General features: G+C 43.4%; 1 protein-coding gene and 1 pseudogene across 1 annotated transcript; both read right to left on the reverse strand.

Annotated features, from left to right (window-relative positions):
* Positions 1 to 24,144: 24,144 nt before the first annotated feature.
* Positions 24,145 to 89,709, reverse strand: Barx2 (BARX homeobox 2). Its single transcript, XM_036193766.1, has 4 exons — positions 89,068 to 89,709; positions 37,096 to 37,399; positions 32,416 to 32,500; positions 24,145 to 24,870 (listed from the first exon to the last, which is right to left on the reverse strand). The coding sequence occupies exons 1-4, from the start codon at positions 89,252 to 89,254 to the stop codon at positions 24,604 to 24,606; spliced, it is 843 nt and encodes a 280-aa protein (XP_036049659.1). The 5' UTR covers positions 89,255 to 89,709; the 3' UTR covers positions 24,145 to 24,603.
* A 29,228-nt stretch (positions 89,710 to 118,937) lies between these two features.
* On the reverse strand, positions 118,938 to 119,358 carry LOC118586802 (annotated as a pseudogene).
* Positions 119,359 to 144,179: the final 24,821 nt, after the last annotated feature.

The following is a 144,179-nucleotide window of genomic DNA, read 5'->3' on the forward strand; positions in this document are numbered from 1 at the left end:
TTATATAAAGAAATAGATGTTTTTAAAAAAAGTCTTGCCTGGCGTTGGTGGTGCACACCTTTAATCCCAGCACTCGGGAGGCAGAGGCAGGCGGATCTTTGTGAGTTCGAGGCCAGCCTGGTCTACAGAGAGGGATCCAGGAAAGGCCCAAAAGCTACACAGAGAAACCTTGTCTCAAAAAAACAAAAATAAATAAATAAATAAATAAAATAAAGTCTTTAAAGAGACAACAAAAGTAATATAAAAGAAATAGCCATGTAAAGACGGAAAATACATGAGAGCTTAGATTATGTATATTGTGTTTTCTTTAAAATTTTTTTACTCTTAATGAGCTAACTGCAAAAAGATATTTGATCGCAAAGGCTGATAAATGAAACCAATATATATTAAAGGTATCTTGACTTCAAAATTTGGATCTAAGGATATGCTTCTTTGGAAAGGAGGCTCTATTTTTGTTTCCACAAGAAGCAAGAGGCTGTGGATTTGTTCTAGATTAAAATGGATCAGATTTGATCAAGCAAGACATCCTGAACTCTGACAGATAATATCTATCTACAAAGGTTATAGCTGGTCCTTTCAGGAGTTGACCATTATCTCAAATTTTCTCGATTCCCATAAGATTGCCAGCACCCCCAATCAGCAGGAAGTAGTATGAAAAGCTATGCCCAAATTTCCAAAATATTGTTTTGTAAATGTTTATTTTTACTTAAAGGGGGTTGATTATAAATGAAATCTCTTTCTAAAGAAGAAAAAGGGATATAGATATGATAGGATGAAAGGGTAGATTATTGATTCTACTTTTAAAGAGCAACAACTTGTTTGAAGTGCTTTACATTGCTATGGATTTTAGTTTATTGATACAAACTTAAAGTTAATTTTGTTACACTGTATATATATATTTCTACTTTTTTAGGGTATTGTGTTTATGCAACTCATTTAAAATTATAATGTATAACTAAGAAATACAGATTAATAATTAGTCATCTATGATAATCAAACTTACAGAGTCATATTAGTTAAGTTTTCAAGGTATACATAGATATATTTCAATTAGGTATCTTCAAAGGTAATCTTCAAATACTTTAAAGACCTACAGAATATGGCATTTAAAATGTTTTAAAAACTTATACTTTTCTGGACAGTGAGATGTGTCTTTTCCTGGCAGCACCAATTTATTTCAGAGAAAGATGGACATTGAAGACACTCCATATGGAGCTCATCTTCTTGGCAAAACTGGCCATTTGGGCAAGAAACTGCTCTTACCTAGACTGCTTGACAGTATGTTGTATAGACTGGACATACAGAACCCATAAGAAAGTGACCACTGGACTTTGCCTAAACAGGGCAAGATGGTCCTTCAGTTTCCTGCTTCTCAGAAGATACTGCCAGACATTCTGCAGGACACAGAGGAAAGTGACTGATGAACTTTGCCCACAGGAGAGAAAATCCTTCAAATTTCCTGCTTCACAAAAAAGTCTGTCAGAGACTCTAGGCTTGTAGGCTGAAGATAAATGCCCCAACATTGCAGAGAAACTTTGGGTGACTGTCCAAGCAGCCAGATGTCTCTGTCATTTCTTGAATTTTGGAGTTGCTTATAACGCACTTCCTGTTGATAGGTAATATTATATCCTTCTGGGGTCTTTGATGGAGTTGAAGACTAAATAGTTATAATTATAATTTTCCTTAATTATGATAAAAGGTAAGTTAGATATAAAACTTCAGACTCACAAAAATAGGATAGATGATAGAGTATTTTCTTTAATTTTTACCAAATACAAATAGGCTAGATATTGTAATTGTAGTTCTTGCTTGGTAAATGTTTTGTTATATATAATTTTACTATGTTAAAGTTAAAACTTTCCTTTTTGATTATACAGAAAAGAGGAAGTGCTGTGGAATGTCTTTCTGTGCACTGTGAATATGTGTTGCTTTCATTGGTTGATAAATAAAGCTGTTGGCCAATGGAGAGGCAGAATAAAGTTAGGTGGCACAGTCAAACTGAAGATGGAGACCAAGAAGGGTGGAGTCAGGGCAGACACCAGCCTGCCACCCAAGGAGCAACATGCCAGCAGACCAGTAACGCCATGGCCATGTGGCAATACATAGATTAATAGAAATTCGTCAATTTAAGATGAAAGAGCTAGCTAGCAAGAAGCCTGAGCCATAGGTCATACATTTTGTAATTAATGTAAGCCTCTGTGCTTACGAGTGGCTGCAGGACCAGGTGGGACACAGGAAAACTTCCCACTACAGGTTGCCTCATTGAGAATGATTTTTGAATAGCTTTGTTCATTTACATGCACATTTCATAATCTCATTATTCTTAACAGCTGGGTAATATTCCATTGTGTAAATGTACCACATTTTCATTATTCATTCATCATTTGATGGACATCTAGATTATTTCCAATCCCTCAAATTGGAAGAAGAGAAGGCAGACAGACTGAAAGGAACAGTGTCTTCTATATACAACAGGACATAAGAACTCACATTAACTATGGCACCATGTACAGCCTCAATCCAAATGGGATCCCAGAACTGAAAGCAGGAAGTGAATATTTGGTGCCCCTATAACTAAAAAGCTGTTTGTAACTGATACCTGCTGGCAAAGGGAAAAACCAGTTTTCTCTGATGGAGTGTCACTGGATATATCAGCTACATTCCAGGGCAGACCCTGTGCCTGGGAATAGTTAGTTGGTCAACACATAATTAACTTCATACATTTTGGAGGGACTTTTTGTTTTGGTTTGCCTGGGTATTTCTTGTCTTGTTTTTCGCTTGTTTGTTTTGATTTTCATTTTTGTGTTTTTGTGGGATTCTGTTTTGTTTTATTTTTATTTCTTTGAAAGAAAGAGAGAAAGACATAAAGTTCAGAGAGTAGTGAGGTAGAGAGGATCTGGAAGGAGTTGAGGGAAGGAAAAAATAATCAAAATTATTGTATGAAAAAATTTAATTAAAGAACAATAAAATAAAAATATTTATAAAAGCAAGCACACACTAAGTGGGCCAGGTATGGTGTCATATGCCTTTAATCCTAGCACTCTAGAAGCAGACAGATCGCTTCTACTTCAAAGCCTGCTTGGTGTACATAGAAAGTTCCAGGCTGGTCGTGCTACACAGTGAGACCCTGTCTCAAAAATAAAAGAAAACTAAAACCATGCTTAAAAAACAGTACAGACCTATACATTCCAGGTAGGAAGAGTGAGCACCCTGTGTCAGTGAGGATACAGAGAGCAGGACCTCTCTGACATTGCTGGTGGGAATCAAAACTAATGCGACCACTTTGGAAAACAGCTTGGCAGTTTTGTAAGAAGTTAAACATAAAGTTACACAATTCCCAGCCATTTTTTTAGGAACTTACCTATGAGAAAAGAATGCAGTTAGTACACTGATATCCACATAAGCTTTGTTTATAGTGGCATGAAAATGGGAACACCCCCAGTGTCCATCAACTGATAAATAGATAAATTAATGTGGTTTTTATATACTTTAGAATGTTACTTAGCAATAAAAGTGATTTATATACACAACATGAGTCTCAAAATAATTACACTGACTGAAAGAAGCCAGACAAAAAGTACATAGAGCATGATTCATTTCTATAAATCTTTAGAAAACAAACTAATCTATAATGACAGAAGGCAGATCCGCGGTTATTTGGGGATGACAGGCAGGGAGGAGTTAGAGGAAGGGATTAAAAAAGGGCATGAAGAAACCTTTTGGGGTGTTGGATATATTCACCATCTTGATTGTGGTGATGGCTTTTACATATATATACACATATGTCAAAGCCTGTCAAATTATACACCTGCAATATTTAAAGTCTATTATATGTCAATTATCTGTCAGTAGAACTATTTAGAAATAATACTTCTGAAGTATGCACAGAGATTAAAGAGGAGGGAATATATGGTACATTTCCCAAAGTTGAGAAAGGGACATCCACCGCATAGGTGGAAGTAGTTTTATAAGGAGGAAAAGCATCTTTTAGTAACAGGAGGGAAGAGAAAAAGGAGGCAGGCAGAGATAATGGCTTGTAGGTTTTGTAACAGGAAACTGAAGGAGGCCGGTCTATGTCTTTGTTCTTTGTTCTTTTTTTTTTTTAAATGAAGAGTTAGAAGCAAAGTAATCTGCTGAACATGAGGTGGAGGATGAACCAGTCATTGCAGTCAGAATGCCAACTTTTCTCAAGCAGAAAAACAGTTTCCAGGAAGTGTCGGGGCATGGCAGAGGAGGCTCATCACCAAGAGGTAACAGTGTCTGCTGCTCTTCATAGTATTTCCTCCAGAGCAATCAGACTCCCTCTGCAGACAGTGACGGCAAAAATTAGGAAAAGGGAAGACAGATCGGATACCAGTGGGGTGTAGAATCGAAGGTGAATTCGTAGCAAAAAGGACGAGGCTAATATTGACTGATGATATTTGGGGATGATTATAGAGTAAGTTAAATTTAAAATGGAGAGAATTAAAAGTTTTTATGAGACTGTCCGTTGCTGCTCTATCCATAATAACCAGAAAATGAAAGCAACCTAGATGTCCCACAACAGAAGAATGGATAAAAAAGAAATATGGTACCTTTATACAATGTAGTATTACTCAGCCATTTAAAAAAAATGGAAACATAAAATTTGCAGGTAAATGGACAGAACTGAAAAAAGTCACTTTGAATTAGATACCTCGGACCCAGAAAGACAAATATGGTATGTATTCACTTGTATGTGATAGTAGCTGTTAAGTCCAGGATGACCACACTACAATCTGCAGAACCACAGAGGGTAGATGTAGAGAAGAGACTAGAGGGAACAGATAGACGTTGCTAGGCAAGAGAAATAGAATAGATAGTTTGGGGTGGATGGGGGACTAAAATGGGAGGATCCAATGGAGAGAGGGAAGAAAGAGAGAATATGGAGAGAGATAGACAGCTAACATTAAGGGCTATTTGTATGGAAACCTAACATTTTGCTGAAGACAACACTTACACAACTCCTTTAATATGGTGAAGTCAAGCTTGTACCTACAAAGAGCTCTCACCTCTACATTCTAGCATCTTTCATACAAGGAAGTGCTCAGCATACTACAAAGGAGAAATATAAGCACCAACCCAGCCACAAACCCTTTGATTTACAATGGTGTCCTGCCTGCACGTTATGCTAAGGCAGTGGTGGCACCAAGCTTGTGGGAGTAATTGATCAATATCTGATTTGGCTTAAGGCCTACTCCATGAGATGTTTGGGTGGCCAAGAACTTCTAAGACTATCTAGCCTTGGAACCTATAGTAAAACCAAATACTACTGTTCTAAAAAAAGAAAATGTAGTGATAGAAAGATTCCTAGTGACATTCTGCTGTACTCATAGATTCGTGTCTTGCTCAGCCATCATCAGAGAAGCTTCCTCCTGCAGCAGCTAGGAGCAAACACAGAGAAGCACAGCCAGCCATTATGCAGAGAGTGAGAGAACTTGGAACACTCAACCCTACAGGGGATGTATCCATCAAATCCTTCTCCTCAGGGCTCAGGGTACCCCATGGAAGAGACAGCAGAAAGGATATAAGAGCCAGAGGAGATGAAGGACACCAACAAAACACAGCCCTCTAAATCAACATGATCAAAGCTGTTAAGAACTCACAGAAACAGAGGCAGCATGCACAGGGCCCGCATGGGTCTGCACAAGGTCCTCTGCTTATATATTATGGCTTCCAGTTGGAAATTCAGTGCCCGGTTTGGTGGTATGGAAATGATAAACAAACAAACAAACAAACAAACAAACAAACGAAAAAACCCTTTAAGAGGTATAGTCCATTATTAGGACATTATGCTAACTTCAACCTATGGATTTGGGCCTCTGATCACTCTCTGGCTTCTTGCCTGGTTATATTTCATTCCCTGCCACCCTCCAGGAGGTGACCCAGCCAGAAGAGGCCTTTAAATGAGCCTGATATTTGTATTTCAGCTCCCAGAGCTGTAAACTTAAATTGCATTTCTTCATTTAAAAAAAAAAAAAAAAAGAGCATAGAGCATGCAGTATTTTGCTACAGTAACAGAAAAGAAACCAGGACCAACGTCAAGGGGCACTTGCTCTGAGAGAGTGAAGTTATAAAAGTCCACACAAACTGCATCATTAGAGTGTTTGGATACTGCAGACTGTCTCTGGAGCTTGTTTTAATGCATTCCTCAGCCTTTTGTAATATCTACATTTTGATCTAGAAGTTTGATCAGAGTCTAGTTTGATTTCTGTTTTGTAGTTCTTCCTAAGTAGTGCTGTACACTTTTATTGGGACAGAGTTTGTCTGACTATCTCCCTGTGGCTCTAATGTTCATGGGTGGTTATCCCTCACATCATTTCTCACTCAGCTTTCAGGGAACAGCTTTCTGCCACCAGTTGCTTAGACACCTAGAAGCATATTTCATAGAAGATAGATGTCTCGTGTTTTCTCTTTATTAGTTTTCAAAAGCATGAATTGGTTTCCCATTATTCTTCTACAGGGCATGAATTCATTTTACATTTTAAATTCTGAACACATGAATTTATGCATCTCTGATGTACTTCAACTCATGGTTATAATTCTTATTGGTTCCACTTCACATCATCCACTTTAGTGGATGAAAACATCTTGGGTTCAGATCCTGTGTCCCCCATTCCTTTGGCATGACCTGGTATTGTTCTACAACCCCACTGCTTTCTGGTCTAATAAGACATTCCAAACTTGCAAAAGTCCTGCCCTAGATCTGGGAGGAGTCACTTCTCTAAGACTCCTAGTTATTATTTGGAGGGAAGAAATTTTAAAGAGGATCATCTGAGTACTACTGGGTTAACCACTGGTGCTTCGCATTTTTCAACAGGCAAAACTAAGAAGCAATTGTTTGTAGAGATGAATGAATTCACACTGATACCAGTCATCAGTGGTTGAAGTTCATACATTCATGGAAACAATAAATCTGATTCACAAATAAATTACAAAAGGGCTGGCAAGACGATATGGAGAAGTCCATAGATAAAATGGAACACAGGAAACATACTTGCTCTTAAGCTTAAGTGGATCCTTTATCCCAGGCCAATACCAGCTACATTTTCCAAATCCATCTTCTGAAAATAGAGCTAGCTCCTTCTGAAAGCTGACAGTTTTGGCAAAATAAATGAAGACTGTCTGTGTCAGATTTACTAACTTTTACTCGTTACTGTTATCAATGCAAATATGATTCAAATATATAAAATGAGGCAGAGGAAAGAAGGCAACAACCAGAAACTCCTCTTGGGGTAGAGGTGGGAGTGGAGGGTGAGGGTGGGGGCTAGGAAGGACCCAAGGCCACAACCACAAGGTAAGCCAGTCTGCCCAGCAGCATACTGGAAGTCCTGGCCAACAGAAGAAACCTTAAATCTAGTGGGAACAGTTGGTGTGGCCATGACTTCTTTTGCATGGCAGGCTAACATTAGACAAGAATGTCATCGCAGCCAGGTGGTGGTGGCTCAAGCTTTAATTCCAGCATTCGGGAGACAGAAGCAGGTGCATCTCTGTGAGTTCGAGACCAGCTTGGGCTACAGAGTGAGTTCCAGAAAAGGCTCCAAAGCTACACAGAGAAACCCTGTCTCCAAAAAAACAAAGCAAAAAAAACAAAACAACATAACAACAGAAAAGAATGACATTGCATTGTTCCCTATATTTCAGAGTGTCATCTTGAGAAGGGACTTATTGTTTGAGACTGAGCTACCATGGGGACTTAAAAACAAGGAACAATCGGAAGTCAGAGAGCCTGGGGACACCTTGCCACAGTATATGGGTGAGAAAATGTTAAGAGATGAAGTTATGCCGAGCGGTGGAGGCGCACACCTGTAATCCCTGCACTCGGGAGGCAGAGGCAGGTGGATCTCTGTGAGTTCGAGGCCAGCCTGGTCTACAAAGTGAGTTCCAGGACAGCCTCCAAAGCTACAGAGAAACCCTGTCTTGAAAAACAAAAAACAAAACAAAACAAAAAAAAGAGATGAAGTTATGGAGTGAGAGAAGAGTTGAACCTGGATCTGCTGAGAAGGGGAGGTAGCAGAAAGCTTGTGCTGGGGGACCAGTGGCTCCATCCTCAGTGAGTCTATCGCCTGTAGATTCATGAGAGGTTGAGAGCTAGGAGCTCTTGGCTGCTGGGCTGCTCCAGAGTTGCCTCTGTCTGTCTTTGTGGTTTGCCTCTGGGCAGGACTTGGAGTTCTAAGGCTGGATCTAAGGGATCACTAGGATTTCTCCAGTCTTGTTGATGGGAGAAGGTTGTTGAGAGACTGGAAGACAGAGAGAAATTTAGCAAAGATTCTAGAGGAAAAGCAAAATGAAAATCCTGGAAATACAAAGCTCAATGATGGGGCTGGAGAGATGGCTCAGTGGTTGAAAGCACTGAATGCTCTCCCTGAAGTCCTGGGTTCAATTCCCAGAACCCACATGGCAGCTCACAACTGTCTGTAACTCCAGTTCCAGAGGATCTGATACCCTCACACAGACATACATGCAGGAAAAACACCAATGCACATAAAATAATAATAATAAAGATTAAATTAAAAATAGCTTTTTTAAAAAGCTCAATGAATCAAATTTCAAAAATGGCTATATCAGGCCAGGTAGAAGGAAGAATACCAGAGACACAAAAGAAGGCTGAGGAGTTATTGTTTTCAGATGGCAACAAAGCAAGCAGGGAGAAAGGCCATTATTATCACAACATTCAAGACACTAGGACACGATTAACAGATCAAACGTGTAAATCTGTGGTATAGGAGAAGAAGCCAAAACTCAGGACAAAGGCATAGAAAAGTCTATCCAATGGAACTGTAGCAGAAATTTTTGCAGACCTTGGTGAAGATTTGGACCTTTAAAAACAGGAAGCATTTAGGATTCCCACATAGAAATGATCATGTTACACTGTAGTTAAAATGACCACCCAAACATGAGCTGAACACAGATGGCACTGAGGAACATGCCAAACTGAACAAGGAAAATCCCACAAAGCCACAACACAACACAAAGAACTTCAGGCAGCTGAGTAAAGTAGGCAATGGGAGAGGTAGTCCTCCCCATGGAAGATCACACCAACTGACTATAGGCAATGGGAGAGGTGGTCCTCCCCATGGAAGAACACACCAACTGACTATAGGCAATGGGAGAGGTGGTCCTCCCATGGAAAGAACACACCAACTGTCTATAGGAAATGAGAGAGGTGGTCCTCCCCACGGAAGAACACACCAACTGTCTATAGGCAATGGGAGAGGTGGTCCTCCCCATGGAAGAACACACCAACTGACTATAGGCAATGGGAGAGGTGGTCCTCCCCATGGAAGAACACACCAACTGACTATAGGCAATGGGAGAGGTGGTCCTCCCCACGGAAGAACACACCAACTGACTATATAGGCAATGGGAGAGGTGGTCCTCCCCACGGAAGAACACACCAACTGACTATAGGCAATGAAAGAGGTGGTCCTCCCCATGGAAGAACACACCAACTGACTATAGGCAATGGGAGAGGTGGTCCTCCCCATGGAAGAACACACCAACTGACTATAGGCAATGGGAGAGGTGGTCCTCCCCACGGAAGAACACACCAACTGACTGTCCAGTGCTAAATGGTCAACCCTGAAAATGTATATATATATATATGTAAAATTATATGGACTCAACCAATTGTATTTGGGAATACGTATATGTATTGCATAGTTTTATGTCAACTTGACACAAACGAAAGGCATTTGAGAAGAGGGAAGCTCAATTAAGAAAATGCTGTCACAAGATCAGGCTGTAGGCAAGCTTGTAGGAAATTTTCTTAATTAGTGATAATGTGGTGATATTTTGTTTTACTCATTAATAAATAAAATTTTCCTGAAGACCAGAGGACAGAACAAGCCACTAGATTAAACACAGAGGCCAGGCAGTGATGGCACACACCTTTAATCCTAGCACTCAGGAGGCAGAGATCTGTCTGGATCTCTGTGAGTTCAAAGCCTTCCTGGACTACATGAGATTGATTCAGTCTAGGAGAGAAACAGAGCCAGGCCCTGGTGGCACACATCTTTAACCCCAGTACTTGGGAGTCACATACCTTTAATCCCAACACTTGAGATTTCACGCCTTTGCTACCAGTATTTGGGAAGCACACACACCATTAATCCCAGCACTAGGAAGGAAGTGAAATGGCTGGGCAGAGAAAGACATATAAGGTGTGAGGATACAGGAACTCGAGCTTTTTCAACTGAGGACTTGGGGGCATTTAGTCAGAAGATGCAACTCATAGAGTTGGCGAGGTGAGAAGTGACTATGGCTTCTTCCTTTGTTTCTCTGATCTTTCAGCATTTACCCCAATATCTGGCTCCAGGTTTTTATTATAAGACTATTTAGCGGGGGGCTGGAGAGATGGCTCAGTGGTTAATAGCACTATTGGCTGCTCTTCTAGAGGTCTTGAGTTCAATTCTCAGCAACCACATGGTGGCTTACAACCATCTATAGTGGGATCTGACTCCCTCTTCTGGTATAAAGGTGTGCATACAGATAGAGTACTCATACACATAAAATAAATAAATTAATACATATTTTAAAAAGACCATTTAGGATTTGTGCAACAGTGATTGATGGAGGAAAGTTCAGCCCATTGTGGGTGGTTCTATCCCTGTGCTGGTGGTCCTTTCTATAAGAAAATTGACTGAGCAAGCCAGTAAACAGCACCCCTCCATGGCCTCTGCATCAGCTCCTGCCTCCAGCCAGGTTCCTGCTCTGCTTGAGTTCCTGTCCTGACTTCCTTTCATGATGAACAGCAATGTGGAAGTGAAAGTCAAATAAACCCTTTCTTCCCCAATTTGCTTTTGGTCATGGTGTTTCATCATAGCAATAGTAACCCTAACTAAGACAGTATACAAATACATACATGTATGTAATAACAATTAATTAAAAAAGAGGTCATGAATCTGAAGGAGAGTGGGAGGGCAGGGTATATGGGAAGGTTTAGCCTCTAAACTTTAGATGGAAGAAAGAGAAAGGAGAAATGTTGTACTTCGATTTAATCTCAAAAATAAAGAAAAAAATAGTAAATAAATGCAATCTAAAGAAATAAACGCTGTGGGGACACAACAGATCAAAACTGTGAGAGAGAAGGTCCAAGTCAAGGAAAACATATGAATAACAGAAGACCTCTTGGCAGAAACCCCAAAGACAAAGAGACTGTGAAATGATGAATTTTAAGCTCTAAAACTGATATATTTCAAGCCCTTGGCAACCCAGATTATTATATCTAGAAAAGTTATCTTTCAGTTCCAAAGGAGAAATAATTTCCATAATAAGAATAAACTAAAGCAATTTATGAACAGTGACTAAGTGTTACAGGTGAAACTTAAAGACATATACATATAGAAGAGGAAGAAATATATATATATATATATATATATATATATATATATATATATATATATACACATATTTTTTTTTCAAATAAGAGCACTCAGAGAATAATAACACTTACTAATAGTGTAGATAAGCAAGTGAGAATCAGCAAATAGTCAGAATCTTTTCATTAAGGAATCTAGAAACATCCAAAATGAAGAGAGGAGAAATTAATACATGCTTTAAAAAAAATAACCATACGCGAATGGCATTAACTATCCAATTAAAATATGCAGACTAGCTGGATGTATGGAAAAACAAGATCCAAATGTTTATTGTCTTCAAGAAACTCATTCTCCTGACAAAGGAGAAAAGACAGACACTGAAAAGATAGATGATATTCTAAATGAAATTCAGAGGCGAGCAAAGAAGCCACAGTAATATCTGAACAAACAGAAAGAAAAACAAAAATAATCAGGGGGGCAGAGGTCATCACATATTAATAAGGACGGTGTAAGTATTATACATGCATTGAATGTAGTATGGGCATGGTAGTCCACAATTTTAATCCCAGCAGGAGACAGAGACATGCAGATCTCTGAGTTCCAGAATAGCCATGGCTACACAGAGAAACCCCATCTCAATGAACCAGACAGACAGACAGACAGATAGATAGATAGATAGATAGATAGATAGATAGATAGATAGATAAATTCAATGAATATTGAGCAATGAAAGAAATATACCAATGAATATTGGTATACTAACTTCAGAAGACAAATGCTGTTGAACATAATGGACAGAGAAGTCCAGAGATTAAAAAAACAAAAAAGTTTTATCAATAATAGGTAGATCATTCAGATAAAAAAAAGTTCAACAAGAAACTTCAAAGTTAAACTTATTCCACAGATTGGCTAGACTTAACAAATATCTACAGATTATTTCACCCTACAGAGATGGTACATGCTCTTTTCAGTAGTTCATGACACTTTGTCCAAAATTAATTGCATTTTATGTGATAATAAAATTCATTTAAAAAAATGAAATGATCTCTTAAGAAATCATACAGACTAGAAATGGCAAGAGAAACAATATCAACACCTGAAAACTGAACCGTATACTTTCTGATGAGTTGTACTGAAGAAGGCAAGAGAGGAATTGGAAAGTTTTTAGAATCAGGCTAGAGAAATGACTCAGTGAGTAAAAGCACTGACATACAAGCCTGACAACCGAGTTCAGATCCCCAGAACCCTTGTGAACGCCGTATGTGGTAGACGTGGACATATAATCCCAGCACTCCCGGCAGTCGGGAGGTGGAGACCTGGGAACCTCAGGGAAAGCATTATAACCACAGTCCATGGCTTTCATAGACTCAAAAAGTTCTGAAATAACAGAACTGACTAACGATGACATCTGATTAAAAAGCTTCTGCCTGGCAAAAGAAACAATAATCAGAAGGAAAAGACAGCCTTATAGAAAGGGAGAGACACCATCAGCAGCTGTCATACAGTAGAGTAATATCTAGAATCTATAAACACAGAAAGCTAGGCACTAAAAACAATCTAATCAATGGATGGATAAAGGGACTTAAGGGCTTTTTAATTGTATTTATTTATTTTACATCCAGACCAGTGTCCCTTCCCCCGTCTGCTCCCACCCCCCTAACCCCCCACCCTCCCACCCCTCACACCCCCGTCTCCCCTCTTCCCCCACCATCCACTCCTCCTCCATTACTATTCAGAGAAGGGCAGGCCACCCGTGGATATCAACAAAACACAGTGTATCAAGTGGGTTGTTATCAGGGGAACAAGAGACTCCCAAAACACTGTAGCCCACTGTCATCGCCCTTGGTTGCTTCCCAGAACTTGAAAGTAAGACCTTATCATTGAAGACATCAAACACTTCAAACACAGGACTTGGAGTATTTGCACTAGACATGATCTGAAAGCCTCCTCCCTGCAGAATGCTCTCGTAGTATCAGAAGATCCTGTGCAAGCTGCCAAAAAAAGAAAGCAATCAACAGACCTGACCAGCTGTAAAGCCCACAAAACACAACAATGACTGGCCCAACAATATAGCCACAATGGTGTAATAGTGGTACTATTATCCCAGGGGTTATCTATATTGTCTAATTAGATTTAAAAGCCTGCTCAATAGGAGGGAATTCCTGCCTGCTACTGTAAACCTAGCCAATGACCCATGGCTAGAGAGCTCACAAACCCTATAGGGAACCTACTATTGCCATTTTCCTAAGCCAAGACCATTTCTAACTATATTCTAAACACCTATCCTTATACCCACAGATAAATGTAGCTCTCACCCCTCATCAAAGCAGCTTCTTTTTCAGCAGATAGAGGCTACTCCAGAGATCTACAACCAGTCAAATACAGAGAATACATGATGGCCATGGCACTTCTACAACAGCCCCACCCCTGCATTTAAAGCTCAGAGTACAACATAAAATAATGGGGCATAAAGAATGTAAGGGCAGAGGACCAAGATGACTGCTGCTAAACTGTGTCTTCTAGACATGGCAACACTACTGTTGCCTAACCATAGCCTGCATAATGGAACACTAGGTGACATGTCAGTGCAGACATGTGCCTAGATGAAAGCCTACAGGCAATGGCTGCTGAGAAAGGAGGAAACAGTCTTCTGTAGGGATGAGTATCCTGATACATTATCCAGTCCCAAATGATCAATCCTAACCATATATACATATATACATGAGAGCAATGATAAATGGGGTCAATAGAGTGTGTGTGTGTGTGTGTGTGTGTGTATTTTTATGTAAATATAGTACTCGTATGAAATTCTAAAAGAATAAAACAATCTATTTTTTAAGAAAAGTAAATGAAAAAGAGGCTAAGCATGTAGCTTAGTTGGTAGAGTGCTCGTCTAGGATGCACAGAGAGCTTAGTTCAATTCTCAGCATCATATAAACTGGGATGCTGGTCCATGTCTGTAATCCCAACACTTGGGCTGTGGAAACAAAAGGATCAGAAGTTCAAGTTAAATGATAAATTCTAGACCAGCTTGAAAAGCCTGAGACCCCCTACTGAAAACAGTAACAAGAAAAAAAGAAGACAATAGAGCAATAGTTCATCAGTTAAGAACATTTGTTCTTGCAAAGGACCGTGCTTTGATTTCCAGCATCCACATGGTGACTCATAGCCACCCATAACTCCAAATCCAGGGGATCTGATGTTCTCTTCTGACCTCTTCAAGCACTGGGCATACACATAGTACACAGACATACATGCAATCAAAACACTCATACACATAAAATAAATATCTATTAAAAACTTTTAAAGAAGAAAAACCAGCAAGTCAAAGATGCTGTGGAAAGAGGACCCATTATACACTACTGATAAATGTAAACTGGTACAGTCACTGTGGAAATCAGTGTGGCGTTTCCTCAAAAGCTAAACATAGGAGCTGAAGAGATGGCTCTGTGGTTAAGAATGATTACTGACAGTGTCCTAGTTTGCTGTCTGTTGCTAAGGTAAACACACAAACTTAGAGAGGAAAGGGCTTGTTTGGCTTATACATCCTGACCACAGTCCATCACTGAGGGAGTCAAGGTGTGAATTCAAGCAGGAGCGGAGGCAGGAGCCATGAAGGAAGGCTGCTTACTGGCTTGTTCTTTCTGGCTTGCTCAGTTTGCCTTCTCACACAATGCAGTACCCAGGATTAGCACTGTCCACAGTGGTGAGGCTAGAGCCTCCCACATCAATCATTAATCTGGAAAATGCCCTGACAGGCCAGTGTGTTGGAGGCAAGTCCCCAACCGAGATTCCCTCTTCCCAAATGACCAATAGCTAACCAACACATTGTCCTACAGAGGACTAAGTTGGGTTCACAATCACCTGTAACTCCAGTTCCAAGGGATCTGATGCCCTCTGGCTTCAAACAGCCCCTGCACAAACAAGGTACACACAAACTGAGGCAGATACACATTCACATATATGTACTTACACATACATTTTAGAAATAAATCTTTAAAGCTACTACTATATGTTCTCCAGCTGTAATACTTCTTGGTATACCCACAAACGAATCAGTCAATGTACAAGAGCAATAACCCCCCCCCCCCCCCCCCCCCCGCCCCGCCATACCATACCTGCCATTATAGCAATATTATCAATGCCAGAGCTGTGGAAGCAGACTAGGTGTCCATTAACAGGTGAATGGGTTGATAAAACGTAATACATACATAATTAATTTAATATTATCCAGTGATAAAGAATAAAGTTCTGCCCTTTATGGGAAAATGGAAAGAACCAAAAGTCCTCAGAGTAAACCAAATTAAACCAACTTAGAAAGACAGTATTTTATGTTTTCTCTCATATACAGAGTCTAGATTTTTAAGGTAAAAGCCTGAAAATTAAAAAGGGAAGTGTTTGGGAAGAGACAGGGGCAGTGGAGTAGGGAAAATGGTGGGGAATGAACACTCTCTAACGGCATCGTATACATACATGAAGCCATCATAAAATCCCCATATTGTGCCTGCCATTACTGTTCACTAATAAAAAGGACTAAAAACATTTTAGCTCACAGATCCCTCATTACACTATAAATATCATTTAGTTCTCCTGATACCAAAATCAGGCTGCCTTTGGAGCACCATGCATTAGCTGTTGTTTTCTTAAGTCTAAAACTGACCTGATTCTGGAAAGGCCCTTTGGGCACAGCTGCCTTCATGTGCAGAAGCCTTTTTAAAAAAACTCACACTCACTGAAGTCTTTGGCTCCTGTGACCCACACAGCCGTGTTCCAGGGGCCAGACACACACAACTACCTTGATAACAAAAGCCAGCATTTGCCATCCCAGAAAGTGGTCAGAACAGCCACCTCAAGCCTGAGGTGTGTCCTTGAGCATTCTCTGTATCTGCATTTGGAGAAGCTGTTTTCATTGGATCTTACAGAGTGAGGAGTTCAGATTTTATACTGTATTTGCCTTGAAAGCAAAGTGCACGAGGAAAGAAATCAGTGGCTGAAACAGAAACCAAAATGATGAAGGAGTGCACAGTCAGGGAAAGGAAAAGGTGCTCTGGTGTGATTGACAGTCAGAAACCAGGAGACCCTGGGGATGGGACAGGACATGAAAGCTGCTGGGACCTCAGAGGTCACTTCAAGGACATCTGGGGAAGAGTGGCCTCTGTATCTGTATCTGTAACAAGGAACCCTACATTTTAGTGGTCCACAGGGACCACATCTTTCTCATTTGTCCCTCCCTCCCCAGTGTAAATGGCCACATCCTTGAACATTGGAAGCAGGAAGTCCTGTTTCTTTGCTTCAGATATGACTCCCCCATCTGAGTTCATCCAGATGTTAGCATCTGCTTCCAAGGTCACTGCAAATGACAACCCACTTCAGTCCTCTTTAATTCTCTTGAGCTTCTGGACATACAACAGATGAGGTGAGAAAGAACCCCAACTTGTCATGTTCATGGTAGGGGGCAGGGTGCACCCCAACCTATGAGAAATGGTGCCTTTATTTCAGCTGTGTGGGAACACAGGCAAAGGATGCTTACAGGGAGAGTGAGGGTCCACAAGGCCTGCTAGCTCCATGCTCCTTTGTCCTGGAATGAGCCATCTTATAAGCAAGCTGCCAAAGCCTGGTGCAGGGAAACAACAGAGCTCTAGCTATGTCAAGAAGCTGTACAAACTTCCTAACCATATTAGGTCTCAGTTTTCTCATCTCTGAAATGGACATGGCAATAAGGCCTACATCCTTGGTCTGATGAGGGAATTATGCTGACAAGGTAAACAAAGCCCCCATTGCAGAATCTATTGTGTTGCAGGATACATTAGAATAGACAGCTGATCTGGACATTGCCCCTTTCCATCAAGCAAGTTATGTGAGAGAGAACCCAAGTGCTTGGGAAGAAAGGCCACCTGAAGGAGAGAAAGCCTGAAGGAACCCAGGGAATCTGAATGAAAGGAGCTGGTTTCTAATCCCACAGGGATGAGGATTCGGCCTGGCATGTCTTGAGGTTCTTGGCAGGCATTTTTGAGCAGGTGCACAACCCGCCACTCATCCTGCCTCCAATTGTGTGTTCTCTAGCAGGCAAAACAAAGGAGTGAACTCTAGACCCCAGCATCCTGAGGGAGCAATGACACACGTCTTGATGAACAGGGTAAATCCAGGCACCTCTGAGGGCCCTTGTTACATTCTTGAGCTGTAGGAAAGGCCTCTGCTTGGGTTTCGGGTGTTCTTAGCCTCCTCACTGACCTGGGGCACTATTTCCTCCTCCTCTCCCCCCGAAGCTCCCCCACCTTCTTAAAAAAAAAAAAGTTTAAAGGGTTTTGTCCGTGAATGAACTTATTCATGAAGCAGACAGTTCGCAGAGTTAAATGGGCGCTTTAACTGTGTGTCTAATAAATCCGCAACAAAAATAAACAGAAGGGAGGAGAGCTGGGGAAAGAAAGAAGCTAGGCAGGCTGGCAGGCATGAAAGGAGCCTGTCACATAGATTTACACAGACCCTTAGAGAGCAAGGTGTCCAGCTCCTCCTAGGCCCAGTGGACCTGAAGGCCAGTCCAAAGCAGCCAGGTAGAAGCCAACTCCAGAGTACACCTGGGTGGGGTGTGAATGGGGGGCAAGAAATAATGTGTCCATTGCCCATCCGAGAGACAGGAGCAAAATGCAAGGAGGCAAAACCAGACCAGTGCTGAACCACTTTGGGATCCACACCCAGATTACAAATGGCATTATCAGGCTCTTTCTGCCTACCCCAAATCATCCTCCACCCAGGATTTGGAAGACAAACCAGGATTAGAGACATTTGGGTGAATTTAACAAACACCTGTTGCTCCAGTGTTAATCAGCACTCCAGGTGTACAAGGGGCCTACATAAGACCTTTACCCTTTCTTAGCCAGCCCAGCATGGTAAGGACATGCTTTGCGGTGTAACTGCCGTGAATCATCTTCCTTGCCCAAGAAGAATGCCATCACACACGGAAAGAGAAAATGTCTGTATAGTGAAAACATAGCTGAGATCATAGATTTCTCTAGAATTTGAATCCATTTGAGGGCAAATTCACCCTTCCTTTTCTTCTTTGCCCATCTCTTGCCCCCACTTAGTGCTATTTTAGGACTAGGCACAAAAAATGGATGTTAAAATGCTTGCCTATGGCTGCTAATGGCTCTCCAGAGCTTCAGATGCCCTGGCTTCAGGTTCTGCAAGCTCTGGGACCCCTTTCAGATCACTGCTATCTCCATCAGCTTCCAATCTGCAAAACGGAAAGTATGCCTCTGCTGGTTGCTCATCCTGTGCTTTAGAGCCCGGCACCATCCTAAAGCCAAGCCTGTAGGCATAGCTCAGACCGTCTTGCCTTCACCTTCTACCCAATTCTAGGGCTCATCTTCCCACTCCTTTTCTTGTCTTTGTAAGCCAAACAGCCTCCTGATTCTCCCCCAGCTCCCCAGTATCATTTTATTCTAGACAGATTTTAATTTGTTTTAGATAAATACTCATCAGGCATTCATTGTCTTTCTCCCAGGCCACACACTGCCCACACTGCACAGGTCTCTTGATCAAAAGCACTTTGAGGATATCTTCAAAACCCTGACCAGACTCTTTCCAGAAGGAGATGGCACCATCAGTGACCTTTGCCCTTTCCCACGAGGGCCTTCAGCATGGCTTCACTGTCACTGTTCTTTCTACACTGCTCACCCAGGGGAAGGCGGCCCGGCATTATTTTCTTGGGTTCTGGGAGAATTTTAGCAGGCAGTGAAGCTCTTTTCTTTTCTTTCTTTCTTTCTTTCTTTTTTTTTTTTTTTTTGTTTTCTCGAGACAGGGTTTCTCTGTGTAGCTTTGCGCCTTTCCTGGATCTCGCTCTGTAGAGCAGGCTGGCCTCAAACTCACAAAGATCCACCTGGCTCTGCCTCCCGAGTGCTGGGATTAAAGGTGTGCACCACCACCGCCCAGCAAAGCTCTTTTCTTTGACCTCCTTGACTCTGAAAACTATAGACAACCCCAAACATCATGGACAGGTCTGTGATTCTGAGAATGGCCAAGGACCAGGAGAAGTACTTTATGATGAGGGACCTCATGCTTCATGACAGTAAGCAGCACAAATTTCTACAGAGTCAATAATAATAATAATAATAATAATAATAATAAGAAGAAGAAGAAGAAGAAGAAGAAGAACAATGATAACGATAACAACAGCTTAGCAGGAAGCCAGGAGAACACAGACCCTCCAATCGCACAGCTACAGGCCTTTGGAGACCTCAGCAGAGAAAGAGGAAGTGTGGGCACATAAACTGAGAAACAGCCTCTCGGGGATTTATGCTCTAACGAGGGGAACAAAAAAGAATCCCTGTCCTTCTTGGGAAAATGGCAGCATACTGCAGCAGCAGCAGCACTTACAAAAGGCGCATTAAGAAGAGGCAGGGAGGAGGGAACAGGTCGGACTGGAGAGAAGGTGGGGTTAGTGACAGAGCACTTGGAGGAGGTGACTTCACACTGTCCTGCTGAGGTGCAAGACAAAGCAGTGGAAAAAGGACTCTGTCTCTCCGACACAGGGCAGGCTGGGGTCCAGTGGCTCAGAGACGGAGTCATGTGACTCCAGGAAGCAGGATGCCTCTGGGCCTGGAAAGAGTGCAGCAGGCATGGAACACAACCGCAGAGAGAGCAGAGAGGATCTCAGGAGGGGTCAAGAAGCACCAGGCAGTCGAGGCTTTAGTCAGTGCAAGTAAGGAAATGCATAGAAACCCTGAGAGAGGAGTCCCTGAACACAGTGCATTTCCGCTCTGCCCCTAACATCCATCTCTGGTTCCTTGCAAACACAGTAAGGAAGGACCTATAGACAATTTTGAGAGGATTAGGTCTTGACCTAGCCACAGATTTAGGCAGGAGCTAGATGAGTTTGGGGGTTTATGGCTCATACTGTGAGACCCAATGCATTACTGAATTCTGCATGGTTTGGGTACGTACCTCTTAGCAAATCTTTAAAGACAGCATGGGAGCCGTCTGGCACACACGATGACCTGGAGCACAGTCATGTGGTTAGATGAGTTCACTGACAGCCTACAGTGGGCTTTTCAGCAGGAGTCTCTTCCACCAGAAAGAACGCACCCGGTGGCAGCAGAGACAGAGAAATCTCCTCAGAAACCTTCAGTGGGACTGCCCATCACAGGCCCTTGTCTAGGAGGAAAGAAGCCATGCTTATGACAAAGACTCTTCAGGGGCTGGGACCCTGGCTTGGTCCTCAGCATGGCTCGAAAGCCGCTGCAGGACCCAGAAAATGCCATTGGTCTCTCTCTGACTAATGGGCTTGTATAAAACTGAAAGAATCAGCCCATTTCACAGCCTAATTGGGCAGCTATTGTGGGATAGTATACACTGTGTGAAGATGTATTGCTGTGATTGGTATAATAAAAAGCTGAATGACCAGTAGCTAGGCAGGAGAGGATAGGTGGTATTTCTGGCGAGAGAGAGGAAGAGGAGGAAGAAACTAGGTGTACAGATTTCGACAGCAGGCTCGGAGTAAGTTGGGAGTGATGTACTGAAGAGAGGTAACTGAGCCACATAGTAGAATGTAGATTAAAAATATGGGTTAACTAAGTTATAAGAGTGAGTTGGAAACAAGCCTAAGCTAAAGATCTAGCTTTCATAATTAGTATTAAGTCTCTGTTTTGTTATTTGGAGACTGGTGATCCAAAGATAGTCCAACAAGAAAGCTTGCTACAGGCAGCAGGACATCAAAAACATGTGTGAAAGGCTCTGTCCAAGCCTCCCAGGGCAGGGTCACTCCCCAGGAGAAAAGTCAAGTCTCTCTCTCTGTCTCTCTCTCTCTCTTTCTCATTCTTTTGTTTGTTTGTTTTGTTTTTGTTTTTGTTTGTTTGTTTGTTTGAGACAAGGTTTCTCTGTGTATCTGTGTATCCCTGGTTGTCCTGGAACTCGTTCTGTAGACCAGGCTAGCCTCAAAGGTCATCATATTAAGTGGAAAAGGGGAACAGCTATACAAAACAACCCTGACATGTCCTTACTTGGTATATAGATGTTAAGTCAGTTGAGGGTATGTTAGAAGTAGAGCGTAACCATGGTAATTACCAGATGTTAGGGATGGGGGACTAGGTCTGGAGAGATGCAGGGTAAAGGATACAAGATTTCATGGGGCTGGGGAGATGGCTTGGTGGTTAAGAGCACTGGCTGCTCTTCCAGGGGACCCTGGTTCCATTCCCAACACCCACACGGCAGCTCACAACTGTCTTTAACTCCAGTTCTAGAAAATCCAACAAACTCATGTAGACATACATGCAGGTCAAACACCAATGCACATAAAATAAAAATAATCATTTTTTAAAAGATTTCAGTTAGCATGAAAAGGTTCAAGAATTTATTGTACAACACGGTGATTACAAGTTTTAGAGTATTAAGTAATTAAAAGTTGCTGCCAGTAGATTTTCATATTCTAGCCACAAAATAATGGTATATGAGATGATGCAAATGCCAATTTACCTAATGTAGCCATTCTATATTGTGTGCAGATTTTAAAGTATCAGGTATGCCTTAAGTATGTATAATCTGTACCTGTCAATTAAAAAATAATAATAAAGGCCCCACCTGGCACACCGTTGATTCATCAGAAAAAGAAAAAAAGAAGCATTGCTCATCTGAGGCTAGAGGATAAGCTAAGAGCTTGTAAGTGGAGGTACCCTTGGGCTGGGCCTTACCAAACACAGGAACGATAATCCCAGGTCTTAAATTCACCAGTGAAATGTCTTCAACCCCTCCAGGCAAGAAACAAAGGAAAGAGGATGGGCCAAGGCATAAGCTAGAATCAGAAGCACCTGGAACCCAGCATGTGGGAAAAGCAGCATGTATGTGCACCAACAGGTCATAGTCAGAGCACAGTAAGGGACATACATAGTAAGCCCCCGGGGCAAGAGACCAAAAGCCCTCACAGGGAACCGGCATCTCACTGAGAGGTGTCTCCTGGAGTGAAGTCAATAGAACGGCCCTCAGAGTCTAACCCGGCCCCCATCCATATGCTTACTCTGGCCACTGTGCGTATCCTTTGGCTTGTTGTGACACCACCTGGTCAGCAGATTGTAAAGTTGTACTGCGAGGTGGGTGAAGGTGAGGGAGACAGCTTTCTGCACACTTGCTACAAGCCACCTCACACAGGCAGCCGGGTGTGGTCTGCACAAACTGGTTCTCAGAGGCCGAGTCCTTAACTCCTTTGTCTATTCACAGGAGTAAAAAGAAAGATGGCTTTCTCTGCTCTGCTCAGTGGCAGAGGGGTAAGGCCCGCCGTGGCAGCATCAAAGCTGCTGCCATCTGACTGCTTGTCAATGGAGAGAAGCAGGCAACCCGATGAGTGCACACAGGCAGGGCTCTGTGTGCAGTGTGTTATAGGAGCCTTTCTGAAATAGTAATCAGTTCTGCCTCCTAGTTGAGGCCTTGTTAACAGCTGGCTGGGATTCTCCAAGCCTACTCGGCAGAGTTGACAGTAATCGATGACTGGATAGCCACTAGTTAGGTGCTTAGTCCTAAAGGGCATCATAGGGAAACAACCCTAAAGGGGACCCTGAGAAATCAGGTTTCCCAGCCAGAGTGCATGAGAGTCAGACAAACCCTCCTTGTGACATTTGGTGCCTGGCACTTCCCTGGTCTTATTTAAAGTGCGGCATCATTACTGCTTCTCATTTGTTTTCCTCTGATGCTGTGAGTAGAGCCCCGGCCCCTGAGCATAGAAGGAAGTACTTAACCGGTGGGCACCAGCCCCAGTCTGGGACATCGCTTTTAAATTCGACGTGACTTCACATGGCTGGGCAGTCAGTTCTTGAGTCTTCTTTTCTTAAAAGTTGGATACTCCATAAAGAAAAGCTGGGGGGACCAGCGAGAAACCAATACAAATGATTGTGTTTAATAGTTGGGGTAGAAGCAAAACTCCTTTTTATAGTTCTGACCTTTTAAAGCATACCATTTAGTTATTCAAAAGATAAAACAGGGCCAGCCTGCAAGATAGCTGAGCAGGTAGAACCACTTGCCTCCAAGCCTGATAACCTGTGTTCATTCACCAGAATCCACGTGGTAAGACAGAACTGATTCCCACAATTTGTCCTCTGGCTCCCACACATACTGTGGCATGAGCACATCCCCCACCACATACACACACACACACACACACACACACACACACACACACACACACAGAGAGAGAGAGAGAGAGAGAGAGAGAGAGAGAGAGAGAGAGAGATGCATCTATTCAAGCATTCATTCACGCAAATAAAAAAGATATATTTTTAAAAGGCCACAACTTTTTTTTTTCTCACAACAACTTTTAAAGTTGAAGTCCCAGATGTACAGCTGCTGGCCAGGGGGTTGCTTCGTAGGGGCAGCCCAGCTTCCCAGCTCCCTCACCTGGTGACCACAGCATCACTTCTGTGGCTCCTGTTCTTAGGCATTAGCAGTCTGGCCCAACCTTTTGCTTGGTAAACAGGGAAAGGAAGGTCCAGGGAACCTGGCTACCTCTCTTTCCATAGGTCACTTCCCAAAATAAATAAAGAAAGAAAACAGAACAAGACAATCCTCTTGAAAGATTTATTTTTAATTAAAAAATAAAAGTTATCTTAACGTATCTGCACTTGCAGCTCCAAGGATGGCAACTTAATGAAGCAGAAAAGCCAAGGCTCCTAAATTCTTTGTCATCTGACAGGCTTATAAAGGTACAAAGGCACACGTCTCCAAACCGACAAGCAGAGGAACTCGAAACTCCTCCAACTCCCCCTTTTTTATTTTTGCCTGTCTTCAACAGTTTTCCCCACCCCACCCTTCAAAAAGAACCCCCAAACATTCCATTCTCTTAAAACTACAGAAATAAGTGCTGAGTCAGCAAGGAGCCTGGGCCAGCTTCTCAAGCCCGCCCACCTTCCTCTCCCGCTTTGCTGACTCCCCGCTTTGCTGACTGGCTGCCCACAGGGAAGCAGGGAGAAGAGCAGTCCTCCCTGCAGGCCAGCCCAGCTAGCTTGTCACACTGACAGACTGCTGTATCCAACCCCACAGCCATCACCCAGCCTGGGCAAACAGCTCCAAGGCGCCATCTCCCTTACTCAAGGGTATCTATGGCTAACACAGCCTTGCAAGAAGGGCAAGTCCCAAGGTAAACAAGTCTTCATCAAGTGCTCCAGATCAAAATGCGCTGGGAAGAGGGAGGCTGGTGGCGCTCCACCCACGTCTTCTCTCCTGAGTCTCCTTGCCTTCTCTCTCTTCCCTTATTCCCAGTCTCCCCCTCCCCTCAACGAACTTTAGTTTAGCTTAACGGTGGGGGTTCAGAAGAAGCTTCTGGCAACTCCTGGGGCTGGTGAGATGGTTCTGACACCTCCAGGGGGACATGGCATGCTTTGGGTTCCTGGGTATCACAGGGCTCCTCGTGTCCCTGCAGGGACTCCAGGTGCTCTTGGCTCTGGGCCTGGCTGTTCATCTTCTCTTCGGCTTCAATCTCCTCTGATGTGGGAATAGAGTTCTTCTTGGGACGACCCTTAGGTTTTGTGGGTGCTTCCTGTCCACCTTTAAGAACCTATATGGAAGAGAGAGAGAGAGAGAGAGAGAGAGAGAGAGAGAAGAAGAAGAAGAAGAAGAAGAAGAAGAAGAAGAAGAAGAAGAAGAAGAAGAAGAAGAAGTTATTGAATCCAAGAAACCCCTCCATCCTACACCCTCCTGGTCCTGCTCCACCCTCAGGAAGCACTGTGTAGTTTCCCTCCCAAGAGCAAAGCCAAAGTTTTGGCCACATGTATTTTAAGGCCATCCCCTGAAGTCAGCTTTTTCCGTGTCCAGTAGACTTTGAGTCAGCATCATATACTTTGGCATTTAATACCCTGATCATAAATACAGAAAAAAGTCACCTCCTTTGGAAAGGAAAGAAATTAAACCTCAAATGCCAATGTGATAACTATTGAACTGATAGATTAAAAGGACAAAATCTATAGCAAGCAAGAGAAGAAACACTCTATTTGAAAATGGGGCCTTGTCATCTTTTCAAGACAATCTGACAATTCAACGCAAAAGCTCTAAAACATGAACCCCTTTAAAAAAAAAAAAAAGAAATTCCTCAGGATAAATTCTCGACACTCACCCATGTCTAAAAAAAGGTTGATCTGCAAAACACAGTCAACCCAACATTGGTTATAACAGCAAAAGTTAGAGTGGGTACCCCAAAAGTCAGATAATTATAGTAAATTCCAAAGAGAGATTCTTGATAACCAAAAGAATTGTTATGGAGGAGAGTGTTTGCTTGGGAAAGATTATGAATATATTTTTATAAAAAAAAACAAGTTATAATACAGCATAGTCTAACTTTGAGGTTAGATAGCTATATGCTACCTTGTTTTCAGGATCAAGATCATGGATAATGTTTCATCTTTTATATTAAGTTATTTTCTAATTTTTCGTTAAGGACTATTTATAAGGATTTCTGTTATCAGAAGAAAAGGTGTTAAAAAAATAAACACATTCTCCTGTCTTGTTAAAGAGGTAGTTGGCCACCACATAAAGAGCTATAACCACAAAGGCTAAATTCCAATTCTGCCACTTCCCAGCTTTGTCTGTGGGAAGCTCTTTAAGGAACCCAAGCCTCTGTTTCCTAGTCTGTAAAATGGACTCAAGAGTACCTTCTACCACAGGGTGACTGGGAAAACCCATTGTGTACATAAGAAGCCAGGACAGCTGCTGAATGCACTTCTGCTCATAGCAGCCTCTCCCTGGCTGACATTTTTGGAAGCCCACCTGCCCTGCTCTCCTGAGTCAATCAAATTCTCTCCCCGTGTGCCCTATGAGAACTTTCATAAGAACACCAGCTCTACATGCGTATTTGCCAGCCCATCCCACTAGCTCCCTGTGCGCAGCAGGCATGTGACAACTATTATGGATAGAACATTTCTCAATAAACACCTCAGAAAGTAGAAGAAAGATCAAAAAGCTCATTATGGTAACATATGCCTGTAATCCCAGAAGTTGGAAGGTGGAGGCAAGTTGGGAGGATTAGAGTTCAAGGTCATCTTTGATTATATAACAAATTCAAGGCCAGCTGAGCTACCTATCTAAAAAAAAAAAAAATAGAATTTAGGGGATATGGCCAAGATGTACTGTATACATGTTGGTATAAAAGATTTATATACTTATCCCATTTTGTGATCCACTTTGTGATTTACACAAGAACCTCCATGAGACAGATAGAAATCACTTTTTCAATATGCATAGTTTACTTTGGAAGGTAATATACAGCCAGCCCTTCCTCCACTATTTTTAATCCCCAATTCTTTGTAATTAATATTATGGGTAGCTAGTATGAAGAGCTTTGTAAGGGCTTGAATTCAATAGAGAAAGAGTAGGAGATATTTTTTGCTACTTTCTATATTAATTAGATTCATATCTCTGAGACATACTACCTGAGATGAGCAAACCTATCTGAAGAGAAGGTTTCTTTTCACTCACAGTTTTAGTGGTTTTACTTCATAGTTGGCCTACTACTTTTGAACGTGTGGTAAAGGCAGACTATCATGTGAAGGAATGTGGTTGAGCAAGTTGTTAATTTCATGTGATCAGGAAGCAAAGAGAAACAGGAGTTGGGGTCCCTGTCTCCACTCAAGAACACTTCCCAGTGGCCTTACTTCCTTCCACTAGGCTCCTCGTCTTATATCGTCCATCATTTCTCTGCCCCCAACAGCATTACAGGGTAGAGATCTAGAGATGGAGCCTTCTACACATGGGCCTTTGGGGCCATTCTAGATCCGAACTACAGAACATCTCTAATGTGTCACTGTCTTCTCCATTTGCACAGAAGCTCCTTAGGGGCAAATCTCTCCTGACACTTCAGCTGCCGGGAACTTTCTATATAGTCACTGGGCATTTATCAACCCTGTCTCTTTCTTCAAGGACAGAAGAGGACCTTCCTGGGCTGAACTTCAAGAATGAGTACAGTAACTCACCAAACTTTAACTTCTTAGTAAAACAGCTTTGAGATATAATCTGCATGCATGCTTCATGTATTTAAACTGCCCAGTTCAACAATGTTTAGTTGTAATTGTCAACTTGGGCAACTATCATTGCAATGCTGTCTTAGAGCATTTTCTTCATCTTCAATAGAAACCTTATATCCATTAGCACCAAATCCCCAATCCCCACAACCTCTTTGCCCTGTGCCTCGGCAATCCGTCATCTTCCCTTTCTCCTTACAGATGAATCCATTCTAGACAGTTTGTATAAACAAAATCGTAACATGTGGACTTTGCTTACTTCACTTGGCATAGTGGTTTTAAGATCCACCTATGTTGCAGCATGTACCAGAAAACAATATTCACTTTATGTCTGAATCAAAGTTTGATGGCTCACTCATCAGATAATGGACACTTGTGTTACTTCCACCTTTGGCTCTGTGAATAATGCTGTTATGAACATGGGTGAACAAATACCTCTGCAAGTTTTTGCTTTGAACTCTCTCTGGTCCATACCAGAAACATAATTGCTGCATCGTATGGCAACTCTATGATTAATGTTCTGAGGACTTCTTCTAAAGTAGCCGCACCACTGTGCATCCCGACCAACAATGTATGTGGATTTCAGTTTTCCACTTCCTCCCCAACATTTGTCATTATGCCTTCCTGATCATAGCTATCCTCGCTAGTGAGAAATGGGGTCTCATTCTGTTTTTGATTTGCATTTCCCTGGTGGCTAACAAGGTTGAGCAGCTTTTTGTGTCCTTATTGGCTATTTGTACATCTCTTCATAAAATCCAACTTAGTTTTTCTGTTGTTGATACTTCTTTTGTGTCATGTATTGGAAGACCTTGTTTAGTCCTAAATAAAGATGTTTATTTACATTTTCTTCTAAGGCTTCTATGGTTTTTAGCTCTTATGTAGATTTGTGATCTGTTTTGAGTTAATTTTTGTGTATGAAGGCCAGGAAAGCTATGTATTCTTAAAAAACACCCCTTTCCAGTGCAATTCTTCTTGACTTACTTGAACCCAACTAGATAGCTCACACGAGACAGGAAGGAACCTTTAACAAGGTATAGACATGAACAGAAATCACCTCTGGAGAGACAACACCCTATATTCCTTTTTGGGTAAGTCAGTATCTGATCTTGATGTCAGTGCTTTTGAAAGTGCCTGGCTGTGCCAAGACAGATCTACATGTTGAAAGCAGCTCCATTGGGTATGAAAGAGGTTATACAAAAAGCAGTTGCCCCATGCAGTAATCAAGTTAGAAAAGGGCAGGTCTAAGGAAGCCACCTAATTGGCAAAGGAAAGCCCAGCAATTAGAGAACACCACCCACACAGCTTGGATTTACCCCACCTGACTGTTTTCCTACAGCATGAAAAAAAAGTCAAAACAATCAAACCATTTTCTAAATGGAATAAAACATTCCAGTGCAAGCAATAATTAGAAGACAGCTACCCTCCTGGCTGCTTTCCGAACCGACCTCTGGCCCCTGCCTCCCAGCACACCTGAGACATGCAATTATCCCACACCCGACCTGCACCAGGACTGCACACTCCCACACACTCTGCAGCCTTCTCTGGGGGCTTGCTTCCTCACTAATTCCTAGAGACAGTTTGTCCCTTAGTTCAGAGAGGCTAGGCAACCCACTGGACATGAGGTCACATGCTTCTCTGTCTCTCACAGAGACATCTAGAACAATGTGCTTTATTAGCTGTGTCTGTTGGCAGTCCCCCTCTGAACTCTAAATTGAGACAGAAGAATGTCTTGTAGCTGAGGATGTCAAGATGGATCTTTTTGCTTTCTTGCTGAGGTACTTAGAAGGGGTTCAGGCAGTCACCTCAGAGAGAACAGGATGGCAGTATAGAAGGGTAAATCTGCCTTCCTTCCCCTTCCAGACAAGAAATGGTTGACAGAAAGGGCTTTCAGGGGTCCTGAAAGTGAGTCAAGGGCAGAGCTATGCTTAAACAGAAGAGCCCTAACCACTCAAATCTAACATTCTTGCCAGCAATTTATTCTGCTTACTGTGCAGTGAACATGTAGGACATGCCACTGTTTTTTCTGTTTCCTAGTCATCTATCTGCATTTACCCAACAGATGCCAGGCTTACAGAGTTTTGTTTCTCTCTCCCCTCCTCCCTCCAGCACAGTGGGGACCACAGAATTGATGATGGTTTCAGTGATGCCAGAGGAAAAATGTCTGGGTGCTCCTGCATGAATCTCTCTCAGAGCATTACTGCTCACTTTAGTTATTTGTCCCAGGCTGAAGACCCAGTGTCATACAAGGCCTCAAACTGTATCCCAGTGCCAAAGATCTGACCAGGAGACCAACAACCCAGGACTCCTCTCAACCAAAAGAGCAGCTTGAGGGGTCCTGGAAGCCTGTAGAATTCACTTTGACTTTACCTATTGTGGCCTCCAAAGGTTCAGATTATCTGGAAACACGGATTTTGTAGATAACAAACAATAATAATAATAATGGCAGCTAATATCCCTTATCTGTATCTTGTGTGGCAAGCACTGCCCTAGATATTTTATAGATATTACCTCAGTTAACAGTACAACTCTGTGAAGTAGATGTGAGGTTTTATCAAGGAGACACATAGTAACCTGTCCAGGGTCGTACAAGTGACTGTTGACTCTCTAGAGACAAAGCAAAAACTAGAAAGAAAAAAAAGCATGACTGCATAGAACACCCACATTCTGGCCTGCGATTCGATCCTCTTTCAGAAGAAAATTGAGTTTTAACACTGCAGACACTGATTAATGAGATGTTTTCAGCCTGATACAAATGCTGTGGATCCACAGAAAAGTGATGTAGGATAAGCACCCCATCCAATGTGCAAGATTAAATTTACTCAAGCCGCTATAGGTTACAGATGCTGACCAGTCAAAACTCGTCAGAGATCCTATCTTGCTCTTGGCAGCCTCAGGAGTGAGTCTGAGAAGCAAACACTAATCTTTTTCCAGTTCCAATTAGGTTACTAGCCTTGAGACATCTTTATTACCCAATTATCTTTTTCTTTCCTTCTCAGTACCTGAAGAGATAGCCTTGAAAGAGTTTTTAGCAGGAAAATAAGTGAAGCAATCTGGAGCTCAACAATGCCTGGCTGTTCTGGAGGAGTCAGGACTCAACACTCACAGCTGAACGCCAAGCCCTTGTGGCTCCCGCCATTTTGAAGTTCTTAAATACCCCTAAGCATTCTGCCTGCTGTCTGTTCTCCAACATCATGGACACATTTCCATTCACCCTCTGAAAACAGCTTCATGGGGCCTCTTCTGCAAAGGCCCTCTTCTCTTCTGCTTCTGAAGCCTGTCAACCCTTCCCCTGTCAACCTTGCTTACTTAGTGTAACTTAGTTTTCAGGTCTGTGTCCCTGACTTGACTGAAAATATTTTTATAGTTTGTGTGTTTTGATTACTATTTCTAATTAGCATGCAAAGCATTAGATTTCACTAAGTGTTTTCAAATACCAGTTGTTTGTGGTGACCTTTCCTCTTTCTTCCCATTCTCAGCCTCCCCTCTACTCCTCAACTCATCTTTCTTGTCCCTTCAACGCCTTCTTCTCCTCTCACAGTCCTTTTGAGTTCCACACTCACAGCCGCCACACGGAAACACAAAGAATCGCAAAAAAACGGTTTTAAGAGGACAGATTCCTCTTGTCACTTTGTCTCTATTGCCTGTTATAAATTACTTGGTCCATATGTTATTACCGCTAACATGAACTAACAGCTTTGCCCTCTTCTCTCCAGAAGGGACCTGAGTTTGGTTTGCCTAGAATGTTCTCCGAGGTTCAATCTGCAGTTACTTCCATTTTGATGTGTATGGTTGATAATCACCATCAGCTACCCCACAACTGTGCCGGCAATAGAGTAGCTCACGTAAAACAAGTGACGTCAGCCCCGGGGTGCATGCCTTGTCCCACAGGGGACTGGGCGGTGCTGGCCCAGAGGACTGGTTGTCAGTTCGTTATTCAAATGACTCATGAGAAGATTGCTGATAACCAATTTAAACAATACTCTGCTACTCGGGAGACATTGATTTCCATGATGATGATTGATGAGGAAAGAGGTAGGTGGTGGAACTTAAAAGGAAAAGAACCAAAGGGACGGGCCCAAAATGGGAGGGGCACGCAATGGGAATGCAGTCCAGCACCTCCCACTCCCAAATTCGGTTCCTCCAAAGAATGACAGCCCCCCCCCCCCAGTTTCCACCCTAAGTTTCAAGTGTGTAGAACCTTATAGAACTTTTAGAATGACTCTACTTATCTGGATTTCATTGCCCTTCAGTTTTAACATCTGTCTGCAGCTGTCTTCACTACCTCATCTGAACTCTTTGGGGGCTCATCACCTCAAATGAAATAACCACACTGAGTCTTTCTGCGCCCCCTTGCTGCTTCCTGGGCCTTCTTCCTCCAGCTCCATAACGAATTCCACTGGAAGCAGAGGTTATATTTTCTTTTCTTTCCCATGATGCCTAGGACAGGGATGGCTAGTAGAGGAACAGCAATGTGAAGTGTGGTGCAGCATGGTCCCAGAGGTGGGACTTCAAGGAAGTGACCACATTATGAGGGCTCTGACTTTATGACAGGTTCACAAACTGATAGGCCACTGGAAGGTGGGATCTGGTTGAAGTGTACAAGCTTTGAAATAACCTGGCCTGTCCCTAGCTCTGCCACGGGTCTCTGAAATCAGAACCCCCAGGAGAAGGACTTATCCTGCTACACAGGTGACTATGACACCCACCAATTTTAAAGATGATTTTCGCTACTGCTTGAAGGGGAACAGAATTCTTTGGAAGCACTAGCAGGTGGGATTCAGAATAGCACCTGGGAAGCTTGTAGGCTTTCTTCTTTGATGTCTAAGGAAACTGAAGAAGAAGAAGAAGAAGAAGAAGAAGAAGAAGAAGAAGAAGAAGAAGAAGAAGAAGAAGAAGAAGAAGAAAAGACTATCTCTCTCATTAAGAGATGAGGTCAAGTTCAAACAGCCTCCCTCCCAGCCAGCACCTTGGAAGACCTTCCTGTCTTGATGCCCAAACTACCAATGGTCCTTCCTGCCTCACCACAGCCCCACAGTGGGAATTCCTCCCATAAGGATGGGTGCAGGGTTACACTCCTTGTCCTTTCTTACCATCTTCTTCCATTTCATCCTGCGGTTCTGATACCAAGTCTTCACTTGCAGCTGAGTAAGTCCCAGAGACTGGGCCAAGTCCAACCTAGAAGGCATGAGACACAAAGGAAGCATGAGAAAGAGAGGTGAGGACAAGAGAGGTGGGGTCATGCCAGCTAGCACTGGACATTTGTTTCTAAATCTCAGACTGTCACCATTAGACCAGTCTGTCCCCAAGAGGAAGAATGTCTCCCTTCTGAGAACACTGTGCAGGAAACTGGAATGCTTAGAAATAGTGGCCACACTCGAGAACACGGGCAGAAGTCCTTCTCCTGCACACCTTCTCTGTAGGAAATGAACCTGGACATCTGAGCCTTCGATCTTCACCCTGATCCCCAAACACTGGAAATTAAAAAACAAAGGTATATTCTATAGGAATTCCACTCATCAGTCCAGATCCACCGCCGGCAAGTCCCCCAGCTCCCATGACCTCTCTTACCCCGCAGTCCCCCAATGGAGCATATTGTTAGCTATCTCAGAGCACATGTTACTTCAGCCTGCCCAGCTCAAGACCAAGTCTTTCACTTAATGTATGTTCACAAAATTACCTACTATTATATTGCTAAATCCAGGAGCAGGGTCCAGAAATATTTTTGCATAGCCATGTATATATGGCTAGGTGCATGTGTGTTGGTGTATGATGTGTGGACACCCAAAATTGATGTCTGGTATCTTCTTCCATCACACTCCATTTTATTTATTGAGACACTTGCTGAACCCAGAGTTCTCTCATTGCCCCGGGTATCCCCTGTTTCTGCCTAAATGCTGGGATTACAGGGAGCAGCCACACCTGCCCAACTTTCATGTGGGTTCTGAAGGTCTGAACTTCAGTCCCTATACTTGTGAAGCAAGTGACTCATCCACTAAGCCATCTCTTCAGTCCCAGGAATTTACTGTAGCTGCCCTAAATTATTATAATGATTGGAATGTAAAACCATAACGAGTCCAATGAAGCATTAAATCCATAGTCCCTCCTTCCTATGCTCGCCATGTTTCTACTTTTCTCTATGGTCCTTCTGAAAAGCCCTTAAGTCAGAGCCATTGTCATAGAGTATACAATGGGAGGTAATTCCGACAACACAGCAACATTTCCAGAGTGTGACAGCATCCCAGACACAGGTTAAGCCCCTGCCCAGTGCTATCTTTTCATCATGCTGAAGCTGGTATAATTATTCCCATTTTACAGATAGAAGATTTAAAGCTTAGAGAGAGATTAGAATTTCTCAACCATATAGCCAAATTCTTCCTGACACTTGATGTTCTTTTAAATGAAGTTTATTGGAACACAGATGAGTTTGTTTGCTTTCACATTGCTCATGGCCATCTCTGTGACACATCAGCAGACTCCATAAAGTAGCTGTGACAGACCATGTGTCCCCCAACACCTGAAATAAACAATCTTCAGTCTCTATTTTTGCTGACTCCTGGATCCTAGACTGAGAGTGGAATCCATCCATGGCTGACTTATACGCCATCTTCTGTGTGAGGACCACCTTTTGGGTGATGGCCCACCTCACAACACTTCTCTACAAAGCAGAACTGTCAAAGGGACATAGATGCCACAGCCTGAGAGCACAGCCATCACTCCAAGTGGAGTACATGGGCGAAGGGGCAATTAGTCAGGTTTCTACCCTTAGTCCTTAAGGCTGCAGCCAGGGACCCGTGTGGTTACCTGGACACCATGTGGAGAGACATGAGATCTGAGAAAACATGAGCTGCCAGCCTGCAAGCTCCCTGAAGCACCAAGCCTGCTGAATGAGGCAGTTATGACTCGTCCATCAGCTTGAGCAACGACCACCAATACTCAGAGCTTCCCGGGTTTCTGAGAATTGCCAGTTGCGGATCTAGGGCCCGCTATTTCTTGCAAGCCTGCACAGGCACAAACCTAAGCCACAGGCAGTTCAGGTGTGATGCCTCAGCTGCAGCTTTCTCTACCTGAGGAGACCTGGCATTGGCAGGAACATTAAGCTCTGACCCTGGTATCAGCCAACTCTTAATGCTCACAGGCACAGCTGCCCAGGATTCCTGATCAGGATATATTGATTAAGCCTCTAATAATAATTTTAAAAATAGAATCTGCCTTCAAAGGAATGTTGAGACTGTCTCAAAGCTCCATTCACACATACCTGGTCATCCCTGCAGAGGGAATACTGGCAGCTGAACGTTTTATAACTGACCAAAGCATTAAAGTTCCAGTGCCAATAGCACTTAACTCTTCCCATTAACGAAGCACTGTGCCCTAAGCAGTAATTCATATGAACCAGAAACCCAGGGGGATCCCATGGTTCTGGTTCTGGTCCCAGAGTCATTCTAGGCTCTGGTGGTCCTAAGGGTCCTCTCAGGCCCCTGCAGGGTTTTCCTGAGCCTGGTTCACCTGAGGCCATCAGGTGCATTAGTCAGTGGAAGGCTCATGGTTCTGCCACGGCATTAGCAAATGCTGTTAGCTCACTTGGGAAAAATGCATCCTTGACTCACACTGGCTGCAGAAACGGCTCACTGTCATCAGCTTTCTCTCATTACCTGCCACCGTTACAAATTCTCACTTCCCTGCACATCCACTCAAATGGAGTCGCCTAGGAAACCGGGGAAACAAACACAAAGGAGGCGGGCAGGCTGTGGGAGGAGGGTGTGCTCATGGCTCTGGTCACGTAGGGAGGTAGGGAACACGGGGAGGGCGGGTTGAGGCGTCAGCTTCTATGCCAGCTAGATGGTGTCCTCCTCCCTAGGCAAGTGAATCAGTTCTGTGTGGGTCACCTGAGAGATGCCTGGGCAAGTATCAGGAGGCCCCAGTAGATTTTTTTTAAAGTTCTCTAGCGTCTGAGAAAGAAGCCTAACTTTTATCTGTGCTTTCTGAATGAAGGCTCTTTGGGTACCACAACTGTACAACTTACAATGATGGCCGCTCCACTCAGTTACAGGAGTCCATGAAGCTTAGTTACTTGCCGTCTGGGCATCACATGTATTAATTCCCAATTCACAGACCTGTCTGCCCAAATGTGACCCCCCGCCCCCGTGTGAAAGTTCAAAGCAAAGCTCACTTCTCCCCAGCCTATTCCATCCTTTCGGCTTCCTTCTGTGAATAGCATCCTTGTTTCCTAGTGGCCCGCCTCATTCAGGGACCACAGCACACTCAACTCCCTCCCTCCTCCCTCCTCCAGCATCAGTGTTGCCCATTCCATTTTCAAACATTCCCCCCTTCTCCTCTCTCCTCTCTATTCCCAGTGTAACATCCTGCAGCTATCCCTAGATTCGTTCATAACTGGCTTCTCTGCCCCATCACCTGCCAGCTGGGGTGCTACCAAAGCTTGGATTCTAAAATGTAAATCTGGTTCTTATGGGTCAGTGACTGCCTCAACAGCAAGACCTTGTTCTTCAGCCAGGCATCTGAGGTCTCTTACCCTAAGTGGAAAGGCCCATGCTTGCGGTTCTTTCAACCTGCCCCGGGAGACAAAAGTCTATGCCTTTTGAAGGCATCCTTTCTATGTAGGATGCTCTGTCTCTTCTGGATCCAAAGCTCTTCTTAACAGCTTCCCTGCCACACTTAGCAATACCTTTGGGTTTCTATGGCAACATAAGGCACCAGTTCGGCTCACTCTGCTACAGCGATTACAGTCATTCTGCCCCATGAAGTCCTTCAAAGCAGGGCTCCATTCACTGCTTTCTGGACCCCTGGCACCCTGCTCTGCCAGCACCCAAGAGACCCTCAGCAAGCAGCCAGCTTGTGGAACCAGCAGACAAATTCTCCCTGAAGGAGTGATTGCTCTTTCACTTCCATTTCGTTTTCTAAACAACTACCAAATAGCTTGAGGCATCATTTGCATTTACCCCCATTCTCTTTCATAGGACTGGGGTCAACCAAATATGGACAAAACAGTTTGCAAAAGAAAAAAAAAAAGATTTTTTAAAAAGACCTGGGAAAATCCCCCAATAAATAGTCTCATCCCTGAACTCAGCCATCTTGGGCGAGATAAGGCAACACACCTCAGCATATTTTATAGTTAAGATACTAAAGACGGAGGGTGGGGTATGAGTGCCCTACAGAAAGCAAGGGTTACAATGTCCCCACATGAGTTGCAAAGGGGTCTAAAGAGGAGACTTCTCTCCCGCTCTGCAGGGATCTCTGCCAAGTGGCTCTGCTTCAGTCCTGATCAGACACACTATAGCGTCAGAGAGTCCTCACCTGAATCAATTCAGGCCTTTCCGAACCAAAGCCAGGCCAGCAAGCTGAGTCTGCTAGGTGTTCAGGGTGGAAAGGGAAGGCTGAAATCACAGCTCCCGTGTCCAGGTCTAGACCCACTGTACACGATGAGAAATGTTGAGGACTTAACAAGCCCAGCTAGCTTCCTGGCAGAGAGCCTGGGCAACTATTTGCCAGACATTTCCCTGTTTGTTACACGGAAGAGGTTGGTTTATCTAACACATAGAGGAGACAGAGGAGAGCATATACTCAGGCTCTGGGCTGATGCACCAGATTCAGGTGAGCTGCCTCTTCTAACCCCATGTTGACAGGACTTGAGCAGAGAATCTGAACCAAGAGTGTAACCCAACACTGAATGTGTCCTCTGTGAATCCACACTCCACAGAGAGCAAAACTCTTCTCCAGGTTGGTACCTACAGAGAGTGCCTTCCTTGTGCCCTCACCTGTCTGGCGTAGACAGGTACTTCTGCTTCTGGAATTTCTTCTCCAGGCCCATGAGCTGCAACTCTGTGAAGATGGTACGACTCCTGCGTGGTTTCTTCTGCCGCTGCGTGGGTTGTTCTGTCTCAGACTCACTGCTGGCTAATGCCTCAGCACCAGGGGTCTCATTGGCAACAGCAGCCTCGGTGACTGGATGGCGGGATAACACTGGGGTGATTCCCGGGCCGGTGGGAACCAGGTGGGAGATGACTGTGGGCTGCCGAGTGATCACAGAGAGGAGAGGATATGCCTGTAAGGAAGGAGAGCCTGGAAAACAAAGAATCAAGTCATCACAGAGAGTGCAAGAGAGACCAGGGACAAGGAGTCCGAAGACAACCCCTTTCTAAGACCCGCATGAATGATGGGCCTCTTGCTGGTCAGAAGATTCAGGTGAGGCAAGCAAAATGAAGAGAAAAGCAGCTCAAGATCCTGAGCCACAGGGTGGGCCAGCTATATGGAACTTTGCTCTAGCTTGGTGTGTGAAGCCATCTGTGCCCCACTTAACCAAGAAAGGTTCTTGGAGTCCTCTCTTTTAAATAACTCCCTTTCCCTCTGTGAGTGCCTAAATGCTGGATTCAGGGATATAGATCAATGGAACCATGAAAATAAAAAGCAGTAGCTAAGAGGCTAGAAACATGTGCTTCTGAATTCCAATAACAGATCTGTAATATGCAAATTTCCTAAACAGTCAAACAAACTCCTGTGGTCTTCACCAAAGACCTGCTTATAAAATCATAGACTCAAAAACCTCTGTGCCTTGAATCATAACAATGTTCAGAACAGGAGGATGCTTAATGATTATCCCACTCAACTCCCTCATTTCAGGGCAAACTAGTCTAGAGAAGTTGCCTAAGACAACCTAACCAGGAAAAGCAGATCATGGGGTCAAACCATAATCTTCTGGCTCCAAGTTAAGGGCTCATGAGGGTCACAAGCCACATGTTTACAAGGGGGAACCAATAGATGTTTAGTTCACATAAAAACTTGGCTCAATTATGGCAGGTGATGGGTGCAAGGGTTCAGGGACATATGTTCTGGTTTTACACTGCTTCTTAGGAATTTCAAAGCAAAACTGCTTTTGCAGCTAACAATCTAAGTCTATGAAGTGCACATAAAAGTGACCGCTTTCCTTTCACTGTTTAATAGTATGAGGTTTAAAGTGTCTAGACTATCACCTTTGTATCTCACTCTGTCTTTCCGGTCTCAGTTTTTATATTGAGACAATAAGAGTAGCTAACTTCAGAGAACTCTTCTGACATACTGATGCCACCAAAGTATCTCTCATCCCACATTCGACAGCTGATGAAAACAGAGAAGACTGGGGGTTGTCCTTTGAACCTCGGTGCATCCCTGCCAGCAGCCACAAGGCAGAACAAGCGAGAGTCAACCAACATTCACACTAGTCCTGGGCCGGAACCAACGACATCATAGAAGCCCCCAGGTGCTGCTGTGAACCGGCTCTCCTCTAGCTTGGCATCGCTGTTGTGCTCATTCCTGTGTCTGTGTTCTGGACGCCAGGCCTAGTCATTAAAACAGATAACTGCCCTTGTCCTTTGAGTATGCTCTAGTGAGGCCCAGCAGAAACCACAAAGTTGTTAAGTAACAATAAATCACCAAGCACAACAACTTCCAGTAACCATAAAGCTAACTCTAACACTTGAGGTTTTGTGTTGTGGATTCACTTTAAGAAAAAATACAAATCAGGGCTGGAGCAATGGCTCAGTGGTTAAGAGCTCTTCTGTTCTTCCCAAGGACTGAAGTCTGGTTCCCAGAACCTGTGATGGGCAGAACTGTAATTCTAATTCCAGGGAATCCTAGGCCTCTGGTCTCCAAGGACACTGCAATCACTTACACATATCCGCATACTAACACATAAAGATAATAAAAGTTAATTTAAGAAAAAATTATGTAGAAGTAGTACTTTATAGGCTGAAAACCAAGACCCTGGATGTGGACTTTTGATCTCTCCGCACACACGAGAATTGACACTACATAAGAAAGTCTACAAATGAAGACAAATGTTTCTCATCTCCAATCACTTTCTGTACTTTCTTACAAACTTCATTCTTTGTGAAACGAGTTTCTGACCTCGGAATTTAAGAGTTTACCAGGTAGGAAATGGAAAATATCTACTTGTAAGTCTAGGTTTTCATTACTGTTCTCATTGTAAAGGGGTTGAACTTTCTTCTTTCTTTCTTTCTTTCTTTCTTTCTTTCTTTCTTTCTTTCTTTCTTTCTTTCTTTCTAACCTAAAAGTGGTATAATATGTTGTATTGATAAAGATGTGGAGTAATAGGCATTCATATACTGTTGCTGGAAATATAAAAGAAAAAAAAGCATTTCACAGGTTCACCATCAACAGCTACCAAGTCACTAGCAGAAAACTCCATATGAGCTCTGCTGTCCATGTATACAGGGTTGTGTGTACCAGCATATCCACTAGTCTTATTGACGGTAGTGGAAAGGGAACACAATCCACAGACCTGTTAAAGAGGACAATGGACTGAGTTTTGTTTGTAGTGTGAGCTATCTGTATAATCTGATAAATACATAGATGAATGGATAAACTAATTATCCAAATGTGTACTATTCAGTGAGAAAAATACAGTACAAGATTTGTGTTGTCAGAAAAGCTGTATGACCACTGTTACAAATGCATTCTCTTTAGAAAACCACTATATCTCATGAATAACAATAACAACCTCCAGGGGGGAGGGCAAGTAAAGTAGAATAAGAAGGAATCTACTGGGATGATCTCATCACGTATGTAATCCTCCAGAATACTCCCTGAGCATGGACTATGGGCCATAGCCGCTCTGGAAGCTAGGGTTACAGCTAGGAGTCAAGTGAATTTCCACCTTCATGGGGTTTGCACTTTGGTAGAGAAGCTAATAGAGTCACAGGTGGTGGTGAACTCTATGAAGAAAGACACAGCAAAGTGAGAAGAAACAGAGCAGGGGAGGGGAGGAGTCAGGGAAGGCCTCTGAGGAAAGGTGGCCTTGCAGAGGACAAGTACACCTCAATGTGCTGGAGTCTGCAGAAGACCAGGGCACAGAACCAGCATGTGCAAACCCATTCAGTGGGACAAGCTTTGACTCAAAGACTACTAAGTGGGCAGAAGTGAGGTGAGCAGGAGAGTTCAGAGAGACCTGATGGTGTCAGGTCACGTAGGGAAGTGATTCAGGAGGATGAAAAGCCATCTGTGAGAGTCCAGCTGGGCAAGGACATGATCTAGCCTACTCATTAATGAGCTTTATGGAGACTGTGGAGAGCAGGCTCCAGAAGATGCTAGGGAAATTATAAAACTGGTGAGAAGTCCAGGCCAAATCCCAGACCCTAGAGCAGCAGTTCTCAACCTGTGGGTCATGACCCCCTTGGGGGTCGAATGACCCTTTCACAGGGGTCAAATATCAGATCTCCTGCATATCAGATATTTACATTATGATTCCTAACAGTAGCAAATTTACAGTTATGAAGTAGCAATGAAAATACTGTTATGGTTGGGGGGTGATCATCACAACTTGAGGAACTGTATTAAAGGGTCGAAGCATTAGGAAGGTTGAGAACCATAGCCCTGGAGACATTTGTGGCTGTAGTGCAGTCCGATTCTGGGTTTATTTCACTGATACTATGACAGTTCTGGGTGACAGCCATGTTTTCTGTCTCAGCAAGTGGAGAAATGGTACAGAACTTCAGCACAACGGAGAGCCTGGTGGAGGAGCAGGACTGCCGTGGTAGACAAGGGGCTGTTAGACACCTCTGACGAAGGGGCAGCTGGGCAAACCAGTCTGGAGTTGAGGCAAGCACGAAGCCGGAGGAGCTTTGACTCGCGAAGTATACAAGCCATGAACTGAATGAGATCACCCAGGGAGTGAGTAGAAGAGAGGAACAGAGATGGACGGACTGAGCCTGGGGCATGCCAACGTCTGTGTTCCCGAGGAGGCAGAGATGCCAGCCCCAGACGGCGAGGAAAGGACAGAGGAATCAAAGGCAGCATCTCCTCGTGTCTGCTGCATGGACCCTGTGTCACATGCTTGGGTTACTCTTGTCAGGGTCAGCAAGGCAGAATTCAGGTAAACAAGCCTTGAGTTCTGTTCTCATTCTAAAGTTCTGATGAATGTTCAGTCTTCCTTGAACTTCTAAGGAGCTGGGCAAAGAGAATCGATGTTTTGTGACACTCTTGGGAAGCAAACTGGGAGTTCTCTTAGGCAAAGGGGACTCTCTTCATCACATCAAGGGTCTACAGAAGCTTTTCTTTATGCTGGAAGATGTTTGAGTTCATATTCTAGGTTGAAATCATGTTCTTTCCTTTAGAATATATTTCACTAAATGTAGAAAAATAAGAGATTTTTCTACATGTGAAAAAGAAAACAGACTTCAGTGGGGGAAAAAAAGCCCTATGCTTCCTAAATTATTTAAAAGTTTACTCAAAATAGATCATCAATCACAAACACACAGAGAAAAATCTCATAGCTTTGGAGGAGTAGGCTGAGAATTCTTAGTAGTGCCACCAAAAATACAATGCATTTTTTAAACGGAGAAAAGAAAGACGATCTTCATCAAAATTAAATCTTTAATATACATCATGTTTGTTCATATGTGGAATCTAGATTTTAAATGTGAGTGTGTGTGTGTGTGTGTGTGTGTGTGTGTGTGTGTCCAAAAAGTAAACAGAGGCAAAAGAGATCTTAAGGGATTTTGAGATGGGTAATGGGACATATTAGGACACAAGTGGAGACTTGGGGAGAGAAAGAGGGCCAGGAAGAGGGAAGGTAAGGGGGTGGGGGAGTGCAGTGGAGGAGCAGGGTGACTAAGAATAGACTACAGTTTACTACTGACACGTGCCTTAGTTTGTGTTCTAACTTTTGCCATGTGAAAGATGATATTAAGGAAAGGAAAAGGCATGCCAGATGGGTGTGTGTGTGTGTGTGAGAGAGAGAGAGAGAGAGAGAGAGAGAGAGAGAGAAAGAGGGGGTGGGTATGTATCACAATTCATAAATGATTTATATAGAGTATATTAAAGATTTCAATTTGATAAAAATGAGCAAAAGTTGGTTGGCAAGGTGTGGTGGTCCATATCTGTAATCCCAACACTAGGGAGGTTGAGGCAGGAGGACCGCAAATTAGAGGCCAGCCTGGGCTAGTAGTGACAACTAGTCATAACGTATTTCAAATATATTTTTTAATGACATAGATTTGAAGTTTTATGTAAAAACACATTATCAAAGGTGATTAGGATTAATCACTGTGAAATCAAACCTGAAATTCTACCACACAGGGTTAGAAATGTCCACAACCTTTTCTAAGCTGATAAAATCGAGTGCTGACAAGGAAGAGTAGCAAGAGGAATTCTCGTGCCCCGCTTAATGGCCCGCCTGCTTTGGAACTAAGGCTGGCAGTTTCTTACAAAGGTAAACCCCCGGACACCATGTGACCCAGCAAAGCTCGTTCCTAGGTGTTGATCCAAGTGGGAAGAGCACACAAAACCTACAAGCTGATGCTTACGACAGCTTATTAGCAATTGCCAAACACTGGAAACAATCCAAGTGCTCCGCAGCTAGGGGGAGATAAATAAACTAGCATTCACAATGAACGCTCTATACTACCCAGAGAGGAAAAGAAAGAACTCTGGGTGCACAGAGCACAGGGCAATCTCAAATGCATTGTTCTAAGTAAAGCGCTAAATGCTGCTTGATTCACTTGCCTGACAATCTGGACACAGCTAACTGTGTTAGGAGTTGCAAGGTGCTGAAACTATTTTGTGTCTTAAATCCAGCAGTGCTTATACAGCTTTTTGTTTTTGTCAGAACTCATTTCCATATAATACTGAGATTTTACTGAATGCAAGCTAAAAGAAATGGAACACAGCTCAGATTTTTTTAAAGGCAACTTTCACTTCTATACATTAGTATTCTCAGATGTCATGGATCTGTATGTAGGGACCCCCAACCCTGGGTTCTGGAGATTGAACCTGGGGCCTCACATAGGCGAGGCAAGCATTCTGTCACTAATTAAAGGTCTATCTTTTGATAAGTTTTTGTTTGGGCTGAAGAAATAGCTTGGCTGTTAAAGGCTAGGCTCACAACCAAAACTATAAATTTTTGTTTATTTGATTGTTGTTGTTGTTATTGCTCATTTTTTTTTAAGATAGGGTCTCATATATTGCAAGCAAGCCTTAATCTTTCTATGTAGCTGAAGATGACCTTGAACTCATCATCTTCTGCCTCCATCTCCCAAGTGTTTGGATTATGGGAGTACACCACCATAACTGGCTGTTATACCTATCTTAATCATTTTGTTTTTATCACCAAATGAACACATATCATTATTTTAAAAAAAGAAATCCAAAGCAATTCAGAGTATATAAGGTAAAAGACCCCCCCTCACTGTTATTATCGCCAAGTTTCTAAGATAAATGCAGAAGTGCCGCAGTGTGCATGCAAACACGTGTACCAAATCCAGTGATATGTACAAACTCTGAAATGCATAGCTGGGAGATGTCAGTTCAGTGTAAACAATTCTAACACCATAATATTGGGCTATTCAATCGCTTAAAATGCCAGCTTTAATATTTCGTAAACCGCCCCCCCCCAAAAAAAAAAAAAGCTGGGAATTTTTGTTCATCAGAATTCTGGGAGCCTGCAGGGGAATTCCTATAACCAGAATCCTGAGACTCTTGCTTCCTAGAAAAGCTGCCAGACTGGGGAAGGAACTGCTCTTCCCAAGGCGACCTCTACACAGCAGTCACACAGAGAATACAAGACAGGAGAGGAAAGAAGGAGACTGACAGGACAAGGCGGGGGGCGTGTTTTAGACGGGGTTGGGAATCTGCAACTTTGATAAAAGTGGAGGCTATAAAGAGAATGATTCTGGATACCCAAGACCCTCCAGTTTTTACCTCCCAGGTGCTGGGACTGAAAGTATGTACCATGTATGGCTCCATGCCAAGCACAAAACAGATTTCTATTGTCTTCAAATGTAATTCTACACATACAGTGTACCACTTAGGGCTCTAGAGGTGGTTGGTTAATATTTTATATAAATACAGTCTGATTCTGAAATCTGTTCTGCTGTATTAATTTCACTTTGACTACTGATAGACATGGGAGCACACTCCTGACACTCTGGAAGCAGAGGCAGGTGGATCTCTGTGAGTTCAAGGCCAGCCCAGTGCACATAACAAGTCCTAAGCTAGCCAAGGCTACATAGAGAGGGCATGTCTCAAATAACAACAAATTCACTTTAACTCCTCTGGGTTCCTTAAGATATTTTTAGCAGATAGAAGAAATTCCCCTTTATTCTTTTCATAAATCTTGACTATTTATCTAATTGAACTCTTTTAAGAAACAACACACACACACACACACACACACAAAAGAAGCAAATACCAATAATACCTTAGTAAAATTAAGCTAACCTCATAGATTAATTTAGGAAAGGAGAACTCTTGATGATCTTACCCTCTAATGAAGATGGTTTCCAGAGATTTGTGCAGTTTGCCCAATAAAAACTAAACCAGTGAAAACCTCTAAAATCCTCTCTCTCTCTCTCTCTCTCTCTCTCTCTCTCTCTCTCTCTCTCTCTCTCTCTCTCTCTCTCCTCATTTTCTGGTGAGGCATAGGTCCTTATGGCACATCAGAATCACCAAAATCTATGATATCAAGAATCTTAACTGATTATTCTAATGCAAATTCAGTGACAAAAATTACATCCAGCTACCACCACCTAAGAGCACTTCTAAGGTTGAGAACACACACAGAGGGAGGCCACCATCATGAGAAATACAGTTGCAGTGAGGATCAGGCTTCTGTGTATTTGCTGTATATCTCTAACGTGTAGAAGCGCCTAGCATGATTGGGCTAAGAGCTGGTGGATAATGAGTATGCATCAAAGTCCCGAGTCTCCTGAAGGGTAAATCCATACACACAGAAAAATGAGGCAAAATATGCTCAAGTCAGATGTTCCTGTCTTTTCTTGTATGACCTGATTTTCATCAAAAATAGCTCTGCTCAGAGCTTTAGTTTCACAAACCAGTTGCATCAACATTTCATATTCCCATCAAAGTGCCAAGATGGTCTAGTCATATGCCTACATTTTAACCTAAAAGTAGGAGGGGGATTTACAAATGAATGTATCATTTTTAAAAGTTATCACTAAGAATGTTGACTGAAGACAGCTGCCAGGCTAGCCTGGACCATTCACATGCACTTGTGGAATGCAGGCATTTTCTGCCTGAGAAGGAATGACGACTGTAATGAACTGGACACTCTATTTAAACAAACATACTTTTCATTGACACAAGGGACATAAACATGACCGCACTGGATACATTTTCTAATAGTTGTTTTTCTTCAGCTTAAACAGTGTTTTCCCATAGGAAGAATAGAGCATAACTGTGTGTATGCTATATCCAGAAATGCTTCCCTTGCTGAATGTTTGGCCTTTCTGAGACTCTGCCTTTGGATTTTAAAACCTGCGTATATTATTGACTGATGCCTAGGAACATCCCAAGGGATTGAAGAGATAGGCTAAACAGAGTAGTCACAACTCTGGATTCATGTATTCTGCACCCAAGAGTTTACCCAGCCTTAGGTTGAAAATATTTTTTAAACAATTGAGTCTGTACTAAACTAAACATGCACACCTCTTTTTTTCATTAGTCCCTAAACAATGAAGTATAACAACCATTTCCATAGTGTTTTCATTGTGTTGGGTATTAAAGTCATCTGGATGAGGCTTACATTATCTAGAACATGTGCCCTTTTATACAAGGAATCTGTCCATCCATGTGTTTGCATATCCACAGAGGCAGGGTGACCTAGAATCAATGTCCATAATTACTGAAGGATGACAGTACTTCCAGATTCCACACACTGCATGTGAGCTCACATGTGTGTACATGCCAGAGCCAGGCATGGACACCATCCAGAGATGCCAAGTCCTATTACATCTCACTTTTAGTTGTGGCTATACTTGAACCATAGGGCAGAGACCCCAGACAACAATACTTTCTCCTACAGATCTCCTGTGGTCTTCTCTTCCATTTCTTCAACATACTAGTTCCCAAACTGCCTCTCCACACCCACATTTCTGGCTGACACAGCAAGAGCCAAAGGTCAGAATGAATAAGAATCTCTAAGCTGCTGATTGACTCATTTATGTTCCAGGAATGTGTGACCTATATATGTGTAGAATGCTTCAGAGCAACCCAAGCCGCACACACAAAGAGGTAGACGGACTCACTCAGCCTGAAAGAGACTTGGTGGAGCAGCTAGGTGGCAATAGCTAAGTTCCCTGGGGGATAGGAGGGTCACATGATCACTCACATTGAATAATTCCAATAGGACTTCATTTCTCACAACTGGCTTTTTTAAGGGGGCTGGGGGAAAGAGTCTCTGCTTCTGACTCTCAGAGTGATCTGGGACTGATAGATGTCAAATATTCCTTTGTTTTAATGTCATCATCTATAAGGTCAAACAAATGCCAGTTCTTCCCATGTGTGACTGTGAGAATTAAATGAATTAAAATATGGAACGCTCAGTGGGCACCAGATTGCTCTTAGCCCACTTTGTGTGCTCTTTCACTCACTTACGTGGGATTGAACCACAAAGGGAGTAGGCTAACTTATCGAGAGAGCAGGCTTAAATTTGGCTTGGTAGTACAGGCCGGAAATCCCAGCTAGTCGGGAGACTGAGATAGGGGATTACATGTTCAAGGCTTGGCTAGTCTGGGAAGTAGTCAGACAGCTGTTTACTGCCTCAGGTAGAGCACTTGTCTAGTACACATGAGATTCTGGGTTCAAACCTCAGTATCAAAAATAAGGAAAGAAAAGGCAAACCTACTTATGGACCACAGGCATAGCCCCTGCCCTCTGTGTATTTAGAAGCAATACAAAAACCAACACCCAGAGTCAGCCAATTTCTCTTTGTCCAGTGAAAGGCTTCAAAGGCCCAGGCAGCCACGTGCTGGAACTGACCACAACCAAAGAGCAAAGACATCAATGTAAGCTGGCCAGAAATTCTCTGAAAACCACCAGAAGTCCAGAAACAGTTGATTTTACAAATCTAAAAGGAAAAAAATAACAGAGTTTGAGATGTAGCTCAATGGCAAAACACCTGCTTAGCATGCAAGAAGCCCTGGATTCACCCCAGCATCACACACACACACACACACACACACACACACACACACACACACACACACACATATATACACACACACACACACACAGTCACACACAGAATACACACATACTTACAAACATACACCATACCCACAGTCACACATACCATACACACACACACACACACACACACACACACACACACACACAATTCATTGAATAGCCTGAGCATCCCAAGACATAGCCCTTGTCAGGGAAATGGGGAAGGAAAGATGAATTTCAGGACACAACAGACAAAATGAAAGACCATGTCTATGAAGTGCGGGGGGAAAACAAGTACACAGTTGTTCAAATGACTTTGTGACGAGTGAGCTGAGGGTAAACAAGAACTGGACATGAAGTTCAGAGGCTGTGAGTGTTGAATGAGGGGATATACAGTGGGAAGAAAACACAAGGGGGTGCTGGATGGCCCTTTAACTCTATGAGATGCTAGGTGTCCAGTCCAGCACAGAAAGTGAAACAGGCTGGGCTCCCAGGTCACAGCCATGGGTGGCTGAAGCAAAGAGAAGCTTTTTTGAGAAACCAATTCAAAAGCCAACAAAATGTCTTAGCTGTTAGCTCCCTCATTAAAAGGGGGTATTGACATTTAATGAGGTAAGTGTAGATGAATTTGAAACATGGGAGAAATTTATTTAAAAATCCACATGAAATGGCCATGATGTCAACTCTAGAATAACCATCTCTGTGGTTATAAAGCAAGCAAGCAAGCAAACACTGAAGAAGATTCAGAAAGGTTCAGAATAAAAGGCAAGAGGCGAAATCAAGGCAATGTGCAAAACTGAAGGGAGACTGGGAGGTAAGCAGAGACCAGAGAAACCCTGGGAGGCTGGTTGCATCACCCTCCTGATTCGTTCTGCATACAAGCTCAGTCTTGTCACATTCGACCTGCAATTTTATCAGATCTGTAGATAGCCACAAATGATTAGGCTATGCTGGAAGCTGAGATCAATCAAGATGGCCAAGAGGATGTATTCCTGGACCTTTCTGTGCAGCTAAAACACAGATGGCCTCACCCCACCAGCATTGGGAGTCTTCAATAGTCCTCAGCTCCCTCTGCCAAGGACACACACAGGCAATACCCTGGCCTTTCTTCTCCCTCCAGCCATCCTAGAGTCTATGTACAGCCACACCTGCTCTCATCCACTCCTCGCAAGCCAGCGCTGACAGAGCACTGCCCAGAACAGCTGTTGTTTATTGCAAAGGCAGAATTAATCACTCCTACCTTCATGTACCCACACCTTTTGTTTATGTCCTTGTTCACCCTTACTTAATTCAAACCTTAAGTTACAAGATAATTTATTACCCACCTGCTTCTCATCAACTTACAAATTTCTCTATCAGAAGACAAAATCAGAAAGGTATCTTCATAGAATTTGGACCCCATTTAAGTGATTTTTTTTTTTTTTTTTTTTTTTTTTTTTACCAAAGCCAAGAGATTAAGGTCAGGGAAAGTAGTTCTGACCCACTGAGCTCTGTGGCTTTGGTCAAATCATGTTTCACAGTGTCTATTTTCTTCTTTTCAAATGGCAATAGCACTTTTCTCCAAGCATGTCATAAGGCAACATGGAATAATAAGTATGAGAATCAATGAAGAATTATTTCAAAAAAGGTTCTGTCTCTTTTTTTTTTTCAAACACCCATTTATCAGGCCCAACTGAAGCCTCCTATTTTACAGATGCCCATATTCACTAGGAAATAACAACTCTTTCTTGTCCTTCAGCCCCACTCCCATGCCTCCTGTTCAGTGGTTTCTAGTTAGGGTCTGGGGTTTGTGGGGGACAGCACCTGTACAGTTAGTAGAAGGAAGCCCTTAATTCAGCCAGCATCGGAGTATGCAGCAGGCGGATCCAAGCAAACACAAGGTGTGGGCTGTGGGGGCATATTCTCCTGCAAGAACAGATCTAATTGAGGTCTGAAGGGTGTGCAATTGGCAGAGATGCCAACACAAATAGCAAAACAGCTAAGAAGGAATAAGTCACAATCTAAGACATGCTCACACAAAAGCATATGAATCTGTAGTTTAAAAACTACAAAAGAGGAAGCACAGAGGCACGGGGTAGAGGAAACAGAAGAAAATGTACCTGTGCCTTACTCCAACACCCTCCAAAGAAGTTCTTGTGTTGAAACTGGTTCCACAGAGCGAGGGTGGGCAAGAAGTACTTTGGAACATGAAGGCAAGTCACTAAGCCAGCTTACCCTCAAACAAACCCTTGTCTGGTAAGGGTCCAAAAAGATAGTTGGGGATGAGAACAGTGCCCATGGTTGTGATGAATGACACTGTGATATTTTGATGTCATTCACCCAGTCCTATGATCTCTGTGGGTAGGTTTCGTCTCTTAAGTGCCTTATTAAAAGTTAGGCAGCTTGTGGCCAGGAGACAAAACAGTTGCAAAAACATCTCAAGTGTGAGGTGAGGGAGCCCTGTGTAATGGTGGGGTCTTTTAAACTTTTATTTTTATTTATATGTAGGCACACATATGTGGGTGACAAGAGCAGCCAGAAGAGGGTGTAGGATCCCCAGAAACTGGAGCTACAGGGAAGTTGTGAGCTGTCCAATGTACATGCTGGGAACTGAACTTGGGTCCTCTGTGATAGCCACAAGCATTCTTAACCACTGAGCCATCTCTCCAGATCCCACTGACAGGATCTCAGTGAAAAGAATGAAAGTGTTCCTCTCCCTTTCTCTCTTACTTAAGCAAGGGTACCTCAACTGTGAAAACTGTGTGTCACATATAAATACTTACTCGTGTTTGAGGCCTACTCTTGAAGGTGCATATCATGCTGAGATAACAGCAATAAGATGTTACAACACCATGAACAGCAATTGTGAAGACCATGGTGTCCAGACAGGACTAAAGACAGTCTCTCCCTTCAGCAAAATGGTTTTGGTCTCACCTACATGGAAGCAAACCTTGTAGATTAAGATTCACTCTACCTGCAGCAAGTACATTCAGCTTGTTCAGCCTTCCGACCACAGTTAGGTCTCTCTGAAATTCCCTCATCTGTAAATAGGGAGGTGGATGATTTTATGGCCTTTTCGGTACCAAAATGCAGTGGTTTTATTGGTATGTCATATTGAGAAACAAGAGTCTTTCTATATCTCTCAACCTGATTTGAAGTCTTTGCTTTATAATTCTACTTATATATTATTATATATTCTTCTTATTATATTTCTCATAGGATATCAACTAAACAAACACTAGCTGATGTAAACAAGCATTCAAAGAGCTTGAATATTAATACATGCAGATAAACTTCTCCAGTTCTACTTGGTTCACAGGAAGTGGAGTGATAGCTATTTACTTATCTGATATCCCCATAGGTGATCCTGATTAACTACTGGAGGCAAATGACTCTATCTGCATAATTCTCAACTTGCACAATTAAGACTTTGAGGCTCTGTGATTTATACCTAATGACACACTGAAAACAAAACATGAGGTTATTGTTTTCTAAGCCAGCCTTTGATGGATGAGGCAGCAAGCATTGAACACAGCCACACAGATAGTCCATGTCTGACTCAGGGACCAGAGCTCAGACCTCTGGAGGAGAGGACTGTTCATCTCACTAGACTGCCTTTGTAGACAATGGCCACCAAATGCTGAGTACTGCCACCCCTTATTCTGCCTCATGTAGTCTATGTATCAGAAGCTTGTGTGCTAGAGTATCAGAGCTAATAATTGCATATATTGCCAGCCAGTGTATAATGTTCTGCTTAGAAAGTTTCCCTTAAGATCAATACATATGTAGGAGGAGGCTCAGGAAGAAAGGGTAAGCTTCTGATTGGCTGACAACACAGCAGTACTGATGTTGGCATTGCCTTGTTCACTAAAAAAATAATGGTGATAATCACAGTCTCTTGAAGACTCAACCTCTCTAAAAGAAAGGAAGCTCATTAAGCCATTCAACCAACTTGACATTTCTTAAATAAGACCCCTAATCTAAAGGCAATGGGCATAAAACAAAAAGAAGGAAGAAAAGTTCATTGGATCCCACCATGTGTATTTCATCCCCTCCTCCTCCCCACACCACCCAGTGACTAAAGCATGTGTCTGGGATTTAAACATAGCCTTTTCAATTAGTAGACACTCTCTTCTAACTATATAATACCACCTTTCAAAATTCCAGAACACAGCTCACCAGGAGCTCCCCTTTCTCAAGCTTACATTCTCTAAACACTCAGTGTGCCTTCAGACACTGTTAATATCTCCTGCTCCTTCCAAAGTGTGCTCAGTAGCTATGCCAGATGTTAGCTTACATGGCTAAGAATGGTCAGACCTTGTCTCAAGGCCTTCTCGATTTTCCTGACATGGTATCCGATTCTCAAAAGAGAGAGACAGTTAAAGGATACATTTCGTTTCTTCTAGATGACAATTGTTCCACAATAGGCAATAATAGATTTCAGTGTAGAGAAACACAGAGATATGTGTTCCCCAAAATAGACGTGTGTATTCCCACATACAGAAAAGCTACCAAAAGTCCACAGGTTTCTAAAAGATAAAAGGGGCCCAATATGGAGAGGTTCTTCTCTGAGGAGACCGATGGCACTCAGGTTCCAGTTCAGGTAAGAAGAGTTGTGTTTGTGTTTCCCAGGGAACAGCTTGGGTTGAAATAATATGGCATTCTAAAATCCATCTAACACAGAAATAATGACCCCATTACCAAATCCAGAGAACTGAGCCAACACACACATGGGTGATGAACTCAGATTTGCAGCCAGATGCTCAGGTATTTCCTCATTTTCCATGAGCTGCTTGCCCACTGACCATGTGAGAATGTATATTGCTTGAAGGTTCCTTTAATAAGTCAAGTTTACTTCTTAAACTGGTAAGGATATTATAAGTGCTTCAGGACACTAGTACAAAAACTAACATTAAAAGGAGTGTAGCCCCTCCAAAGATTGGTTGACCCTAGATTATAGGCTCAAAAATTGTTCCTCCAACAGAAAAGTGTTAAGATGAATACACAGCAGTGGCTGGAGAGATGGCTCAGCAGTGTAGAGCACTGGCTGCTCTTCCAGAGGACCTGGGTTGGATTCCCAACACCCACATGGTGGTCACAACCATCTGGAACTCCAGTTCCAGGGGATCGGATGCCCTCTTCTAGCCTCTTTGGGCTCCAGGCACACATGTGGTACACAAACACATACACAGGCAAAACACCCATACACATACAATAAAAATAAATAAATCTTTAAAAGGAAATAAATAAATAAATAAATGACAGTGAAATTTTTTTACTATGACAATTTCAAAGCATGCCTTTTAGGTAGGCATGGATATATACCTATAACATACCTATAATCCTGGCCCTCAGGTATTTGAGGCAGAAATATCACAAATTTAAGTCTAGACTGTCTATACGAGAGCCTGTCTTTTTTCTTTCTTTCTTTTTTTTTTTTTCCTTCAGAGCTGAAGACCAATCCCAGGGCCTTTAACTTGCTAGGCAAGTGCTCTACCACCCAGCTAAATCCCCAATCCCAAGAGCCTGTCTTAATATAAATTTTGGATCTCTGTCTTCCTAGTAAGATGGATGTTAGGATAATTGTGCAAGTCTGTTCTAAAAGAGAGAATTATTAAAATGATAATTTGGTAAACGTACTTCACAGGCATTATTGTAACTGTGGTACAGTTAAGGTGGTAAGTTTGGTTAAGAAAAACCTAAAAAGGAAAGAGTAGCACAAATGTGAATCATTACTACCATCTGTCCTGGACCTGTTCGTGAGCCCAGTGCTTTCAGAACATCGCTCTTCCTGCTGTTGGTGTCAGAGAACAAATTCCCATCAAAAATGAAGATACATATTCTGAAATATATCCACAGGTCTCCAAAAATTACAACATCTATTCATTTCTGCGATTTCATCCAGCATAGAAAAGAGGATTTTTGAAGGAAAAAACCGTCTGCACTGAGCCCCAAAAGGAGAGTTTAAGTCTGCCGTTGGCACTGCAAGGGGTATGTGCCCTGAACTGAGCCACCATTTTGATTTAGGGAATTTATTCATAGGTTTTCCATCTAATGCTCATTGCCCTGAGGACAGAGCCTATCTTCTCTCTCACTGTACATCTAAGAGGAGGAATGGAGAGTTAGTCCAAGGGGTGTCTTTCTCTGTCCTGGGGAGCAGAGCTGAGAGGGAGTTGGGGCAGAGCGAGGTTTTCTTTTCACCGGACTTTGCCCATGTTTATATCCCGTGACTCAGCAAAGGACCAGTAGATGCAAGAGTGCTGTAACATCCCTTAAAATGAAACAGACACTGGATAGATGCACTCCTAGAATATCCCCAAAGTCTCCAACAAACAGCCTCAAATAGCAGCTGAGTTATATCACGCCGAAATCCAGACAGATACTGCCCATCCCTGAGGAGAGGAAGAACCAGTTGGTCTCTTACATTTTTATGCCTATAATGAAGTTGATGAATTCAGGTTCCAGTTGCCAACATGTTAATTAAGCAGAAAATGCCACTGTCAACTTGTCAGCCCACCCACTCACCGGTTAGGGCTTCTTTCTGGTCAGAGTTCAAAGCAGCCTCCACATATCAGTCCCAAGTGTTTTTGATAGACCACACAATTTCTTAATAGTCTGAACTAATAAGGCACCATATAATTCTTGGTTTGAAAATCCTTGGGGCATTGCAGATGAAGGGAAGTGGCCAGAGATGCTAAGCTAAGTCACTTCTGAGAACTCTTGAGAAATTTAATGTAGGAAGAGCTGTCTTGTTAATTTCTCCATACCCAGGCCTGGTCCTCCTCCTTCTCAGCATGGGAGTATCGGTTAGCCTTTTTTAACCAGCCCACCTCCATCCCTAACCACACCCTCCTCTCTTGATAACCAGCCCCCACCCCCAATGTCACCTGTGGGTAATAAAAAGCCCAGGTTCAGAAATGTCAAAACCCTGTAAGATGCAATGGTGGGTCTCCATGGTCAGAGTAGAGAGACTGAAAAAGTCCATTCAGATGTATTCTGAATCCCAGCCCCATCTAGGAAACTAACTGCAGGTTAGACGTGAAGGTGCGGTATTTCCAGAGCTCATGTGAGAACAGCCCCACCCACCCAATCAATCCTTCCTGTAAGAGACAAAGACAAACAGGCAACCAGAGATCTATAAAGAAATCCTCACCTCTGAAACTACGTGAGTCTTTCTAGGGATGGACATGTGGAGACTAAGAAGGAACGTAATAACCCAGCCCATGTCAGACCCAATACAAAGACATGGAAACATTGCCATTTCTGAGACCTAAGCCAAAACTAACTGAAGAAATATCTAGGCTCATCCATGACTGCAAGATAAGACTTATCAAAGAATTTTAACATTTTTTTTTCTTCTGGAGAAGAAGCACAAGGAAAAAATCGGAGGGAAGGGAAGAGGTTGTTACGAAAAGAATCTTTTAAAATTAATTTTGCAGACATATAAAATCATACATATTTATGAGTGGACCATTTTATGTTTCCTTGCATATTACATATACATTGTATAATACTCAAATTAGAGTAAACCTGTCTATCTTCTCAAATAGTTATTATTTCCTTATGGTAAAAATATTCAAAACCCTTTCTTTCAGCCTCTTGAAATATGTATATCCCATCACTGCCTTTTCTCACCCTTTTGTACAAGGGCACAGCAGTTTTTACACCTGTCTTAGTGCTGCCGCTAATCAACCTCTCCTCATCACCACCTCCCACTCCCCCAGCCTTGGCTAAACACTATTCTATTCTCAATATTGTGTAATCCACATACAAACAAAAGAACTGAAGTCCGTTTGTCATCGAGGTCTGTATGGCAAAAGCAGGCAGGTATCTGTATGTTCAAAACAAGCCTCATCTACACAGACTTCTGGGACATCTAGGGCTACATAGAGAGACCGTGTCTCAAAATACCAAAAATAAAGGAGGTGTGGGGGGGGGGGGGGGGGGGGAACATTTGTACTCTTGTATTCACTGTAATTCTCTTCATGATATCTGGTAAATGGAAAGTGTGCATCAAGTAACTGGTGATTGGATAAAGAAAATGTAGAGCATGTATATAATAGACTATTACTCAGCCATAAAAAGAGCTGGGTAGTAGTGGCATAGGCCTTTAATCCCAGCATTTAGGAAGCAGAGGCAGGCGGATCTCTGAGTTCAAGGCCAGGCTGATCTACAGGGAGGTCTGGGGATAGGTGGGGAGAGCAACTAAGGTTATAGCTCAGTGGTAAAGTGTTTGTCTAACATGCATAAGGCTCAGGGTTTGATCCCCATCAGCACAAGGAAAACAAACAACCCTGTTATTTGCAACGACACAAATATAAAACGATTTGGTAAGTGTCTTGTCTGAATACATCGTATACACTAAAGGATGTGTTCATCTTCCGCTCATTAACAATTCAGGCCTGAAAAAAGAGCCACAAGTTTCCAGAACTCAGTGCTTTGGTAGTGTGACCAGGGTCCCTAGCTTTGTCCGGGGACAAAGGAAAGAGATCGAAAATAGACAGAACAGACACTCTTGCTTCTCTTAGGTGTCAGGCCAGCTACAGGGGAAGCAAGCTTACTGCCTGAGACAGTTCAGAAGGCTTCTTCCCAGGATTCCTTGCAGGCTTTGCTGGGGAAGGGGAAGGTGAAAGGGGGAGGAGGGGGAAATCACCAAGAAGAGAGCAGCTGGCCAGGCAGAGCCACATAACTAAGTCAGAGAGGACATCAAAGTGGCTGGCCTATTAGGCAATAGGCATACACTTAAAACTCATCATTATCATCAATAGCACCACCAAACCGTCTATTAAGAACCTAATTATGGGGCCTATCACAGGGAGTGAGCTGAGGAAGTTCCACAGTAGGGAAGTCACAGTCACTCATGAAGCTTACAATGGGGAGAGGGACTTAGGGGTCACCTTCTGTTTAAAAACCTGACAACTAAGTAGAAACAAAGGAAAGTTAAACAGATCGGCATTAAAAGAGCAGTAGGTAGTAAAGGTGTAAGTGAGCACCAGTTATCATGTGAGATGCTTGCTGCCTGGAGCCAAAAAGGACAATGAGCTCACTCATTTAATAATTGCTATCTCATTATTTGGGAGTGTTGTTGACAGTGCTATTGTTCACTTTAATTATTTTTGGCCTAAACTCTTTAGCCCTTATGAAAATCATTAGTAAGAATGCATTTGAATTTCTCACACCTAGTTCAGGTAGCAGCTCCACATACCTTTGATAGGAGTAATCAAGGCCCAGGGTCTTTCTCAAGCTAACACATGACTACAATCACAAGAGAGGTATAAACACACCCTGATTCAATGCCTGGTTCTCCCCACTGAGGTCATTTGCGTGCCATGTGAACACATTTAAAGGCACTGGTGAGATACAGAAATAGAGCACTATGGGAGCCCAGGAAAGGATGTACAGATGTTTCTTTCCCTAGACTCGGAGAAGATGATGTTTGGTAGACAATGGTCTGGAGTTCTTCAAGAAAGAGGTGTATTTAAGTTTAACTTGTTAGCTATAATTAACAAAAAAGGAAAAGAAAACAAGGAAATAAGAAAACAATTTACTGGCCTGTTGAGAAATATTGTCAGAGTCCAGCATCAGAATCTGATTGTATTTAATTAACATAATTCTTTTATCTCAGAACTTCTTAGATAAGGCATATAAAATAGCTTAGTCACAGAGGCCAAAATTCAATTATACACAACACTGAGCTGAATCAAAGGTCATGTAGTCCTGATAAGCCTAGAATTAAGACAGAATTTATACCAGCTATGAAAAGCTGTTTACCTTTTTCTTAAAAGTCTGTGAAGAATATGTAGTCTCAACTCGAAGACCTCCCTGCTTACTATAATGTAGGAAGACTCACGGAGTGTCAACCTCACACATGCTATCTGAACCTTTCCTGTCCTTCCATTCCTACCTGCTCAGGTCTCTCTGCCTTCATGCTTTGAGATAACCTTTTAACTGACCTTTTTTAACTGTCTCTGGGATTTCCTTTTTTGTCTTTCAAAACAATGCTTTCCATCTCTCCCTACCCCCCTCAAAAACTTTCAAGTATTCCACAGTATCCAAAACATAAAATTGAGTTCTGGGAAATGGCAGTGGAAGTTCTTGACAAACTATCAGCTTGGGAAATGTCTCAGTGGATAGAGTGCTCAGAATACAAACATAAGGATCTGAGTTCAGATTCCTGCCCCCCCCCATCCACATAAAAAGCCAGGTGTGGCGCATATCTGTAACTCCTGCATGGGGAAGCTTAGCCAACTCCAGGTTCAGTGAGAGCTCTGTTTCAAAAGCTAAGATGGAGGTATTTATTGATGCTAACGAGTCATCAAGTCATGGTTCAGAAAGCACATAATCCACATTGGCCTCTCCTCTGCCTACTCTGGTTCTACAGATGGTGCTGACAAGCCCAGAATGAGAGCCACATAGCCCCACTTCAGAGTAAAACTCCAACTGATAAGCCTTGGCTTTTCCACCTGCAAAACAGAGATAGTAACAATAACACATGCCTCCTGGAAAGTAAGAGGCGCCCTGTGTAAATGTTTAGAGCAATGCTCACTGGGAAACTGCAATGCTCATTGGTCCCTGCTTAAGTTACTAAACTATTCTCTGGAGTTCTTTATGACAAAATTCAAACTAGATGTGTAACTAGAAACTTTTCCCAAACATAGCCAAACTATCTTCAAATTCTTTTTGCACTCAAATTCGCAAACATAATTTAACATCGAATATCTCCATTTCTTCAAGCTTATTATTCTTACTGTCCTCAATCTAAAATAGAAATTTCTTCAGAATATGGACTGTTGTGTCTGCTTCAGAACGTATTTCAGACCAGACACAAAACTAGCCCTTTGTTAGGAGGCATTATCCAACCATTCCAACTATGAAGACAGCTAGCTCCCTCTTCCAAGCTCATCCACATGAATATATTTTTTTCACTTTTAAAAGAATTTCCTTCTGTTTATTTCTTTTTGTGTATGAAGGAGTGTGTGCCACAGTGTGTGCATGAAAGTCGGAGGATAACTTGCTGGAGTCCGTTCTCCCCTTCCACCATGTGGGTCCAGGGATCAAACTCAGGTCCTCAGGCTGGGTGAGCAAGAACGTCAACTAACCGAGACATCTTGTCAACTCCGATGTCACATTTCATGAGCTGCCTATTTGTGATTTATAGCCATCTCAGACTGTAACTTAGACTCTGAGTGTTAAGTTAGGAACTCCGACAGATCACTTCATATCTGATTCTTTTCCGAAAGACTCTGACACTCCTATGGATTTCATTATAGTTCTAAATCAAAATGACCCGAAGAACTTTTAACAAACAGTAATCCCCAGGCCTCACACCCAGGACTTCTGATTAACTGGCATGTGGTGGGTCCTGGTGATTGCACTGTGCAGCTAGAGCTGAGAAGTGACTTCCCACCGAGCTCAAATCATACAGTTCTTGTGGAGAGACTGATGCTAGGCTTGTGGACTGCAGTGAAGGCTCTTGGTCCCTGTCTTCATGTTAGTGATCTTACTCCCTCCAAATATACCTTTGTGTGGACTTCATCTCAGCTTTTTCTGTTCTCCCTGGTTCCATCGAACACAGGCCTACACCTCAGTTACAGACTTGCTATCTAAGCAAGCTCCCTGAAAACTTCAGTGCTATATGCTGCCCGTGACTCCTCATCCATTTTATCCTCAGCTGCATCCCCTGTGCATGTCTCTGATACCCCCTCTCCATTCAGCATGCTATTGCTGCACTGAGAACCATGTTTATCTAGCACAGATCGACTTCAAGCCTGTCCAAGAATTTACTTGGAAAGAATCTTGTAATAATCCAAATACATTAGAATGCAGCCACACAGCTTATGCTGTGAAGATAACATTGTTTCAACATTCCAGGATCCATAAGGACTCTAGACTCCACAAAGCAAGGTGGAGCATAGAGCAGGCAAGTTCGTTGGGTGTCTGTGTGCAGAGCCTTAATATGAACCCTGCTGGGGTTCTGCTCTCCTGACCCATTAGACACATCTCAGGCCACCTTCCAACAGAAATCTATGGGAGCCTTCGGGAGCGGGGGCAGCCTTGGCAAAAGATCTACTAGCACTGATAATTCTGTGTGTCCCCCAGTTGGACTGCATTCCCCCTGCCTGGACACACCACAAGGAAGCACACCTGTTGAGGGGGTGTGCACACAGCCATTCTTGTACACACAGCCTTCCCACTCAGTGGCTTAGAGTTACAGTCTGGTATAAAAAGACACAGCCCAAGTCATTAAACATTGAAGCAAGCCTTGAACATGAAAGTCAAAAATAAAATAGGGAGAAAAAGGGAAATTGGTGCAATTAAAGACAATTCGGGGAAGTAAAAGAAAAACTTAAAAGAAAACTCATTAACATCCTCAGAGAAATGAGAAAAAAATTTCATATTCATGAAATAGAATGCTATTTTATTTATAGAAGGAACTATTAGAAGAAAAGAACAAACTTTTAGAACATAAAAATATGATAGCTGGGGGCCAGTGAGATGGCTCAACAGAAAAAAAGACACTCACTTATTCCAAGCCTAATGCCTTAAGTTCACTCTCCAAACCCATACAGTAGAAGGAAAGATCCCATTCCCACAAATAAACCTCTGACCTTTTCTCATGTGCCATGGATTATGCTCATCTCCACATGCACAACAGATAGAAGACAGAAGATATATGATAGATAGATAGATAGATAGATAGATAGATAGATAGATAGATAGATGACAGATAATGTTTTAATTTATGTCTAACAACAACAAAAAAACAAAAACAAAAAACTGTTTCAGAAGGTAGAGTTGAAAAAAATAACATGCGCAGTAAATTGGGCATGCTGGGCCATGCCTCTAACCCAAGCAGTCAGGAGAAGGAAGCAGGAAGATCACAAGTTCAAGACCAGCCTGGACTATACAGCAGGACTCCTTCTCAACAATAATGAATAAATAAATAAGAAGTAAATTAAAAGCATATAGCTATCAAATACACTAAGGAGAGTAAAGCAAAAAGCAAACACTGGAAAACCTCAACTGCAGTGTTGGGCAACATCTAAACATTTCATAGTCACTTGTAAACGTGCTGCAGATCCACGTGTTGGGACCTGGTCACCAACTTGTGGCACTCCTGAGACATAATGGAATCTTGAGGAAATGGGGCACTAGTGGAAGCTTTTGCATCCCGAGTTCTAACCAAGGTACCAGACCCAGAAATGCTTCTCTGGCCCTCTTCCATTGTAAGTGAGAAACAAGAGTTTTCCTCTGTAGTCAGGGAAAAACACATGTTGCATGCATTTTCATCATAGCATTCAACATGATATTTTGGTTATTTCTGTTTGTGTTCCCTATTGGACTCAGCTAGAACCTAAAAACATACTTTAGTCCATGGGTTATATCTTAGAATAACAGTACATAGGGAAAAGCTTAATAGTTCATAGATACCCATGGCTTATCACATAAATGAATCTAATAAATAAATGCAACATGGAAAATACCTTAGCAGCTGTCTGTGAAGTAGAGGTGGGTGAAAGGTAAGATTTGGGATGATTATAGTCCAAGAAAGCAGTAAAATAGATGAGGCTTACCTTCATCAAACATGTCCTATGAAGGTGCCTGGGGACTACATAGGCAGATAGGCTGGAGTCCTCTACACCAGCTGCGGACAAGCAGAGGCTGCCATCCAGCATGGTGACCTGAAAATAAAGGCCCTACAGTATACAGAATACTAAACCAAGTGACATCTTGGTCTATATGCTAACAGGCTCTAGGACTCAGAGAGTCTACAACAGAGAACGTGTGAAAAACATGTGTGTGCAGAGAAAATCCAAGAACATGCTTCCTATAGATACCGTCAGATTTTTCATTAGATGCTCCTTCCTCAGTGCTTTCCTGGTTTTTCTCCACAGCGTGTTATAATAAACACAACATGGAAAATGCCATAGCAGCTGCTTGTGGAGTATAGATGAGTGGAGGGTAGAGTTTGGCTATAGTTCAAGACAGCCAAAACAAGCCGAGTCTTCCTTAACAGCAGGGAAAACTCATGGCTACATTTTCAACACAATTTTAATTAGAATATAATATATTTATTCTTCAGCAATTTCATACTTAGCCTATTTTTTAATGTCTATGAGTGTTTTGCCTGCAGGTTCATATATACACCACATGTGTGCCTAGTGCCCACAGAGTCCAGAAATGGGTGCCAGGTCCCCTTGGAACTGAAGTTACAGATAGTTATGAGCTTCCATGTGGGAGATGGGAACCAAACTCAGGTCCTCTACAAGAGCAGCAAATGCTCGTAACCACTGAGCCACCTTTCTGGCCCCTTAACCTAATTTTTTTATTTACAAAATCTATAGTCCTGTTTCTTTAGCCTTTCATATGCTCTCTTGGCCTATCATCATTTTCATCTCCATCCTTACCACTACACCCTCTATTTTATATGGATTCCCAAACTGAAGGTCAGTGTCCCAGCTGACTGTGAAAACAGGTTTCCCTCTGCTAAGACCAAGAAAAGGGATAGTTCCAGAGGGATCAATGGTGAGGATGAACAGTGTGAGAAGAACTGTCAGTCAGTCCTACACAGGCCCCTGTCCTCTCACTGGTGAAATGTCTTGCAATGTCCTCACTCCTTGGCTTCCTTGGGGACGTTCACAGCAGGTCCCTCTCCTACAGAGGCTGTCACTGCAATGGGACTTGCAGACCCATCTCCTCCACTAGCCTGGCTAGGCTTTACCCGAGGGAAGCGCAGTTCACCAGTTCAAACATGGTTTTGAAGTCAGACAGACCTGAATTTGAGCTCAGACTTGGGCACCAAGTTGGATAGTTCGGAAGGAATTGACGCCTTTGAGGCCTGATTTTCTAAAGTGAAATGAGGGAAAAAGTTAAAGAAAAAAATCTATTCCATGGGACTATCATGAGGATTAAATGATATTTATACGAGTCTTATTAATGAAGATCTCTCTGCATCTTAATTTAAGATTTATGGACACAGGTGGTATTAGATGAATATGTGGTTGTCATAGGTTAATACCATGCATTTATTTACTTTTTTGGTTTTTTGGTTTTTTTGTTTTTGTTTTTGTTTTTTTGTTTTTTTAGACAATGAGTTACTCTGTAGCCCAGAATTGACTGGATCTAACTGTGTAGCACAGGCTGGCCTTCAATTCATGACAATTCCCTGCTTCAGGCTCTCACATTCTGGGATTAAGTCAAGCAAGCAGAATCAGGAATGTTAAGTGTTCTAGATATTCATTAGAAAGAGTGAAACCGCTGGACAGTAGTGGCACATGTCTTTCATCCCAGCACTTGGGAGGCAGAGGCAAGCAGATCTCTGTGAGTTCGAGGCCAGCCTGGTCTACAAAGCAGGATCCAGGACAGGTATCAAAACTACACAGAGAAACCCTGTCACAAAACAAACAAACAAACAAACAAAAAAGAAAGAGTAAAACCATCTGCCTGGAGTGTCCTGATAGAAGATGGCAAATAAGCTGGACTCTGAACAGACTTTTGACTAGCAGACAAGGCATGAAAGCATTCCAGGAAGAAGGGGACCTCAGGGTGGAGGTAAAATACAAAAATGTCCATAATAGGTTAGAGAGGAAAAGTCATGGAAGGTAAGTGGAGACTTGTGTAGAGATACAAACTCTAATCTCTAAATTTTCAAATTATGTGACCTTTTCCAAGCTTCTTCTACGATCTCCCGAGGTCCTGCATGGAATGCCTGAACTTGTCATCCTATCATATGCATTATCCTAAATCTTCTTTCTTTCTTTCTTTTTTTGTTTTTTTTTTGTTTGTTTGTTTTTTTCGAGACAGGGTTTCTCCATGTAGTTTGGTGCCTAACCTGGATCTCGCTCTATAGACCAGGCTAGCCTCGAACTCACAGAGATCCTCCTGGCTCTGCCTCCTGAGTGCTGGGATTAAAGGCGTGCGCCACCACTGTCTGGCACATTATCCCAAAATTTAAGTCTACTATCATCATTCAGTGTGAGGGTGGATCATCCATTAGGATGCCAGACCTGGTAATGATGGCCTGGGCTAAATCTATTAGTGAAGAAGCAGATCACAAAACAGAAAGAAAGTCATCATGGCCTCTGGAGACTGGTGAGAGAGAAGAGTGAGGCTTCTCCAGAGCCTGATGTCTGTGTAAGGAAGCAAATGGCAATCCCATTAAGTCAAAAGAAAGAGCCCCGAGAGAGGGAGAGAGGGAAGGAAGGAGGGAGGGAGGGAGGGAGGGAGGGAGGGAGGGAGGGAGGGAGGGAGAAAAAGGAAAGGAAAGGAAAGGAAAGGAAAGTTTGGACTCAGCCTTGCAAACTCCAACATCCAAGTTTATACTCACCACACCCAGAAAAGTACCTCATGCTTCTGCCCCGAGTGTGGGTAGCCTTTTGGCATATTAAAGAGGATCTCACTAAGAGACTCCTTAACTTAGGGTGTTCTGTTCCAATAAGACCATTACGAGTTGTAATAATGCAGGTCAAAAATGCAGTTAATACATATAACCTGCCTCTGCTGTGCTCAGAGTGCACACAACTAGCTTACAGTTGTGCAAAGCCATCTAAAGCCTATTTGTGATAAAAGGTCAATTAAAGAAGTCCTAAGTAGAACCACTGGCAATCCTAGGCCTTACGTGGCTGTGATATCTCAGAAATGATCCACGGCCAAGAGAAATGCCCCACGGCCAAGAGAAGTGCCCCAATGTTCTGAGACCTTAAACCCCTCAGATCAAAAAAGGGCTTGGATTTCCCTACATTAGAAAGAAATCTCCCTCAGATCAAGCTATGATCCCAGGGATGCAAAAGACAGGCGGGGATGGAGAGCATCCATGCACAAATGTGTATACAACCCACATACTCTCTGCATACTTCCAAACTGCACTGTTTATGCAGCTGTCTACAAGCCCAGCTTGTCTGTTTATTTTCGTCCTTAGAGGAAACAGAGAAGAGAGTTCTGCCTATTAAGCACAGGCACATCAAAGAGTCCCTAACCAGCTTGGGAGAGCTTGCCACTCCAGCCTTCCACATAAGCAAAGATGAAAATGAGGCTGCTTGTGTCCTGGCCTGGCTCCCCAGCAGCAGGCTTGTGGCGGCACCTGTTGGGACCCTCCTTTCACTGCTCACACCAGATCCACATACTTCTGCTCCCCTGGGAGCGAACCATGGAATAACATTGAAACTCTCAAAAGGAAAAGCATTTCACACCAGGTTTATTGAGGCCATATTCCTATCTCAGAGCACATAGCACCACACTGCTTTATGAACCAAAAGGGGTGGGGTTAAAAAAAAAAAAAAAAAGGCCTGCAAAAGGTCAACTGGCAAACTAAAGGTTATCCAATCAGCCGTTTGTAGGCAGACTCGGGAAGGTGGCAAACACTTGCTTTCTCTCTTGGGCCCAAAGGAAAAAGCTGGCTCCCCCTTTCTACAATGTCATCCTCTTAATTGGTACTAATCACTTCAAGCAAAACTGTAGGGTGACATTTATATCCATCACCATTTTGGTTGGCTCCAGAGACAAGCACGCCCTTGTGAGCTATCAATGGTGCATTGTTCACCTCATTAGCCTGTGCCATACCTACTGGCCTCTCCAAGCTGCCTAGAGTTTGCTTGGAGTTATGGAATAGCCATAGCAATCAACACCGTAACCAAAAAAAAAAAAAAAAAAAAAAAAAAAAAAGGCTGTGTGGCAGGTGTGACTTTGGGTCTCAATAGTTCTTTTCCTTTGGAAAATTTCAGGATGAGATACATAAGAAGTATGTCTTCCATCCAATCACTATGTAGAACAGGTTAGGCCCCTGACCTTTGTTTCAATTTTGTCCTTACATCTGCTGACTTTTCCATGTAAGAAAAGGACAAGTTGAATTTTGACACAGACTTCATAGCCATGGAAATGACCAAGGACTATATCAGCAAGAAGCAAGGTGACTGCTAGGCCACTGCTTTCTCAACCAGGTTCTGGTAATTCCCCCTGCAATCTACAGCAGGAAAACGCCAGTTTGCAGCATGGTAACCATAAAACAGCTGTGCAGTATGGAAGCAGGGTACAGCACACTTAGCACAATCCAGATTAGCAGGGAAATTCTCCCAGAGGGCTAAGTGGGGACTGTGGCCAAAGGTGGTAGGACATATGTCCTATGCATATGAAATGGTCCAAGAGCATAGGCTGAGAAACCAGAGCTTCCTGTTGCATAAACCTGAAGAGACATCTACAGCAGATCTAACTTTCAAGGCGATCCAGAACAGGAACCCCCAATTTCCACCAGAAAAGCAAGCTTGCCACACTCCCCTCCTGCACCCACCGGTGTCCCATCCACCACTTCTGTAGGGAAGAAGTAGAAGCTACTTCTAAGTAAATGACTGATGACATTTCCAACTCGGAAACCTAGAGGCCTAGCAAAGCAGGTCTGTGGTCTGTATGAAGGCATACATACAGAGGAAGCAGAGCAGAGGGAAGGTGGCCTCCAACTCCAGAACTACCTGGGGCACCTCCTTCCAAGGGTTTTTGAAGGCTGCATGCATTCGCACATCTTTGTGTTCACAACAGTGCTCCTCTTCCTCTGAGCTGCTCCCTGGTAGCTACCGCTTGGCCTTCAGCCTAATTCTCCTTCCCAGCATCTCATCCCTTTGGTAGACCTTCTGCCCTCCTTCTGCTGTTTATTCTGGTTCTTCCTGATAAATTATGGTGACTTATATATGCTAGGGATTTAATTAGCAATCTGTTGACTGATGGGCCTATTTCTCATGTAGAGAACCTACTAAGAACCTGAGAGGGGGAAAAGAGTTAAACATCCAGTTGGCCATCTCACCACCAACATCTATCTACTCAGTACATACAAACTCAGTGAATTATTCCTTCAGCTTCCAAAACATTTCATTTCATAAAAAGTGCTTTTCATAAATAGCTCATTTTTTCATCGTGAAATCTTATAAACAGAAGAATTCTTCCCTGAACTCTTTCTTTTGGGAGTGGGGGAGCTGGGGAAGTTGTGACATTCCAATATAAGTGGCTGCCTAGTCATCCACTGATTCTTGCATTCACTCACACATCATTCAAGCAGCTGTTGGGCATCGTCTCTGTGGGTACTCATGTGGCACACCTGACAGTCTGCATACACACTTGCTCATTTCATCACTATGGCAACCCTGCAGAGTGGGTATTAGCCTGCCTTTTTTAGAAAGGAAGAAACAAATGCCCCAAGTGGCTAAGTCATTTGGCCACTTCATCACATTGAGAGCCACACGAGGGCTGTCCCCCTTGAACTGCAAGCTGTTCTTAATGTACACCGACGTCTCTCAATGCAACACAGGACAGAGGCAGGCCTCAAAGCCAGGCCTCACCTCTGTGTGGCAGCAGCTACTTCATGTCAGCCCACGCTGCAGGGATTCATACTTGCTCACAAACTTCTATGTAAAGTCACCGGTCTTCTGCATGTTTGGTAATGTTTCAGTCAATAAACAAGAACTCTGCCAACCTGTGTGCTAGAAGTTGGCCATTATGTCATTAAATGCTGATTATGCTCATTACAAACCTTTACATACAAGGTATCCTGGGTAACTTGGGTCATATGCATCAAGCTTGCATTACTATATATAAACTCCTGGCTAGAGTTAGTTGTTCTTTCTTGTTCTGTCTCCACATCCTGTATGCCAGTCTATAATCAATACAACCACTTCTTCTTAACTCCAGAAAGCCCATGGTCAAACTAATGAAGCCTGAAATATTTTTGATATAAATAAAGGTATTTTATTATCATCTTGAACTTGATCCCTTGGACATCCATCTTCCAAGTTCTTCATAAGCCTCAAACTCTTTTTTTCCCTATCAACTAAAGGAGGTTGCTCTGCTGTCATAATAAAAATGTGTTTCTTAACTTACATCCATCTTTAACGACTGCCCCTTTTTCCTGCTGTCACTGGGTTCCTTAAGACTCTATTATCTCTACTTTCCCATCCCTAGTAAGTTTTCCCATTCCTAGTGTATTTTCAGTAATGCTTCTTTGTCCCAACTATTCCAATTCAATGGTATGTCAACTATTTCTAGATTCCAGGAACACCTCCAAGCAAGGAGGGTGAGTTTGAAGTCCTTACAAGCTGCTGGCGCTGCTCAGCCCTGACCTGCAGTTTGGTAGCACCATCCGTCTTTATCCAGTGGGGCCCTGATAGTTGACTGATTTTCTCTTTATCCTCCACTTGGGTTTGCTCAGGCTCCTGACCTCTCCTTCCTGGTACATGCTGGAACTCGACCTGGCTCCTCGCCTCTTGCCTGCGTGTTGGTAGGACCCCCCAAACCCTCCAGATCATTCTCCTGTCAACACTCTTATCCTTGTCAAGGTCACCTTCCAAAACCATTTTCCTTAAATCCCACTCCTTTCTTAAGTCGGTTTCATGGTTCTCCAGAGCCTGTACAGCATGGCTTGGGCCCCTCCTCTCCAATCTCACCCCTCAATATTTTCTCTTTATACTTCAAATTCCCTGGACTTACTCGGACTCCCAAATGTATGTGCTGCTTCAAGCCACTTCACCTTTGGTGACATTTTCTGTTTTCTCAGAATGTTTGTGTCCTGCTTCACCTCACAATCTCATTCGCTTAGCTAATTCTTATCCATCCTTTAGTCACGTCTGGTTTGCTCATCCAGAAAGCGTTCTAAAGCCTTTTCCCACTCCCTTCTGTGCATTCTGGGCCAATCCACTTCCTATGTACTTCCAGCATGCTCCATGCTTATTGCCTCCCAGGCAGAGCTTTTCTGTATCCGAGCTGACTTCTTACTTGCTTGTACCCCTTTATTAGTCAGAAAGCTCTGTAGGGGTAATTCTTCCTTATAACTGCTTCTCCAACGCTGTGAAGAGTAAGCTCTTGATGAATGTTTCTGGAACTGACCTCACTTCTATTTCTTCTCCACCAAATCAAAATGTTTATGAGAGGAATCCTAAGTATCTTTCTGGTGTAAGGTCTGTGGTTCTAACCAAAGAACCAGCTCTCTGTCTTCAAAGGAAAAGTAGCTAGCTGAGTCAAATTTGCCTTGTTGGCTCTCCCGGCTATTAGCCAGTATGATCTCTAACCAACCCGAATGTCTTCCTATGAGGAAAGTTCTCCAAAAGATAACCAATCATGAAGTACACCTCTGGAAGGCCTACAGAGCTGGGGAGAGATGCAGATACAACACTGGTTGGCTACTGCGGACAGACATGAGCTGATGGACAAGGTATGTCACCATGTCCTTTAAAACTACAGAGTAATTGTCATGCTTCTCTCTTTGACAATAACTCTGGGGCTGAATTACAATCCCACAATGGCAGCTTAGGGGGATAAAGTAGCACACGATGTTTTCTCTGAGCCACTGTGTTATGGAAGAACAAGTTCACAGCTCAACAGACCCCTGCTCTCACCTTATCACAGCCAGGTAGTTTCCTGTGCAAACAGAATAGTGTGATTCTACAAAGACAGCTACAGTGTCACTAGGAAACACAATCTTATGGCATCACAACTGTATATGGAGTCAGTCACTAGCAGAAATGTCATTATGTAGCCCATTATTGTAGGGAACGGGACTTACACTCAGCTTTTACCAATGGCTCTAAACTGTACTCTATACAAGGTGAACTAATACATATTCAAATGATGTGTGACTCCAAATAAAAATTACTCAAACATGAAACTCTGAAATTCCAATGGGCACCGCAATAATACAGAATTTTTTATTCATCAGCTGCAACAAGGATTCTGTTTTGTTTTGTTACATTTTTTTGGAAACAGGGTTTCTCTGTGTGGTCCTAGCTATCCTGAAACTCACTTTGTAGACTTGGGTGGCCTCAGACTCGGAGATCTGTCTGCCTCTGCCTCCCCAGTGCTGGCCTTTCAGGCTTATGCCACCACATCTAGCTTGCGACCAGGGCTCTAATGCTTCGTTATATGCTGTGGGTTTTTAAACTCTGAAATTTAAATCGCAGAACATTTATTGAGACTGTTTGGAACACCTAAAAACTCTTATTTTGGATTTTCTGTTTCTTAGTTGATGCGTATGAATGTCAAGGACTTCTGCAATGAGGCTGATATCTCTGTACAAGAGGGGGAAAAGAGATCAAAGGAGAAACAACCTATCCATGTCACTCTAGGGCCTCGTTACAATGTTATGAGGAAATGTCACAGGTCAAGTGAGCCCCTCTGTTCCTGGTAAAGCACAAAGCCATAGTTTCATTGAAACATACTATTGTGACCCTCGAAGGCATCTATGTCAAAAAGAAAAAAACATTGAAATTCATGAAGTGGCAGTAAGAAAGGATTTGACCATACCACTCATTGTGCCCCAAACAGGAATACAAGTTTACAAACATAGCATGGAGATACACATTTGCAACTATATTATCACTCAGACCCCACTTACATTTTTTTTGTATGGGACATTTATGACACTGTGTAAGGACTAGTGATAAAAAGTAAAAAGTTAATAGCCTAAAAGCTTTGAGATCCTCAGCCACCACAGTGTTTGTTTATCTTCGTTATCCCACTCAGGAAAAGGGGCACGCATTCGAAAGCTTCTGCCTCTCTGGAGCATTCCTTCCAACCAGCCCATTGTCCTGTAGGCTCAGCTGCAAGGCTGCACTCCCTCACTGTTCCAAGTCCCAGTGGGATTTCAATGCCCCTCCGCAATCCACCTCTCAACACGGGATCTGTCAGAAGGCGCTGACATGGTCTCTTCAGACCTACTCACCTGCATCTCCTGTGAGAGAACAGCAGGGTTTAGATGCTAATGTTCCATTTCCACTTCTTGCACGGTGGGAGTCAGGAGCAAGGACACTTTTTTAAGCATTAGTTGAATTAATAAAGGCCATTAGCTTTTCATTGTTTTAGTCAAGAAGTAAGATCACCCCATCATTTTGGAGTTGGATTCAATTCAATGAGGTTTTTTCATGTAGATAACAGGTTGAATGTCCCTTATCCAGAATGCTTGGAACCAGAGGTATTTCAGATTTAATATTTTCATAGAATTTACCAATTGAGCATCCCTAACCCAAAAATCCAAAAACCTAAAACATTTACAACCTATTACTATTATTACTATTACTATTATTATTATTATTATTATTATTATTATTATTATTATTACTTATGTGTGTATTTGTGGTCTGTGTGCCCACATTACATGATGTGAGTGCTGTGGAGGCCAGAAGAGGGCAATGGAGCTGGTGCAGCCGACAATACACTGAGCTGAAGGCAGCTGATGTGGGTGCTGGGAACTAAACCCAGGTCCTCCAGAAGAACAGTGCTCTTAGCCTCAAAGCTATTCTCCAGCCCCATCACTACTCTACATTCTCAAAGCTCTTGGGTGTTTTGTTACTTCTTAAAACTTTGAGGTTTTGTGCCTTTTGGACTCAAGGTTTTCTGAGTAGAGAAGCCACTCTGCACTGTAACTTCTTTATGAATGTCTTTGAAACTTGATTTTGAATAAATGTTTTTTAAAACCCTGCAATGCTTAGACAATTTCCTGTGAGTTAAAAGAGGCAAATGAGCTCACGAATAATTTCATTTCCAAGTGGGTTAGCACTCTTAAACGCAATGAATTTCCCAGGGAATTTTCCACTATCTGCCAGCAAAGGCCAGACTCTCTCGTAAAAAAACGTGTTTAATTGCAGTTATGCACATTAGGTGATGAGGGTTTTATTTTCCCTGTTTCTTGGTATATCATTTTATCTCTGAAGGCTTTAAAGGGTTCTGTGATTCTTCTTTATAGGACACTAAGGTGACACCAACTATGCTGTCCTTCTCACAGAAGTTTAATTGAAGAAGGAAAGCATAGGCTAGGTGCAGAGGCAGTCTATACAGTTCCAGGAGTAAATGCCCCTGCTGAGGATTCCACCAGCCTTTCTCCTAGGACATCCTGGGGCAAAGGTTCAAGAGCTCCGGTCTGAGACAGTTATTGTCTACCACTCTCAGTGTCCCCATCAAATTCCAGCATATTCTGTTACTCCGATTTCTTTTTCATGTTTAAGCTGTTGTGAAGAGTTGCTATGCACACTTAACAGCTGCCGCTCCACAGCTATTTCCCCACATCCACCCAAAGAGGCTACACTTTAGTCTTGTAGATTAACTTGAAATGAACTATTATCCCTTCAGGATGAAATACAATCAAAATGAACTTAGGGAATTTAAATACACACACACAGACACACAGCCAGCAGACACTTTAATGTCTATAAATAAGGCCTTAAATATTAAGGATTTTAAAATTGAAGCAGAACATTCCAGACAACAACTTCAGCTGCATATTTTAAGTACTTAGTCCAAAATGGGGGAGGGGGGGGAGTTAGGAGCAGCAACACATGAAAACTGCGCATGTAGAGTCGGAGGACCCCAAGACTGGCAAAGGTTCATGTGGACAGAAGAATCAGGGAAAGGTCAAGGAAGAGAAATTATGACTTGTTCATAATAAGAAAGGAAAGGCCAAGAACCATCAGGCAAAGATAATTCTCAGCAGTTTACCAAGGCTCAAATCCACAGTTAGGACTGGAGACAGAGCCCTGAGAGAGAGTACCTGTCCAGCCAAGGCCAGCTCTTTCCTTGATCTCCAGTATGATAAAACAAACAACAGCAAGAAAAGCAGAGTTTTTAGTTTCTAGGTACCAAAATACACCCTATGTGCTAGACACAAAAGATTAAGAAGGTAGGCCTTTGCCCAAAGAAAGTTTAGCTTTCCTAGCAGGGAAGAGCCAATGAAAGTCATTAACATAGTGGACTGAGAAGCTGATGACCCCAGAGCTCAAGCTGCAGAAGTATACATCTAGAGTCAGTAGGGCCTCTGGCTCTTGCCCACTCTGTTCTCTGCAAAATCTAAAGAAGTTAGGTTGATTTTTTAAAAGTTATCTCAGAAGTGAAATGTTTTGTCCACAGCTGAGTCTGAGTCCACAGCTCCAAGCCTGGTTGCATTCCTCTAACATTCTCAATTAAACAGATTTTAAGCATGTGGAGACTTCTCCTCAAGGAGTAGAAAGGCAAAGCCCACCCCACCGGCAAATGCAGAGTGCACCAGCTCCTGAGGGATTAAGGGACTACATTTCTTCCATGCTGAACCATGGCTATTTCAGGATGAGGACATAGGCAGAGGGTGGGGGTGGCCCCAGGGGTGTGTGACAGGGAGGGCTAGGGGATGTCAAGAACATGAAAAGCTTCACACCCAGCCCTAAATGGAGGCCCTCACTTCCCGCTAACCCAGGCTAATCCAGATGTCCTCCTGAAGATCTCCCTTGGAAAGCTGCTGTTTCCTTAAGAAGAAAAGCCTCACGCACTCCCCACTCCATCCCCCCCCCCACCGCACCCCACCCACCCCACTCCACCCCACCCCACACAGCACAACACAGAGGGTGGACAAACTGTCTGAAGAGGCCGGTGCCTCTGTTGACATGACAGCGCTCAGTGCTCGCCTGGAATACCATTGGTGGAGAGCAAGTAGTGAGACAATGGAGATACTGTCATCACCAGGAAGCAGAGAAGAAGAAAACCTGGTGTGATATTCACACCTCTAAGACTTGGAGACTGTATTAGAGACTTGGTGTCTTCAAATAATATTAAATATTTGGGTGAAGTTGCATTGAGGCAAATACTAAGGAGAAATGGCAAATTCCCAGAACTATTTTCGGGCACCCCATTTAAAGGACACACAGCAGGACTCCCAGGGACCTTGAATTAATGACTTCATTACTCTGGGCACGGCTTTTCTTCTCCAGTTAAAGCAGACTGATGGATAGGCCCTCTGCTCCAACCCAGCGCTTCTAGATTATTCCAGAATGGTTTTAGGGCCTAATTTTTTAACTGGAAAAAATATGGAAATATTAAATTTATTTTCCAGGCTATTAATACATGTATGGTACAGAGATCATCTTACGGATATAATACAGTAATATTGTTTGTTGTTCTGCACGGGAAAGCTTACTTAATGTTCATCTTCTCCATCCTGTTCCTTCCAGGTGAGGGAGGTCTTGGGTGATCCCTTCTCTGTCAAATGAGGTAAATTACCCTGTGTCCACCACAATTATGGTACGAATTACATAAATGAGCTCATGTAAAACATTCAGGGTGCCAAAGGTAGCATAGTGTTTGCTATGATGTGTGTTTGTCAACATTATTGTTTTATGAACCTCACCTAAGACTGAATAAGAAAATCTGTACTTAGTGGAATTCTACCCACCAAAATCAATAATTTATTCCTCTGAGATTAATTGACCTTATGGCTTTCCAGCTCCCGCTTGGCAGTAAGGGCTAAATCTAGAAGCTCCTCAGCCTAGAGTCTGGGTTAACCCTGTAACACAGAAGCAGCTGTAGAGTCTGGGTTAACCCTGTAATGCAGAGGCAGCTGTAGAAAACCAGCTTAATGTCACACACCCTGTTCCCTAAAGGTTGTGCTCAAAGGCTGCTTATCATGAGTAAACATTCTAAATGGAAGCAAGGGAGCCATGGAGGAGCTAGAGGATCCCACTTCATCCTTCCTGGAAGGATTTGTGAGCTCCTGACTCAGGCAGCTGGGAACTCATAGGCATAGAGAGACATCCACTCCACAGCAGGACAGACAACCACAGTGAACTGCCTCATCCTGTTCTGCATTCTCCTTCCAGCCAGGGCTGTGGTAAACGACTACATAACTTTTTTTGTACTTCATATTATATCTAGGGATGGGTGACAAGTTAAACTCAATTAAGAAGTCTATGAACTGTCACCAAATCTCGGGCTGAAACGACCAGTCATACTGATGTCCGTCCTCACTTCTCACCCTTAGATTCCTTCCAGGAAAAAACAGTATAGGTTGAAACAGCAAAAAGGGAATCCTAACATTATTTTTATTGAATCCCCACCACTCTCTTGTGGCTGAAACTCACTTTATTGGGAATGTTTTTGAGCACTCTCTGGATACAGAATTATTTTGAGAAAAATGTGGGAAGTTATCCTCAGAGCCCGAGCCTGATCTCAATTTTGTGAGTCCTTGCAAGGATCCCACTGCACACTCACCTTCAGCCCTTCACAGGTCAAAGCATGACAGCAGCACCTGAGACCTTGGTGGATGAAGAGAGCTGTTTGTTCGGCTTGGGATGACATCAGAGGCTTGGGGATCAGTAACCACTTTATTTCACAGCTAGGAACTCCCCTTCTAACAGCCTCTGTCAAGGGTTGGCAACATTTCCTGGAAAATAAACACTTGAGGCCTTTGTGAGCCACACTGTCTCTGTCACATCTCCCTTCCTCTACGGCTCATCGCAAGAGATGCACAAATTAGAAACCGGAGTGCACTCTTAAGTTCCAGAGAAATTTTTATGTATGGGCGCCGGTTGAATGTCATAAAATTTTCACAGATCGTGAAATATTCTACTGATGTCTCTGTGAGCATTTATAGATACGAAAACTATTCTTAGCTCACAGTATCAAAAAATAGATGGTGGGCCAGATTTAGCCAGCCCCTACACCCACGTATCCACAGAACACAGTAATGTATATAATCACACAGACCATTTAGCTTCCCATATGCTTATCGTGTTTTTCTCCTTTCAGAACTAAGTTAATATTCCTTAATCAGTCATTCCTCCCTAGCACAATGGAGAGGTGGTGACTTGTTTTACCAATAATAGAATGTAAAGCATTCGAACATTAGAGTCAGGGAAGGTCCACAGTAATCAGGCATGGGGAGGGGGCTGCTTTATTTTGGTGTGGTTCGTGTGCAGTGCCACCAGGGGAACCCAGGGCTTCACAAATGCTAGCCAAGCACTCTGCCTCTGTGCTACATCCCCAGCCCAGGAAAAGGTGGTCTGGGCAGGATTTCCACCTTGATCCCTGCTTGCCACTGTCTGTGTTCATCGACTACATGGTGTTCTTGTGCAGCACTGCATGAACAACCGTGGCTATGTTAAAATACAGTCATAAGGATCTTTCATGACCCAGAATGATGACACTCTTTAACGCATCATTAATGTGTGCGATAATTAGGCTACGTGTGTGGCTGGGCAGGCTATTGCCCATCAGAAATCAGTGGCTGCTGCATGTTAGCAGGAATTGCCTCTAAGAGGAGCTCGTAGTCACAGGGCTGTCTCCAGATACAGTGTTCCAGTCTTGTTTTTAACATTTGTTTTTCTCCTGAGGACAGCAGGTGCTGAGCAAGCATCTCAGGACCCTGTTGCTGTCCACTGGCTCGTTTCCTCATACCTGACTTTTCATTCCCCATTTAGTAGCATTCCTCTTACATCCCCACCCCATCCCTGTCAACTGTCCTCCCGTGAGAACACACACACACACACACACACACACACACACACACACACACACACTTTGTCTGGATACACAAGCCTCACAGAATATTTTCAACAAGCTGCTGAAGATCTGTAGGTTCAAGTGAATCCTGTCCTAGCTAGTCAAAACTCAAGACTATGGCTGAAGGTCCTCCAGAGATTTGATCACCCTCCTCACAAACACCACCCTACCTTGCCATGGTAGCACATCCACGTTATCTTACCCTCTTACTTCCTCCTGCCTAGCCCCCACCATCGTGAATGTGGAAGACGACACTAGATCTTGTTTACAGGACTCAACATTTGAGCAGTTGGACAGATGTGGTGCCCTGTGCATGGCATTTCCTTTGTGCCACTGCAGACAGAACTGCTTGTCGGGGGGACTTTTCCACACTATAGGGAATCACCAGCAGATGCTAAACTTTTTAGGATACAAGTGATCCTCTGAGACACAATTCCAGAAAGATCCATGTAGAACTCTTATTTAGGCAATCCCTCCACACAATGGCCGCCACCCATTACCACTTAGAAGATCACCAAAGCATTCGCCACCAATTCAAAATTATAAAATAGGGGCTTTGTGTAGAATGCACCCCAAATCACAGACCCAGAAGTAAACCAGGAAAGCAAGTCACCTTCAAACTGCTGTTTTCCTCCACCCTATGCACCCTGTCAAGTTCTTTCCTCCTCATTCAGTATTCTGAAATAAAAGAACATGAACTCCTATTCTCCTCTAAAAGCCAATCCCTAAACTCCACTCTTATGGAAGAAAAGAAATCAAACTCCTTGAGGAGTTCTTCTCTTTTTCTAATACTCTTCTGGAGTCTCTAACACCCAATGACGAAATATTTCCTATGGGTAATTAATCCTAAGCAACTCCTATTGAAAAGAAAGCAACAAAGCTCATTTTGTGAGGCTACAGTGTTGACCTGTTTGTGCCACTCATTTAAATTCATAAAACTCTGAGCTCCCATTGTAAAACAGAATGGTGGGAGGAATGAAACATACCTATTCAGGAAGACCTGAACTCAGACGCCTCACACAGACCACCCACGTTGCCCTAAAAGGCAGTTGGTGCAATGACATAATCCAGAAGGGTGCCCATAGTAAAGTGGGTTTATTTTTGAGAGAGAGTTAATTTTGCTTGAGTTTAATTCATAAATAATGGTAATCTCTCCCTAAAGGGCTGGGCCTCAATCAACTGAGAAGACATTCTTATTATAAGATAATTATTTTTAATACAAGCTATCAATTACTGAGTGCTTTGTCTCCAGGAACGATGCTTAATAGCTTTATAAACACTTACCTTATTTAACTTAAACAACTAACCCTATTGTGTAGTCATTATTATCTCCATTTTATAGATGAGGAAATCAAGTGTCAGAGAGGTTAAGTGGCTTGCCTAAGGTCCCACAGACAATAAAATACAAACCCAGGACTGTCTAACTAAAAGCCTGTACACAGTATGCCTCCACTAAATGATTTCATGTATCTGTAAACACAGGACACAAATTACATCAATTTTATCCTTATGTAGTTAGCCACAATCCAGTGATTCCTAATGTGTGGTTCCAAGAAATCTTTTAAAAGCAAAGATTGTGCCAGGTGGTGGTGCTATCTGCCTTTAATCCCAGCACTTGGAAGGCAGAGGCAGGAGGATCTCTGTGAGTTTGAGGTCAGACTGGTCTACAGAGTGAGTTCCAGGACAGCCAGGACTACACAGGGAAACCCTGTCTCGAAAAACAAACAAACAAAGACTGTGACCATTTTTAAATGAAATCTTGTCATTTACAGCTAAATTAATGAAACCAGACAGCAGTATATTGAAATAATCCAGGCAAAGAAAGACAAATTATGCCTGCTGATTAGAAACTAAAAATGTTGATCTCTAAGGAACTAAAATGGGGTAGAAGATAGAGAGAAAACGAATAATGGGGATCAAAAAATGGTTAGATGGAAGGGGAAGCATCTTTATTCTATAGCACAGTGAGGGCTGCAGTTTATAACCATCTATGACATGTGCTGTGGGTAACTAGATGGAGCTCAAAACACAGAGACGTGAGGAATGCTCCAGGACATGTAAATGACAAGTACAGGTTTTCATCACTATATACTGCATGATGTATTGAATTATCACACTATACCCCACATGCATGTGTCAATTAAAACTAAGTGGTGGCTGGATCTGAGTTGCTAAGTGTTCTCTATCCAGTTCATGACAATGAAGGACTGTAGATTCAACCCTTGATTCTTCTGTGAAGTGAATCATAGCTCAGTGATGCCCAAGAGAGACTCAGTGAATGTTACCCAGGAACAGGTGAGTCACAGAAGCAGATGATGGCAGATCTGAAGCGCCAGATAACTTCATTTCCCACCCAAAATCTCATTGCTTCATGGAATTTTATGGAATCACTGAAAACCTCAGCCACAGGGAAAATTTTGGACATTGTTGTGTATATTAAAAACACACACATACACAAATATATATTATGAAGCCTGCATAAAAGAGGACAGATTTGAATTCTAATTTGCATGCCTAATAATCACATGAAGTATGTAACTTTACATTGAAAAAGACGTGTGGCCTAATCTTAACTCGGCCATTTGCCCATCATTTTCCATAAACAGTGGTAATGGAGACTACTTCATACAGGGTGTCCATTTAGTTTAACTGCCCTTATGTCTACAAGCTCTTAGCACAGAGCCTGGCACACAGCTGCCTTTCCCCCACAACATCCTAAACAGCAAAACACCTTCTGTTTAGGCTAATTGTTCCGAGCATCAAAGGCAGAATATCCCAGTAGAAACACACATAGCTAGCCCTCGGACAAGGGGATCTGTCATGCTATGATCTGAAAAGGCAATTCGGAACATAAGCGTTCAGTAGACTCAGCTGTCTAGGGCACAGAGAGCACTAGTGAGTTACCATGACATCCAGGAAAAACAAAAGTAATGACACCCTCAAATAAAATCTCCTCGGGGATGATGACATACTAAATTTTTCAATTAAAAAAAATTTAATCATGAAAAAGAAGTAACTTAGATAAAATGGCTTTTCTCCCCCCAAGTTTGCTAATGCATGCCCCATTCCCTGAATATCCTGAATATCCTACATCTTAACTCTCCTTGTCTCAAGTAGTTTACTTTTTTTGTTTGTTTGATAATTTGTTCTTTGAGACAAAGTAGCCTTGAGTAGACTGGATCTTGCTGTGTAGACCAAGTTAACCTAAAACTCGTAGAGATCCACCTGCCTATGCTTCCTGAGTACTAGGATTAAGGGCATTCACCACCATGCCTAGCTTAAGTAGTACCTTCTTAAAGATTTATTTTATTTTTATTTATATGTATTATGCAGGGTGGAGTGCCTAAGGAGGCTAGAAGAGGGCATTGGATCCCCTGGAGCTGGAGTTACAGGAAGTTATATGTGGCTAGATGTGGGTACTGAACAGAACTAAGATCTTCTGAAAGAGCGACGAGTACTCTTAACCACTGAGCCACCTCTCCAGCCCCTGTCCCAGGTAATTTCAACATGCAGGTTTAAAAGCAGATCTCAGATGTGATGCCAGTGTGCAGACTTTCATAGCTTGCAGAATGATGTCCCTTGCATTTTTCTCACAGACATACACATGGCTGCCTGGAAGCTCTTTGGAATTCAGTCATCCTTACCCTTATCCAAAGATGATATGTTTCTGCACCCTCCATGGATATGAAAGTGTAGTAGTACAAATCCCTGTGTATTCTGCTGGCTTCCTTCCATACATAGATATCTATCATAAAGCTTAATTTATTAACTATAGTAGGTGAGTAATAATAATAAAATACAACTGTATTCATTAAAATTCATTAATTTTATACATACTATATTTATGTAAGAGTGATTTCCCTACCAACATCTTATTGATTGAACTGTTCTTACCCTTCTTGCCATCTCATGAGATATTAGCTGTATCTCTGCTCATACATTTATCTGGACATAAAGGAATAGTCTGGGGGATGGGAGATGCTTTGGCAAATTCAACTGTACCAACAACTTCACATAAAGGAGGGCAAAGCTCACAAAGGGCTCTATTTTTGCCCAAATATCTAAAAGCAGTATTTCTAAATTAGACCTGCCATGCAATGATAATTAAAATGTCTGGACTGCGAAGAGAGCTAAATAAAGCATCTGCCACTAGAGTTGTCATTATAGAATAATGTAGTTGAGATTAGCACCTCCAAACAACAAGATGACCATTTATTACTGGTAACAGACATCTCTCTGGAGATCACCATGGTAACATTTATCCCTTCCAACAATCCCTAACACCACACACTGAACAGTTTTAATTTAAATCACGGTTACAAAACATAAAGAAAACTTAAGATGACATACCAATAGTCCTATCTCCATTGCCAAAGAAACTACAATTTAAGATTACATTTTTCGATAATCACAACTATTGTCAAAAATTTTTGTAAATTAAAATACCAATACCAATGCACTAATGGCCAAAAGCCAAGGGTAGCATATTACCATATCAGCAAATAGTTATAAAAGTAGAATGTAAAGCAGAGGCAGTTTGTTATGACTTTAAGCATTGTTAACAATAAGAAATCCCAATAACTCAGACTTACATAATTATCAATACATATTAGCAGGCAACAACATTTAAGAGCTAAGAGTTCTAATAATTTCTTCAGAATTTTAGAGTTTCTTTACTCACATGCCAAAGCATTGATGGGGTACAACAGTTACCCTGGAGAGAAATAACATTGTCAACCAGGCCAGGAAGGTGGGCAAGACCCCAAATCCAGCTTCAGAAGCTACAGCGGCTGTTTCGTATGAGCTGTTCATGTATCTAATTATAAAGCGACCTTTGCGTCCCCACTGTGAAACTGTCGACAAGTTCTGTATTTAAAAGCTTTTGTCTCAGGATGGAAAGCTATTGAGAAAGCCATCAAAGGTTCCACAGGATTAAGAGTTTCATGGATATGTGTGGTCCCATATCCTATCACTTTTCAATGTTTATATTATGAAAAGTTTCAACTATACACTGAAGTGCAAATATCATGGACATCTGTGTACCCACAACCAAGTGACAGATTTGTAATGCTTAGACTGAGTCACAGAAGGCCTTTTTAAATGGTAAACAATTACCTAGGAAAATAAAAATCTGTGGGTAACTCTCCCCACTGCCACCCTCCCGCCGGCTAATATCCTGTGCTACCCTGAATGTTTCCGGTCACTCTATAAATAGCACTGGACTATACACACCATCCTACAGCTCGTTCATCCCCAGCATTTTTATTTCTAAAAATGATCCATGTTGACACAAGCACATTTAGTTCATTTATTTTAATTACTACATAAAGTTTATTGCATGATTACAGCACATGTTATTTTATTCCCTGAAAGGCCAGTTAGGTTGTTTGTTTGTTTTTAATTTTCCTTAATCTAAAAAACACAGAAATGAATATTCACAACCATGTCCTAGTGCACATCTACCAGGACTCCTCAAGGCACAACTTCTCAAGGCACCGTACTGCAGGGTATATATATATATATATGGCATTACCAGGAGTTGCCAACTGTTGTTGTTGTTATTGTTTTACAGTAATCTAACCAAGACTGATTCAGCCTGCACAAAGCCCCAGGTTTGATCTCACCACCACCACCAAAAAAAAAAAAAAAAAAAAAAAAAATCTGATACCCCCCCAAAGTAATCAGACTAAATAACACCCTAATCATCAGCGTCTAGGGTTTGAGAAGGTCTACTTCTTTAATCTCCATCCTCAACTGAGACTGCCAGATCCTTTGCTTTGCCTACACGGTGGCTATAAGACAGCATCTCATTGCGTTTTCCTGACCACGGTGAAGCTGAGCATCCCTGCATTTTACTGGCCATCTAGACCATCAATGTGACTTAACTTCTCCAGGTCCTCTCTAGCAAATGGAGATAATAGTGCCCCCTCTCAGGGATGTTTTAGAACTGATTACAAAGCATTTATTCCGGTGCTATAACATGTCAGTAGATTTAAAAAAAAAAAAAAATCACTGGATCAGCTAGATGGCCTAGTAAGCAAAGGAGCTTGCCACCAACTCTGACAACATTGAGTTCGATCGCTTGGATCCACATGGTAGAAGGAGAAAACTGACATACTCATACTATTATGGTTATGCACGTGAATAAGGAGGTTTGAAACAGAAAATACTTCTGCCATTTCTCCCAAGTCTGTAGTCTCCTCTGGATGATTACTGCAAAGCTCAGAAAGCAGACTCCTTGAAACAGTCTTGCTCAATCAAGATAGCTCCCCAAGATAAGAAGCCCATACTGTCAGTTTCTAGTGTCCACTCAAGAAAAGTGCAGCCAGCCACACAAGGTGTTATGTAAAGTAGACCTCAGTCAATACACATGTGACTGGCACCTTGTTTGTGACAGGATCATTGTCTTGAATCTCAGCAATTGTTTTGTCACAGAGTAAAGGGAACTCTGAAAAACAGGGTGGTAGAGGTTGACAGGGACTTGCCATGCCAAAGTATTTCCTGGAGTGGAAACACAGCCAGGCCTTCATAAACTTCACTATTCCCAAGGCCATTCCATGTCCCACACAGGGCCACAGTGATCTTCCATATGCAAAGGAGAAAGGGCAATCATGTGCTTATTCAAAAACTAAGTCATGTGTTATAAAAGCAACAATCAAAAGTGTATTGACTCTGTGCATGGTAGTGCACACCTTTAATCCCAGTGCTCTGAGAGCAGAGGCAGGCAGATTTCTGTGAGTTTAAGGTCAGCCTGGTCTATAAATGAAGTTCCAGGCTAGCCAGTGCTACACAGTGAGACCCTGTCTCAAACAAACAGAGTATATTGAGCAGGCAGAGTGGCACCTATCTGTCTTCCCTCTCTCAGGAGGCTGAGACAGAAGCATTACAAATTTGATGTGGGCTTGGACAGTGCCTTTAATCCCAGTACCAATCATAGAGACCTGGAGGTCTGTATAGACAGTCATGTGGCTGGGCTTAGAACCAATGAAAAGGCTGAACAGGACGGCAATAAAAACACAGGTTAGATGGGAAGAAGCTCTCTCTGTGGAAGCTACTGCTGGTGGTAAGCTAAGGCTAGTCATGGCTATTCGCTCTGATCTATGAGACTATTACCTCTGTATTTGGCTCTGTGTTTCTTATTTAATAAGACTGCTTAGAAACTGGTCTATAAAACCTAATCTTAAAAAAAATAAAAAGGTGTGCTCTGCCTGGACTCATGACATATTTAATGCCCTATGATCAATTGCCTCTGGACTCACTTCACTTGCTTCTGACCTTTCCTTTGTGCACGGCTGTGCTTGCTTGTCTTTGCGACCTTAGCTGGCAGAGTCAGGAAACATACACAGCTGCATGCTAGCCCTATCGTGTAGTCCTGACATCAGCACCCGATGGTGACTGGCAGGGCCTCCTTGGATGTGCTTTCATATCATCTAAAGTTCATGATTACTATCCCCTGCAATCAATTTCAATTGGCACGCCGACACCAGAAACTCCTCAGTAACTACACTCAGAGGTTCTCTCTCCTCTACAGAGCTGACTCGAGACTCAACTGCAGCCCAAATATAATTAGACCGCCCTCTGAAACTATCTAGGTGCAAGGCTTTCTTCCTCACGGGAGTGCCAAGTTTCCACTTTCCAGAACTTAAACTGCCATATAAAATGCTCTAGCAAGGATGAGTAATTAGACACTGGAATGGAAAATTAACTGTGTTTTTATTTAGAGCACTTATTTTAACAAGACTTTTTTTCTCTAACTATTATTAAATTGCAATAAAAATAAATTAAATTCTGAGAATTTACAAAGACATTTTGTTTTGAAAAAAAAAAATTGAACACTCTCCTGGAGAGTATTTATTTTATTACTGCCATGAAGTTTGTGTAAGGTTCAGATCAGAATCTCATTATTAATGAGTCCTGATGCTGATTCTGTATCAGCCACACTTGTTGTGGAGAGACGTCTGCAGCTCTCTGGCAGCTAAAACAGCAGGCTCTGATGTGTAGGCCCCTGAGATCTCCCTCAGCCCTCGGTCCTCTTTTCCCTCTGTTCTGCTGCTTGTGATAGACATGCGTCCTTGCAACAGAATGCCTTGAGAACAGTCTATGAGCACCTGAGGCTTTCGCAAGGTCCTGGGTAGGAAGGAGGATGCTAGCTCATCCAGATGTGACCCCATCTCAAGAGACACACTGGAAATAGTTCTTCCACCCAACAGAAACGCCAAGCAACTACTTCCTAAAAGAAGATGCACAAATCTCCTATCGCCCAAATCCTTGCAGCCCTTCAATCAAGCTCCAGTTAAGTGCTGGTAAACTGGTTCAACCATGAGCCACAAAATTTACTCCAGGACAGCAGAAATGGCAGAAATGGGGGAGCTGGCTCCCTCACCCCTGCACAAGTGACAAGTTTGGGCCATCTGACAGCTCACTTGTCATTTGTTCCTCCTGCAGCCCTCCCAAGCTCAGAAGCTCCAAGCCATCCTCCGAGAGAAATAGACCCTCAAAATGCTTTGGGTATGACATTTCATCCGCCGCTTATCCACCCCCCATGAATGGTAAATGATGGGCAGTACCAGGCTCCAGGGAACTCCACTTAAGGTGCCTAGCATGAATCTAAGTAAAATCAGTGTTATCTGTTTATTGTCTGTGGACAGTGATTTCAGAAGCCACCTTTATTTGGTCTGTACAACAAAATGCTCTAAAATATCCTGTGGTAGAAGATGGAACCTGAGCAGCCTCAAGATTTCACAGAAATCCACTCTTTCTCTTTGTCTCTATTGCCTTATTTTTTTTTCCCTTTCTAGTCTCGCTTTACAATTTAAACAACCATTTCAATCCTTACTGCTTCTCATGTAGACTGCTGGAAAACCTACAGTGTGCTAAAATTAACATTGCACTGTCTATATTTGCATTATAAATTCAGTCTTCCATCTCAAAGAGTAAATAGCCTGCATGCCGATATGTAACTGGCCTTATAAATGAGTATGTCTGTGTCTGTGTGTGTATTCCATGCAAATATAAATATTCGTTTAATTAAATTATTGAATTCAATGATATAAAGGATTGTAGCAATGGAAGAGGCATTTTAACTCTGCAAAAAATTTCCAATCTTTTCCCCTCCTGCCATTAGAAAGATCAGCAGCAGCCCAGACTCTACTAGTAAACAGTTCATACGCTCTTAAAGCAAGTTCCTAAGGCTCAGTGTCTCAGTTGAATTTCTTTAAAGAGAAGTTATAAAATTTAAGAGGGGGTAAGTCAACGGCTCCTCTCCAAATCTATCCTGACCCTGAGCAAGTCCCTTACGACACTGTATGTCCCTCAGTGTGTTCCCCCTTCAAATAGCAATAGGAGAAACCACTGTGAGTAATTGTTATTAAAGCCTGCTTGCCTCTGGCAGCATTGATAACGATCATTTTCCCAGACCCTGCTTTACATTTCTCCATTAACATTCCAGGGCCAATTCTCAAGTTCCCAATATGCTATGGGATTTGGTCTCCAACTAAAGGAGCTGAGGTTTGGAGAAGCAGTGGAAGGGACTTCAAGAAGCAGTTGCTGGTTCTCTAACACGGCCACAGAGTCCTGCACGTCTGGGCATCAGTTAACTTTTCATCGGTGTGACACCCAGTCTTTGTGATAAATGTGCCCAAGGACACCACCCCAAAGAACTTGTTTCTCATGGACCCACCAGAGGATAAAATGTTCTCAATGCCACCTCCTAAGATAATCACCCTGTCCCAAACACCCCTTTTAATTGGTTGACTGTCCCCTGGGTGGAACCGCACGAGTTTATCCAGGGTGTGTAACCAAGATACAGAAATCTTCCTGATTTCTGAGAATCCTGACAAGGGCAATGGTGTAAAAAGTTGATTGGATATATGTTGAAACACCAGTGTGATGCTGGCACTCTGAAAAAAAATTAGATAGATAGATAGATAGATAGATAGATAGATAGATTAATCTATCTTCTGCTTGGGAAGATTGACCTCTCAACCCATGCTAGCTCCAAAGCCACGGCCAGGCCTAAAGGATTGACTCTGAAGGTCACAAATAGATTCAGCAGAACCATCCTACCCAAGAAGGGGAAAGGAAGTAGATTAAAGATTGTACTAGGATAACTGAAATTCACAGGTTGTAGTGTCCAAATATCTGTATTCTCCTCCCCAAGATGAGCAAGTGGAAATGTAAGCTCCTTCTAAATAGCAACAATAAATTATAAGTAATTAATACTGTAGGTGTGTTTATCAATAACCTCGCAGGAAAACTCTTAGGGTAAGTTGTTGCATGTTTGTGTTTGTGGAACAAGTTATCTGTTTTCCCTGAACATTCCTCATATTTAGAAACTCTGACCATCTCTAAAAATTTAAACACAGAGGCAATGTTTTCAAAAATTCCAGTGCCAATGGCTTTACAATCTAGTCCACTATGAGGGGACTTTCCATCAAAAGGAGTTAATGACAATCCAAAATAGACAAATCACAAAGTGTACCTCATTTGGGTAAACTTTGGATTACTGCCTCCACCCTAATATTTGAGAGATGATTACTGACTTCCCATTGGTAATATATTTGACTCTGTATGAGGATTACTGTTATCAGTTTTAAAGATAAGACGTACAGGTAACATACACAATTAAGTCAAAAGTATTCTGATGGTGTGAACAGCAAACTTTGTTTAAATGGAGGCTTTCTTTAGATTTTTTTTCTTATGTAGTTTAATGATAAACTTTCATTAGTTCGGCTTACTGGGAAACAAGATTTAGAGACCACTCTCAAAGAGTAAAATTATTGTGTTTTCTTTCAGCAAGGGGCCTGTTAAACAATACTTTTTGATAATTAGTATTCCATCAAGGGGAAAATGTTTAGTAATAAATTACTTCCAGGTGATTATCTGCCTAGTGAAGAAGATTTCCATTCCTCTGTTTACATAAATACATACTCATCTGCCTGAGGAGATTTGATATCATGCATTGCCACTTGGATTACTAAATCTAGCAACATGGACTGCTTAATTAGGTAGAAGTCTTTTAAATGTGGCTTTTGTTCTGCTCCTGTACTATGTGATTATTGGACATTCTGGTAAGTCAATTGTGAAGAATTTCTAGTCTTAGTTTTCAGTCTTTTGCCTGACAAAGTTCTCTTCTGCTGCAGTTATGTAAGCTGGTGGACATGGGCAAACTAAAAGATGAGAAAATTCGGTAACTTTAAGCCCAGTATAAATTTCCACTTCCTCTGAATTTCTTGTACACTGCTCCTGCCACACATGCTAAAAATCTGTCTCTATACAGAAAAATGAGTTGCTGTTATAGATACCAGCAACTTAGGATTTTTATTTTTAATTGATTTTTAAAAGATTGTACTTATCCTAGCTAAGATTTTTGAGCCTGCATTTTGACAGTTAAAAAAATGCAAAAGGGCTCTGAAAATATGAAGCCCCAGAGAAGTCACTAATGGACTTCCCATGATCTTACATTTAAGGCTTCCACTGAAATTGTAAACCCATTGAAGGCTTAAGATCCGAAAGTATGAACGGTTGTAGCCAGTTTTTATGAGTTTAATTCCACTAGCAAATCCTACTTTCTATATTTTAAGTCTCAACTAGTCAAAGTCAAGAAGCATTTTGAAAGGAACAATCCAGAGGAAGAATGGAAAAAGAAGGCAAGAAAAGCAAGGCCAAGAACCCCTTCTGCTGCAGACCATCAAGGAACTTCTAGGGGCACAGGACTAGCCTGTGACGACGTCTGTCAACTCACTTTTAGCTCTAACAAAACTGCCTTTGAATCATTACATTTTCTCTGTTTTATTTCCCACACAAGGTTCAATAAATCATGGAACTTACTCAGCCTAGACTGACTGCATGACGATTTTCTGGGCCTTGTTCTCCCCCTCTTTTTCCAGCAGGTTTTTTTTTTCCCTGCATGACCCAATTCTGTGACTCCTACAAGCCATGAGAAGCTGCCTTAGAATTATGGCAGAGCCCCTGAAAGTCAGCAGGTACTAAACCACCCCTAGGTCTTCAGGAACTGTGTTTTCCTCCCAGGAGTCTCTCTCCTGGGCAGTGACTGAACAGGGTGCACAGGGATTTGCCATATATACAAATCCTCAATGGGATTTGCATTATTGTGGCAAATACATGTTCTCAAAAGAAGATTCAGCCTACTTCTCCCAGCCCAGCCTATTCACAGACCTCATCATGTGAGGTACCACATATAGCAAGCACACAAAAGTAAAAACGTCAACATGATGAATAGCTCTTGTGTTTCTAAAATCTCTTTTGTGTATCTTATTTATTTCCTTGTTTGTAAAATTCAGTATTACAAGGCTTGTCATAGGATATCAGATCTAATTCTACCTTGCTGACAAAATGTGTAATACTAATTTTATAGCCAAACAAATGTAGGAATATCTTGCTTTTGGAAGGTCCTTGCTGTATTTATTATAGACTTAGTGACAGGTTTAGCGGGACTGTCAATCGAAGCAAGGGAGAATAAGATTCCAAGCGTTATATTTAGCAGCTTTTCATCCCAACAGTTCCCATAAAAAGTCTTTGAGAACCACTGCTAGCACACAATTCGATTATTCAAAATATGATTTCATGAACTTAACTTCAGGGCAGTCATACAACAAGCATAATGCCAAAGCCCCCTCCCATTTGGAAGCAATAAATGTTTGTTTTTAATGGAAAGCATAGTGAAGAATTTCTTTAAAAAGAAAATTTGCCTCAACTTTTTTTTTTCCCTAGCTACTCCCACGATTTTTGAAGCCTGAATCCCCACCCGGCCAAGAACGTTGAAAGCCAGGGCTTCTCTCGCCTCACTCAGTCTTTGGATTAGTTTCCTACATATCTACGTTTTCAGTATTATTACTAAATTCTGTCTCTTTCCTATTGGTCTAGCTTTTGTGAAGAGGAGAAACCAGGTCTGAGAGATAGTTTTACTGTTACTAGTGTTGGTTTTAGTCACTTAAAAGAAACAAGGTGTTGACCCTCTGCTTGTGTCAAAACGCAGCACAGTCCAAAACTACTTCCCCTAGAGAGCAATTTAAGTCAAGTTCGGTGAACTCAGCAGTTTGTTTTGAAGCCCAGGAAACAGATTTACTTGTAAAATTACAAAGAAGATGTAAAAAGTTGGGCAAGAAGGGGAAGACCACCAAACCCAAGTTGAAACCGACAAACGCACAGCGTGAAACCACCTAGGCACCGAATCTGGTCAAGTGTTTTTGAAGTTTCTCATTGGAACTCCACAGCGCCCGAAAGGACAGCGTTTTCTCCAAGAAGCAGGACAGGGCGCTACGGAGGTGTCCCACTCCAAGGGCCGTTTGGACTTAACCTATCTCCCACTCAGGGAGCAGTACCTGCCCGGGCCGGGTTGCAAACGCTTCGCTTTTGAATGTCCACCGCTCGCGAGTCTGTTGTACTTACAAGGACGCAGGAAAAAGAATCCCTTGGTCCCTCTCGCTCTCGGTGTCAAAAACAGGGGCGACCGCACAAGGGCCAAAGTATCACAGCCCACTATCTCCCAATGATTGTCTTACCGGTACAAGAGTGCAGGGGCTTGGGTCGCACCACCAACGACGGGCACACAGAGTAGAGGGAAAGTTTCTCAAAGTAGTCGCAGGTCTCCTTGGAGAGGATCTCATCGATCATGAAAGTCTTGTAGCGCCGCCTGGCTGCTTTGAGCTGGCCGGGTGAGCTCAGCCTCAGTTCCGCGTGGCAGTGCATGGTGAGCCCGGACTAGAGCCTGGCGACCTGAGTGCTGCGAGCGCCGGGTCGTTCGGGACCGCGGGGACTGGCGCGCGGGCTGGGGCCTGAGCCCCGCTCTTCCGCAGCCAGAGGGGCGGCGGGGCCCGGGGAGGCGCACGGACCAGAGAGGGCACGGGTGCGCCTGCAGTGTCTACACCCTCCCGCCGAGCAGCATCTTTGACTACAGCCTTTTTGGGACACCGCAGCTGTCAATCAGCGTGCACTTCCTGCAGGGCCAGGTGCGGAGCGCGAGCGGAGGGGCGTCGGCTGCTACCCCGCCCCTGCGTGTCCGTGCTGTCCGGGCGCTGACCTGCGCACCCAGGGTCGGGCTGCTAGTGCTCGCCGCCTCCCGCCGATCCGAGTCGAGCGTTCCCCACGCTGGCTCTCTATTTTAAGACACTCGCTTCGGCTCTCCTCTCCCCCCTCCCCCAGGCTCCAGGTGTGTGTGTGTGTGTGTGTGTGTGTGTGTGTGTGTGTGTGTACCGGGGTGTGCGCGCGCGCGCGTGTGTGTGCACGCGCAGTACCGCCGGCGCGCGCCGCCTCCTCCTACGGCCCAGGCGTCCCGCCGCCGCTTTTCCGAGCTGCACCTTCCTCTGTCCTCGCCAGAGGGGGGACGGCTCCCAATCCCTTGCGGGTAACTATGAACGCGTCTCTTGCCACAAAGCAGTGGAGTCCTCGTCCAGGCTCCCGAGGCTCCCGGCCCCAGAGCACTCGCTTCCCGGTGACCACTGTGCCTCACTTGTCCCCGCCTGGGCTGTTTCCCAGGACCACGGCGTCCCCTTCTCAGCGCGCAGCTCCCAAGCCGGCTCTGCACCGGTGCGCTCCCGGCGAGGGGCGTTTGCGCCGAGGTTGTAAAGTTGATTGCCTCAGGATCCTAAACTACAAATGACCTTAGCGCAGTCCGTTACCCCAATAATAAACCGAAGGAATAATGTGTATTTGTGTGTATTTAAATTCTGTTCATAAAATGGTTTTCTTTGCTGGAAAGGGCTAAAACAGCGGGATCGCGGCATGTCCGCAGCCCTTCTAGGGTCAGCCCAAATTCTGGCTTTTCCTTGTGCCCGATCCCAGTTTTCATTCCCAGGCATGACGGACTTCAGGTATTTGTGGATGGTTTGCCACTTTTTTTTTTCCCTTAGCGTCCTAATCTCAGAGTCTGTCCTAATCAAAGTCTGTACGAACTTTTGTTTTCAACCACAATCCTTGCGTGAAAGAGACCCGGCCGGCACCTACGCGCCTGGGACAGCTCCTGCTGTCAGCATCGCGCCCTGCAGTGGAAAGCGACCTCCCGGTGCTCTCCGGGCACCAAGACTGTGTCTCTGAAGCGGTGCACGCGAGCTGGAAAGGAAACGGACAGTGGGACACAGAATTTTGGACACGGACAACCGGTGATGCTTCCTCGATGCTCGACCCCCTGAAGGTGACCATGAGTCTTCCGGGTGTTCTGAAGGGCTGCGCGCTCCGAGCACGGCTAGCTGCGGAAGCAAGTCGGGACGCGCACCCCGGCAGCTGGTTAAACTCGCGAAGGGACAAACTTGTTCAACTAATGATGGAGCACTTAGGGAAAATAGTTATTAATGGACCAAATCACAACCGAGCGTTTGTTATGGTCCGCAGCCGGTACCGACGATCTTTATTTCCCACGTGCCTGCGTCTGCCTGATTCCCTCCTCGCCATTTGGAATTGCTTCTATTTCTTCTCCAGACAGAGGCAGCCAGCCAGGACTGCAGCTAGGTACCCCAGGGGCGGCGTGTTCCTTGCTTTCACCCCAGGACCTAGGACCTGTCCCCGATCAGTCTGAGCACTGCCACCCTTCGCCGCGGCCCGCTGCGCTAAGAGACGAGGCCAGAGACCCGGGCGCAACGCTCGCTACCAAGGCAATCCTGGGGAGCTCTCTTGGTCCCCAGGACAGTGCCACACTGTAGGCGGCCGCAGAGAAGCTGAATGCTTGGCGGGATCCGTGTCTAACCGAGGGAACAGCGAGACGGGCTTACAGGGTTCGGAGCCCCGCACCGGAGTGGCGGCAGGGCCGAAGCATGAGATGGCTGCGGTGCTTAAGCCAGCAGGTCCCGCCGTGGGCGCAGCGGCGGGCGCTCTGGGTCGCTCTGCGGGAACCCTGTCTACTTAGTGCGCTCCTTTCCTGCGAAGTGCTCGGCACTTCTCCCTTCTCCCGCTAACTCTTCTTTCCCCTTCTCAGCTTTCCTTTCCCCTTATTTGTAATGGCATTTGGGGCCTCTTTTTAGTTCCCCGCTCCTCTTTCCTTGCTCCTGTTCTCCCTCATAGCGCGTCCTTCTTTCTTTCTTTCTTTCTTTCTTTCTTTCTTTCTTTCTTTCTTTCTTTCTTTCTTTCTTTCTCTCTCTCTCTCTCTCTCTCTCTCTCTCTCTCTCTCTCTCTCTCTTTTTTCCTTTTTTCCTTTCTCTTTTTCTTCTCCACCTTCTCTCTTCCTAAACTCGGGTCGGGAGTGGCATTTGTGTACCGTACCGGCGGAAGCTCATCAGCAGACACAGAGCTTCGAACCCTTACCCCAGATGGCAGCAATCAACCCTTGGACTGGCCTCCGCCCCCTGACAAGTCTCCCCTGGGCAGCCCTCTTACTCTCTACTTCCACAGAGCTACAGGCACAAAATTCACTTAGCCCCTGCTGTAGATTTGGTTTGAAATCTAGTGAATTTTGGTAGCCGAAGAAGTAGAGCATCCCCCATCAATGCCTTTTTTTTTCTTTTTCCCCCACTTTTTACTAGGAAGGCTAGAAATCTCAGAGGGGTCTGTAGGAGCAAATTCCCGGGGGAGGGAGAAGTGAGTGGTTCTGGATCTTAGAACCTGGAGCCTTTGGAGCTCTGGTATTCGTTTCCCAAACTGACCTTGGCTTTTCATTTGCAAACGCTAATCCTTGTTTCTGCTTCCCGAGGTTGGCCTTTTACAGCCTTGCCTTTGATTGGAATGCCCTGCCTGCCACCTCTCCCCTCCACCCTTCTCTGCCACAAAACAGTAGAGACCCATCTCAAAGAGAACCTCCTTCCAAGAAGCCCTTTCTCATCCCCAGGCCTGTCCCTTGCTGTCCCTGCCTCTCCACCCCCATTCCCTTCACTGTGGTGTCCTGTGCACGTTCATTCCACCCTCTGAACAATGAATTCCTGGTGGCTGATGCTTTGCTCAATATCATTCATCTCCTACCATCAAGGTCCACATACTCCCTGGCACATGGTCCCTTCTCAGTAAATGTGTCCTGAATAAACGATTGTATGAAAGCTCTGGAAACAAAATTATATAATGTGTTTGATGGGACATCAAATCTTAATTAGTTGTACTAAATTTGTCTTTCTCGTTAAATGAATCTCTCCCCTTTCCTTGTTAATTTTGAGCTTTGAGCAAATGGCATGCAGCCCAATTTCTTTCTTTCTTCCTTTTTTTCTTCCTTCAAGCTCCTTCTTTCCAGTCCCTCTCTGCCACTCTTAGGCTGTAAAGCATTTCCATGGGAGGAAGCACACCCCAGCTGTCAATCACAAAGTGGAACTTTGTTCAGAATAGTCAGGGGTTTTGTTTCCAAAGTTAATGAAGTGGCTGGAACAACAAACATCTGCCAGAGGGGCTCAAACCTTTTCCAGCTGCTGGAGACTGGCAGACACTCTTCGGAGTCCCCATCCCCAGACCCAGGCAGTGTCTGCCCTTTGCAGCCACAGAGGAACACACACACAGAGGGACAGACTGTTTACACTGAGTGGTGAGCATACAAGGTGAGAAAAATTCACACCCTGGTTTCAGAGGATCACACACACCCCTCCCCACTTTGGCCCCGGATTCCTGAGACAGCCCAGCCAGCATGAGAGAAGGGTACAAGGGTGCAAGTTGGACCCGGGTAATCTAAAACCAGAGATTCCATTCCCCTTTAGATCTTACACCCAACATCTCTACTTATCAAGAACTCTCGAAGTTTAATGAAAGAATTCTTCTAATTCCAAACGTGACACTTGAATTACAACATGTAGGACCTAGCTTGGGTGTTATCACCTTAACTCTTAGTTAACCACCCCTTTATAATCTTGATTATAATGCAATCAGGTCATATAATTATGACAAATACACCAGTTCATTGCCCAGCCATCATTTCTTCAAAGGGAACTGAGGGAGCAGAAAGCATTTCTTACAGTCTGGTCACGTGTATTTAATAACTTGTATCACAGCCACTAAGTTTTGAAATAGTCTCAGACATGTAAAAGCAAAATAGGGAAAGTCTTGTAAGTTAATATTCCCCTGGGCCCAAGGTCCATGCCAAAACCTCTGGCTGTCTGTGCAGCCAACCCGGCAGCCTCAAATAACAAGTTAAAGGAGGTTGTGCGAAGAGGCCAGCTTATTTTTAATGATGATATTAATTTACAAAACTGCTCTCATACACTGTAAGGCACCTTTTTAAGAGAGGCCGCAAATGCAATCCACTTGACCAATGAGCTTAGAAAGGATGAACTAGAGCCATCGAGCCTTACCCAAGAGCCAAATTCAAACTGGAAAAAAAGTAAGACAATAGCTTTGTCTATAAAGCCTTGAGCATTAATACAAAGATGAAAGGTTTCAGTAAATGATATAGGTAGTTCCAAAATCGAGAAGCTTAGTATACAGATGAAGATTCATAGATTCTCATACATATAGAAACACACACACACGTGGATGTGTGTGTGTGTGTGTGTGTACGTGTACGCGTGCGCATACATGCACGCTTGAATGTTTTGTGGGGTTTTGTTTTTATTTTGAGATACTGTTTCATGTATCCAGGCTTCCCTTATACTTACTAGGTAGCCAAGGCTGGCCTTGAACTCCAGATCCTCCCATGTCTATCTCTCAAGTGCTGAGATTATAGGACTACCTGGCTGTGTTTTTCCTTATTAGCTGTACTATGCTGATATGGTTTAGACATGTTTCGGCAAATGGCCTATGTGCCTCAGTTATTCCAACTGATGTAGCCAGGGTACTAAACTTTGGCATTATGAAGTTTATCATAATATTGTGCAAAACACATGGGAAGCCTGGAGCATCACTGATAATGCTCCCCACCTTCCCGTTATCCCTTTGCTAAGGAGAAAGCAGCAACAAGAAAGTAGCAGCAGTTCAAGGCACACAGTGGAACTGCGTCTGGGGTAAGACAAATAAACCTTTGAGTCAGGCCAGTCTGGGTTCCGTTCCTAGCTCAGACAGAGCTATTCGCTGACCTCTGGTCTCCAGCCACCCGTGTATATGGAGAGCAGATGCAAGTTTCACGGAAGATCCGTGGGTATGTGGGGCTCCACGTACCCAGCACTAACTCAAGAATTGCTGGCGTCCATAACACCTTCACTGTTTCAATAAAATAAATGATTTTCACCAAACGAAACGGTTCCTTAAAAGGAGTGAGGGCCTGCCTTTCCTGCTTCCTATGCCTAGTGTTGGATTTTCTCAACGTTCTCAGCCCTGCATCAACCAAGATATTAAGGGTGGGAGGGCAGAAATGGAAAGCAGCACAGCTTGTAAAATGCTTGCCTGGGTTCAATTCTCAGTACCACATTAAACCAGAAATGACAGCATGTGCCTGTGATGCCTGCACCAAGGAGACAGAGACAGGAGAATCAGGGGTTCAAGCTCATCCTTGGTTACAAAGCAAGTTTAAGGTCACCCTGCAAAAAAGAAATATATGCATATATGTACATATGTATCGTTTAATGATTCGAGGGCAGGACTAAAGTAAAGAAACAGCCTTGGCTACCTGGGACCCCTAAAAGCATCTGGCCCTACCACAACAGACTAGGCACATCTGCAGGTTTACCCAGGACTTTACAGGAGCCTGGATCACTTATGATTCTTATGTTTGACCATGCATCCACTAGGAGACATCTCATCCAAATCATTTCATAAAATATGTTTTTCTCTTCTTGCTCTCAAGTAGTTTTGAACTGGATTTTGTGTGTATTCTCCGTAGGCTTCCCCAGCCCAGGGCAAGTAGCCAACCAAGAGAGATGGGTTTCTCAGAGAGTCTGCAGTCCCTGGGTCATTAGCATGGGCTGTTATGCTAATGAGCAGAGGAGGCTCCACGTCAGGCAACCTTGGAAAAAGACCTGTGGAGCCAGTCTGCCCTCCCAGCACACGAAGAAAAACAACACTCATGGAGAGCATTGGGTGATTAAGGGAATCTGCTGGCAGGGTTATTACTCTGCTAATACAGAACAATATTTACCAAGAACACTGTGCCAATCAAAGAGTGTAATGGTCTCTGCACTCTAGGCCCTTAAGAAAGAGGAAGTTTGTACAGAGTCTTGGACACAGGTGCTAATCACCTACTTGGGTCTAAGTGCAGAGGGTGTGTGTGAGTGTAAGTGTGTGAGGCTGTGTGTGTGTGTGTGTGTGTGTGTGTGTGTGTGTGAGAGAGAGAGAGAGAGAGAGAGAGAGAGAGAGAGAGAGAGAGAGAGAGAGGCTCTGTATGCCCATTTGGTCTTGTTCCATAAACTTTTTGTCTGTCTATCCTCTCTTCTTCTTCTGCTTCTTCTTCTGCTTCTTCTTCTTCTGCTTCTTCTTCTTCTTCTTCTTCTTCTTCTTCTTCTTCTTCTTCTTCTTCTTCTCTCTCTCTCTCTCTCTCTCTCTCTCTCTCTCTCTCTTTCTCTCACTCGTCATTGTGGCATTGTTTTTGTTTTTGTTTTTCTTCAATGAAGAGAGGAGAAAAGGGAAAAAAAAGACATTTTAAAATTGTATTTATTAACCAAATTCAAGAGAACTAGCCCCATACTACAGGAGGACACACAAAAAGCTAAGCATGCTCAGCAGGCCAAAGTTTCACATTGAAACCTAGTTCTGCCCTGTTTTCGGCCAGTCTTTGCTCCATGCAAAGAGATGTAACTGTTTCCATTTCTAAGATCTATTTATAAGGAATAGTCTTTATCATCTGCAGAGATGATAATAGAGCAAGTGTACTCAAGGAAAAACAGAGAAACAAAAGTATGAAAAATTCTGGCATAAAACCATATCATATGAAATCATCTAAAACTAAAAATGCTAAAATATCTTTCCTAGAAAATCAGTCAAAGGAATCTCCATTGTTGTCTTTTCTTTTTAATCAGGGTTTTTTCCCTGTGGAGAAACATTTTACTTAACTTCCAACAGACACTCTCAGGACAATTTTCCCATTTCTCTGATGTTATGGATTTTCTTCCATTTCTTTCAATAGTTATAGATATGTACAGACCTAAAACAGACTGTAAATTACCAAAGTAAATGAACGAGATGGTGCCAACCTCTATTCATTTCAATTATGGGAGCAGACCACTTTTTTTTTTTTTTTTAATACAAAGTCATCACGGAACAGAGAATCAATCCCTGATTCCACTGCCAGCCCACATTCTGATACGTTTACTTAAATCAATTATTGAGTTACTTAAGTTATGTCTCCAGGAGCTGCCAAAACATCTGGTGGTTTCAATCAGGTCAATGAGAGATTGTGCCAAGTCAGGGGGAAAAAATTAGTCCGATTACTCATTTGTATGGGCAGAACAAGGGCTTGTTTTCTTCGCATACACAGTAAGTGGCTATAGCTCCACAGGCTTAGGTTTTCTCTTCGGAAACCAGAATACAGTCCATAATTCCTGAAAGGGCTTGTGATTTTTATCAGTTAATGCTTGCAAAGTATTCTGACAGATCTTCAGTTCACAACGTAATGGGTGTGAAGCTGACTTACTCATTCTGTGAGACAATTCTGTGTTCTGGAAGTTGGAACCAAGCCAATGGACCGAAGCTGTTTGGTATTCCTTGAATGCTGAAAAATAAAAGTAGCCGTGCTAGCAATCACAGACTGGTGTCCTCGCTGTAACAGAACCCCACATGTGATTTTCATTGCCTAAAGCATGTCTAGCCACAGCTTTTCACGGGAACCTTCTTGCAGGGAATGCTTCTCTATAAAGCTAGTATACCCTGGGATCAACAGAAAACTTTGATTTCTTCAGCCTCTCGTATGACATCCTCAACTGATACCAGGAATTTCAAATCATTATCTTTATGAATCATAGGGCCACAGCCCCAAGAGAACAAAAGGGAAAGCCCCGAGAGCCTGGCATTCTGAGGACATTGTCCTGATTTCCCTTCCCCATATGTTACTTGGGGAAGAAATAGCCTACGACTTGTAACATTCTGTTGAATGATTTGGTTCAGAAATCTGTGCAAGACTACAGATTCTCCCCTGGGGAAAACACACACTAGAAAAAGAAAACATTTTCCTATGGATTTGTGACATTAGGGACAGATTACCTAGCTATGTCTAGTTTATAGCTTTCTTACCTGCGTATAGTTTTAAACTGAAAAGGAAAGCCAGAGACGATTAGAAACAGTTAGTGTCATATCATACAAGATAAACTTTGTGTGAAGGTCGGGGGTGACTCACTTTCCTACTGAATATTCCAGAGCACGTAATCATTTATGCTGATGTGTGTGTAGAACTTGTTAGAAGTCTATAGCTTAATGGTTCAGAGTTGATTGTTAATGAACGAGTTTTGTCTTGTTTAAAGTCTTTTTTTTTTTTTTTGAGCTGAGGATCAAACCCAGGGCCTCAGTGCTCTACCACTGAGCTAAATCCCCAACCCAAGTCTTTTTTCTAAAGGGGAGAATGTAGTTCTTTACTTCAAGGACAATGAAATTTAAAAGAACTCATTTTCTCAGGAGAAAGATTTTTTTAATGGGAACAATATTTAGAATCTCAGTATGAATAGAATCTTGTTTCATTTAAAAAATAAATAAGGTTTGAAGAGAGGACTCAGTTATTAGAAGCTCTGGGTGTTCTTCCAGAGGACCTGGGTTCAATTCCCACCACCCACGTGGTAACTCATAACCACCTGTAACTCTCATTCAAGGGGATCCATCACTCTCTTCTTGCCTCTAAGGGTGCTAGGCAAGCATGTGATGCACATCCATGCATAGCACCCATATATATGAAACAAATTTAAATAAATAAGTAAAAACAAATTTTACTCATTACTCAGACTAACGATGGAAGTCTGGAGTTCACACCACTTGAGCACAATAGGTGCTGGGATGGAGCCCAGCCCCGTGTGTGTGTTCTGCACTGAGTTATACAACCAGCTCCTATGCTGTTTGTACCATGTGGGGAAAGTGCGCCCCAAAGAGAGTGTCTTGGAGAACAAAAGAGGAGAAGGGCATGAAAGAAGACAGAAGAGGTAAGAGAACATCTTTGGACAGACTATGACAACCAACTCTCAAAATCCTCCGAATTACTGACAAGCAAGAAGAAGATCCCAGACCTGCAGTTCCAACTCTAGATTGGCATACCTGCCTTCAGACACATGGAGGCCAGCAGCCTACAAGTGAGCTACTGTCCAAACGACAAGCTGAGAAGTCATTTACAAGGTCATAGTCTGGAGCACAGTTAGACACACATAAAAGAGACTAAGTGACTCACACGCTGTTTGTGGGCATGTGGCCTGGGATGACACTTCTGGAGGGCTGCTTGGCATCAAGTCTAATTTAAAGGTGATCTAGCAATCCCAATCTAGCAACTGAAACCACAGCTGTGGTTCACCAGTGCGATATGCACATAATGCTCTGGGTCTTGGAGTCCTCAACTTCTCCTAAAGTTTAGGAGAACCTACCTGAGAACTGTCAACAGAGAAGGGTGTGATAATTGGCCTTTCTTTGGTTTTTGAGTTTTTTGGTTTGTTGTTGTTGGGGCTGCTTTTGTTTTGTTTTGTTATTTTGTTTGTTTGTTTGTTTGTTTTGGTTGTTTCTTGAGACAGGGTCTCTCTATGTAGCTTTGGCTGTCCCAGAACTCACTCTGTAGACCAGGCTGGCCTCAAATGCAGAGATCTGCCTGTCTCCGCCTCCAGAGTGCTGGGATTAAAGGCAAGTGCCACCAGGCAAGAATCGACATTTTTAAATAAGCAGTCTGCAGTCTGCTCTTGGTTTTACAATGGAAGTGGGAAGGTCGTGAGCAGTAAGATATACGTTAATTGTAAGATTCATTTAAATTGCAAAAATTAGAGACAATTCTGAGCCTCAGTTTTCTTGTGTTTTATATATATATATATATATACACATATACACACACATATATGTATATATACATACACACACAGATCTCTTGAAGCTCTTATGGGATTTAGAAAAGATACACATTTAGAAAAGATACAATGCCTGACATAAAGATGAACAATTGTTAATTATTAATACTGAATGAAAAAGTTCATTTTTTAAAAAAGAAAAAGTCCATTTAAATAATATAATGTAAAATACAATTTAAATTTTGAAATATCGTTCATGGACATGTATGTACATGCAGACATGTCCAAAATATGTTCAAATATTAACTGATAATTTCTTGCTGGTGGATATTTACAGGATTTATCTGAAAATTTAAGCAAATATCTCCACTATTTTACTTTATATTATCTATATAAAGTAAATATATATGATATATACTATATATATTAAAATGTATAATTGTCCCCAAAACTGTAATAGTTAGATTCAAAAACTGTATGCTTAATAGCTGGACATAGTAACATACACCTTTAATCCCGGCTCTCTGGAGGCAGAGGTGGGCAGATCAATGTGAATTTGGGGCCAGCCTGGTCCACATAAGTGAGTTCTAGGCCAGTCAGAACTACACAGTGAGACTTTGTCTGAAACATAGAAAGAAAGAAAGAAAGAAAGAAAGAAAGAAAGAAAGAAAGAAAGAAAGAAGCAAAAGTTGTTTACTGAAGTCTAATGATGTAAAGTGTACTTTAATAATACATTTGAATAACACATTTACTGAAGGATTTTGTGTGCACTGCTTCCTGGAAGTCTCAAGCAATCCTGTGTGTGGAAACCAATGTGTGCACTACTCCTGCTTCACACTGTGTGGAAACTAATGTGTGCTCTACTCCTGCTTCACACTGTGTGGAAACCAATGTGTGCACCACACCTGCTTCATACTGTGTGGAAACCAATGTGTGCACTACTGCTGCTTCACACTGTGTGGAAACCAATGTGTGCACTACTGCTGCTTCACACTGTGTGGAAACCAATGTGTGCACCACACCTGCTTCACACTGTGTGGAAACCAATGTGTGCACTATTCCTGCTTCACACTGTGTGGAAACCAATGTGTGCACTACTGCTGCTTCACACTGTGTGGAAACCAATATGTGCACCACACCTGCTTCACACTGTGTGGAAACCAATGTGTGCACCACACCTGCTTCACACTGTGTGGAAACCAATGTGTGCACTACTGCTGCTTCACACTGAGGAAAAGGGAGTCACCTGCTTCCCTTAGGCTTTCCAACAACAGCTCAATTTTTAGAGCCAAATGCCAAATCCAGGTTGTTTTGGGTTTGCTTGTTTGTTTGTTAGTTCTCTCCAAGTTCAGAGTACTCTCTATTGGACAACGTTTTCTTATTGATCCCAGTTATGTTTTTAAAAAGAAATTGAATTTCCACTGTTCATTTGTCTTCCTTGTGGTTTCATTGTCTTTTTATATGTCAAGCCATTGATAACACTGAAATTATTGGAATATTAAGAAGACTGACAGAAAAGCATATTTATAGAAACCTAATCATCTCATGGGCCACGAAGCTTCCAGCTATGAAGTAATCTAAATATAAATAGTTCCAATTGCCTTTTGGAATTAACAGAAAGTTCCTGAGCAAGGAAAATTAGTTGACAAGTATGTGGAGTAAACGCTGCCAACTGGATGGCTGTGAGCTCTCCTAAGCATCCTCAGGCCGGTAGGCTAGCCAGGAGCCTGGCGGAGATTCATCAGCAAGCAAATTTAGCTGTTGGCTCTGCCTGGAACCCTCAGGAGCCTGAGGCAGAGACAACATCTCAGAGCTGCAGTTGGGTGGTTACTGCCCTCTGTCAGAGGACGGGGATGCCTCCGTGCCGTGGAACCATGGCTCCCTCTATTGGCAGGACATGGGAATGTCCCCGAAGACAGGGCCCCTGGGGTACCAAGTCAGCTCTAAATTGTGTTCTCTAGGGACCCTTAGGGGGCTAACTTCAATGCTCTGTAGGAAGCATCACTAACCACTATTCTTCCCAGATCTGGAACCAGCTTTAGATGTGACAAGGAAGACTCTTTTCTGATCTTATTTTCATTTAGGTCCTGGTAATCCCCACCATCAAGGACTTGAATATGCATCTAAAATAATTTACTCTGTAACAAAGGTATTGAAAGAAAGATATGGGAGAAGATCAGAACACAAGAAGAATGTCTACAGCACCCTACCCAACAACCTGGGCTGTGTCCTGATGCTACTGTGGGAGCCCAAGTCCAAGCTCCATTTGTAGACCACTGGCCTCTGAGTTAGCCTCAGAGACCTCATTAGTGCACTCAGCAAATTTCCAATGTGATCTACACTATGTACTTACAGTGTCTTTTAGTGTATGTGTGCCAACTCCAGGCCATATTTTAACACATCCAGCTTCTGAGGATTAGGTGCATTTAACATCACCCCGAACTTACAGATACACCTGGTCTTCTTTAACTAAGTCTGTAAACCTTCTGGGAAAAGGAGTAGTGAACACAGCTGAAATACAAAAATATAAGGCACAAAATGTTAATAAGGGGAAAATAAACTGTAAACATCTCATCTTTCCTACCATGGAGAACAAGCCCTGGCCTTAGAAATGACGAGGTCACTGTTGACTTGGCAGCAGTGACATTGGTGTTTTCACATTAAATGCCTATTTCCTTATTCTCCTCTTCTCTGCAATAGGACAAACCAAGCTAACCAGTTTGGCTAGGCATGAATAGCAAGTTTGTATGTCTCTACAACCATCAGCCCCGTGGAACCTTTCAGAGCAGAGCTCCAATTCATGTGGCTGGCTGAAACCAGCACAAACTACAAAGCACTGTGGATAATCATTAAGAAGCTGGCTTGGGACTGCATTCCCAGTGACCATTTAGCCAATCAGATATCTGAGCTTGGGAACAGGACATTGTTGCTTCTTGATATTTAAAACCACATTGTTCAATAGCAGCATTTTTTCCTTTGCACTGTTTTGCCTTCTCACAATCATGGCTATGTATTATAATTCTATGTGGTAGAGAAAGTACACATAAGTTAAATATAGAGATAATTTATCTAATTATTTGTGGAGTGTCAGTTCTGTCCCAGAAGACCTGGGGGGGGGGGCGTTGTCAGAGGAACATGGGTAAAAAGCAGACAGTCCTTCCTCAGAATAGCAGACAAATGAGTCAACAGGCAGCTACCTATGCCCAAAGGGTGTGTTTGGAACTAGCCCAGTCATAGCCCAGTCTTAGAAGAGATCACGGAAGAATTTCAGAAACAGAAAAGGAGGGGAAAAGCCACTTCTATCTAAGTTAAGGTCTAAAGAAAGATGATAAGTTAGCAAGAAGTGAAGGGGATGTGAAATTCATTCAAGGTCGACAGGAGATGCACCCAAAGTCCAGAGGCAAGTGAAAGCGTCTGGTGTCCTGGAGGCGGCAAGTGTGGCTGGAATGTAGTTATAGAGAGGGCAAGGTCAGCAGAGGGCAGGGTGAGAGGATGGGCAAGATAAAGCATCTTCTAAACTGTCACCGATTTAACCTTATCCTGAAGACCTACAGATGCCCTGTGGCCTCCACAGCAAGAGGGTAATATAAACAGACATGTGTAGATGTGAGGAAAGCAAAGAGAGATGGGAAACCACTTCAGCAGTTACAGTATGAAGGTCGGTGAGTAGCAGCTATTTCCTGGATTGATGGAGAAGTGACAGGAGAGATGAAAGCAGATTGAGGAGATTTGAACCTGTGAGACTCCAGGATTACTCTGATGTGAGAAAAACAAAGTCTGGAATGGCTGCATTTGGCCATGCATAGTGACCCTTCCCGTGATCCTTCCTATAATCCCAGCCTCAAGAGGCTGTGGAACGATACTAAGGAGTTCAAGCCTAACTCAGACTCCATAGCAACTTCAGGCAAGCCTAGGCCGTTGTATAGAAAGACATTTCCTCCAAATGAGAATGAGAGCAGGGCGTGGTGTGCATGACTTTAATCCCAGCACTCAGGAGGCCGAGACAGGCAGATCTCTCTGAGTGAGAAGCCAGCGCACTCTGCACAGGGACTTCCAGGCCAGCCAGAGCTACACAGGGAGACTCAGTCTCAGAAAGGAAAGAAAAGGAAAGGAGAAGAGAGGAAAGGAAAGGAGAGAAGAGAAGAAAGGAGGGGGAGAGGGGAGGGGAGGGGAGAGAGGTGAAGAGAGGGGAGGGAAGGGAAGGGAGGGAGGGGAGGGGAGGGAAGAGAAGGGAAGGGAAGAAAGAAAGGGAGAGAGAGAGAAAATGATACAATTTAATATTCAGAACATTTAAATTTCCTAACAACTCCATTCAAAAGGGGGTCAGTGTACTGATTCAGAGCTATAATCCCAACACTTGAGAGGCTAAAGCTCAAGTGTGGCCAAGAATTTGAGCCCAGCCCGGGCTAGACAGTGAATTCAGTCCAACTTGAATCTGTCTCAAAGAATGGCTGGAATAATTTTTTTCTCCAAGGAAATTATATAAATGTCAAACACAGACAAGAAAAGATGCTCAATATTATTCATCACTAGGAAAATGAAATGAATAAACCAAAACTATACTAATATGATCCTTCACACATATTACCACCAAAAAGAAACAAACAAACAAAAGTATCAGTGAGAATGTGGAGAAATTGGAGCCCTTGCCTTGATATGGCTAGTGGGGAAGTTAAATGGTGCTGTAGAAGGTAGCGTAGCAGTACCTCAGAAACCTAAACATAAAATCGCCATCCTGTCTTAGTTACTTTTCTATTGCTGTGCCAAGACACCATGACCAAGGCAACTTAGAGAAGGGAGAGTTTATTGGCTGTCATAGTTAGGGTTGCTGTGAAGAGACACTATAGTCACAGCAACTCTTATGAAAACATTTAATTAGGGTGGCTTGCTTACAGTTTTAGAGGTTCAGTCCATTATCATGACAAGGAGCCTGGTGTCATGTAGGCAGAACTAGGGCTGGAGAGGTAGCTGAGAGTCCTACATCTTGTTGGCAAGCAAAAGTTGACTGACACACTGGGCAGTATCCTGAGAATAGGAAAATTCAAAGCCTGCCCCCACAGTGACACACTTCCTCCATCAAGGCCATACACGCTCCAACAAAGCCACATCTCCTAATAGAGCCACTCCCTATGAACTTCTGGGGGCTAGTTACATTCAAACTCTGATTACATTCAAGCTATCACATTCTACTCCCTGGTCCCCATAAACTTGTAATATCATCATAATGCAAAATGCATTTAGTCCAACTTCAAAAGTCCCCATAGTCTATCACAGTCTTAACAATGGTTTAAAGTCCTAAGTTCAAAGTCTCTTCTGAGAGTCATACAATCTCTTAACTAAACACCTGCAAAAAGAAAAAGCAAAAAGCAGATCACGCACTTCCAACATATGCACAGAATATACATTACCATTCCAAAACATAGGGAAGGGCACATGGTGTGGAAATATTGGACTGTAGCAAGACTAAAAACCTGCTGGGCAAATTCAAACTCTGTATTTCATGTCTGATGTCAAAATGCTCTTCAGATCTCCAACTCTGTTCATCTTTGTTGACTGCCATACATTTTTTTTTCCTCTTGGACTGGTTCCACTCCTTTTAGCAACTCCCCTCAACAGGTATCTCAGGACTCTGGCATCTCTAACATCTTTGGTTCTTCAAGCCAATCCAAGCTTCAGCTTCACAGCTTCATGCAACAGCCTCTCTACGCCTCCATACAGAAACACCCCTGACACATGTCTAGTCTCAGCAGCTTTACTTAGGTGTGGAGGCAAGTTCCATAACCCATTTCCTCTATTCTAAAATCTAAAGCTAGAACTACATGGACGAAGCTGCCAAGTTCTTCTTGCTGGGGCTAGAACATGTCTCCCTGTTCAATTACATCTTCACCAGCTTTCTGGTTTTGATTGTTACTTTTACTGCCTAAGCTTGGCTGTTCTGGAACTTGCTCTGTATGTAGATCAGGCTGGCCTCAAACTCAGAGATCTGCCAGCCTCTGCCTCTGAAGTGCTGGGATTAAAGGTGTGCACCACTACCCTGGGCTATAAGCTTTTATTTAGTTCCTTTATACAAGTTGGAAACTTATCTGGGTGGAATCTTGCCCTGAGGTCACCACTCCCTTTAATTTCTTAAACCATTTATCTCCTTGAACATGGGACTAGCTCCATTCCACTTCCTGGTGCTCTTTTTTTCTCCTCAAAATTTACATTTTGTAATTTACCCAACTCAGCTTGCTTCCTTTCATTATAAATCTTTATAAGGATTACCACTAGTAACCATATAACAGAGTCTATACTAGGCTGTTTTGAGATTTCTTCTTCCAGTGGAATTAATCCAAAGCTCTTCACGTTAGCCTCAGGCAGACCCTTTAGACAAGGGCAGAAAGCAGCCACTTTCTTCACCAAAATATCACAAGATCATTCTCTAGCCCACATACTAACATTCTTCTCCTCTGAAACCTCTTGATCCCTACAGTCATCAAATCACATTCAGCACCACTGTCTTCCATGTTCCTACCAGTATAGCCCATTAAGCAATGTTTAAAGACAGCATTCCACTGCTTTCCTGTGGGAGGTCATCTGGGAGACCGGCTCCCACATTTTACCCCAGGGTCCTCTTGAGGAGTGAAGGATAAGAGATTTAGATAGAAGGACGGAGGGGAGAGAAACAGATAGAAACACAGGATAGCCTCAGGAGGGCCTGGATCAACATCCAACAGCCCCTTCTGCCTCTTCTAAAGGGCTATTTATAGGAATGCCAAGGGGTGGAGCAAAAGACCTCCCCCCAGCACGGCCAAGTGCAGACCCTTTCCAATCACCTGGTAACCACACATGTGGGCAAACTATCATCTAATGCAGCTCTGCTGGGTAAAGAAAGCTCAGATCTCACTAGGAAACCTTTGTGGGCCTCCACATTTTCCTAACCCAAACTCCCAAAGTCCACATTACTCCAAACAAAAACATGGTCAGGCCTATCACAGCAATATCCCAGATGCTGGTATCAACTTCTGTCTTAGTTAGGGTTTCTATTGCTGTGAAGAGACACCATGACCATGACAACTCTTATAAATGAAAATTAAAATATTTATTTGGGGATGGTTTGCTTACAGTTTCAGAGGTTAGTCCATTATCATCATGGCAGGGAGCATGGTGATATTCAGGTAGATGTGGTGCTGGAGTATTTGCTGAAAGTCCTACATCTTGCAGGCAACAGGAAGTCAACTGACACACTGAGCAGTATCCTGAGCATAGGAAACCTCAAAGCCCACCCCTACAGAGACACTCTTCCTCCAACAAAGCCACACCCACTCCAACCAATCCACACTTTCCTAATAGTGCCACTCCCTATGAAATTATAGGGGCCAATTACATTCAAATACTACATTGGCCTTACAGCTTCAGAAGATGGGTCCATGACCATCATGGCAGGCAGTCACAATGCTGGAGCAGTAGCTAGGATTTCACATCCTGATTCACAAACACAAGGCAGAAAAACCCTCACTCAGCCCATGTGCTCAGGGTGCTAGGTGAGAACCCCAACTGAATATCAACTGAAAATTCAGGCACGTCATCTCTAACGTCAATAACGACTCTGGAATAAAGTGACAAGGACAGCATCGCGTGGGACTGAGGGCTTTGGTGTCTAAGGTTAGACTCCTCTGCTGAGATGCTCCCTGTAAGTTTGTCAGGGATGCAGCCTTCTGAGTCCTCACCCATGCTGATTGGGCTTTTCAATGACAGGTCACTATGTTTCTCATGTCCCCATAAGTAACTATAATAAACTCATTGCCTCACCTAGACTTGCATGAAATAATTTTTTCTTTATTAACTTTCTTTTTATTTATTATTTGTGTCTTTCACATCATGCGTCATGATCCCATTCAATTCCCCTCCCTATGTATCTGCCCTATGCCCTTGCAGCCCCACCCCCCAGATAAAATTTAAGGGAAAAAAGGGGGAAAAAAGGAAAAGAATCTTGTCATGGAACCTGTAGTATGACACAGTGAGTCACACAGTAAATCCTTTTATCCATACATCTTTACTTGCAAGTGTTCATTGCAAAGAGTTACTGATCTGGTTTGAGGGCTCTGGTTTCTGCTACACTATTGATGCTGGGCCCTCATTAGAACTCCTCTTGGTTATCTTGCTGTTGCCCTGTGTTATGGAAATCTTGAAGCTTTGGGTCTGCAGGACTGATCCTTTCACGCACCCTAGCAGAACACAGATGGGTTCTGTTACTTGGGCTGGGGTGGGCCAACCTATAACCCTGGTTCTGGGGCTGGGTAGTTGCAGGGTTGGTCAGCCTGCCAGCTCTCTCTTGTTCTCACCACCAAAGAGAGATCTCCTGCATTGCCTTGTCGGAGGAGTTCACTGTTAGCCGCAGCAGTGAGCAAAGAGGGGTGGGACCAGTTCTCCAGCTTTCTTGTCCTCGGGGTTCGGATCTCCCACACCTACACCTTCAGGGCCACACGACAGAGTAAGAAATACATTTCTAAAAGTCTATCTTTTAAATTATAGCATTACTGCCTTTGTGGAATTCGTTTTGAATTATGCAGAAGCAGCAGGTGCAGTTGATAGCTCCAGTTCAAACCTGTGAAGTATTTGCTGGTGTACGGAATGCCCAATCTTTTGAGTTGAGCTTCTGCCCAGTCACCAGTAGGTGTCAGCCCACCCCTTGTTTTTTCTCCAAACCCTCAGCGTGAACTGTTGTGGGAAATCTCACACACATTGGATTTCTAAGTTTGGTTCTGATGTGGCCCCTCTGTTGGCCATATTTAGAGCTGGAAATGTTTGCCTTACCAGTGCTCCATTGTGTCTCTTGGTGTCTACTCTGGAGTTCTCCCAAGTTTCAGATTGAGCCCATTCACGTGCGATGAATTCATGGTTCTGTCGCACATTTCCTCAGCACATTTCTCAGTCCCCATGTTCTCGGCTTACCCAGGCAGTGGACCGTCAAGGACAGTTTCATGTGTCACACATCAGCAACCATCTCCCGTCACTTTGCTGGGTATATCCAACCAGTTTCTTTTTCTTTCCTTTTTAAAAGACACTTTATCAGTGTGTGTGTGTTTGTGTGTGTGTGTGTGTGTGTGTGTGTGTGTGTGTTGCCTGCAAGTGTGCCTGTGCACCACATTCATGCAGTGCCCCCAGAGGTCAGAAGAGGGTGTTGGATCCTCTGGGCCTGGAGTCACAGATGGTTGTGAACTGTCCTATTGGTCCTGGGGATGGAAATCCGGTTCTCTGGAAGAGCAGCCAGTGCTCTTAACCAGCGATCCATCATTCCAGGCCCAACCACAGTTTCTTACCAGCCATGTCTTTACAAATATTGTCTCCCATTCTGTGGGTTGATTTTTTTTTTCACTTTTTAAAATTTCTTTGAAGCACAAATACTTACATTTTGTTGGGGTCTTTTTATTTTTTAGTTTTCTTTCATACATTATACCTTTAGTGTGGTATTTAACAAGGCTTTGCCAAACATAAAATCAAAAGGACTAACTCGTAAAATGCACTAGCAAGAGTCTTATCATTTTAGCTCTTAAATTTTTCCAAATGGCATGAAGAAAGAGTCCCTTTATCCTTTTTCCTATGGACACTCAGCTGTCCTAGAAGCATTGGATAAAAAGTTTATTTTCTCAACCATGCTATCTTGGCATTGTTAGGATTAAATAATAATAATAATTATAATTATAATAATAATAATAAACCTTCACTCCAAAGAGTTAGGTTAGTTGAGGTTAGGGATTTAGCTCAGTGGTAGAGCACTTGCCTAGCAAGTGCAAGGCCCTGGGTTCGGTCCTCAGCTCTGGAAAAAAAAAAAGATAGTTTATTGTGAACCAAATTTGAGTGCACATGACCTGGGAACACTGATTCAGGTTGCATCAAATGATATGCATACCTGGAAATGGTTACATGGACTTTTATAGTTACAGAACAAAACAGTCACAAATCAATACATTTATACAACACACCGGGAGGGTGGTCAGGAAGGCCAGAATGACAGAGCAGACTGGCGGGGGTGAGGGGTGGGGAGTGGGGGCGTGGGCAGCCAGCAGATGGCTATTCAGGGACTTCAGATGGTCCAAGATAATTTGGGCTCTGGATTCCAGTACATTCTCTTCACAACTAACTCTATACAGTCATGAAATTCTACTCAGTCCTCAGACTCTTCAATATAGGTGAGATTTTTTTTTTTTTTCAGGGAACCTCAGTTCATAACAGCATTTTAAAAACAAACCAACTGGCTTTCTGCGCCAATATCGGTCCCACGAACGTGGTGAACGTTGGTTCCTCAGACTCGCCGGACATTCGGCAAGAAAAGCCGACACAAGTACAAGACGGGCAAAGAATTCTTTGTCTGCCCAGTGGAAGCGGCCTTAGGACAGGAAACAGTGGCTAAGGTGGGCAGACTAAACCTATTCTCCACAAAAAGGCTAAGAAGATTGTGCTGAACTTGAGTGTGTTGGGCCTAACTGCAGACCTAAGAGAATGCTATTATGAGATGCAAGCATTTTGAACTGGGAGGCGGCAGAAGAGAAAAGGCGGCTGGTTGCCCTTAGCCACGGGCCCCAGCAGGCACCGCTCGGACGAACAGGTATGTGGTGGAGAAATGGGAGAGAAGGAGAAGCAGCGTGGTTCCTGCACTGTGGGGAGAAGCGGAACTGAAGTGAACAAAGGAGGTGAAGAACAGGCCGGTCTGGATGGCCTGTGCTGCCACCAGGAGCCATGATGACATCTGGGCTCTGCTGCAGCCATGTCTAGGACCGCGGTCCTGCTGCAGCAAGGTCTGTGCTGATGTCCATGGGTTGTGTTACGACTAGGGAGCCATGGGATGATGGGAGAATTGGTCCTGTCCCTCATGACCCTTGCCTGACGGGGGTAGGGGTTGGAAGGTGGGTGAGGGCGGAAGGAGGGTTGAGGGGTGTTCCGGGTGGAGGCTCAGACTCAGCTACCATCCAGGGCCACTCCAGCATCTACCCCATCTATGACCTGCTGGAGCGTGAAGGGACCAGTCCTACGGAACCATAGCTGCAGGATCTCTATGACTCAGGGCAACAGCAAGGTATCTGAGAGGAGTTTCGATTAGGATCCAGTATTAAGGCTGTACCAGAAGCCAGAGGCCTTAAACCAGACCAACAACTCCTTGCAACGAACATTTGCAAGTAAAGCTGTTTGGGCAAAAGGGTGTGCTGCATAACACACCGCAGTGCCCAGTGCCACTAAGACTAATGAATGTGTGATGGACAGACAGGAAAGACAGAGGAGCTAAATGGGTTTTTTGTTTGTTTTTGTTTTGCAGGGGTGGGGGTGGTGGGTGCAGGGAGGCTACAATGGTGGAGAGTGGGCATGGAAGGACTGGGAAATGAATGGGATTGGGGTGAATGGTGTGAAATTCCCAAAGAATCAGTAAGAAAAAACATTATAAAAAAAAAAAGAAGAGAAAATGCCAAATGAGCCAATTTGAAGCTGATTTTGTTATGAAGACCACAAAATGAATGATCTATTTTACTCAAAAAAATCACCTGACCAAAAAGCTGAAGGTTTAATTCAGAACACCCAGATTATTATAACTGAGCTATATGTCCCTCTTTATGCCTGTATCCAACTTTTTTTTATTCCTGTAGCTTTGTAGTAAGCTTTAAGTCAGATGGAGCCTCTCCCTCAATGGAGTGAGACACAGTAACCGCTCCGCATTAGCATTGAAAACTAAGAGAATGTCCTGCTCAGTATGCTAGCTTGTCCAGTTTCGGTTGCCATGAACACTCTGTAAAACTAAAAATTGCCTCACCTGGTTACATTCACTTTGTTCCCTTGTATCTTCAGCAATATAAGATGTATAAATAATAGATAAAATAACAGTGTTTGGTGTTATGAGATATTAAGAAGAGTAATTATTGTGAAGATTTTGATCTTCTAGAAAAATATTTTGTGTATTTTTGGTTGTGTGCAGGAGAAATGTATCACATTATGTGGAGATATGTACTTTTAAATATTTGTTATATTTTATTGGTTTAAAGATTGGTACCAAGTTAACTTCAGGCAACCCGTGATGGTTAGTTTCATGAATCAACTGGCTAGACAACTGTATTTGTTACTTTTGTTTCTATGATAAAATAGCACAATTAAAACAGCAACTTATGGAGGAAAGGGTGTGTTTTGGTTGAAGGTTGGTAACAGTCCATTATGAAGGGAGGCACAGGAGCAAACAGCAGATATGTCTGCAAGAGCAGGAGCTGAGCTTGTACCTCCTAAAGGTTCCACAATCTCCCCAAGTATTTAAATCTGTGACTCTGTGGGGACACTTGTTGTTTCAAGACAAGATTGTTGTTTTTATAAAAAAAATCTCAGTAGTTCAATTTTACCAATAAAGACTTGGGAGCCAGATGCTGGGGTGAAAACCTGCTTGAGAGGCAGAGAAAGTGCCCACTGACCTTCCTCCTCAGCCGACATCTCTGACATCACCGACACTTCCTCAGCCTGTCTTCTCCCATGCCCTCTCAAACAAGACCCTCCAACTCCATGCCCCGCCCTCCTGCTTCCTGTGCATCTCCAGATGTCCTCCTGACTCTGTTTTTTTCCTTGTTCAATTCCTGTCAACTGCTTGCTTGCTCCACCTCTTGACCTAGGGCTGACTTTATTTAATCCCGTTTTTCAATATTCAAGCAGAAAGCTCTTGGATTACAGATGTGTGCTAGGGCTGAGCCACACCACAACTAGAAACAGGTTTTTCCAGTAAATAATGCAATCTCCAGATTCACAGTGTGATCAAATATCCTGCAACACAGGGTTTCTTTGTGTAGCCTTGGCTGTTCTAGAACTTGCTCTGTTGACCAGGCTGGGTTTGAGCTTGCAGAGATCTGCCTGCCTCTCTGCCTCTCAAATGCTGGGATTAGAGATGTGCACCACCACCACCCGGCTGGGAGACGTTTCTTATTCAAACCACCATAGCTATGGTTCTTTAAAAGGTGGATGAAAAACTGTCAGATGGAGGCAGTTCCAATGCCCTGGATTCTTACATAAGTAAAATGAAAAGTAAGTCTCACTTTCTGCATGCAGCAAACCAAAAGACAAAGAGAGAATATGCAAATTAATTAATATCTAATTAATAAATTAGAGATGAAAAGGGGAGCATTGCAACAAATACTGAGAAATTCAGAGACTCATGAGAACACATATACTTCAAAATATATATAAAATTTAAAAATCTGTATTTGAGGGAGGCACCCAGAGGCCCGCCTGGCAGGCGCCATTATGATGACCAAATGTATGGTAGAGAAATGGGAGAGAAAGAGAAGAGGACCAGTTCATGTGCTGTGGAGAGAGGCAGATCTGAAGACGTGAAGGTGGTGGTGGCTGATGTGGGTGACCTGCTTGCCACCTGAGGCCATGGTGACATCTGGGCCTGAGCTGCTGCCAAGGGCCATGTCCATGTCCATGGTCCTACAGCAGCCAGGGTCTGTGTTGATGCCCTCTGTCATCACTGAAGGCCAAGCATCAGATTTCCTGGGGTCTGGTCAGCCACCTGACTCCATGTTGGTGTCCGAGAGCCATGCTGATGATGGAGCCAGGCTGATCTGAGTGGCCTGGGTGCTACCTGGGGGCTATGGTGATGTCTGGGCCATGTCTGGATCTGTGGCCCTACAGCAGTCAGGGCCTGTGTTTATATCCATGGCTCCTGTTACCACCAAAGGCTGTGTGGATGCCTGGGGTCTGGGCCACCACCTGAGACCATATTGGCATCTGAAGGCCATGCTACCTCTGAGGCCATGCTGATCTGAGTGGCCTGTGCTGCCACCTGAGTCCACAGTGATGCCCAGGCCCCACTTGCTGCCAAGGGCCATGTCTGAATCCATGGTCCTGCTGCAGTTAGGGGTCTATGTTGATCTCTGTGGCTCATGTTACCATAGGGTCCAGAGGAACCATGCATGTTGAAATTTGAGGGCCATGCTGAGCTGGCACCTCCCTTTGCTGGCCCTGGGAAAGCTGGCTTTGCCCCTCTCTGGCCACTGCAGCTGAAGAGCTGACCCCACATGGGAGAGATTGCCCTACCCCCTCACCATGGGCATAGAAGAGCTGGTCCTGATGGTGTGGACATAGAAAATTGGCTCCTCTTCTTGCCTGAGAGGCAGTGGTCCCAGCAGCCCAGACTGACCAAATTAGCTGCCACTCAGACCCTAACATCTACCCTGTTTATGATCTTCAGGACTGCATGAAGGGACTGGCTCTGCAGAACCATAGCTTCAGGATCTCCATGACTTGGGGCAACAGAAGGACGTCAGAGAGGAGTCCAGAAGATAGAGACCTTGAACTTGACCAACGATACATTATACAGAGAACATTTGCAAGTAAAGCTGAGCAGACAAAAAGGGTCTATTGAATGACACATTGCAGCTCCCAGTGCCACTAAGATGAATGCAGAGGCAATGGAGAGATGAGAAAGATGGAGGAGTGAAGGTTTTTTTTTTTAAATTCATTTTTTATTTTCTTTTGGGGGGGCGCTATTGAGGGGGGAGGGATGGATATGAGGGACTGAGAAATGAGCAGGATTGGGGTGCATGATGTGAAATTCCCAAAGAATCAATAAGACATTATGGTAAAAAAAAATCTATATTTTGCTGAACTAGAAAACCTAAAAGAAATGGATGAGTTTCTTGTTATATATATAACCTATCAAAGTTAATCAAGATGAAATAAGCAATTTAAACAGACTCATAGTCACTAGTGAGATAGAAGCAGTAATTAAAAAATTTCCTAACCATACAGCCAGGCAGTGGTGGCACACGCCTTTAATCCCAGCGTTTGGGATGCCTTTGATCCCAGCACTTGGGAGGCAGAGGCAGACAGATCACTGTGAGTTCAAAGCCAGCCTGGTCTACAGAGTAAGCTCCAGGGCAGCCAGGGCTACATAGAGAAACCCTGTCTCAAAAAACTAATCAAACAAACTAAAAAAAAAAATTGTATGAGAAAAACTTTATTAAAAAAAGAAAATTTGAAATAAGATTGAACAAAATTTTATATAAAAGCTGCAGACAAAGATAAAGATTATTGCAATAAGATTGACAATCTCTTAGCTAAATTAACTAAAATGCAGAGATAGAAGATCCAGAGTAACACAATTAGAAAGGAAAATAGGGATGTAACAACAGACACTGAGGAAATTTTAAGACCTGTACTCTACCAAATTGGAAAATCTAAAAGAAATGGGATAATTTTCTTAATACATACCACCTAACAGAGTTAAATTAAGACCAGAGAAGCTATTTAAACAGCCCTATAACCCCTAGTAAAATAGAAGGAGTAATTAAATGTCTTCCAACCCCCCCCCCCAAAAAAGCACAAGCCCAGGGCCAGATAGTTTTATCTCAGAATTCTATCGGATATTCAAAGAAGAATTAACCCCAATATTCCACAAATTATTCCACAAAATAGAAACAGAAAGAACATTGTCCAATTCTTTTCACAAGGCCACAGATACTCTGCTGATCCCTAAACCACATAAAGATCCAACAAAAAAGGAAATTACAGACCAATTTCCCTTATAAACATAGATGCAAAAATTCTCATTAAAATACTTGAAAATACTTGAAAACTAAATCCAAAAACACATCAAAAAGATCATCCACCATGATCAAGTAGGCTTCATCTCAGAAATTCAGGAATGGTTCAACATCTATAAATCAATAAATGTAATCCATTATATAAACAAACTAAAAGACAAAAAACTGTGAGATCGTCTCATTAGATGCAGAAAAGGCCTTTGACAAAATCCAACACCCTTCATAATAAAAGTCCTAGAGAGATTAGGGATACAAGAGACATACCTCAATATAATAAAGGGAATTTACAGCAAGGTCATAGCCAACATAAACTTAAATAAAAAGAAACTCAAAGCATTTCTGCTAAAATCAGGAACAAGAGGAGATAGAGGAGACTGTTCATTCTCTCCATACCTATCGAATATAGTACTTGAAATATTAACTAGAGCAATGAGACAAAGGAAGGAGACCAAGGGGATACAAACAGGAAGGAAGAAGTCCAAGTATCTTTAATTGCAGATATGATAGTATACATAAGTGACCCTAAAAATTCCATCAAGAAATTCCTACAGCTGATAAATGCTTTCAGCAAAGTAGCAAAATACAAAATTATCACACAAAATGTATAAATAAATGACAAAACAGACTGAGGGAAAAAAATCAGGAAAGCAATACCTTTCATAACAGCCTCAAAAAATATAAAATGTCTTGGGGTAGTTCTAAGTGAAAGATTTATCTGATAAAAACTTTAAGACATTGAAGAAGATATCAGAAGATGGAAAAAAGAAGAGGGATGGATCTTCCAAGGAAGAGGAAACAGAGTAGATAGTTATGGATGGACAGGGGTGAGGACTGGAGTAGGGGAGTCAAACAGGGAGGGAAGAAGAGGATGAAGAGGGTAATGCTGGAGAGACAGCTAAAACTAAGGGCCGTTAGAGGAGTCATGTGGAAACCAAGACAGTAGAAGCTTCGTATAATACATTCATATATGAAGGCAATTTAAATGAAATCACCAAAGAATAGCCAAGACAGTGCCTCAGCTGGACATCTCATCACCAAATGAAGCTTCCAGTACTGGTAATGGGTTACATTTAATCTAGTTGTTGGCTAGAGGTGTCCCATGGAACTCCCCAGAAGCCCAGGCTTCTCCACAAACAGATGCCAAGGCCCTACTGCTAAATGCTATTGCAACTGTGGCACAGAGCTTGCGGGAGTAACCAACCATTATCTGATTTGAGTTAAGGCCAACTCCATGAGGTGGAACCCACACCCAACTTTGCTTGGGTGGCCCAGAACCTGAGACTGGATAGCCCAAGGATCTAGGGGAAAACCAAATATTAGTGTTTTGCTAAAGGAAGTGTAGCAATAAAATGACTCCAAATGACATCGTGTTCTGTTCATAGATTCATGCACTGCTTAAGCATTGTAAGAGACAATTCCTCTTGCAGCAGACAGGAACAAATACAGAGAGCCACAGCCAGATGATAGGCAGAGAATGAGAGACTTTGGAACACGCAGTCCTAAATGGGATGTCTCCATCAACTCTCTCCCCTCAAGGCTCAGGGAACTCTGTGGAACAGGAGGCAGAAAGAGTGTAAAAGCCAGAGGGGATGGAGGACACCAAGGAAACAGTGTCTTCCAGACACAACAAGACTGGCATACATATAAACTCAGAGATGGAGGCAGCGTGCACAGGACCTGCACAGGTCTTTGCCAAACAGGGTCTTAGAGCTAAAAGAAGTAGACATACACCCCATCCCTAAACCCAGAAGCTATCTCCCATTGATAACTACTTGCAAATGAAAAATGAATTTTCACCAAGGGAATTTCACTATACCAGCAGTAGATAGCCAACACAAGACAAACTCAACGGCATCTTTTGAGGTTCTTTGTCTCATAATGTTAAGTCATAAGTCTCATAATGTGTGTTTGTTTTATTTTTCCCACCTTACAGGCCCTTTGTGTCTATATTAACTGTTGCTACAAGACTGCACATGTGCTGTCCAGTAGCCAAGCAAGGGGCTTAGTCATCCCTTATGTCCTACATAATTTGCGTGCAGCGTGATCACGTAATCTATGCTCATGTGTGGCCTAGCTATGTGAACCCATACACGCATGTGTGGGGGAAATCCATAAAAAGCAGGTCACAGACTCCTCCCTCCTCTTTCTCTTCTTCCTCTTCTCCCTCCTCCCTCTCCCAGCACCATCTTCCACAGGCCTAAGCACATTCTCCTATGTTCTTTCTCTTAATAAACTCTTTTCTTTTTTTCTTTTTTTTCAAGACAGAGTTTCTCTGTGTAGTTTTGTGCCTGTCCTGGATCTCGCTTTGTAGCCCAGGCTGGCCTCCAATGCACAGAGATCAGCCTGGTTCTGCCTCCCAAGTGCTGGGATTAAAGGCGTGTGCCATCACCGCCCGGCTTCTTAATAAACTCTTGTAGTGGGTTTTGTTGTGTCTCTTGGCTTTTCTCGAACAATAAACACTGCCATTTAATGAATAACATTGCACCACATAAAACTAACATTAAGGCTTCCAGTTCGGGGCTTTAATGGGATTCCTGAGTGTGTGTGTGTGTGTGTGTGTGTGTGTGTGTGTGTGTGTGTGTGTATCTGCATCTGTTGGTTTTATATGGCGCTTTTACCCTGTGAGGAAAAGTCACGAGGCAGGAGGTACTCGGGCTAAGTACATCAGGATTGTATGTAGTAGAGGAGGTACATTGGCAGGAAATAGGTCAGGATGTATGCTTGCCCCGATTGGACCTGATGGAAAATGGGCGAATTATGAGTTTTGCCTTTTGAAGCCCTTGTAAAATGTGAGAACCCTGGTAAGGACCTAGCCAGAGTCCATCCACCTGGTCAGTATTTAATTAAAGCTTGCTTCAGATTTGTCTTAAGATTGTAGTAGTGGTCTTATTCTTGACCAATGAGATTACCAGTGGGAGGGAGGAACTGGGAGGAGTGGGGGGAGGGGAAATCATAATTAGAATATATTGTGTGAAAAAAATACTTTTGATATAAGAAAAAATTATTGGTCAGGCAGCAATACACAAAGGAGGCCAACAGTGAAGAGCACTTTGAAGGAAGTATGAAGCAAAGAAAATATTAGCTGAGTTTTGGCCCCATGGATGTATTTCAACACAGATTATGATGAGCAGCCCTGCCCAGCTCTCCTGTGAAACTCATGCAAACTATTATTAGAGAAAGAACTCTTTTAAGTTTCCTAGAAATAGTCCTAAGGGCAAATGGCAAATGAAGAAACAGCAAATCAAGAGAATCCCGTGCCAAAGCAAGAGTCTGTAGTTTAAACACAGCCAGTTCCTGTAATCACCCTAAGAGGAGTGGGGATCATTCTAAAGCCCCTCCTTTTGATTATCAGAAACAATGGATTGGAAGAAACTGGAACTTCCCTAGGAGTCACTTGCTAGGAGAAGCAAAAGGCAGATGCTGCCAGAAGAGGAATTTGTCTCCCTGAAAGGGAGTTCACAATTCTGTCAGCGTGTCAGACGCCTGAAGGAGAGACTGGACCCAAGACAATGATGAATCAGTGGTGGGCGGAGTTGGGCCTTGACCAAGTCTGCTTAGCTATGCATAACATATCTAGTGCCCTCTACTTAAACCTGAACCTTATGTTAGGACTCCAAAGATGGACTGGGGTGGTAGTGTCAGTGGACCCCTTTATCTCTTCTCAATGTGGCCACAGTGAATAAGTCTCCTCTCTCTGCTTCACACCATTATTTGCATCTTTAATTGGCCTATTGAGAATGGAAGACAAGCCTAGCTTGTTAGCTGCCAGGGCCCATGCTCTGATTGCTCTGACGCTAACAACCCTAGCAACAAGCCCTCTCTCATCACACCATACCAACTCCACCACAGCTAGCGTACACAAGTCCCTCCTTCTCCATCCCAGTAGGAAGACTTTCTTCTCTGGAGGATCAGGATATCAGAGTTTCCCATCCTGTCTCCTTGACTTCTTTTTATTCCCATTGCCACGTGTGCACTTTATTGACTCCACTGTGGACAGATGTATGTAGGTAACATGTGCATATATGTAGAGTAAAAAGCTCAAAGCTTCAGTCTAGGGGGAGGGCCAGCTGTGGACTGGAGCATAGGGCAGGACTAGAATCCAGGATGTGGCATTCTCTGTTAAAAGGCTTGAAAGAGTCCCACAGAGGTGGTGGGGACAACAGCGATGCAGACAATGACCACTGGACTCGGAAGATCAGGGAGCTGATATTCCGGCATTTGGCAGTGGAGGCGTAGGCCTGGGCTCCAATCCCATCACCCACCGTCTTCCTGTCCCTGGACTTCACAGCGTAGGCATAAAAAATGAAGCTCCAGTGGCAGCAGGTGTTCAAGACAGACTGACTGCATGGTCAGGCACAGAGGCCTCTCTAGGCTTGTTGATCATGGTGGTTCTCATAACAGCTGAGTTGTGGGGGTTCCCCCTGCTCAGTCACTGCACACTCCTCTTTGATTGTCTCCCAGTCTGGGGGAGTCTGGCACTGGTGGCCAAGAAGGCTTGGGAATTACGGCTCATGGTACTGACTCAGAAACAATCGACCCATCTCCATGACGTCTTGTTAGGGCCAAGTCCTGTGGGAACACACTAAATAGATGGCTCCCTTCTGCTGCTCAGTCTGCTTACAAAAGGGAGGTCCAACCTTGGGCTTGGCATGTGGAAAAGACTGGAGTCCTGTCACTTTTGAAATGGCCAAAGCAGTAGTGGATCTGTGCCAGAAGGGGCACAATGGGCGGGCCCTTGGAAGCTGCCCTTCCCCCTCCACTGAGCACTCTAGGGCAGCAGTGTCCTTTACAGCGAAGCTTGCTGTCCTTATCCTCTCCCAGAAGCTCCAGACTAGCTGAGAGGATTCGCCTGAAGAGGGGAAAAAAAAATGGGCCATGAAAGAGGGAATTCCTAATCTCCTCCCAAAAAGAATTCACTCATTTGCAACAGAGCTTGGGGAAGTAGGTGTTAAATAGGAGCCATGGATGACAGGCCCAGCTGATCAAGTCCAAGCTAAACCACACACTGGCTGTTGTGTGGGACAGGAGCTCAGACTACAACAGCATTTTCTCTTGGAAGAATACCAAGTGCTGACCTCAGAAACCATTTCTATACAGGAGACATGATTTTATTTTATTTGTCAGTGGAGCGATTTATGTACCTGGAAATTCTTGAAAACAGATAAGCAACCACCTAGTATTTGTGGTCAGAAGGAAGGAAGAAAGCCCTGCAGAACCACAGACTGCCCAGGATGACTGTTAAGCAACAGAAGTTGGGACTCCCAGAGCAGCAACATCAGATTCTTACTACTGTGAGGTGAAGAGGGGGAGATGGTATCATTGATCCAGAGTTCCAAAACAGGAAAGTTGCTGAGGCAGGGGAGTGGGAGGGGAAGGGGGAGGAGGGTAAAAGCTTTGAGACATTAGATTTTTTAAATATTTATTTTTATTTTTAATTATGTATATTGAGATGGTATGGACAAGAGTGCTGGTGCCCCTGGAGCTGGAGTTATAGGCTGTCATAAACCACCCTATGTGGATGCTTAGACTTGAACTTGGGTCCTTGGCAAGAGCAGTGTGGGAAAAGAAAATTTTTAGTGTCCTATAAAGAAGCACAGGAACAGAGCCAAGGTAATTCTACATAATGCGCTACATAGTGAGACCTTGTCTCAAAATAATAATAATAATAATAATAATAATAATAATAATAATACCAGCTTAATGTATCATTTTCTCTGGTGCTTAATTGTCATGTCCCTTAAGTGTCCAAAATCCACTATTAACACTGGCAGTAAAAGGCCACATTGAGCGACTGACTTGGAAACAAAATTTAAAATGGTTAAGGACTCTGAAAGTAGAAGGTCAGTCGGTGACGGCTGTTGTTCATCAGTCAGGCATGCCCATTCCACCAGAGCTCTGGTCTTGAAGATCAAGAAGGAATTGGAAGCAAGAGATGGCTCAGAGGTTAAGAGCACTGACTCTTCTTCCAGAGGTCCTGAGTTCAATTCCCAGCAACCATATGGTGGCTCACAACTATCTGTAATGAAATGCCCTCTTCTGGCATGTAGTCATATATGCGCTATACATAACAAATAAACAAAAAAACAAACAAATAAATAAATAAATAATCTTTAAAGAAGAGATTGACTTTATTAAAGACATCAAGACTAACAAAAACTTGGGAATATCCTGTGTCCAAAACAGAGAATCTTGTAATGACAAGTGTAAATTTATGTCGATAATAGCCTTAAAGATGAGTAAGTGAAACAATCCAATGAAGAGACTGAGATTCTACTACTATTCAAATTGACCTATAGGTCACTATAATCCCCATTCGAGAACCCACTGATTTCTCTGTAAAACTTAATAAGCTTCTTTTAAAACTCTTATGGAACTGTAATGCACCCAAAATTAAGAAAGTTGTTCTTGAAAAGGAAGAACAAAGTGGTAGGACTCAAGTTTCCCAACTTTAAATCTTACAGCAAGAGACTAGGGAGATGAGCTAGTCAACAAAATGCCTGCTGTGTGGGCGGGAAGACTTGAGCTCCCATCCCTTGTACCCACTTTTAAAAGACAAGCTTAGTCTCCTGTGTCTGATACACAAGCAGTGTGGGTGTAGAGACAGGCAAATCCCTGGTACTAGAAGGCCAGGCAGTCCAGAAAAATCAGTGAATTCAGGGAGGAAAATGCTGCCTCAATAAACATAAGGTAGAAAACAATAGAAGAACAGATACCTGCCATTGACCTCTGATCTACACACAGGTGCGTGCATACACATGTACGTATACACACACACACACACACACACACACACACACACACACACACACACACAATGTTGTGAGGTATTAATAAAAGTTTTTATCAGCCATCTGGGGCCTGCACTTGTTCCAGATGCAAGTGCAGTCCCCAGACTTTCTCAGGGTGGACTTTTAACCACATCTTGGGTTGACACCCCTCAGTTAGCAAGAACAGCCAGAAGCAGAACTACAGAAGCCAAAAAGCAAGGTCACTACATTTGGGACTCTGATGGATTAGGTCTTTCATCTCCTCTTGGCAGGTGTTGCTGCCTATGTGCTGGGTTGTAGCAGGAATCTTAAAAGGTCTTATTAATAAAATCAAATCTGAGGCCAGTTATTGGGGTGAATGCTAGAAGATCAGAGAAGCAGAACAAGCCACAGTTTCCTCACCTCGCCAGTTCCTCAGCTGGTCATGTTTCCTCAGACTGTATGCTTCTGAGTCCTCATCCAGAATGAATCTCAGCTGAACTGTGTTGCTCCAAAGGCTGAATGCTAAACCAGCCAAATGCTCAACTAACTCTGGTGCCTGGTTTTCACACCTTATATATCTTTCTACTTTCTGTACATATATATATATATATATATATATATATATATATATATATATATATATATCTTTCACTCCCTGGGATTAAAGGCTGGGTTTCTGGGATTAAAGGCGTGTGTTACCAGGCCTAGCTGTTTCTAAAGTGGCCTTGAACTCACAGAGATCCGCCTAGCTCTGCCTCCTAAGTGCTGGGATTAAAGGCGTGTACCACCACCACCTAGCTTCTGCTATAGCTTGCTCTGACCTATTTTCTAGCCACCATTTTTGGTTCTGTATCTAGTGGCTGTCTGTTCTCTGACCCCAGATAAATTTATTAGGGTGCACAATATTTTGGGGAACACAATACCACACTGGGTTCCAAGGTGCGAGTGGTATTTCCATCATGGCATCAACTGTGCTAAGGTCTGGGGGCCTGTTACAAAATAAAAATAAATACAATACTAAGAACTTGGTAGCCCAGGCTGGCTCTGCCTCCCGAGTGCTGGGATTAAAGGCGTGTGCAACGAATGCCCGGCTGAAAATTATTTTTTAAAGTATTAAAATGGGATTAAGTATTGGCCTTAGTATAAAGACTTATTTTTTCCACTTAAAATTTGTGTGTGTGTGTGTTTACTTTAATATAAGTGAATATTTAATTATATTTAATATAATTCCAAGAGCCCCTGAAAACACGGTGAGATTCAAGTGCTGGGCCTTTTGAGTCCAACTTATTAAGTTGGCCCTGGTCTTTCTGCCTTTTTCCCCTAGTCCCCAGTCTGTCCACAACAGATACTCAAATGCTTCTTTTTAATGAAATTAAAGTTCTAGACCCACCTACTCAAAAAACAAAGTAGTTTAAGAATCAAGTGAGAAGCCAGGCAGTGGTGGCCCACACCATTAATCCCAGCACTTGGGAGGCAGAGCCAGGCAGATCTCTGAGCTGAAGTCCAGCCTGATCTACAGAATGACTTCCAAGACAGCCATGGCTACACAGAGAAACCCTGTCTCAAAAAAAAAAAAAAAAAGAAACCAAATATCAAATGAAAAAGGAGTTTCAGAAGCACTTTATAAACTGAGAGTTCTAACTGGGTATGGTGGTCTAGAGACAGGTGGATTTTTGTAAGTTCAAGGCCAGCCTGGTCCACATAACAAGTTCCAGGACAGACAGTGTGACATCGAGAGAACGACAAGAACAACAAAAATACCTGAGAGTCTAGACAAATAAAAGGAATCTGGGGTGAGGAAAGATTGTTCTCCGCGGGGCTGGAACTAGCATATCTTCCATAGAAGGAAGGGCGCCCCGCCGAAGATATCATTAAATTGGGAAGCAGAGAAAAACTTGGTCTTCCTCAGCATTTTACGGAGGCTCAAGCCTGCGGAGTGCTCGCAGAGAGATCTGGACAGCTGTCAGGAGAATCAGTAGGGAGGACGGACAAACATATGTGAAGACACAGGCAGCATCAGACTGCAAAAGCTGATCCACAGGCCCAGCTCCACCAGATGGCAGTGTGTCAACGGGGAGCCTGACTGGAAGACTGGGAGCCCAATTCCATGACCCTCTGCTGGTGCTGGAGCAGAGGACTGTTTGCTCAGATTGCTGCTGATAGTGTTTCTTCTCATTGTCTAATGAGGATTTTTTTTTCCCCCTTAACAGCAAAGAATACAAAAGTGAGTCCATTACTATATTCTTTACCCACGGTAAAAACTGTGATTGGGACTGGGAGTTATGACATAGAAACAAATCTGTAATAGGGATAGGCACTATGTACCAAGGAAATCATCAGCATTGTTATTGTCAACTACAGACATCACTGGATTGACCTTCCAGATTGTTTGAGTGATGCTGTAAATTGTACAGACAGCCTAGGCTAATAGTCATTCCAAGAATCTTCTCTGTGAGGACAAGAGCCTTGCTGTGTCAAAGGTCATACTCACCAGGCAGGCAGTTTCCATCCTCCCCCCCCCCCATCCCCCACTCCCACCCCACCACCCCACCTCCCCACCCCCCATCCCCCACTCCCACCCCACCACCCCACCACCCCACCCCCACAGCCAAGGACATGCAGAGAACTGCTGCACAACCCCATCACACTTGCTGATGTAAGCTGCCAAACAGCTACTGGAGCATGAGGCTTGCTGTTAGGACACTGGTCTCACTCGGTTAGGGCTGCCATAGCAACCTGCTGCAGACTGAGTGACTGACACAACTCAAACTGATTCCTCACAGTTTGGCAGGCTGCAAGTCCAAGTTGGTAGGACTGGCTTCTGAGATCTCTCTTTGGCATATGGAGGCCATGTTCTCCCGCGGTTTTCAGACAGCCTGCTCTCTGTGCTTATCAGTTCTGCTATTTTGTTTTCATGTGTGGCCGTCAGGCTGGGTTAGAAGCTACTCTAATACCTCATGCCTCCAAATCTGGACAGATCCCACAGTGCCAGGGCTTAGGGCTTCAGCACACAACCCTTGGAGGGTCACAGCTGAGCCTGTGACAGTAACACTCAAATTCTTACTCTAACCCTGCCACTGACTGAGTGGGCAATGTGCTGATGCTAACTAACTAAACAAGTCACTCTCAAGGCCGCAGAATGCCTGGCTATAAAACTGAGGTGGTGCCGGGTGGTGGTGGTGGTGGTGGTGGTGGTGGTACACACCTTTAATCCCAGCACTCGGGAGGCAGAGCCAGGTGGATCTCTGTGAGTTCGAGGCTAGCCTGGGCTACCAAGTGAGTTCCAGGAAAGGCGCAAAGCTACACAGAGAAACCCTGTCTTGGGGAGAAAAAAAACAAAAAAACAAAAAACTGAGGTGGCTACCTCTAACCCCTATGGTCTCGGTCTGTGGTTACTTCAGTTTGAATTATAAGTCTGAAGTTAGCAAAATGAAGAGCAGCTACAAAGGACAATTGTCTACTTGCATGGACTTCAGTATGTGTCTGCTCACCTGTGTCTTCATAAACTCACATCTGTAAAAATGCCTTCATTAGCAAGGCCACACTCTGAGCAAAACAGAGTAAGAACGTATGTTGGGTAATTTTTCAATATTTGAAGGGAAAAAATACATTAAGGGTCCCAGAAGTAATCAGTTTTCAGTAAGTTTTCCAGTTGCCCCATCCTCTTTATTTTTGTAGACTTAATTTATGTGTGTTTTGTTTACATGAATGTATACACACTGCATGCAAACCTGGTACCTGAAGATGTCAGAAGGCCTTCAGTCACCTGGAACTGGAGTTACAGAAGGATGTGAGCCACCACATGGGTACTGGAGATCAAACCAGGATCCTCTACAAGAGCAACAAGTACCCTTAACCATTGAGCCATCTCTCCAGCCCCATCTCATGGTCCGTCCTTGCTCCTGCATCCACCCCTTCTGTAGTTCGGCAGGGTGATCACTGCCACCAGTGCTCAGCTCTAATGTTACCCCTCCATAAAACTGTCTTCACATTCCCACAGAATATGTCTGCCTTCCATTCTATCCATAAAACCCGATATACATTTCTGTAGTAACAAATACAGATTGAGTATCCCCCATCTGAAATGCTTGTGACTAGAAGTGTTTCAGAGTTTTTGTATATTTTAGAAAAGATGCATAGATGTAATGGGAAATCTCAGGCATGAAACACACATCTAAACCCCAAATACATCCATCCATGCTTCTTACACGCTGTTATGTTTTGAACAAAAAATGTTCCAGAGTGATACATTAAAGGTTTGCTCTCCAATGCATCCATGTTCAGAGGTGAGGCTTTGGAGAAGTTAGGGCTCATGCACACTGATTTTTTTTAAATTGTCTTTATTTCTTCACAACTTCATATATATATTATCATAATTCTCTCATTCCCCCCTTCCTCCTTGCAATAGACTCCATTTCTGCTTTCATGACTTTTTGTATCTATATGTAGCCCACTACATTTAAGTAAGATTGCCTGCATGGGCATGAGTGAGGGGTTGTTTGAACAAGGACAACTTACCAGTGGACTGAGGAATACTGTGAAATAATCCTTTTGTACACTGTGAAGATTTGTCAATGTGACTGATTTAATAAAGAAGCTGACCGGCCAATACCTGAACAGGACGAAATTAGGCAGGAGAGCCAAGCTAAGAGAATACTGAGATGAGAAAGGTGGAGTCTGGAGTCACAAGGAGATGTGTGTGTGTGTGTGTGTGTGTGTGTGTGTGTGTGTGAGTGAGAGAGAGAGAGAGAGAGAGAGAGAGAGAGAGAGAGAGAGTAAGATGAGCATGTCCTACTGAGAAAAGGCACCAAGCCATGTGGCAAAGCATAGATAAGAAATATGGGTTGATTTAAATGTCAGAGTTAGCTAGCAACAAGCCTAATCTATTGGCCAAGCATTTATAATTAATATAAGCCCCAGTGTGTTTATTTGAGAGCAGTTGCATGACAGGAAAACTCCACCTAAAGAAGAAGAGGACTTCTTCTCTTTCATCAACTGTCTTAGTTATTTTTCTATTGCTGTGAAGAGACACCATTATCAAAGCAATTTATAAAAGAAAGCATTTGATTTGGGGCTCATAGCTCCAGAGGGTTAGTCCATGATCCTCATAGTGGGAAGGCTGGTAGCAGGCATGGCATTGGAGCAGTAGCTAAGAGCTTACATCTGATCCACAAGTGACAAAAGGGGGAATGGATGGACAGAAAAACAGACAGAGACAGAAGGGAGAAGGCTAATTTGAAATGACATGGGCTTTTGAAACCTCAAAGTCCACTCCCAGTAAGACACCTCCTCCAACCAAGGCCACACCCCCCAATCCTTGCCACACAGTTCCACTAACTGGGAGCCTATGTGGACCACTCTCATTCAAACCACCACAGCAGCCTTTATGTGCCTATAGCTTCTCAGCAAAGGGTGAGACCTCTGAGCTCCTCTCCCATCCATGGTAGAATGTCAGTGAGCCCAATCTTGTGCAGGTAGCCAATGCCTCTCTGGATTTGTAGGTGAAACAGCCACGTCACGTACAGAAGGCAGCACTTCTCAGTACTTCTTCCCAACCTACCTCTAGCTCTTATATTCTTTCCACCCCACTTTACAACATTCCCTCAGCCTCTGAAGGAGTAATATAGGTATCCTGTGTCTTTGTTAGGTTTTCTATTGCTGGGACAAAACATCATGACCAAAAAGCAAATTGGGGAGGAAAGGATTTATTTGGCTTGCACGTCTATGTTGTAGTTCATTATTGAAGGAAGCCAGGACAGGAACTCAAACAGGGCAGGAACCTGGAGGCAGGAGCTGATGCAGAGGGATGCTGCTTACTAGTTTGCTCATCATGGCTTGCTCAGTCTACTCCCCCATAGAACCTAATTAATACATAACCTAAGAGTTTTGGCACCATAAACATATAGTGAGAACATGACTACTTCAAGGTATTGTTGAGGGGAAGGTTTTTATTACAGATATGAGAGAGAGTCCAGAGCAGAGATAGAAAGTAGTAAACTGAACATGGTCAGCAGACTGGATTTGGCTATGAGAGAGGTGGCAGGGAGCAAGAGAGGAAGACAAAGAGAGTATGGGCAAAAGAGACTGAGAGAGAGAGGCAAGAGAGGGGACCAAGAGAAGAAGACACAAGAACATGCATGGTCAAAATGGTAGGATTGTATAGAAATGAGAAGCTGGGGGTGAGAAGGGAAACCCATAAGCTGGAGAAATTTAGGATAGGAGGTAGGGTGAGAAGAGCTGAGAAGAGCCTCAGGTAATGATCGAGTCTGGAGGCCAGCATGGTATGCTAATAGGCACCATAGACAGCCATTTGTCTGGAATTTCTTTTGAACCCAACACCTAGGACCACCAGCCCAGGGATGGCACCACCCAGGATGGACTGGGCTCTCCTCCATCAATTGCTAACTAAGAAAATGCTCTACAGCTGTATCTTACAGAGGCATCTTCTCAATTGATATCTCCTCCTCTCAGATGACTCTAGCTGTGTCAAGGTGACATAAAACTGGCCAGCACAGCCTGTTCAGGGCTGAGGACTCAGCAGTTTCTTATTCTTAGCAGAGGATTCTGAATTCGTCCATGAATTAACCTATGAAGGGAGGGGTTCCTAATTTGATGGGCTATTAGGAGATGATGAACACTGAGGAAGCAAGGCCAAGTCCTCCCTTGGGCTACATCTTGCCCTTGCTCTACCATAGGGGACCTCCATGCCCCATCGTGTTCTGCCTCACCACAGGCTCAGAAGCCAAGAGTGCTAAAACTCCTAAAACTATGAACCGGAAGAAACCTCTCCTCCTTTGGTTTTGTTGTTGTTTGTTTGTTTTTGTTTTTATTTTTTGCCTCAGTCCTAAACGGCTGACTAACACACATATATACCTTATCCACGGAGGTGGGAAGTAATTTTGTGCAGTCTTTTAAATTTACCTATGTTTTAATTATAACCTATCAAATGAAGTCAGGTGGAATTTCCCCACTGTGGTATCAACTTAATAGTACAAAACTTTCAGATATTGGACTTTTTTTTTTTTTTTTTTTTTGAGATTTCAGACTTAAGTATTCAATATTCAGTCCCAGCCAGTGACATTAACTACCTTGGTCTATGCAGTTGTTCTTCTGAAATGTCCTGTTTGTTCCTTAGCAGGACTCTGGTAGCCTCTATCCTCAAAGTTGAGGCCAGTTCAATGTATCCAATCCAGACCTGGCTTCCATAATGATGGACTATCAATTTTCATGGATGACTGAATGCTTTCCTTCTGTTCGAGTGCTAGCCTGCTGTTATTTAGAATATGCAGAGAACACCAGGCACAGGCCTTTAGTCCCAGAACTAAGGAGGCATAGGCAGGTGGCTCTAGTGAGCTCGAGACCTGCCTGGTCTACATAGAGAACTCCAGGATACCCAAGGCTACATAGAGAGACCCTGTCATGACCGCCTCGACCAGCAAGGAAGACGAAACACCGAGCTCTTCTTTCAGCAGTTTACTCAGGAACCTTGAACAATCTTCTGACCCCGGGGGAAAGCCCACCCATGACCTAAATAATCCCTGGGTGGCCAACCCCAGCCTGCCACGTGGGCACTGCGGATAGGTCCAGGTTCACGGAAGCAAGCCAGATCCTAGGACTAAGCCAAATATGGAGTTGTTTACTCCCAAGAGCACTCACCATCGGGAAGGTGGGGGCGGAAGCTGGCGCCATCTTATGGGTGTGGCTGTGCGCAGCTCTCTACAAGACCCTGTCATAAAAAAATAAACAAAAACTATACAAAGGAAATTACTATAAAGGTAGGACAATACTTACAAAGACCCCCTTCTCCAGAGACTGCCAGTAGGTAGATGACACTGACACTGTATTTATCAACAGCTATGCAGTATCTCAAATGAAAACCACAAGAGCCTCCTTCTGTCCTCTGCCTGTGCTCCTCTGTCCCAGGCATATATCAGATAGACTGACTTGGTTAGCTAGAGAGGTAAGACATGCCTATATCCAAAGCAGGCTACCAAATAGTCACATTATCTTTTCCTAGAGCATCTTCCAAGCCAGCACTCACCACCTGATGGATGACATGTCAGAAAAAGAAAGAGAGGCAGTGTGAACACCCATTCAAGATAACTACATCTGCACTACTTAGGAAAGCCAGCCTGGGAGTTCCAAAAGAGACACAGAGGACCGCCTTTTGGCGTCGAGAACAGTTTGCCCAAACTTCAGTGACCAAAGTCCAGGAACTGGCAGTAGAGCATTCTATTATGAACTAATAGCTGCCCAGGAGCTAGCTAGCTGTATGACTACAAGAAAATCAGTAACTAATTCTCTCAAGTAATAAACAAATGTTAAACTCTACCTGTAGATGTAATTCTAAACAGTCTTATTAAATAAGAAACACAGAGCCAAATGCAGAGTTAAAAACTCAGAGATCAGAGAGCAGTAGCCAAGAGCTAAGACCACCTTCTTACCACTTGCTACTGCTGCCGTCCTTCCCCTGTGTGTCTGTATTTTTATTGCCTTCCTGTTCTGCTTTCTCGTTGGCTGTAAACCCAACCACATGACTTTCTCATCATTGCCTGTCTATACAGACCTCCAAGTCTCTATGGTTGGTACTTGGATTAAAGGTGTGTGTCACCATGCTGGCTGTGTCCTTGAACACACAGACTCTGTCTGCCATGTGATCGGATTAAAGGCGTGTGCTACCACTGCCAGACTTCTGCTTAATGGCTATGACCTCTGATCCCCTGGCAACTTTATTTATTAACATACAAATAAAATCACATTTAAGCACAAATAAAATATCACCATATCTACCTACCTCCAAGATGCCCCTTAGCCATAGAAACCCACTTCTGCGGGATGGTCGAGTTGGAACAGGGATGGAGTTGGAAGGCAGTGAAATAGATACCATGATAAAGGGAGACATCATGGGGATGGAGAGAAACTGGGTGCTAGGGAAGTTCCCAGGAATCCCCAGGGATGACCCCAACTTGGACTACTAGGAACAGTGGAGAGGGTACATGAACTGAACAGGCTTACCCCAGTGATCTGACTGGTGAATACCCTAACTTTCATCACAGAGCTTTTCTCTAGTGACTAATGGAAGCAGATACAGAGATTCACAGCCAGGCACCAGGCAGAGCTCCAGGAGTTCAGTTGGGGAGAGAGAAGAGGGATTCTATGAGCAAGTATATCAAGATCAAGAGGAAACCTGTAGACAGAAACAAACCAAACTAGTGGGAATTCATGAAAGTTGGATCAATGGCTGTGGAGCCTACAAGGTACTGGGCTGGGCTCTCTGCATAGTGAGACAGTTGTATAGCTTGATCTGCTTTGTGGGCCCCTGGCAGTAGGATCAGAATCCATCCTTGGTGCATGAGCAGGCTTTTTGGAGCCCACAGCTTACAATGGGACACCTCTCTCAGCCTTGAAGCAGGGGGAGGGGCTTGAACTTGCCTCTACTGGATGTGCCTCCTCATAGTAGGCCTTACCTTCTTGTGGGGGGAAGAGTTAGGGGTAGGTTGGGAGGAGGAGGCAGGAGGAGGAAGAGGGGGATCTTTGATTAGTGTGTAAAATGAATGGAAAAATTTTCTTAATAAAAAATAAAGAAAGAGAGAGAGGGAGAGAGGGAGGGAAGGAGGGAAGGAGGGAGGGAGGGAGGAAGGAAGGAAGGAAGGAAGGAAGGAAGGAACCCAGTTCTACCAATCCACTCCAGGCAAATGTGGAGTTTCCTGGCAAATTATTTCGGGAAAAGAGGTTGGAGAGAGACAGAGAGACACAGACACAGAGAGTCAGAGACAGGGACTTTTGAGGGGAAAGGAGTATTAGGTAAAGAACTGAAATCTTTTCAAACCGGCTGAAAAGAAGGCAGATTCACAGAACATCATCCCACCAGCCAATGGGGGAAGAGACACAGGTGTGAAACACATATTTATTTCTACATCAGCTTTTTTTGCTGGTGAAACTTTCCATCTATTTCAATTAAATAAAGCAATGAATCTGCTCCATAGGCTGCCGAATAATGATATGACTGGAACTATCATTTTGTTCCACTTTAATCAGACATTTTACAGAAGAGCAAGGATAGAACATTTTAATGCAAAACTCATAGAATAGGAGCACATTGATATGAAATTTAAATGGGATAAATTTTCTTTGATGGCTAAACTTAGTAACTTGAGTCTTATGGCTGGGGGAGTCACATATGTAAAATAACTTTAGCCTGAAACTAGATTAGACGCTGTCAAATTTCAGAGTGTTTAACCATTGGGCTTTGGGTTAGTTGAGGGCATGCTGTGAGCTGGGAAGGTCTTCTGTGCTCTTTCTGCTTCTCAACTTTGCCCATGCCTTTCTTCCCAACCCCATCTTTAGTGACAGCTCCTGATTGTATTCCTTGACTTCCCAAGTTCCCATTTTCCCACTTGCCATAATTCTCAAATTAGTTTCCTTTCCCCCAAAACACGTAATCTTCTAGCTAATATTTCTCTACATTGTTTTCATGAAAGCTAGGCTGCCATGGCCTCCAGTTATTCCGATCCTGAGAATCAGCCTTCCATGGCAGTGTCCTCCTAAATAATCTAAGTGTCGATAGATTGACGCTTGTAGCAAAGGGGCCACCAGTCCTGGGCTGACTGCACTAATCTTGTAGGGCAGTCCCTAGAGCTTCCCTTTAAGTGATTGTTAGTAAACACAAGTGGCTTTCAGGGAAGACACTCTCATAATTATAAATAAGTGTTGGGAAGGTCGTTCCTGTATGCAGTGAGATAAGCCTGAAGTCCAGGCATATTTGGATTTGAATCCAGGTCTGGGCAATGTGATGAGATCCAATAACCAAAATGATAACAATAATACTGAGGAAGAGGAAGAGAAGGAGGAGGAGAAGATGACTAAAGAGAGGTCAGTTGGGTAGTCAGCACTATGAGAATTTGGGGAGGCAGTAGAGGATTTAGTTTAGTAATAGAGCCCTTGCCTAGCATGCACAAGGCCCTGGGTTCAAGTCATATAACCATTAAAGAATAAAATAAAACTTTTGTTAAAAGAAAGAGAAAACAGAAAAGTTAGAGGAGGTGAAATATAGAAGATGGATAGAATGTAAACAAAGCAAAGCATGTTCTGAGAGATGGGGGAATAGCTTTTGCAAGCTCTATTGTGCAGCAAGCTGGCCACAGTCCATCCAGATGCATCATGTGTCTCAAATTGCTCCAGGAGTAGATTTCAAAAGTATGTTGAATATAAAAACCCAATTTTCTTGATATAAACATTCCACAATTCATACATCTGTTGGACCATCTCATTTGTGCCTTATCAACATATACTGTTATTATTTGTTAGTTTTAATTTTTTGACTAAAAAAGGAAAATCCTTGTTTCAGAAAATGTTCAAGCCATGTGTGATGTTCAGCACAGAAGAGAACGGAAACCAGGTATCCCATGGGAATACATGGCTATCTTATTGTTTTACAGGCTACAGAAAGGCAGATTTCAACTCCACACATTGTGGTTTGGTGAGTGTCCCCTGCAAAAGCTCACATACTGAAGGTTTCATCTCCAGCTGTGGTACTATTGAGAAGTGGTTAGATCTTCAGACTCTGACCTAATACATGAGTCAATCTACTGAGCCTTCATAATTCAATGGCATTATTGGAGGCATAAAAACTTAAGGAGGTAGAGCCTTCCTGGAGGAAGCAGGTGCCTTTAGAAGTATGTCCCCAACTCCTTCCTCTGTGTCTTTCTGCTTCTTGATTGCATTGAAGTGAGCAGCTCTGTAGTAGAATTATTATTATTATTTGTTTTTTTCGAGACAGGGTTTCTCTGTGTAGCTTTGCGCCTTTCCTGGAACTCACTTGGTAGTTGGACTTGAACTCACGGAGATCTACCTGGCTCTGCCTCCTGAGTGCTGGGATTACAGGCGTGTGCCACCACCTCCCGGCTAGAATTTTTTAAGATGTGTTACTTTTGTTTATGTTGCTTTTGTTTAACTCTGTGAAGCTGTGTTACTGTGCCTGTGTAAAACACCAGACGAACTGGCCAATAGCAAGGCAGGAGAAAGGATAGGCGGCGGCAGAGAGAATCTATAGGAGAAATCTGGGAGGAAAGATGTAAGCTTGAGGAGCCAGAGAAGGAGGAGGACGCCAGGGGTCAGCCACCCAGCTACACAGCAAGCCACGGAGTAAGAGTAAGATTTACAGAAGTAAGAGAATGAGAAAAACCCAGAGGAAAAAGGTAGTCAGGATAATTAAGTTAAGGAAGGCTGGCTAGAAACTAAGCCAAGCTAAGGCTGGGCATGGATAATTAAAAGTAAGCTTCTGTGTGTGATTTATTTGGTAGCTGGGTGTCAGGCCCCACCAAAAGAGTAAAAAACTAATAACAACACAGCTTGCCGGGCAGTGGTGGCACACGCCTTTAATCCCAGCACTCGGGAGGCAGAGGCAGGTGGATCTCTGTGAGTTCGAGGCAAACCTGGGCTACCAAGTGAGTTCCAGGAAAGGCACAAAGCTATACAGTGAAACCCTGTCTTGAAAAAACAAACAAACAAAAACAAAACAACACAGCTCTGCCTCACCATGCCCTCACCACCATGATGCGTGACCTCACCACAAATCTGAAACAATAGAACCAGTTGACCACATGCAACCTTTGAAACCATGAGACAAACTAGATCATTTTCTCCTTTAAAAATTGTCTGTGGCCTCCTGCCTTGCAAGGTGTGTGACGGAAGCCAGCCAGGCTGTGTCACTATGATGAACAAATACGTGCTGGAGAGGTAGGAAAGACAGAAAAACTGAGACATAGGACCACTGTGGTCTGTGATGCCACCAGAGGCCATGTTGGTGTCTGTGTCCATGCTGCTGCCCCATGCTGTAAAGAAGCCTGAGATCCATGTAGACGTACTCAGTTTGTGCTTGAATGCTTGGTGATGTCCTTGGGCTTTGCTGCCTTGGGGAGAGCTTGTTGATGTGAGTAGCCTGCATAGTCACCTGAGGCCATGTTGAGGCCTATGGTCCATGTTGCCATTGAGGGCCATGAGTGGGTCTGTGGTCCTGATACAGCCAGGGACCATGTTGATGTCTTTAGCCCATGTTACCACCCGAGGCCATGAAGATATTTGTGGTTGGTGCTGCCTCCTGAAGCCATGTTGATAAAGTGAGTGGCCCATGCAGCCACCTGGGGCCATACTGATGTCCCTAGTCTGCGCTGCTGCTGAGAACCATGTGTGGGTCAATGGTCTTGGATGCCCCCAGTGGTTAGGTTGATGTCCAAGGTCCATGTTACCACCCAAGGCCATGCAGATGTCTGTGGTCTATGCTGTGGCCTAAATCCATGTTGATGTCCATGAGTCACGCTGCTGTAGAGGGCCAGGCTGAGTGAGTGGTCAGTGAAGACATCTGGGGCCATGTTGATAATCTGAAGTCTGTGCTGCCATTGAGGGTCATGTCAGAGTTGGCAATGCAGCTGGGTTGATATGGCCAGGTTGATGTCTGTGACCCACATTACCATGGAGGGCCATGAGGATTTCCATGGTCTGTGTTGCAGCCTGAATCCATGTTGATGTCCGTAGGCCCCACTGCCTCTGGGGGTCATACAGATGTGACCCACCTGCACTGCCACCTGAGGCTATGATGATTTTCATGATCTGGGCTGTCTCTGAGGGTCTTATCTGGGTCTGTGGTCCTACTGCCGCCAGGGACCATGTTCACGGTCTGTGCTGTGGAAGCCCTTGATCCATGCTCCTGCTGACTGTGAAGAGCAAGGAAGCTGCTTTGGCAGTGGTATCAATGACTGCAAACACACAGTTGAGAAAGAGGGACATGGAAGGCTTCTGTGACAACCTTGCCCCCACTCCAACCACCACCACCCCCCAAAAAAATTAAAAAACAACAGCCTAAACAGGAAACCATTAAGGAGAACTCTTAAAGTGCGATAAGGATGCTGAAGTGTGGCTCTCTACAATTGATGGCTTCTGTCAGGGGTGTGGGGGGGAAGGAATTAATTCTATTTAAGGGGCAGGCCACTGAGAGTTTGACCATGCTCCAGTGAGTATATAGATAACACAAAGTGAACTGCTTGCCTTTTTTTTTTTTTTTCCTATTTTTAAGTTTTATTTATTTATTTTTTGGGGGGTCCCAAGGGTAGGGGAAAGGAAGGGCCGGGAAGTGAGTGTGATCAGGGTGCACGATGTGAAATTCCCCAAGAATCAGTGAAAATATTAAGTTGGAAAAAATGGTTTGTGTCAACTAGTTGTCTCAGCAATAAAAAGCTGCCTAGCAGAGCATCTAAGAAAAAGATTCTAAAATATCAGAAGTATCTATTCATGGGATGGACTAGTCCATGAGTCAAGAACCTGCATTTGACTAAACATGATCAAATAGAAACTTACTGGTCATCTGAAGAAAGCATTTTTCAAGGGGGAGATTTGTCAACAATCATTCATTGAACACTCTTCTTCTTCCTCCTCTGTTGTGGAGTACTATTTGAAGATGTGTTACATTTGTTTATGCTGTGGAGCATTTGTTTAATGATGCAAAGATGTGTTGCATTCTTTTATCTTTAGCATTGTTTAGCTCTGTGAAGGTGTGCCCATCTAAAACACCTGATGGTCTAATAAAGAGCTGAACAGCCAATAGCAATGCAGGGGAAAGGATAGGTGGGGCTGGCAGGCACAGAGAATAAATAGGAGGAGAAATCTGGGAAGAAAAGATGGAGGACTGAAGGAAGGAGAAGAGGAGGAGGACTTGAGGGGCCAGCCACCAGCTACACAGCCCACCATGCTGTGTAAAGAAAGGTATACAGAAATAGAGAAATATAAAACCCATGAGGCAAGAGGTAAACAGGCAGTATGGCCCTTGGACACTGACATTGCCCCAGACCTCGGGTATGGCTTTTGCTGGTAACAGGAACCTCAGACATCATACAGACCCTGGCTGCAGTAGGACCAGAGACCCAGACATGGCCTTCAGCTGCAGCTCTGGCTCCGAGGTCACTATGGCACCAAGTAACAGCTCAGGCCACTCGGATCTGTATGGCCCTGGCTATAGCATGTCCCTCGGACACCAACATGGACTTAGGTGACTAACCTAACCCCAGGCATCCACACAGCCTTCAGTGGAAACAGAAGCCTCGGACATCAACCCAGACCCTGGCTGCTCTAGGCCCAGGGACCCAGACATGGCCCTCCGCAACAGCCCAGACCCGGGTGACACCATGGCCCCAGGTGGCAGCACAGGCTACTCAGATCTTTATGTCCCCAGCTGTCTGCATGTAAGTTATTATGTATGTGAATTGAACATTTTCTTTTTTTAAAAAAAAGTATGTGTGTTTGCGTGCATGTGTATAGTATATGTGTATGGGCATGCGAACGCTTCGAAGCCATAACAGGATGTCAGGTATCGGGCTTTATCATTTTCTACCTTATTCCCTTGAGGTAGTGCCCCTCCTGAACCTGGAGCTAGGCTAGCAACAAAGTCCCAGTGATCCTCCCGTCTCTGCCCACCACAGCACTGGGGTTATAGGCACCAGAAGAACCACAGCTGGCTAAGGTTGGAGGATTTGCACTCAGCCCTTCGTAGGACTCAGCAGGTGCTCTTAACTAGAGCCATGTTCCCAGCCCCACCAAGGAACACTTTCCGCAGTCAGTCTCCAGACTGCGTTCCAGAGACATAAAGATGATATGGGATGCTCTTAGTCAAATGGGAAATAACAGGTAATGATAGCATAGGTAGATTCTTTCACTAGCTCACCGCTCAACAAAATTGACCAAACTTGTTTTTTATTTTGTGTGTGTGTGTGTGTGTGTGTGTGTGTGTGGTGTGTATGTGTGTGTGTTGGGGGGTGGGGGGAGCATGAGTATGCTACATAGTGCATGTGTCAGAGGACTTTCAAGAGTGACTTCTCTCTTTCCACTGTGGGATTCCAGGGATCAAACACTGGCCACCAGACTTCTGTGACAAGCACTTTTACCGGCTGAGGCGATTCACTGGCCCTACACTTGCTTTTTAGGTACTCAGAATTTTCAGCACCAACCTCATCAGTCTAAATGCCCAAATTTAGGTCTCTGTCTCCTGGGGAAGAGCCTTCTTATCTAAGCAAGAATTGGAGGATGTTTTTGTTTGTCTTGAGACAGTCTTTTAATTTAGCCCAACTGACCTCAAATTCATGAGGTCAGTGCTCAGTGTCTCAGTTCTGGGAATATAGGTGTGCACCACCACACCTGGCTTGAAGGGAGGAGCTTAAGTTAGAAGATAATGGCAGCCTCTTATTAGAGACAGATTTGAGTGACCTGACAGACTGTTTTTCAAAACCTTGGCGCTGCCATGGGAGTCATCTAGATGGAGATTAGACCATATCCAAAGCAAGTAGGGTCACTTCTCTCTGTGTGTGACCCCCAAGTGCCTCTCCTTTCCAAACCTGTGTTAGGTAGCTGAGCAAAGAAGCACTAATGACCCCATTCTGCTAAGGCAGGCCGTAGGAGAAGATAGTGAACAGGCCATGTTTGAAGGTCCAAGACTAAAGCAGACAGAGCTTTGACCACAGCCGAGCCAAAGCTAAGCCCTGACATGTTGCTGCTGTGTGCTTAGTCCCTTGAGGCTCCTCAGTGACATGAGGGAAGAGAACTAGGGTTTCAGAGGGCCCCTTAGTGATTTTGCTTATATAGCCAAGTGTCTTGATAAGACTTAAAGAATTGGGACAGCTTGTGCTATGTACTGTGTGTTCATGTCACTCAATGGTTAACACTGGTCCATTGCTCCTGGCTCTGTGTGCACTGTTCTTACTGGCATTTACTCACAGGGACAACTCAAACACGAGCCTAGAAGGTCAACATTGCTTCTGCTTCCCTTCTCATCCCAGCCCTGTCTCTTGGGGCCAGGATGCTGATCCAGTACAGATGGGATTCCTTTGACAGAAGTGACCCCGAGGTTCTCAGACTGTCCTAAGGGGGAAATTTCATTTTGCTGTTTGCAGCGCAAACAGGATGCCACATCCTTCAAGCACAACAGAATAATGAACCTCCCGGAAATGCCAAGAAGTCCTTGAGGAGCTGAAACAGCCTTGATTCCGGAGAAAGGGAAAAACTATAATAATGATATTACCCCAAAGAAACTACTTAGAGGACTCAGTTATTTTTTGCTTGTATTTTTTTTTTTACGTGAAAGTAAAACACTGTTAAAGAGACACAATGAAAAAGGAGGTCCCTTGAAAGAGTGGATGTTGCAACATTGTATCCAGATGGCTCTTTCTAGCATAGGCTAACCTACTAGGGAAGGAAATGGGTAGGAGGCAGCATTCACACCAGGCAAACAAAGGGAAATGTGCATTTAATTTTAAACTGTGTTCTTGGGCTCCCTATGGCTGGAAGCACCAGACAAGAGAGGAAAGAAAAATAACAAAGTTGTTTGGTGTGTGCCACTGTGAGAGAATTCTCTGGGCAGTCCCTGCAGACAGTTCCCATGTGTTTACCTGAGGTCAGTAGATTCCAAAGGGAGCACTGACTCTCAGAGCAGTCATCTGTATTACAGATGCAGGGCACAGATGTCATTTGATCAGACGATTACAGAAATACCTGGTTTATCGTAATGTTCAATGCTGCTATACTGCAGGGTATCTAGGTACATTGTAACATTCCAAAAATAGGGCAGTATGTGGTAGCTCCCAAATGGACCTAGCATTCTAGCAACGCTGTCTGGGAGCTTTCTTTTAACTTTCTAATGTATCATCTAGCCAGGCAATCTTACTTGAGTTGCTCTTTCCCCACTCAGCTGACCTCAGCCTCAAGCATTTCAACCATATTCCTTATACTACTCAGTTAACTTTCCCAAGTTGATCTTTTCTGCTGACTCTGAGATACCACAACATCTACCCTTCCTCTACGCTTTCTTGCAATAAAGACAAGTAGTTGTTGAGTGCCAGCCAAAGGCAAGACTGTGCTGAGCACTTACTCAGGAGTCCCTCAGCATCCATGGAGAATTGGTTTCAGAGCCCTGAAAGCACCAAAATTCCTAGATGTTTAAGTCCTGTGCATAAGATGCCTTAGGATTTGCATATAAGCCATGTCTAACCTCCAGTGTAGTTTAAATTCTCTCTAGATTATATATATCGTGGTTGTCATAAATCAAGTTGTTTTATGGTATTATTTAGGGAATAATGACAAGGAGAAACAAACTCAGTACAGATGCAGTGTTTTATTTACTTATTTGATTATTCATTCATTTATTTGAGACAGAGTCTATAACCCGGAAGAGCCTTGAACTCTCTAGGTAGCCAAGGATGACACTGAACTTCAGATCCTCCTGCCCCTGCCTGCCAGCTGCTAAGATGATAGTCATGTTCTACCACAACTGCTCTATGTGATGACACTGGGGATTAAATCAGGGGCCTTATACATGTTCGGCAAACATTCTACCAGCTCAGCTACATATAGCTCAGGCTGGCCTACATTTGTAGTGCAGCTGGGATAGCCTTGAACTCCTGATCCTTCTGTTTTCTTTATCCAAGTTATTGGACAAGCAGAGTATGTCACCAGAACTGGGAAAAAAAGAAAAAAATCAATAAACAAATATTTTAACCGTGGTTGCTTGAATCTATGGCTGTGGAAGCTGTGGGTTTGAAGGGCCAGTTTATTTGCTCATTCAACGTTCCCCAAAACTTCACCAAATAGATGCATTCTTTTAATTTTTTTAAATGTACATAGATACTTTGCCCCCATGTATATGTGTGCACCACCTGTTTATCTGCTGCCCATGGAGGCTAAAAGAAGGTTAGATCCCCTAGAACTGAGCTACAGACTCTTGTGAGCTGCCATGTGGGTTCTGAGAATCAAACCCATGTCCTCTGGAAGAGCAGCCAGTGCACTTAACCACTGAGCCATCTGTCCAGTCTCTCTTTTAAGTGTTTACAAACAGAAAAACAGACAGGGTTTGGTGACTTGTCCTAGGACCCATGGCTTATTAGCAGCAGCGTCACAGAATGGACACAGACATTGAGCTATAGAGCTGTAACCCACTCCAGACGCTAAAGACTAGCCCTGAGGTTCCCCATTTCTGTTTCCACTCATGACACATCTGCAACCTCCTCTCAGGCATCTCCATTCTTCTGACAATAGGCAATGAGCCTTGATCCAAGGAGAACCTCAGTGAGTCCCGATAGAGAGCTTGGTCCTAAACGCATAGGAAACCATTGATGGAGTTAGGAAGATGTGTGACAGGTGTGTGCTGTGCAGTTGAAATCTCCCACCTAGAAAGAATACGGAACAGTTTGGTCAAAGTCTGACAGTCAAGAGTAGGGAATAGTTAGGAAAACTAATTAAGAATTCATTTAATTCTTACAAAAGCCCAGAAGGTTGGTATACTGCTGTCTCCACTCCCGTCCTACCAATGAAAAAAACTAAGGCTCTGACCCAAAGTTACCCAGCTAGAAAGCAGGTCAGGCCAGGTTTGGGGTTGAAATTTGTTTATTGTTGAAATGATGCCATATTATTTCCAAAGTCCTCCTGAGTGTTTTCATATTCTTTGCAAACTTTCTTGAGAAGTAGTCCATAACTGTTTTCAACAGAATGGAGACAGGCTGGATGAAGTGAACCAAGAGAAGGGTACTGCCCTTCTCACACACCTTTGAGCCATTCTGGTGAGTCCTCATGGGGTCTTGAACTTGGGCAGAAGTAGAGAGATGCTGGCAACAAGTCAGCTTGAGAACGACTCAGACCCCACAGGCTGGTGTGGAATGAGACGTGAGATGCAAAGGTGAAAGTGGAATCAGAGTAAACCCTGGGGTTCGGTCTGGAAGCTGGGGTATCTCCCCCAGCTTCCGCGGCCTCCTGTGACCTCCTTTCTGGGTTGCTGGTTCCCAGTTCTGCAGCTTAATCTCTATGTCCCAAATTGACACTGTCCTCAGAGACACCATCCCTTGGGCTGGTGATCATCTTGGGAAACAGTCCTCAGGCCTCTTTTAACCATCTCCCTCTGCCCTACTGAGAATGGAACCTAGGGCTTCCAGCATGCTAGGCAAACTCTCTACATTGAACAATATCCCTAGCACCATTAAATAAAACAAAACCAAAAACCCTTAGAGGTCTTATACACACACTCAGGGCTCTCTGCATTGCCTTTGCCAGAACAGATGGGTTCCACATCACTATATCAAACATTTTTAGCCATATCAAATCCCACTTATATTATCCCTCACTTCATAGATAAAGGCCTGACTCTCAGAGTGAATGACCATCCTGCCCCAAAGTCATATAGAGAATAATTAGAACAGTCATTCAAGGTCAATACTTAGTGGAATCCTGGTGGTTTAGAGTGTCAGCAATCATAAATACAGTGACATTCTCAGAATCCAAAACTAGGGCATTTAGTCTGACAACCCCTAGTGCATTCCTAGAGACAGAGAGAGGGTGATCTGAATTGGTACTGCCCCAGAAAAAAAGGATTTGTGGTCCTGACGGCAAGAAATCACTCAGTCCAATCTGCTCATTCATAGTTGAGGTCCCTGAAGCCAGGAGAGACTCTGACTTGACAGAGGAGGAGGAGGAGGTGGTGGGCAGAAATGTTTTCTGTTTTCTCAAGTCTCAAGGTTGAGTCAACAGGCGTGGGTGGGCAGGGGACAAAAAGGGACCATTGTTCCAGGAGCACTGTCTCAGATGGACTGGACTGACCCACAGTGCCTGCTGTAATCTAGAATGGGTGCGGCTCTCCCTACACACCAGAGAGCACACTGGAAGCCAGATGAAGCTGAAGCTCTCAGTTCTTGCAGATCGAGGCAGAGGCAGTTAGGCAAAGAAGGCCTTTGGACAACCACATGGAATTTAGGGTTTGTTTTTGTTTGCTTTTTCAGAGCATGTCATTCCATGCGAAGTAGCTGATATTTCCCAAGGTTTTCTTCTTTTCCTCCAGAAACAGCATATTAAACTGACAAGATGCAAAGCTAATAACCTCTCTGGCATATCAAATCCTAGTGTGAGTCGGGGCAAGCAGTCAAACTGACAGGAATTTAACAAAGATCTACATAAGCCCTGCAATGAGCTAGGCAGCATAAATATTTATTAGTGAGTCCTCAATTTGCTTCTCACCCCTCCTGCATGTACCATTTGACCTCATTCTAGATTTAGTAAGAAAAGACACTAGGAAGAGTCAGCTCAAGGGCTCCTGGTAGGTGGGGTCCGCTCTCAGCTAGCTGCCTTTGCCTGGACACTAGTAATCTCGAAGCCAACACAATTCCACATTAAAAAGTGCATCTCATAGCATCCTTTTAACAGGGCTGCTATCTGAATTGGGGCTCCGGGTAGCAGATGGAATCCTTCCAATGGTCAGCCTAACCTCTCCTCTATGCAAATGCACAACCTCGGTGCTGATAGAGAAATTGCTTCCTGGGAAACCAATTTCCTCCCTATTGTCCTGTGTGCTGCTAGGAGACTCGGCTGTGTGGGGTGGGCTCCTGGCTTGCCTACTCCACTAAGGGGTGGATGTTGCTGAGCCCGAGGTTTGGAAGATATGTCTGAATGGGAGTTGTGTTCCACTTCCCTGGTTTAGACATTTTTTTTCCCCTGCTGCTTATTTTCCATTTGTGGAGCTGTTATGCAGCCTGCAAGGGCCTGGAGCTAGTGTTCTCAAAGCCTTGCCCTGCCCACATTACACCCACTATTTACCAGGGCTCAACAATTATTTCATTCATTACTTCGTTCATTCATTTCGTTTAAGTTTGTTTCCAAAGCAGCGTAACACGCCGGTCGGGCTCATTCTCTATTCCACTGGCGGAGAGTCTGGGTAGAAGGTGAATGGCCCACCTGCAATGCGCTCCCAACACACTGTCCGAGTGAGAGCACTTTTCTCTGTTCACTGTCTGCCTCAGCCTTCGATCCAGCCTTGAAGGAGAGCGACTGTCAGTGAACTGGAGAAGAGCTAATAAAAACCTGATCTCCCCGATAGCATCTTCTTTAATTATTTAGAGAGAGGGACAGGCTGTTTAAAAACGCTTCCTGTTCTAGTTCTTGGGTTGAAACTCCCAGAGCCAGTGACAGGCCGTAGAGCGGGGAGGAGCAAGGGGTTGAAATTGGAGAAGGTGCAACCGAAAAGATGCTTTAGAGCCGGGGTTCTCAATCTTCCTCACGCGGCGACCCTTTAATACAATTCCTCGTGTTGTGGTGACACACACCCCCCGCCCCAACCACGAAATTATTTCTTTGCTACTTCGTAACTGCAATTTTGCTACTGTTATTAAGAGTAACATAAATACTATCTGTGTTTTCTGATTGGTCTTAGGTGACCCCTGTGAAAGGGTCATTCGACCGCAGAGGTGAGAACCCCTGCTTTAGATGTACAAAGGAAGGTGGGGCTGAAGACCTATCATTATATATCATTTGCTATATAAATTCCTTCAGCCACCAGAAATATTAGCAAATATTCTACATGCTACAGAGCAGAAAAGAGCGGCCTGAAAAAGAGTCATGTCTAACTTCTGTGGGACGTGGTGGAGCCTGGGAATAAAGTGAGTGTGAGAGTGTCAGGTCAAAGCAATGTCACTAGTTGTGTGACCTTAGACACGTCTTCAATTGATCTAATCCTGGGCTTCCTCATCTACAAAATTAATATCAGCTGCCTGATAGAGGTGATTTGAAGATG

The sequence above is a fragment of the Onychomys torridus genome, chromosome 7 (genome assembly GCF_903995425.1).
Source record: "Onychomys torridus chromosome 7, mOncTor1.1, whole genome shotgun sequence".
NCBI classification, from domain to species: Eukaryota; Metazoa; Chordata; class Mammalia; order Rodentia; family Cricetidae; genus Onychomys; species Onychomys torridus.

Excerpts from the sequence above, each read along its gene's own strand:
- Barx2 (XM_036193766.1), bottom strand. The coding sequence starts at position 89,254 with ATGCACTGCCACGCGGAACTGAGGCTGAGCTCACCCGGCCAGCTCAAA. Across the intron at positions 32,501-37,095 it reads TACCTGTCTACGCCAGACAG|GTTGGACTTGGCCCAGTCTC; the intron begins GTGAGGGCACAA and ends CATGCCTTCTAG. Across the intron at positions 24,871-32,415 it reads GGATGAAATGGAAGAAGATG|GTTCTTAAAGGTGGACAGGA; the intron begins GTAAGAAAGGAC and ends TCTTCCATATAG.